General features: G+C 39.9%; 4 protein-coding genes and 1 pseudogene across 4 annotated transcripts in view; 2 read left to right on the top strand and 3 right to left on the bottom strand.

Moving 5' to 3' along the window:
- The first annotated feature begins 587 nt into the window (after positions 1-587).
- Positions 588-19,038, top strand: LOC127637036 (SH2 domain-containing protein 4A-like). The gene is made up of 10 exons (XM_052117885.1): positions 588-781; positions 3,918-4,053; positions 4,530-4,800; positions 5,706-5,865; positions 8,555-8,687; positions 8,826-8,970; positions 9,731-9,929; positions 15,932-16,062; positions 16,893-17,110; positions 18,148-19,038. The coding sequence occupies exons 3-10, from the start codon at positions 4,629-4,631 to the stop codon at positions 18,238-18,240; spliced, it is 1,251 nt and encodes a 416-aa protein (XP_051973845.1). The 5' UTR covers positions 588-781; positions 3,918-4,053; positions 4,530-4,628; the 3' UTR covers positions 18,241-19,038.
- A 45-nt stretch (positions 19,039-19,083) lies between these two features.
- Positions 19,084-51,066, bottom strand: LOC127637034 (sodium-coupled neutral amino acid transporter 9-like). The gene is made up of 15 exons (XM_052117883.1): positions 51,006-51,066; positions 48,238-48,350; positions 47,176-47,305; positions 44,245-44,363; positions 43,488-43,551; positions 43,317-43,410; positions 39,857-40,027; positions 39,710-39,769; positions 39,206-39,403; positions 37,976-38,083; positions 28,306-28,412; positions 24,237-24,350; positions 24,012-24,160; positions 20,206-20,295; positions 19,084-20,103 (listed from the first exon to the last, which is right to left on the bottom strand). Exons 2-15 carry the CDS (start codon positions 48,318-48,320, stop codon positions 19,938-19,940), a joined length of 1,653 nt encoding a protein of 550 aa, XP_051973843.1. The 5' UTR covers positions 48,321-48,350; positions 51,006-51,066; the 3' UTR covers positions 19,084-19,937.
- A 4,246-nt stretch (positions 51,067-55,312) lies between these two features.
- On the bottom strand, positions 55,313-66,963 carry LOC127637040 (uncharacterized). The gene is made up of 3 exons (XM_052117887.1): positions 66,319-66,963; positions 63,343-63,548; positions 55,313-55,954 (listed from the first exon to the last, which is right to left on the bottom strand). The coding sequence occupies exons 1-3, from the start codon at positions 66,377-66,379 to the stop codon at positions 55,556-55,558; spliced, it is 666 nt and encodes a 221-aa protein (XP_051973847.1). The 5' UTR covers positions 66,380-66,963; the 3' UTR covers positions 55,313-55,555.
- A 33,052-nt stretch (positions 66,964-100,015) lies between these two features.
- Positions 100,016-104,858, bottom strand: LOC127637039 (isochorismatase domain-containing protein 1-like; annotated as a pseudogene).
- A 14,145-nt stretch (positions 104,859-119,003) lies between these two features.
- LOC127636651 (fibrillin-2-like) overlaps positions 119,004-121,896 on the top strand; it is a 169,052-nt gene continuing 166,159 nt past the window's right edge. The window contains 2 exon segments of the mRNA XM_052117306.1: positions 119,004-119,158; positions 119,989-120,071. Of these exon segments, the coding sequence (XP_051973266.1) occupies positions 119,004-119,158; positions 119,989-120,071 (238 nt within the window).

Here is a 121,896-nt window from a genome sequence, read left to right as displayed (position 1 = left end):
GTGACTTATCTAGGACCAAATACATACACCTAAATGCCATTCATTCTATCACAAATAGCGCAAAGAACGCTTTAAAATGTGCTTTTTACTATGAGATTTAACTTTACCTGTCTGGAATCGATTCCGAGAACCAGCAATCGACTCCAAAATCTCTTGAATCAGCCACATTTAATAATTGAATTCGTATTCTACAGTACTGCAATACATCTGAAGACATCTCTCCTCATGAAACTAGGTGACATATGTGTACTTGAACGTGTTCAATAGTTTGTATTCTTCCTGTTTATTAAAACATGTTGATGCGATAAATAGATTATACGACACCTCGTCATAATTTCACTACTATAGACAAATTTATTAGCATTTTCTGTGACGAATGGTTGGCGTCGATACATTTGCGGAATGGAATTTAAAGACAGGTGAGTGTATGCTATAGTCTACAATAAACAAATTAGTCACGATATTTCATAAACGAACAAGCAAGAGGAATAAGTTAAATAACGCCGCCTGAATAGTTTTTGACGCGTGAGAGGAGGAACTGACTTTGAGCTGTTGGGTGTGTGTCACATTACCACACACACACACACACACACACACAGAGTTTACTCGACATTCACCTTCCTACAGCTCTCTAGGTTCATCCACACGTCTGATTTTCGAGAAGAACTTTGAATCAGTGAAAGTTTAACCGGATCTTATTTTGTACTGCTCTGATTCTTGACAACAAACACTCCACTAAAGCACTGTATGTGTGTATGAAGAGATATTTCTTCCAGCGCTGGTAAGTCTTTGTGTGTGTGTGTGTGTGTGTGTGCTTTTGATGTGGTGTTCATTGATTGATTGATAGCTCCTTGTTCTGCTTCCGGTTCCTTGGGACATCGACACAATTCTAATCTTTTTGGCTCTATACACCACCACAATGGATTTGAAATGAAACGAACAAGATGTGCTTTAACTGCAGAATTTCAGCTTTAATTTGAGGGTATTTACATCCAAATCAGGTGAACGGTGTAGGAATTACAACAGTTTGTATATGTGCCTCCCACTTTTTAAGGGACCAAAAGTAATGGGACAGATTAACAATCATAAATCAAACTTTCACTTTAATACTTGGTTGCAAATCCTTTGCAGTCAATTACAGCCTGAAGTCTGGAACACATAGACATCACCAGACGCTGGGTTTCATCCCTGGAGATGCTCTGCCAGGCCTCTACTGCAACTGTCTTCAGTTCCTGCTTGTTCTTGGGGCATTTTCCCTTCAGTTTTGTCTTCAGCAAGTGAAATGCATGCTCATTCGGATTCAGGTCAGGTGATTGACTTGGCCATTGCATAACATTCCACTTCTTTCCCTTAAAAAAACTCTTTGGTTGCTTTCGCAGTATGCTTCGGGTCATTGTCCATCTGTACTGTGAAGCGCCGTCCAATGAGTTCTGAAGCATTTGGCTGAATATGAGCAGATAATATTGCCAGAAACACTTCAGAATTCATCCTGCTGCTTTTGTCAGCAGTCACATCATCAATAAATACAAGAGAACCAGTTCCATTGGCAGCCATACATGCCCACGCCATGACACTACCACCACCATGCTTCACTCATGAGGTGGTATGCTTTGGATCATGAGCAGTTCCTTTCCTTCTCCATACTCTTCTCTTCCCATCACTCTGGTACAAGTTGATCTTTGTCTCATCTGTCCATAGGATGTTGTTCCAGAACTGTGAAGGCTTTTTTAGATGTTGTTTGGCAAACTCTAATCTGGCCTTCCTGTTTTTGAGGCTCACCAATGGTTTACATCTTGTGGTGAACCCTCTGTATTCACTCTGGTGAAGTCTTCTCTTGATTGTTGACTTTGACACACATACACCTACCTTCTGGAGAGTGTTCTTGATCTGGCCAACTGTTGTGAAGGGTGTTTTCTTCACCAGGGAAAGAATTCTTCGGTCATCCACCACAGTTGTTTTCCGTGGTCTTCCGGGTCTTTTGGTGTTGCTGAGCTCACCGGTGCGTTCTTTCTTTTTAAGAATGTTCTAAACAGTTGATTTGGCCACACCTAATGTTTTTGCTATCTCTCTGATGGGTTTGTTTGGATTTTTCAGCCTAATGATGGCTTGCTTCACTGATAGTGACAGCTCTTTGGATCTCATATTGAGAGTTGACAGCAACAGATTCCAAATGCAAATAGCACACTTGAAATTAACTCTGAACCTTTTATCTGCTCCTTGTAAATGGGATCATGAGGGAATAACACACACCTGGCCATGGAACAGCTGAGCAGCCAATTGTCCCATTACTTTTGGTCCCTTAAAAAGTGGGAGGCACATATACAAACTGTTGTAATTCCTACACCGTTCACCTGATTTGGATGTAAATACCCTCAAATTAAAGCTGAAAGTCTGCAGTTAAAGCACATCTTGTTCGTTTCCTTTCAAATCCATTGTGGTGGTGTATAGAGCCAAAAAGATTAGAATTGTGTCACTGTCCCAATATTTATGGACCTGACTGTATGTAGCAGCCAAATGGGCCAGCTCACTGAACATATGTTTGACTGTCTGAGGAAACTGAGTGTGGATTGTCTCTCTCCACGTGGAATGGGTTGAGGCACCCCATAAAAAGAAGGAATGTTATTTTTCTTCTTAAGCATAATAAATATGATATAGTGTTCCTTCAAGAAACACATTTTCTCTGCAGGAAGCTGAACATTTTGTGAAGATTTGGGGTGGACATGTTTTCTTTACTGCTGGCTAAAGTAAGAGCAGGGGACTCCTTACACTTATAATATGATATTTGAACAGCCTCTACAATTCAAATATCTCAAACAGAGTAAAGATAAATTAGGAGATTCATTATTGTTTTAGCTTTTTAAGATTTTGGAAATTTATGGGTTCGGGAATAAGTTATTTCGATGGATTAAGTTTAGACACCCGGTAGCAGCAGTACAATTTTTTTTTTTTATTTCAGATTATTTTACTCTGGATAGGGGCAATTGGCAGGGTTGCCCTCTTTCCCCATTATTGTTCTGTCTTGCTCTGGAACCATTAAAATCCACGCTAAAATAGGGGGATGATTTTCCAGGGGTGATGGTGGGAGGTGTGGCGCATAAGCTTTTGCTTTACGCAGATCTTATTTTATTATTCGTCTCTGACCCTACTAGATCTATGCCTGTCAGGTTTGGAGGCCTCCTTGCTTGCACACACTTTTTCAGTTCTGCCCACAAATGTTCTATCAGATTGAGGTCAGGGCTTTGTGATGGCCACTCCAATACCTCAAATTTGTTGACCATGAACCATTTTGCCACAACTTTGGAGGTATGCTTGGGGTTATTTTCCATTTGGAAAACTCATTTGCAATGAGCTTTAACTTCCTGGCTGATGTCTTGAGATTTTCCTTCCACATGATGCCATCTATTTTGTGAAGTGCACCAGTCCTTCCTGCAGCAAAGCACCCCACAACATGATGCTGCCACCACCCCCATGCTTCATGTTTGGGATGGTGTCCTTCAGCATGCAGGCCTCACCCTTTTTCCCCCAAACATAACAATGGTCATTATGGCCAAACAGTTCAATTTTTGTTTTATAAGACTAGAGGGCATTTCTCCAAAAAGTAATATCTTTGACAACATGTGCACTTTCAAATTGTAGTCTGGCTTTTTTTTAGCAGTACTGGATCATTGGCTTCTTTCTTGCTGAGCAGCCTTTCAGGTTATGTCGATATAGGACTTGTTTTACTGTGGATATAGATACTTGTCTACCTGTTTCCTCCAGCATCTTCACAAGGTCCTTTGCTGTTGTTCTGGGATTGATTTGCACTTATCGCCCCAAACTAAGTTCATCTGTAGGAGACAGAATGCATCTCCTTCCAGAGCGGTATGATGGCTGCGTGATCCCATGGTGTTTATACTTGCATACTTTTGTTTGTACAGATGAACGTGGTCCCTTCAGACATTTGGAAATTGCTTCCAGGGATGAACCAGACTTGTGGAGGTCCAAAAAAAATCTTTTCTGAGTTCTTGGCTGATTCTTTTGATTTTCCCATGATGCCAAGCAAAGAGGTTGAAGGTAGGCCTTAAAATACATCCACAGGTACACCTCCAAGTCAGTAGACCTCATATTAGAAACTGTTTGGCTAATTGTCTAAAGGCTTGACATCATTCTCTGGAAATGTCCAAGCTGCTTAAAGGTACATTTAACAGTGTATGTAATATTCTGACCCACTGGAATTGTGATATAGTCAATTAAAAGTGAAATAATCTGTCTATAAAAAAATCAATTGTTGGAAAAATTACTTGTGTCGTGCACAAAGTAGATGTCCTAAATTACTTGCCAAAACTATAGTTTGCTAATATGCAATCTGTAGAGTGATTAAAAAATGAGTTTTAATGATTCAACCTAAGTGTATGAAAACTTCTGACTTGGACTGTAAGTACATTAATATGGAGATCATTCAGTACTATGGTATCATAGTCTGTTATAATTTTACCATAGTACAACAACAGTAGTGTCTATTTGCGTTAAATGTGTTTATTTTCCCCCAGTCTGCATGGACACAGTAATGGACTAAAGCTCTCACAGACGTACATTCCCCCCAGTTTCTTTGAGCTCTGTAAAGTGAGTTGTGTTATTGAAGTGTGAAGATGCTGCAGCAGATCTTGACTGACATGTACATTGAACCGGAGCTGCTGGCCGAGCTGAATGAAGAGCAGAAACAGGTTTTGTTTTTCAAGATGAGAGAAGAACAGATCAGGAGATGGAGAGAGAGAGAGAGAGAGATGCAGCTGGAGAAAGGGGAGACTGCACACATAAAAGGTATTTCCACCTTCAGTGTTATTAAGATATATTATGAATAAAATGTGATCAACTTTTTTTATTTAAACTTTTAACCTTAAAGGATTAGTTCACCCAAAAATTTCAATTCAGTCATTGTTTACTCACCCCTGTGTTATTATAACCCCATATGACTTAAGGAGAATTGGGTGAACTAATCCTTTATGATTTTTTGTGAATACAGGTCCAGGTCGTTTGTTTCTCGTGTGATTTCTTGCAACACTACAACTGGTATATCACCCACCCGTAGCACAGAGCACTGTCATTTTAAAAAGAACATTATTAACTGTTCTTTTATTTCGTTCTATCTGGTTACCAGTTGGAAAGGAGGTAGTGGAACGCCGGAACCAGAATAAAAAAATATAGTGTCTGCTCCGAACAAAACTGAAATGAAAAACATTTAGTTTTTAGTCCATGGATAGCATAGCTCAGATCATTTGCTCTTGGGATAATTACATTTTGATCTCTTACTTATGATTGCAGACTTTGGTGCCTTGGCAAATCTGAGCACAAACTGAGACATTGTTGAGATCTATTTTGAAACTTTTGAGGAGATACGTGATATTAATGTTTTTTTCCCTCAGGAAAATCAAGGGATTTTGAGAAACTAGGGAATTTGGCAAAAGTCTCAGTTTGCTTTCCATTTGATCTGTATAGGAGAAACAATTGAGACATTAAAGAGATCTCATTTGTGATTTCTTTCTATATGGCAAATGTCTCCTTTAAGTCTCATGAGAGTCAATGTAACAAAGCTTCCACATAAAGCATTACATAAATTTCAGGCATTGTTATGTCCTCAAAGTAACTTGAGACATTTTTTTTAGACCTAGACTTTATATTCAGCACTGTGAAGTCATTGTTGTGAATATTGTGTGTGTTGAATGCAGTTTCACGGAAGTGTGTATCATGGATGAAGGGTCTGGATGATGACGTGTGGGTTTGGGTGATGGGAGAACATCCGAATGATAAACCGTATGATCAGATCTGTGATGAGATCATGACTGAGAGAGCAGCGCTGCAGGCCCAGAGAGAAGCCGAGCAGCTTAGGTACTACACACACAACCAAACACATCAGAACCTGTCGAGAACGTCATATTTCACCTCAAAATCTGAAGATAGAAATTAAGAAAATGAAGCCTGTTTTTGCACTGTGACATTTTTTATGACACTTTAACACATTTACCAACCCTTCCTCCCCACCTCTTACTCTACTGGTCTACATCATTTGCATTTATTTTTTCTGCTCCAGCTTCTGTATTATTCTAGTTTACGCTTCGGAACTTGGCAGAGAGGAACTGCAGAAATTGTTGCTTCTATGACAAATAGTTGTTCCTCATTTGTAAGCCGCTTTGTATTACAAGCATCCGCTAGATGACTAAATGTAAATCAAATGTGTATATATATATACACACCGATCAGCCACAACATTAAAAGCACCTGTTGAACATTGTGTAGGTCCCCCTCGTGCCACCAAAACAGAGCCAACCCACAATTCAGAACAGCATTCAGAGATGATATTCTTCAGCACATTTGTACAGAGTGGTTATCTGAGTTACTGTAGACTTTATCAGTTCAAACATGTCTGACCATTCTCTGTTGACCTCTCTCATCAACAAGAACTGCCGCTCACTGGATGATTGTTGTTTTAAGCATCATTCTGAGTAAATTCTAGAGACTGTTGTGTGAGAAAATCCCAGAAATACTCAAACCAGCCCGTCTGTAATATTTGTAAAAAATTAAGCAAGTAAAAGGCCTGGAGCTGATTCCAAATTTGGAATTTGCATTTGGTAGGTGTTCAATGCAAATCTGTTGTAGTGGTGTACAGAGTCAAAATTATGAAAATGTCTCACTGTCCCAATACTTATGGAGGGCACTGTATATATGATCTAAATAATGTTGTATTTGTTGTATTGCATGTCATTTATGCTGATGTGTTAATGACAATCACAATTGAGAGTACAAGCAAACTCATGAGTAAAATGTCCAAGCACATTAAAATAATGATCATTTTGGGGGGTTAATTGTCATTAAAATAATGTCACAATGCAAAAAACCTTAATGGTCAACAGACTTCATATTATATGAACGAAATATAATTTCTTAATTATTTTCATTCGATTTTGGGGTAAAATGTGATCTTGACATGTTTGTCATAAGATTCAACCAGTTATACTGTGAGACATTGTGTTATCGTTGTTCTTTGACTCTGAAAACCTATTGCTTGAATAAAGTACAAAGGAATCCACACAGTCCAGAACGGTTAAATATTTCACCAGCTCAATGGCATGCTGAACACACAGTGTGCTCGTACTGATTCTGCAATGTCACTTCCTCCTTGTGTAAGGCTGGACGGCTCAACCCTCAGACAGAAGTTGCAATGATCATTGTCTATCTGTACCTGCTTTTAAAGACATTTTGGATGTTAAGAGATAATAAAAACAAAGCACATGGTGTAGCGGTGCATATCCAAATATCACCTATATGGACGCAATTACCATGATGCAATATGTGTTGTAGATAACTGCACTGAGCAAAAGGGCAAACAACACCATGTGTGAAGTAAAACTCAAGAAGCTTTCTAATAAATGAGGTTAATATGATCTGTTACAGTCACATCCCTTTACATTACCCAATACAGTATGAAATATGGGCTTAAAGCAATACAAATCTATATACATATGGGTGTTCCTTAACTTTGACCCATGGGTTGATTTTTATTAAAGCAAACAGATTCCTCTTTTTCCTTTTTGTTATATAATGGTCAGATTCAAATAGACCTTTTACCAGGCCTTCATCATTTCTTTTTGCTACTTTTTAAAAACCTTTTATGTATAAATTTTATTTATTTGGCTGTGTCCCAGATCCAGAATATCAATATTAAACTATGAAAATATGAAAAAAAAAAAAAAAAAAAAACATGGTTTAAACTGTGATGATCTAAAGATGATCATAATCAGCTAAATTAACATAAACCATTGCAATATTTTCTTTATATATTTTTATAGCACGTCATTTCTAATCAAGCTGTAATTTTGCCAAATTACATAAAAAGTGTTATATATATATATATTTGTGTGTATTTAGAATAAAAAAGTTAATTATGAAATTAGCCTTAGTCATTTTATTTCAAAAACGCTGTCAAAAATATGTCATTTCCAGCACAGAATTCTGTAGAATTTGAGATGACTTGAATGACATTTATCTCCTGTTGATGTTGCTTGAGAGAATAAACAGAGCTGGAACTCAAACAGAAGAGCGGTTTTCAGTTGTTTAACACTTCTACACTACATTCACTACATTATTCCCATACTTTTGTTAGTGTTATTACATAGTTTTATTGACTTTACTATTATTCTAATAAGTGGAAAATAATAATCATAAAGAATGAAAAGTGTGTTCAAACCTTTGACTGGTAGTGTAAAAGAAGGTAACATTACCATATAATGGAAAATACATGATGACCGCATGTGAAAAAAAATCCCATTCTCAACATATTTGAAGTATATGTAAAGGACAGGAAGTTCATTGAATGTGTCAAGAGTATTTGTGTTATGTTATTCAGCTGTAATGGTGAAGGAATTAACATGGCATATTATAATGAACATTCTCACTGCATTCATTGTCTACTACCGTAGCAATGATTTCCTGTTCAAGCCTGCAAATGATTTTTGACTTCAGATAACTAATAACTTGTGCAAACGTCCTGCATATTGTAATGGCTGGTGCATTTGTGCAGGGCAAAGAAAGAGGCCGAGCTGGAGAAGCGGTTTTCTGGTGTCCATCTTGAACAGAGGGAACAGGAAATGAAGCTGGAGAAGATCAGACAGGCTGCTGCTGAGGAACAGAGAAGAGCTGAGGAGGAACTCATGGTACGAGAAACAGAAATACAAACTCTGAGAACTTGGTCAAAGAGTTTTTAGTGCAGCCCCTCACGTCTCAATGTTTTGTTTTAACCAAATGAAGAAGCAAATCTTTTGCCACTGACCCACAGGCTTGTTCTTTCTCAGAAACGGGAGACGCAGGAGAGGAGTAAAGCAGAGGAGGAGCTGAGAGGGCTGGAGCAGGAGAGAAAGCAGCAGATATACATGCGTCTGAAGGAAGTGCAGACCAGTAAACAGACTCAAGAGGAGGAGAAGCAGTGGCAGGAGACATGTAAAAAATACTCAGTCACTCCATACAATCTGATTTGCTTTTTGACTGTAGCAACATTACGTGGTGAAAGCTTTCAGCTTTAAATCTTTAAAACCTTCTCCCTAGCCAAAACCATAAACCTAAACCTCACCATAAAAAGCAAATGTGACATTTCCTGTGTGATCATGTTAGAAATATAATTGATAAAATCTTTAAAGTCATGGAAATTTCTATAGTGAATATATTTTTCTAGTTATGTTCTGCTCTAATATATTTCATCAGCTAGACACTGCTCTTGTGTACATTAAAACTGTAATAATGTCTGATTTGTGAACAAAGCACTCTTTTGAGTTGGATCTTTTCAAAGAATTGATTCAATCGGTTCAAAATTTGTCTGAATAATTCATAAATGAATCAACTTTGAATTCTTTTTAAAAAATACCTATCCACTTGACTTGAAAGGTCATTGGTCATGAAGTGTGTGAACCCTGCAATGTTGCCACACAGTCACCGTTTTTAAACTCTGGAAATCAACCTAACAATAGATTACTCATTACATGTAGGTTGGGATAAAAGAATGAAAAATAAATAACCACCTTAAACAACACCTATTAATGATGGTAATTTAATTATGGGTGCTGGATGAGCAGTGAGAGACACGATGATTGTCTGAAAAGGGCGGGTTTGTTCTCTTGTTCTTTGTGTTATTCTTATAGTGATTTGTTTAATGTTCAGTGATGCATTAATAACAGGAATAACATGTGTGTTTCTGTGGTTTCAGTGCAGAAGTCAAAAGCCGCAGACATGCGCAGACGCTCCCTGGTCAAACAGACCATCGATGACCATCGCAGACGCTCAGTCAAAGCTCTAGAGAGAGGTCGTGTGGCGGCCATGACAAAGACCTTCTGTGGAGAAAATCCAACCCCTCCCCCCAAACCCAAACCCAGAAACATGGCAATCAGCAACACTGCCATCACTCAGTGAGTCACGCCACAAGCTTTGCAGCAATGTCTGTAGTTGTTCATTAGTATGACACATTTAGTGGTGTTTCCTAAGGCAAGTATCACTATCATACAGCAGTGGTTCACAACCTGTGTTCCGGAACCTCATGCACTTCATGGTGCTCAAAGATCCATAAAATGTGCCATACCAGTAAGACAGCATGTCCGTTTTATTGACAACATGATTTAGGCAAAAGCTCAACTTAAAAATAATAAAAACTGTCCAAAGACCTTAACACCCTCTAGCAAAACTTCATGATACGTCACTCTATCAACCAGAGCCACTTTGCATAACGACGTGAGGATAAAGCACGCCACACATGTTTTGCTTCTAACGGTGGTGCGCAGGCTATCGCATGGCAAAGAGCTTGTGAGTTTCTTTTTCTTGAATCATAAATATTCAGGAAATTTCTGCAACTTCATAACAATACTCTGCAAAACTTTTAAAAGTCTGCCGCACAGACTTTCTTATTAGTAAGTAGGAGGGGCTTCAAGGATAAAAGGTTGGGAACCACTGCCTTAGAGCACAGGGAGTACATTTACTTTCTGAAATTAATTTTGTTTCTCCTTACAAAAAAAGTGCATTCTCTCGCAACAGTTTGTGTTCCCTTACATTAAGTTTTGCATTCCTTCCCATTGTGTTGCGTTCCCTCGCATTACGTTTTGCGTTCCCTCTCAATAAGTTATGCATACCCTCGAGATTGCATTAAGATTGCGTTCTCTCGCATTGTGTTGCGTTCCTTCGCATTGTGTTGCGTTCCCTCTCAATAAGTTATGCATACTCTCGAGATTGCATTAAGATTTGCGTTCCCTCACATTGTGTTGCAATCCTTTGCATTGTGTTGCGTTCCTTTGCATTGTGTTGCGTTCCTTTGCATTGTGTTGCGTTCCTTCGCATTGTGTTGTGTTCCCTCTCAATAAGTTATGCATACCCTCGAGATTGCATTAAGATTGCGTTCCATCGCATTAAGTTTTGCGTTCCCTCGCATTGTGTTGTATTCCCTTGCATTGTGTTGCGTTCCTTCGCATTAAGTTTTGCTATCCCTAGCAATATGATTTTGCGTTCCCTTATATTAAGTTTTGTGTTCACTCCCAATAAGTTATGCATACCCTCGAGATTGCATTAAGATTGCATTCCATCGCAATAAGTTATGCGTTCTCTCGTAATAGTTTGCATTCTCTCGCAAAACGTTTTGCGTTCCCTCGCATTGTGTTGCCCTCCCACATATTGTGTTGCATTCCTTTGCATTGTGTTGCGTTCCTTTGCATTGTGTTGCGTTCCCTCGCATTAAGTGTTGCATTCCCTCGCATTATGTTTTGCGTTCCCTCTCAATAAGTTATGCATACCCTCAAGATTGCATTAAGATTTGCATTCCCTCGCATTAAGTTTTACGTTCCCTCACATTGTGTTGCAGTCCTTTGCATTGTGTTGCATTCCTTTGCATTGTGTTGCGTTCCTTTTTCATTGTGTTGCGTTCCTTCGCATTGTGTTGTTCCCTCTCAATAAGTTATGCATACCCTCGAGATTGCATTAAGATTGCGTTCCATCGCATTAAGTTTTGCGTTCCCTAGCAATATGATTTTGTGTTCCCTTATATTAAGTTTTGCGTTCCCTCCCAATAAGTTATGCATACCCTCGAGATGGCATTAAGATTGCATTCCATCACAATAAGTTATGCATTCTCTCGTAATAGTTTGCATTCTCTCGCAAAACGTTTTGCGTTCCCTCGCATTGTGTTGCGTTCCTTTGCGTAGTTTTGCATTCCCTCGTAATATGATTTTACGCTCCCTTATATTACGTTTTGGATTACCTCGCAATATGTTTTGTGTTTCTTCACAATAGTTTGCCTTCCCTTGTATTAAGTTTTGCTTTCCCTAGCCATACGATTTTGCGTTCCGTTATATTAAGTTTTGAGTTCCCTCGCAATAAGTTTTCGTACCCTCGCAATAGATTGCATTCCGTCGTATTAAGTTTTGCATTCCCTAGCTATATGATTTTGTGTTTCCTTATGTTAAGTTTTGCGTTCCCTCTCAATAAGTTATGCATACCCTCGAGATTGCATTAAGATTGCGTTCCATCGCATTAAGTTTTTTGTTCCCTCGCATTACATTTTGCGTTCCCTCTCAATAAGTTATGCATACCCTCGAGATTGCATTCCCTCGCATTGTGTTGCATTCCCTCGCATTATGTTTTGCGTTCCCTCTCAATAAGTTATGCATACCCTCGAGATTGCATTAAGATTTGCATTCCATTGCATTACGTTTTTTGTTCCCTCGCATTACGTTTTGCGTTCCCTCTCAATAAGTTATGCATACCCTCGAGATTGCATTCACTCGCATTGTGTTGCGTTCCTTCGCATTGTGTTGCATTCCCTCGCATTATGTTTTGCGTTCCCTCTCAATAAGTTATGCATACCCTCGAGATTGCATTAAGATTTGCATTCCATTGCATTACGTTTTTTGTTCCCTCGCATTAAGTTTTGCGTTCCCTCACATTGTGTTGCGTTCCTTTGCATTGTGTTGCGTTCCTTTGCATTGTGTTGCGTTCCCTCGCATTAAGTGTTGCGTTCCCTCTCAATAAGTTATGCGTTCCATCGAGATTGCGTTAAGATTACATTCTCTCGCAAAACGTTTTGTGTTTCCTCGCAATAGTTTGCATTCCATCGCAATAAGTTTTGCATTCCCTCGCAATATGATTTTGCGCTCCCTTATATTAAGTTTTGCGTTCCCTTGCAATAAGTTTTGCGTACCCTCGCAATAGATTGCCTTCCCTTGTATTAAGTTTTGCATTCCCTAGCAATATGATTTTGTGTTTCCTTATACTATGTTTTGCGTTCCCTCTCAATAAGTTATGCATACCCTCGAGATTGCATTAAGATTGCATTCCATCGCATTAAGTTTTTTGTTCCCTCGCATTACATTTTGCGTTCCCTCTCAATAAGTTATGCATACCCTCGAGATTGCATTCCCTCGCATTGTGTTGCATTCCCTCGCATTATGTTTTGCGTTCCCTCTCAATAAGTTATGCATACCCTCGAGATTGCATTAAGATTTGCATTCCATTGCATTACGTTTTTTGTTCCCTCGCATTACGTTTTGCGTTCCCTCTCAATAAGTTATGCATACCCTCGAGATTGCATTCACTCGCATTGTGTTGCGTTCCTTCGCATTGTGTTGCATTCCCTCGCATTATGTTTTGCGTTCCCTCTCAATAAGTTATGCATACCCTCGAGATTGCATTAAGATTTGCATTCCATTGCATTACGTTTTTTGTTCCCTCGCATTAAGTTTTGCGTTCCCTCGCATTGTGTTGCATTCCTTTGCATTGTGTTGCGTTCCTTTGCATTGTGTTGCGTTCCTTTGCATTGTGTTGCGTTCCCTCGCATTAAGTGTTGCGTTCCCTCTCAATAAGTTATGCGTTCCCTCGAGATTGCGTTAAGATTACATTCTCTCGCAAAACGTTTTGCGTTTCCTCGCAATAGTTTGCATTCCATCGCAATAAGTTTTGCATTCCCTCGCAATATGATTTTGCGCTCCCTTATATTAAGTTTTGCGTTCCCTTGCAATAAGTTTTGCGTACCCTCGCAATAGATTGCCTTCCCTTGTATTAAGTTTTGCATTCCCTAGCAATATGATTTTGTGTTTCCTTATACTATGTTTTGCGTTCCCTCTCAATAAGTTATGCATACCCTCGAGATTGCATTAAGATTGTGTTCCATTGCATTACGTTTTTTGTTCCCTCGCATTCTGTTGCATTCCTTTGCATTGTGTTGCGTTCCTTTGCATTGTGTTGCGTTCCTTTGCATTGTGTTGCATTCCATCGCATTAAGTTTTGCGTTCCATCGCATTCTGTTGCGTTCCATCGCATTAAGTTTTGCGTTCCCTCGCATTCTGTTGCGTTCCTTTGCATTGTGTTGCGTTCCATCACATTAAGTTTTGCGTTCCCTCGCATTCTGTTGCGTTCCTTTGCATTGTGTTGCATTCCATCGCATTAAGTTTTGCGTTCCCTCGCATTCTGTTGCATTCCATCGCATTAAGTTTTGCGTTCCCTCGCATTCTGTTGCATTCCTTTGCATTGTGTTGCGTTCCATCACATTACATTTTGTGTTCCCTTGCATTAAGTTTTGTGTTCCCTCCCAATAAGTTATGCATACCCTCGAGATTGCATTAAGATTGCGTTCCATCGCATTAAGTTTTGAGTTCCCTCGCATTAAGTTTTGCATTCCCTCGCATTAAGTTTTGCGTTCCCTCGCATTAAGTTTTGCGTTCCCTCTCAATAAGTTATGCACACCCTCGAGATTGCATTAAGATTGCGTTTCCTCGCATTGTGTTGTGTTCCTTTGCATTGTGTTGTGTTCCTTTGCATTGTGTTGCGTTCCTTTGCATTGTGTTGTATTCCATCGCATTAAGTTTTGTGTTCCCTCGCATTAAGTTTTGCGTTCCATCGCATTCTGTTGCGTTCCTTTGCATTGTGTTTCATTCCATCGCATTACATTTTGTGTTCCCTCGCATTAAGTTTTGCGTTCCCTCTCAATAAGTTATGCATACCCTCGAGATTGCATTAAGATTGCGTTCCATCGCAATAAGTTATGCGTTCCCTAGCAATAGTTTGCATTCTCTCGCAAAATGTTTTGCGTTTCCTTGCAATAGTTTGCATTCCATCGCATTAAGTTTTGCGTTCCCTCTCAATAAGTTATGCATACCCTCGAGATTGCATTAAGACTGCATTAAGTTTTGTGTTCCCTCGCATTAAGTTTTGTATTCCCTCGCATTAAGTTTTGCGTTCCCTCGCATTGTGTTGCGTTCCTTTGCATTGTGTTGCATTCCTTTGCATTGTGTTGCATTCCTTTGCATTGTGTTGCGTTCCATCGCATTAAGTTTTGTGTTCCCTCGCATTTAGTTTTGTGTTCCCTCTGAATAAGTTATGCATACCCTCGAGATTGCATTAAGATTGCGTTCCATCGCAATAAGTTATGTGTTCCCTAGCAATAGTTTGCATTCTCTCGCAAAATGTTTTGCATTTCCTCGCAATTGTTTGCATTCCATCGCATTAAGTTTTGCGTTCCCTAGCAATACGTTTTGCGTTCCCTAGCAATACATTTGTGTTCCCTCGCAATAACTTTTGTGTTCCCTCGCAATACGTTTTGCGTTCCCTAGCAATACATTTGTGTTCCCTCGCAATAACTTTTGCGTTCCCTTGCAATAACTTTTGGGTACCCTCACATTAATTTTGCATTCCCTAGCAATATGATTTTGCATTCCCTTATATTAAGTTTTGCGTTCCCTTGCAATATGTTTTGCATTTCCTTGCAATAGTTTGCGTTCCGTCACATTAAGTTTTGCATATCCTCTCAAAAAGTTTTGCGTTCCCTTGCAATAAGTTTTGTTTTCCCTAAAAATAGGTTCTGAGATCTCTTGCAATAATTTGTGTTACCTCACAATAAGTTTTGCGTTGCCTCGCAATAGATTGGAGATGAACTCTTTGAACTTGGAACAGTAAACAAACACACAGCATTACATTAGCAAATACCCACAGTTGCTGGTAGTTTAAAAGATCATAATGCTTGTTCAGATCAGGGAACACTTGTACCTTTTAATTATATTAAACCAGAATGGATGCAACTGATAAAATTAAAATCAAGACCAAATTCAATAATCTGAGCACTCGTGCCAATAATTTCACTCTGACAAAACTGGATTAAAGAAATGTTACCTGACCTGTTTTAAGAGTGCTATTAATAGTCACTGATTCATTCAGCTGTAAGTCAAGTCTTTTCATGTCAGTTATCTCAGGAATGTCGTGCAGCAGACTGCTAATGTAGTCACATGTATTCACAAGGATTTCCCATTAACATGTCACCTGTTCCATTCAAAAGCAGTGACGGCTTTAGAACGGAACAGTCTAGAGTCGTGGTGGCTGATGATTTGTTATTTTAAAGACACATGCAAGTAATCAAATATCTTTTTTTTCTGACTGACAGGAAGCAAGAATTGCGCCGCTCATTGTCAACGTCTAGTCGAGAACATATCATTCGCTGGTTCAAGGCGGAACAGCTGCCTATCAGAGCGGGTTTCCAGCGTGACCAGAGCCGAATTGCCCCCTGGTTCCACGGTGAGGAAAAACATGACTAATTTAGTCCAACTTAAACTTCTAAGGGTGTTATACAGACCAAAAACTGATCCAAGTGATAAAGGACCCAGTTCTCTGTGCATTTATGATATTCCTGGCCTTGACTTATTTGGAAATTTGTAAATGTGATAAGATAATCTGGAGCGCTTTATGGTTCCAGTTCATGTAATACATAAAACAATACTCGCAGCACCTTCCGAGATTAGCTTATCAATAGTTCACTTTAAAAGGTTTGAGTTTGTTTAAAAGCGTTCACATCTGCAGTTCTCAAATCTCAGGATCCTTTTAAATGATTTTGGCAAATGATTGTGAATACAATCATTTGCCAAAGGTTATGATGCAAGTCAACTTTCCACAGTAGAAGGAAATGTAGTAATAATGACTCGGCAGTGTTTGTGTTGCTCTGTGTCCTCTGCTGTTAAACAGCTCAACACAGCCTGGTTTCCTGCAGGTACACTATAAAAAGGATGTGGATGCCACATTTTAATTAACAGATTTGGCTGTTTCCAACAAACCTTTATCCTTCAACATACAAAGACATTCTAGAGAGAACTGTGTGCTTCTGACTTCAAAAAATGCAGCAGAACTGAAGGGGTTAAATGATTCGGTATTTACTGCAAAAAAAAAAAAAAAAGAGAGAAAAAAGGGAGGCACACTCACTGTTTATATATTGTTAGAAAAATAATATGTTCTCATAAAGATGGACAGTGCCACTAAATATCAGTTCCACGGGACAAATATTCCCTTTAATATAAAAGTTCATTTCTGACATGGCTGCATCTATAAAATCGGATGTTTCCTGCTAATATCAGGTATAATATCTCGTGAGGAGGCAGAGGAACTGCTGAACGAGGGGAAGGCTGGTCACTTCCTGGTGCGTGTGAGCGAGAGAATCTTTGGATATGTGCTTTCTTACCGATCTAAAGAGGGAATCAAGCACTTGCTCATAGATGCTTCAGAGAACTGCTACATGCTGTTAGGAGACCACATCAAATTCAGTACACTCACAGAACTGGTGGAATATCATCAGGTAATGCACTATTCCTCTGTGCGCGCGTGTGTGTGCGTGTGTGTGCGTGTGTGTGTGTGTGTGTGTGAGACCAGGGGTTCAATTAGACCAAAATTATCTATAATAAATGCACCTGACATACAGTCACTCACAAACAGGTCTGCTTGGTTTTAACCCTTTAAGCTCAGATGGGCCCACGAGAAAGGAAAAAAAAAAAGTCAAAATATTAATAACTACAGTCTTAAAATATATAGGTGTTGTTTGAATGTTTAGAAGCTCTAATTTTCAATGCATGTAGATATTATGACCAAAACTGAACAAGTTCTTTGAAATGTACAGATAAATCAGAAGTGTTCTGTTCGGATCATTTATAAGAATTATTATGCACATGTTTTTGTAATCAGTAAAAACATGAAACTGATCAGATATTCATGCGTCATATGTTGTTGGAAAACTCTCAAAGAGTAAAATACCACCAGCATATTTGTTTTACTCACAGATAAAAATATAGCAAGTAACAGCTAATTATATGTCTTTGACAATTATGTTGCTGTTGATTATATGCCACAAGTTCGCTTATAACTTCATGATAAAATATCCCATATCATTGTTGTTGTATTAGTTCTTATTGTACAATTATTATTTTATATAATAAGACAATGATAAATCATTTTATTAATGCTTTTGATTGGTCATATCAACGAAATGTTTTTCTCAGTTAATGCCAAATCAGAAAAAGAAATAAGTTTTTTTTTCATGAGTTTCTTAGGCTGAGAGTCTCAGAATGTATCACAATCTATATCATTAAAAACAATTCTTTACAATGATACCGAACACTTTTCTTTTTTTGGTCGAGTTATAAGCCTTTAATTTTGGGTATGCCACTGAAACAGGAAATGTTTAAAAACACCTTCAGAGCTTAAAATGTTCAATTATATACACAGTCGTGTTTTGAAGGCAGGACCATTCACTCTCAAAGATTATTCATTTTATTCTGTTGATTTTTTTTTTGTTGTTGCTTTGTTGCAAATATACAACTGTAAGATTGTGTTTGACAGGTGGAGCCACTGAGCCCGTCTGGAGGAGAGTATCTACTGCACGCGTGTGGACAGAGAACAGGTGCTGCTGACTACACGGATCTCTTCAGCTGAACAAACAAGTTCACACAGTGAACAAGTGTACTGCTCTTTAATAATAAGCAGGAGACACTGGACAAAATTATAAACTCTGAATGCATATAATGAATAATCATTATTGTATTGTCACATTTCCAGAGGCACCCCAATTAATTGTATTTCATTTCATTTGAATCCAATAATAGATTTTTCCATGTTAAAATAGCATGGTTTTTTTTGTAATATGATTTTGCCTTGCTCAATAGATTATCATTTTTCTTTTAATAGAATTGACATTATCTGGATTACTATGTATACACACTGGACATAATTCACTCTGTTGTTTAATGGAGTGCATTTACATGCACAATCTTACAGCAATTTGATTAATAAGCCAAAAACACACAAGGTCATATAAATGCCTTAATCGGTTTATGACCTTACCCTGACAAGGTAAATAGTGTTTAAGCATAAACTGATTTAGCCCATTACCTCTAGGAGTCTCATGTAAACAGTTTTCTTGCATGTTGCATTCTTTGAATACTATTTTTGGTAGTTATTAGCAGACGCTAATAATGATGATATGCATGCAAATGCACTTCTTTTTTACTATTTAACCTATATCATACATTTGAAAACACATATTTGGACTATGCTGTTTTGTTCGTCTGACACTATAATAAAAAGTTAGACTGCAATATGAAGAAAAAACAGTCAAGAAACACAATCATGTGAGTAAAAACTATTTTGAAGGAAATTGGTAAAAATCTTCATTAACACTGGTAATAATATATTTTTCAAATAAACCCATGAAACATGTTTAACCATTTTAAATTGAGTTTGAAGTATCATTTATTTTATAATTCACAATACTTTCATTTACTATTTATTATCCATAACAGCATACGCAAGAACTTGAGACGTTGTTTGGACAGAAATGAATATTTACAAATACATTAAAAGTGACTCAAGCTTTGGAATCTCAGACGTGTGCAAATGGAATCTTCTCTCATCCATGACATATGATTTATAAAGTGACATGAACTCATATAGAATGCATCATAAGAGTGTTTCTCTTCTGTTGAATCAGAACACAATATCAAACAATCAAAGGCAACAAGAAACAGTTATCATGAACAGACACTTTTGCTTCCCTTTATGGATCCATTAATTATGCATGTTTAATTCCACAACAGTCAAAACTGGGTCTTTCCACAGAACACTTCATGTAGTGTTATTACCAGTGAAACGGCTTGATCGGTGTCATTTGTTTAAATATGATGCAAATATGAGGGTGTCATTTTCTACAGTGTAGTCTTGCATCTTGCGGGAGCACAATAATAGCTCTGGTAAAGTCTGTCTTCACTGCACTTTTACCAAATGAATGAAATCGGGGAGAAATATGATGCATTATGATTTGATTATGATCACATTTACAGGTAAAAAGAAAAAATGATTAGATCCCTGATGACAGCGTCCAGTAGCTTGTCTGAAGCTAATGGGAACAGATAAAAACAATATGCTAAATCTATCATTTGAATTAAATCTATTAAAATGTGTAAACTGAGACATTTTGGTGCCTTGAAATAAAACCCATTGCTACTTTGATTAGTCAGTTAGTGTCATGACTTCAGTCCTGTAAGAAGCACCAGAGGAATGATTCCCAACAGAAGAAGTGGGAACTCTACACTGTGAAGTCATGTGTGATGAATTCAATTGAAGGCACAGAGGTCTTACATAAAGAACTGTCCCAACAGATTGGCCACTCCGAGCAGGATGAGGAGGCTGTGAAAGACAGTGGATGGCCAGCGTAACTCGCCTCGTCGCTTCAGTGCGATCATGTGTATCAGAGAGGGAAGGACAAACACCAGAGCCAAACCACACATCGCCCCAGAGTACCTGAGATGAAAGCAAAGATTAGCAACTACCAGAGATGTCCTCCACAGTATTAGATGCACACACCCAGAAGATGCAATCCATGATCATTTTAACAACTCATACCTGATAATAGAGCCAATATTGGGGTAAAATCTGGCCATGAGAACTCCAGCTCCAACGACGACAATGTTCAGAACAAACACATGGAGGAAACTATGAATGGAAAAACATGAGCTTCATGAAGATGTGTTCCACAAGGCCAAACCTTTAAACGGCTCATATTATACATTCTGTGCTTTTAAGAAACAATTTCTTGACATCCTCAGCCGCTCGTTTGTAACGGTGTGATATTTCATCATGTAATATTTGTTCATTTGACTATATTTTACTCTGAATAAAATGGAATTTAAGTTATCAATAATGTGCACAAGGATAAAAGCATGTATTAACCCTGCTTTGGGTGATTATTACATACTCGGTTCTTTAGAGACCCGGCACATATTTCTATCATGAATGGATAGAATATATTCTGATGTTTTATTTTTCATATATCAGAGATGAAATAAATATAGAACAGGATGCATTACTTCCACATGAAATTTCATGAGAGACATATTGAGCTAAACATAACATATATGTTACACATACAGGTGCTGGTCATATAATTAGAATATCATCAAAAAGTTGATTTATTTCAGTAATTCCATTCAAAAAGTGAAACTTGGATATTATATTCATTCATTACGCACAGACTGATATATTTCAAATGTTTATTTCATTTAATTGTGATGATTAAAACTGACAACTAAAGAAAATCCCAAATTCAGTATCTCCGAAAATTAGAATATTACTGAAGACCAATACAAAAAAAGGATTTTTAGAAATGTTGGCCAACTGAAAAGTATGAACATGAAAAGTATGAGTATGTACAGCACTCAATACTTAGTTGGGGCTTCTTTTGCCTGAATTACTGCAGCAAGTAATTACTGGAGTCGATCAGTCTGTGGCACTGCTCGGGTGTTATGAGAGCCCAGGTTGCTCTGATAGTGGCCTTCAGTTCTTCTGCATTGTTGGGTCTGGCATATCGCTTCTTCCTCTTCACAATAGAGTTTTTGTGTTCTGACGCTGTCTTGTTCAAGAGTGGCTTGACACAAGGAATGCGACAGCTTAAACCCATGTCTTGCATACGTCTGTGCGTGGTTGTTCTTGAAGCACTAACTCCAGCTGCAGTCCACTCTTTGTGAATCTCCCCCACATTTTTGAATGGGTTTTGTTTCACAATCCTCTCCAGGGTGCGGTTATCCCTATTGCTTGTACACTTTTTTCTACCACATCTTTTCCTTCCCTTCAGCCTCTCTATTAATGTGCTTGGACACAGAGCTCTGTGAACAGCCAGCCTCTTTAGCAATGACCTTTTGTGTCTTGCCCTCCTTGTGCAAGGTGTCAATGGTCATCTTTTGGACAGCTGTCAAGTCAGCAGTCTTCCCCATGATTGTGTAGCCTACAGAACTAGACTGAGAGACCATTTAAAGGCCTTTGCAGGTGTTTTGAGTTAATTAGCTGATTAGAGTGTGGCACCCGGTGTCTTCAATATTGAACCTTTTCACAATATTCTAATTTTCTGAGATACTTATTTTGGGGTTTTTCATTAGTTGTCAGTTATAATCATCAAAATTAAAAGGAATGAACACTTGAAATATATCAGTCTGTGTGGAATGAATGTATACATTATCCAAGTTTCACTTTTTGAATGGAATTACTGAAATAAATCAACTTTTTGATGATATTCTAATGATATGACCAGCACCTGTATGTATTTTCTCAGACACTTTGAGTCTATATAGACACAGCTTACATCATTTCAGTAGTACACCTGAATGACAACAGTCATATCATACTGTTCATGTGTTGTACTTGCTCTAGTTTAATTCAGTGTTGTTTCTTCATCCAATGTCAAATGTAAATCACATCACTGAAACATCATACAACATATGTAAGTCCCTATAGCAATACTCGTATCAGACTCAGGTCCAATACCACGCTGATGTAAAACATTTTCTGATTCCACAAAAACTGATACCATCTGATGTATGTAAACATTTAGCACACAAAATGTGCTTTTGGGATTATTAAAGGTCAAAGGCTGTGATTTAAGAAGTTAAAGATTGCTTGTGCTGCATGCTTCAAATGTGAGCGCTTGTGAATGTATGGATCCGGTGTTGTGCTGACGCTGGCTGATCATACCTTACAGTTCCTCGCCTCATACATGGAAAACACCATAATGAGCATCGTGTGGCTTTTTATGATCGGAGGAGTAATTGACATACTGACAACATTTCATTAAATAGCAGCCTTTTGCTGTTTAATAATCACAATTAGTCACATAAGAACTTTTCTGGAGGTGAGAAACTAGCATCAAAAACACTTTCAATGTTAAATGTATGACAGAAATCATAACTACTGTATAGCTGTGTAATATTCACTGTAATACTACTACTAATAATAAATCAATAGTAATTGTATAATATTTAAGCAATATCTCACATTGCATTTTGGATTGTGCAGCAAGGTTCTGTATAAAATGCGCGCATTGAAAATACTGAGAATTCAGCGTTGTCACAGATGTGCAGTAGACATTTTATGAATATAGAACTCATTTGTCTTGTAATAAACTAAGAAATATCTACACTAACTGAGCACTTTATTAGATACACCTGTACACCTACTTATCCATGCGATTATCTAATCAGCCAATCATGTGGCAGCAGTGCATTCCATAAAATCATGCAGATACGGGTCAGGATCTTCAGCTAAAGTTCATATCAACCATCAGAATGGGGAAAAATGTGATATCAGTGATTTGGACAGTGGCATGATTGTTGGTGTCAGACGGGCTATAACAGCACAAGATCACATCGGACACTTTTAGGACCATAGAGCTCCTAATATTGTGCTCAGTGAGTGTATATTGATATGTAATAATCATAAAAATATGACAAAAACAAACCCTGACACAATTACATATCTCGGGTTCTTAATGACCCAACACACTTGTGGTAATTAAGCAGTTATACAGCTTTTTTGTGTGCATGTTTTATGTTTTGTGACACAATTCAGAAGAGCAAGGTTGAAGAATTCTAAAGAGGTGTGAGCATAACTCAGAATGAGGTCACTAAAGATCAGACTTGTGCATTTAAGGGTTAAACTGTAACAGACCAAACTGAAAAATGTATTAATGACTTTAATACTGTTTCAATAATTCTATCACAGATCAATACGCAAGATTAAACATCATGAGAAATGTTATACACATAAAATGCAGGATTAACTGCATGTAAGAAGCAACTCTGAAGTGAATTCCTCATGTTTAGGATTTTGCATTAGGTGTAGCATGTTTTTAAGGAAACGGCGTAGTAGCATTACGACTAGCGTCAGCGTCACTTTGTTCAAGTTCCACGGTTCATTTGCTTCATTGCCTGTGCAGACAATAATATTATAAATAACATGATGTTTATGTTGTGGATATAGTGATTAATGTCACATACATAGGATGTTGGTAAAGTTCATTGAACAGGTGTCCAGCAGTGAAATCACAAACATACTATGAATGTATAATTTACATCAATTCATCAATACTTTCTAGATTTCTAAATTCTGGACTGGGGAGGCAGTTTTGAGATCTGAAAGTTGCAGTATGTTTTTATAGTACATTAAAAGCTCTTTTATCTCAAAACTTTGAGCTTAATTTGATTCCTCATGATACAGCCTCGTGCAAATATCTAGTGTCAATCTAATGAAACAGCAGCAAAGATCCAGATCAATGTCCTCAAAGTCATTATCTTCAATGAGAAGTCACTATTGGCATTACAGCTGGGTTTAGGGCTACTCTGTGTTTGTAAAGCACTGGATGTGTGATGCAGTCCACTCACCCCGGGTAATGATCACCAAAGATCTGCCCCATCAGCTGCACCCGCACCAGATACCCCAGCAGAGGGTAAACGGTGGTCATCTGGAACAGAAGACACGTTCTTGCAACAAACACCAGGATGTCACTGCTGGGGAAGTTATCCAGAAAGTTCTGCAACAGAGCACAGGTCAACATAAAACACCACACACTGAATGTCATGTGTGATATTGTAAAGCAAGTGTCTTACTGGTTCGATGCATTCTTTAGACAGCGGAGGTGATGGAAAGGCAGCAAAGATCAGCACGCCCACGTATAGGTATGTTAACCCCACGAGAAGGTAAGCCAACGACAGGTCCCGCACCTGGAACCACAACATCAAATTACACACAACACTGTTCTTCACTTCTAACTACAACTTTTCTGCTTTGGTGTTGTGGATGCTTGCCAGGACATTGACGTGTGGTTTAAGTATTTTTTGAGTTTTGTATATTCCTATGTGGTTCCTAGGGAGTTCTGGCATAAAAACAGCGTAAAAACAGCGTTTAGTTCTGGCTAAAAACAGCGTTCACCCCCAAGTCTCTAGATATGACTCGGTACCTCCCTTGAGTTCTCCCTCAGCATAATGAATTACACACTGAAGTTAAATACTTGGGGTTTAGGGCTTTATTCCATAACCCGAAGTACTAAATAGCATTGGCAAGCACCACAACATAAAGTCAACTACTGAATAAAATGAATGTATAAAACACAAGTGATTCTCACAACACCAAAAGAAAAAGAAATAGCTGCAAGCAGCAGCTATGAGACCGAACAATAAAACAGCAACCATTGCACCCCATTAAGGATGTTTGTGTCTCTTTGTGTCCTGTTGTCTTGAGTATAATAAATGAGTCTCTGTGCATGGGTGTTGTGCCAGAAGCATTTAAAACTGCTGCTGTAACCCCTGTACCTAAAAAAACTAACTTGGACTTGGACAACTTTCTTCCCATTTCTAATCTTCCCTTCCTTGCAAACATTTTAGAATGAATTGTGGCTTGTCAATTATACTCATCTCACTGTAAACCATCTTTTTGAGGATCTTCAATCTGGCTTTCACAAACTCCACAGCACTGAAACGGCATTAGTGAAGGTCACAAAGGACTTGTTGATAGCTTCAGACTCTGGCTGTCTTTCAATTCTGATCCTTCTTGATCTCCGTGCCGCTTTTGACACTGTAGATCATTCTCTTTTACTCACTCATCTTGAGACAGTCTTTGGTGTTACTGATACTGGATTAAACTGGTTCAAGTCTTATCTCTCAGATCGTCGGCAGTTTGCTTCCTTGGGTGGATGGAAGTCCAAAGTTGGTTTGGTTAAATGTAGTGTTCCACAGGGATCGCTTTTGGGCCCCTTTTTTAGCATTTACATGTTTCCCCTTGGTCAGCTCTTAAGATCTCTTGGTGTTAATGATAATTTTTACACAGATGACACCCAGATTTACAATGTATTACAGAGATAAATAAAAAGGATGTCTCTAAATTTTCTTTGTTTCAACAGTGACAAGACTGAGGATATGCTCATTGGTTCTTTGTAAAGCTGGTTCTTTAACCTTAAATATGGATGCTCTGCTCTGGAGTTTCAAACAATACAACATTTGGGGGTGATATTTCATGCAAATGTAACATTTGATCCTCATGTCAAGAATACTGTTAAAACATCATTCTTCCATCTCAGAAACATTGCACTGCGCCCCATGTTATCTTTCTCGGTTGCTGAAAAACGGATCAAAACTTTTGTATTTTCTCGTATTGATTATTGCAATGCTTTACTGGGGTCTCTAAATCTACCTTAAATAAGTTGCAGTATGAGCAAAACTCTGCTGCTAGATTCTTGACAGGGTCCAGGACAAGTGATCACATCACTCCTATCTTGGAGTCCTTGCACTGCGTGATCTCCGCTCCTCTGAATCTGGTTTTTAACTGTTCCTCCAACTTGTCTACATTCTATGGGTGACAGGGCCTTCTCTTCTTTTGCTCCAAAACTGTGGAACTCTTCCCTCTGAGGTTAGACATGCTGAATCTTTTAGTATTTTTAAATCTTCTCTTAAAACTCACTTTTTTAGGGTTTCTTTTCTGTGATTATTATGTAATTATTACTGTATTCTTTTAAATAGTTCAGATTGCACATGATCTTTTTTTGTATTTCAATGTATTTTTATTTTTCTCTTGTAAAGCGCTTTGAGATGCAACTTTTAAAGGTGCTATAGAAAATAAAGATTTATTATCATTATTATTGAGGACACAAAGAACAGATAGACTGAATATGACATGCAAAGCAAACCAGCACCACTACACAAATCACCCCAGGGCAGGACTGACCCCATACCTTTCTGCTCCACATTTCTGCACACTATCCACTGCACCACACTGACAGGCACCAAAGGGACAAACCAATCTGAGAGTCAGCACAGCAGTCGCTACGGTCAACTATGTATTGTCATTACTTTTCAACAAAGATGAAAATCGAAACTCCGTTCAGTCAATTCTGTGCAGCTCGGTCTGAAAATCATCTTAGTCATTGTTTTGTAGGAACAACAGCAGAAAAACTATAAAGTCACAATCAAACATGGCCACTGTAATAGGTGGAGTTGCATAAAAATCACCATGAAGAGGAAGCAGGAATTGCTTTTAGACCAAAATGTTTAAAAGATAGAAGTAAAAAAAAAAAAAAAAAAAAAAAGAGTTTGTCCTAGAGACCCCAAACCTGGTGTGGGAGCTATTCATACCTACCCACAATTTTCCTATGTACAGATTATAGTGCTACCTTAAACTCCCATTGGCAAAAAAAGAAGAAAACAAAAAGAAAAAAAGAGGAATAATAATAATAATACATGCAAGCAGACATTATCAAGGACAAGCCCTGCTACTATTTAGTAAGCACATAGACCTCCAGTACAAATTAAATTCAAATGCAAGACCTGCCGAGGTGGGTAACGAACCCACAACCTTTTAAATAATGGTCTAGGACTTTACACAGTATGCCACTCAGTTGGCATGTCTCAACACTGGCAAAGAGACATGCCAAGTTTAGAGTCAGCACATAAAAGTGTAGGTTAGTTCCCTTTTTTTACCCATAGGTGGCGCTGTCACCAGACTTTGCATGTTCCCTCAGATCATGTTCTTGACAAGCGTACCAAGTTTCATTTCAATAGGACAAAGCATTGCCGAAATACAGTCATCAATTTTTGGGCAAAACAGACAATGTTGGAGGATGTGAAAAGACGATAAATGTCACCATCCAAGATGGCGACCACTGTACTGTGTGGAAATTTAATGTTAGGGGTTCATTACCATCATTACAAGTAGAGAAATGATTTTGTTTGTAGGCCAAACGGTTGTAATCTATGTGCACAAGAAAAGTGGTGGTGGTGCTATGGAGTTTGTGCTAGAGATGCCAAATATGGTCTGGCGGCTATTCATACCCATCCCTATCAGTGTGCCAAATCTTAGAACGTTCCTACTTGCGGTTCACATAGCTGTCATATAAGTATATTAGATAAGAAGTCCATTGGGGGAAGAAGAAAAAGAAAACTAACAAATAATATAAGTGCCACAGCACATTTGGTGCTTTGCCCCTAATAATTATATGTTGCTTAAAGAAAAAGAAGCTTATTTTTAGGGCCATTATGATTTTTTACATTGAGACAATTTTGCACGCTTTATCCCCCCAATTCTCAACACAATGTGAAAAAACATGTTCAATATGATACTCATTACTGCAATAGAAAAACATATATACAGTATATTATATACATTGTAAGTATTTATACTTCATAGTTGTACTGCTTGGAACTGCCTTTCATTTTTGCTGATTTTAATTTTAAAAGAAAATATACAACAGTATCTTTTTAAATGTAATTTGCTTAAATATGATCAGATCATTTACTTGAGAGGTTTCATGAGAATCACCCACATGCATTCAGGCACAATATTCATGTTTGTACAATGACTGATGGTTGAGTAATAAAGGCTGAGGTGAGAAGCATGTGTGATGACCAAACTATAGACATCTACATCTCATTACATAGACAAGAAAAGTCATGTTTTGGCTGACTGTCAGGTTTTTCTGGTCTCTCATGAAGCGCTTATGTTCCTGGTGAGTTAATGTTGACCAGAATGACTCATCACCAGCTTAGTGGTTTCTGTGCAATGACAGCTGATCCAGTTACACAGTGGAACAAAAACAAAACCACACTTTTTTGCATTTGTGCTGAAGTGAACCCTGCAATGGAACAGCTGATGTGGTAAAACTGTGGTGAAGAGGCTGAGAATACTCACATTGTTTTCTTGATGTCTGTTGCTCTTCATAAGGGTGATGATACAGTTGTGAATGAAGAATGCGAGTGTCAGAACTCCACTCAGTTGCGGAAAGAGCGATCTGAACTCTACATCAAGTCAGAGAGAAACAAGACAAACACATTTTAAACATTAAAGCTTATTCACACAACCACAAAGTCCCTCACATGACATCAATGCACATCTCAACACAAATGTCATGCAGAATTGTGACCTTCACATAAAAAGAGAGTTGCAGATAGCAACAATGAAAATAGGAAGTGGAATTTGCTCCCAAGGTTGAAACAGACTTGTGGAGGACCACAAAAGTTTTTTCTGAGGTCTTGGCAATTTTTTGGGATTTTCACATGATGTCAAGCAAAGAGGCACCGACTTTGAAGGTAAACTTTGAAATACATCCACAGTACAGCCCCTATCAGATGCTAATTGGCTAATTGTCTAAAGGCTTGACATCATTTTCTGGAATTTTCCAAGCTGCTTAAAGGCACCGTTAACTTAGTGTATGTAAACTTCTGACCCACTGCAATTGTGATCTAGTCAAATAAAAGTGAAACAATCGGTCTGTAAACTATTTTTGGAGTGCACAAAGTGATGTCTTAAACAACTTGCCAAAACTATAGTTTGCTAATATTAAATCTGTGGAGTGGTTAAAAATGATTTTTAATTTCTTTAACATAAGTGTATGTAACCTTCTGACTTCAGCTGAATGTGTGTGAGCATGTGTAAGTGCGGGGAGATGAGGAAGCTTTTCAACCCAAATTCAAGAGGGGTTCAATCTCTCACTAGCTGGCAGGAACCGCCACTGGCGGATGACATGACCTGCCACCAGCCACTGGCAGATGAGGAGACGACAGTGGCAGCTCATAGAAAACTATTGCTCTTAGCCTACTGGTTGGTTAAGTTCAGTCAGCCGCTTTTGTTTTTTCAGAATTTTGCATTTCTCTTTCTTCTCTCACTAAGAGGAATTGCATTAATGTATTCATAAGGATATATTCTTATAGATTAAATCATCTTTAAGGAATTTATTTGCTATATGAGCAGTCTAATGTCCATGATCTCAACTGGTAGGAAACATGCGCAATATAGTTACTCATTTTCTGTTACAGTTTGTTCAAATACCATTAGACCTATGGATTATATCCTACACATTGCTAAAGTGATTAATATCTCAAGATTGAATTTGTCATATTTAGAGTAAATGTAGAAAACACACACATTGTCTTATCTGATGTTTATAAGAACTGTGCAATTTTGGTTATGAATGAATGCATGATTTAATGAATGTGTTTGTTGTTTTTTTGAAGGTTTCTTAAGTATGAGTAAAATAAGTTTTTCACTGAGGATCTAAACTCTAAACTAAAAGAAGCCATTGATATTCTGAAGCAATTCATTTTTCATCTTCACCAGTATATAATATCCCAAGAGTAAAAAATGTTTTTATGGGAATAATATTTTGAACATGTGAAGCATGCACATCTTTCACTCACTGCTGCATGTTAAAAACGATATTCTTTTAAAGAAAGGCCAATCAACAGCAGTGGATGCAAGGTGATGGTGTGAATCCTGTGTTATTTGTTTGCACTGTGCGTTTTATTTCTCATCTCAGTATATTTCTTTCTGTACATGTGATCTTTTCAGCTGGAAATGTCCCATTTTATTTCCGGAAGACAAAAACATGGAAATGTTGTCTGAATGGCTTCGTACAAGTCAGCTAATACATATACATGTTTACCATGCTTACATTACATTATACAGTAATTAAAATTTGCATTTACTACTTTACAGGACTTTTTAAATGAAACAAGAAAAAAAAAGGAAAAATAGACATTAGGGTTAGGCAAAATAGTACATGTTCATACACTGTATGTGATCATATTTGTATCAAGGCTATGTTTCACACCTTTGATAAAAATATTCTTCTGTTTGATCACATACAAAGTGGAAGTGTGTCACTTGATAATTGTTGAAGTGTCTATTCCAGCACAATCTGAGTAAGCATCTGTTTACATTGCAGCGCTGCAGTCATTGGTATGTGAATGTGTGAATGGGTGAATGAGATGCGGTGTAAAACTCTTTAAATAACACCAAAGTTAAAAAGGCGCTATATAAGTGCAGACCATTTACCATTTCTAAAATACTTTTTAATACTTGGTTGCAAATCCTTTGCAGTCAATTACAGCCTGAAGTCTGGAACACATAGACATCACCAGACGCTGGGTTTCATCCCTGGTGATGCTCTGCCAGGCCTCTACTGCAACTGTCTTCAGTTCCTGCTTGTTCTTGGGGCATTTTCCCTTCAGTTTTGTCTTCAGCAAGTGAAATGCATGCTCATTCGGATTCAGGTCAGGTGATTGACTTGGCCATTGCATAACATTCCACTTCTTTCCCTTAAAAAAACTCTTTGGTTGCTTTCGCAGTATGCTTCGGTCATTGTCCATCTGTACTGTGAAGCGCCGTCCAATGAGTTCTGAAGCATTTGGCTGAATATGAGCAGATAATATTGCCAGAAACACTTCAGAATTCATCCTGCTGCTTTTGTCAGCAGTCACATCATCAATAAATACAAGAGAACCAGTTCCATTGGCAGCCATACATGCCCACGCCATGACACTACCACCACCATGCTTCACTCATGAGGTGGTATGCTTTGGATCATGAGCAGTTCCTTTCCTTCTCCATACTCTTCTCTTCCCATTACTCTGGTACAAGTTGATCTTTGTCTCATCTGTCCATAGGATGTTGTTCCAGAACTGTGAAGGCTTTTTAGATGTTGTTTGGCAAACTCTAATCTGGCCTTCCTGTTTTTGAGGCTCACCAATGGTTTACATCTTGTGGTGAACCCTCTGTATTCACTCTGGTGAAGTCTTCTCTTGATTGTTGACTTTGACACACATACACCTACCTTCTGGAGAGTGTTCTTGATCTGGCCAACTGTTGTGAAGGATGTTTTCTTCACCAGGGAAAGAATTCTTCGGTCATCCACCACAGTTGTTTTCCGTGGTCTTCCGGGTCTTTTGGTGTTGCTGAGCTCACCGGTGCGTTCTTTCTTTTTAAGAATGTTCCAAACAGTTGATTTGGCCACACCTAATGTTTTTGCTATCTCTCTGATGGGTTTGTTTGGATTTTTCAGCCTAATGATGGCTTGCTTCACTGATAGTGACAGCTCTTTGGATCTCATATTGAGAGTTGACAGCAACAGATTCCAAATGCAAATAGGATCATGAGGGAATAACACACACCTGGCCATGGAACAGCTGAGCAGCCAATTGTCCCATTACTTTTGGTCCCTTAAAAAGTGGGAGGCACATATACAAACTGTTGTAATTCCTACACCGTTCACCTGATTTGGATGTAAATACCCTCAAATTAAAGCTGAAAGTCTGCAGTTAAAGCACATCTTGTTCGTTTCCTTTCAAATCCATTGTGGTGGTGTATAGAGCCAAAAAGATTAGAATTGTGTCGATGTCTCAATATTTATGGACCTGACTGTAGATCCATGAGAATACAATATTATAATTCTTTGGAGTGACTGTAGAATGAAGGGAGCAAAATTCAGAGCTTTGTAAATAGATTTAAGAGATAAACAAATACTCTCTGACAGCTGTCAATGGTTACAGCATTTGACAATGTGGATGGTCACACTAGATGACTGCCTCCTGCCAGTACAGACTGCCAGGTCTTGTGAGCTGCCACTGTCATCTCCCCATCATGATCTGCCAGACAGCTTAAGACTAAACCCCTTTTCCCGAAAATTAAATAAATATAGGATATTATAGAAAATGTTTGATGTTCTTAACCGATTTACAAACCAATTACTTTGTTAATATGATTATTTTGCTGTGGTAGCATGTACGGTGTGTGTGTGTGTGTGTGTGTGGGTGAGATAAGAGTGAAAGAGAGAGAGGGAGCCCAAGGACTGTTTTCAATAGAAATTTTAATTAATGGAACTGTTCTGCAGTCAAGACCTGGAACTATTCACAGCTGTGCATTTACTTGAAAAATAATTGCACACCTTAGACTGTCTATCAACCAATCAGAATCAAGCATTCAACAGACCCGTGGAATATTATAATACAAGTTGGTGCTTGATACTACCAGAAGCTGCACAAACGCTGGTATCGTGACATTTTTATTTTAGTACCGACTTGGTACCAAAGTAGCCGTGCTTTTGGCCAAGGGCACCAGCAGGATTTAATCTTGAACAATAAAGCTTCTGGTGTAGCAGCATTCATGTAACTATTGGCTGAAGCATTTCTTCCAGTAACCGTTCAGAACAGATGCGCTCTCACGCTAAATAAAGCTAAATGCACCACAATGAAAGGAGCAGAACGCAAGTGTCTTGAGACGTGTTATATCAGTTAAAGAAGTTCTTTTAAACTTGACACGGTGTCCAAATATGCAGCGACACAAGTGTTCACATGACACAGCACTAGCTGAAGTTTCTTAAAGTAACTGCTCAAAAAAAGACAGCTTTTTGTTTCAGTTGATTGTAGGTAAATTACCACTGTATTCAGCACTGTTTGTTCTTTGTGCTCGTAAATATCCTGATAATGTTTTACTGTGTGAGAAACTGCTCCAAATGATTCATTGAGAGAGCACTCTGAACGAATTGTACTGAAAATCGAGAGGCAACTCCAGACGCACAATGCGATGAGTACTTACAGGATTGGAACTAACAGTTGTGTTGCCACAAGAAAGCCACTTATTAGTGAGGCTAATCAGAAAAAAACAACTTAAATTTGCTATGGAGCATAAAGATTGGTCTGTGGAGCAATGAAAAAAGGTAATGTGGTCTGATGAGTCCAGATTTACTCTATTCCAAAGCGATGGGCAGTAAGAAGGGAAGCACATGAAGCGATGCACCCGTCATGCATAGTGTCCACACTACAAGCCTCTGGAGGCTGTGTTATGATGGGTTTGCTTCAATTGGTCAGGTCTAGCCTCAGCAAAGTTATGCAGCAATGAAATGAAGTCAGGTGTTTACCAGGTTATCCAATCAATGGATTTTTTCTTCCCTGAAGGCATGGGCATATTTCAGGATGACAATACCAAGATTCATCTGGCAGGAATTGTGAGAGAGTGGTTCAGGGAGCATGAGAAATCTTTTTCACACATGAATTGGCCACCACAGAGTCCTGACCTTAACCTTATTGAAAGTCTTTGGGACATGCTTGGAGAAGACTTTACGGAGTGGTTCGACTCTTCCATCAACAATACAAGATCTCGTGCAAAAATGTATGCAAGTCTGGAAATAAATTGTGACATTGCATAAGGTTGTCGAAACAATCCCACAATGAATGCACGCCGTAATCAAAGCTAAAAGGCGGTCCAACAAAATATTGGAGTATGCGATTGTTTTGGCCAGGCAGTGTGGTTATGTGTAGTACATGTCATGGGTTAAACTAGTACACTGAGTAGATGTTGGTGGCCAATGTTAAAACAAAATGATTTTGTAAAGTCTTTGAAGTCCATCCTGAATTAACTGCAGAAGTGCACATAGATGCATTGTCCGTTGTTATTTGGCTGATGAAGGCTTTAGTTGGCATTCATTTATTGTCTAAGTATTCCATTTTAAGAGAGTGAAGACCATCCAATAACCAAGATGATGCAGGCAGAGGTCAGTGAGGTGTTCAGCTATATCTGTTTACACAGCAGGGGGTATTTGTAGATGTTTCAGTTAACATGTTATTTCTCCTCTACTCTGTTCACCTCGGCACAAGGTGCTTATACACTATTGGATACTGCACGTCGTGCCGCGGGTAGTTCAGTGAGATGAACGGTGATGGTGGTTAAGTGAAACCTACCTGTGAACTAAATAAAGAGAATAAACGAAATAAACGTAGTGTTTATTTTGAATAACATTGGCCATACGAGTGTTGGAAAAATTAAGTTAATATCTGGACGCGGGTTACAGACCTCGCCAAAAAGAAGCACGCCCTTGCTGTCACCTTGGGGCTTGAGGGAAGAGCCCGGAAAAAAATGGCAATGGAAATACCTGCGGAGGATTTGGACAGTGATAACGGTATGGAAACGTTGATGACAAAGTTGGACGGCGTGTTCCTCAAAGAGGAAAAGGATCGCGCAATGAAGCTTATTCTTATTTTGATGGCATAACGAAGAATAGTTCAGTTTCCATGGAGGACTATAGTATTGATTTCGAACACCGATACAACTGCATGATGCTCTGCTGGCTTTTAAGCTATTAGACATGGCCTGTCTCGATGAAAAAAGCAGGCAGCTAGCATTGACGGCCTGCACAGAGTTGAAGTTTCCCTCCACGAAGTCTGCTCTAAAAAGAACACAAGTAAGAGGAAAACGGAGCGCAACTTTCCAAACTGGACAACTAAAGCAGCCATTACCAGGGACTAATCCACTTGATAAGTTCGGTAAGAGATCCAGATGTGCTATTTGCCAGTGTACATTTCATTGGGCGAAAGACTGTCCCCACAAGAAAACTGAACAAGTAAGAATAACTGAAGATGCCAATGTAGAGGAATGTAATATTTCATCGTTTACAAAGGCCGCCATGTCAGACGCAGAGATATTTATGACTGAATCGCTGGGATCAGCCATTATTGACACTGCTTGTACCCGTACTGTGTGTGGGGAGAAATGGCTGGAAAGCTATATTGATGGTCTCACCCAAGATCAAGTGAACCAGCTGATGCAAACAGAAACTCCCAGTTGCAGACCATTTCGATTCGGAGATGGGAATATGGTATATTACACAGGAATTATGAAACTACCAGCTAAAATAGGACTGACAAAATGCCAAATTGAAACTGAAGTTGTTAAGGTTGACATTTCACTTCTGCTGAGTAAAATGTCCCTGAAGGCGGCAGGGACTATTTTGGACATGGAGAAGGACAGTGAAGTGATGTTCAAACAATCCATTCCTCTTGAATTTACTAGTTCTGGACATTACTGTGTCGAGATCAGAGACAAAGAAACAAAAAAAGGCCAAACTGAAGAGGAAGTTCTAAAAGTGACAGATAATATGTCTCCAGATGAAAAACGTAAAGTCCTTCTGAAGCTCCATAAACAGTTTGGTCACTCGTCGGCAGACAGGCTACAGAGGCTCATTCACAATTCAGGAAATAATGACAAAGAATTCTATACTATCTTACAACAAATAGTATATGACTGTGAAATATCCCAGAAGTATAAAAAGACAAAACCAAAGCCAGTTGTGGGATTGCCCTTAGCTTCGGAATATAACGAGACAGTGGCGGTGGATCTGCACGAGTTGGAGCCAGGTGTATGGTATCTCCACATCATCGATCACTTCACACGTTTCAGTGCTGGAAACATTGTGAAAACAAAGAAGTCATCTGAAATTGTCAATTCCTTCATTCACACTAGGATAAGTGTCCATGGCGTCCCCCAGAGGCTGTACAGTGACAATGGTGGAGAATTCAACAACGAAGAGATCAGAGACAAGGCTGAAAACTTTAACATTGAGACAAAAACAACAGCAGGACACAGTCCCTGGAGTAACTGACTACTCGAGAGACATAATCAAACACTCACCGAGATCAGTCAGAAGGTCAAACGAGAAAATGGATGTGACTGGCACACTGCCCTTGACTGGGCCCTCATGGCTAAGAACAGTATGTTGAATGTTCATGGCTACAGTCCATATCAATTAGTGTTAGGACAGAATCCTAACCTTCCTTCTGTAATAGATGATAAACTACCTGCTCTAGAAGGTACTACTATGAGTGCTAGAGTAGGAGAACACATTTCAGCTTTACAGAATTCTAGGAAAGCATTTACTGAAGCAGCGATAAGAAGGGCACTACGTAAGCAGCTCAGACCCACAGATGACATGTATGTGACAGGAGACAAGGTATATTACAAAACAGCAGACTGTCTTGAGTGGAAGGGACCAGAGGTAGTTATTGGTCAAGATGGAGCTGTTGTATTTGTAAGACATGGGGGGACTCTTGTTAGAGTACATCAATCCAGGCTCTGTCATACAAACACACAGGGTCAGGAATTTCAGGATAAGCAACAGCAAGACGGCTAGTGAAAAAGGCAGCTTAAACAATGTAGCAGAAAGCTCAGATAATGAAGAAAACACAGACAGTGAACAGGAAAACATCAGCGACAGGGAAGTGAATACAGGAAAAGAGGTGTCATCCAAGTATAACACAAACTAAAACAGATCACAATGTTTGTGGTAACCCTGTATCTTCTACTGATGTGAAGTTAAAACCAGGACAGACCATAACATTCATGAAACAGGATGGTGGTGGTCTACAGAGAGCCAAGGTTTTAGGCAGAGCAGGCAAAGCCTCTGGGAAACACAAAAACTGGTGGCAGTGATGGTCAAAAGGAGTCTGTGGATATGTCATGTGTTGATAATCTTAACATTGAATCAACTGATAGGGAGAGTGATGCATTCATAACAAAAGACATTTCATTTGATGCAGCCAAACAGGATGAAATTATTGCTTATACACTATTGAATACTGCACGTCGTGCCGCGGGTAGTTCAGTGAGATGAACGGTGATGGTGGTTAAGTGAAACCTACCTGTGAACTAAATAAAGAGAATAAACTAAATAAACGTAGTGTTTATTTTGAATAACAGTTTCTTCATGTGTATTCCTATAGGCAAAATAAAAAAAACCTAGCCTAGACTAATCTAAACACTCTGATTCATAATTGGATTCAAGCACACAACAGATATGTCTCTGATCAGTTACAATGCTCAATGCTGCAAAACAACATTTAAGTGACTTTGTAAATAGAAAATATCTATGCGACTGAAGAATATCTAAAGGGAATTCTGTAACGGACACTTCACATTTAGTTAATTGTGGCAGCCGTAATTGTAATCTTGATTATTTGATCGATTAATTGTGCAGCGTCTTAAAATATGAGGTACAAGCACTTGTTTTAACTTCAGGTCAAGAAATACAGGATCAGCCTCTCCATTTCGTTTAGATTTTTGTGCCGTCCCACCCATGTAACAGTCCACTAATCATTGGCTGAGCTTCAAAAGATCGGCAGCAAATTTGGTTAAAGTTGCCTGAACTTTGAGCGTTGACCTGTGCACAACAGTACTGCTGTCGCCTCAAGGCTCGCTCCATAGAGTTCAATGCATTAAGGAAGACATATGAAAGGGCCTTTAGAATGCTGGAATTACACAGAAACTATTTGAAGTTCAGTCATGAAACATGGCACGAACTGATAGGTCATGTAATCGGTTAGCCAATCAACTAGCGTACTCTCTCTCTTTGTCTAACATTAACATTGCCTCAGTTGTTTGCCGATAGCCAATCTCACTGAAGTGTGCTACAAGAGCTTTTCTTCTGAAACTCTCCTCCTCATCACCACAAGTTCAAGGGGACTGTGTGTATGCGTAATTGTGCAGCAGTAGCATGTCCAACATGCTTCATGCAGCGTGTCTGCGTGTGTTCTAGCAGTAGAAAGTATTTGTAATTAATAGATCTAGCCAAGACCAAACCTACCAACTTGTCATGTACATATTAACATTGTAAATCATTTGAGAGTTGTCATAAGTGAAATAACTTTACAATGTGTTTACAGGTGATTTCATGATTAAACACATAAGACAATTTTGCTTCAGTCAGTTCTAGGATTTATAAAAAAAAAAATAACAAAATACAAAATATATTCTTTACCTGGAACAAACAATTTAGATGGTTCAAACCAGTGGAACTCCAGGTGAAATCCCAGTCGAGCAGCTTTAAGGGTGACCAAAATGATGAGATACATCACTGATATAGTGCCTGTGCAAAATCACAGTATTAACTTTTCATTAGTGATAGTACAAATACAAAGCTTAGAGATATAATTAGCATTTGTTTTAGCTTTTATCAAAATGTATTACTATAACTCAAATAATTGTTCACACAATACACAAGGAGCCACATATACAAACACCGCAACTGGTGTCCCACAAGGCTCAGATCTCTGACCTCTTTTATTCTCCCTTAACCCCAGATCACTCAATACATTAATTACCATATCATTCATTTTCTTACTATTCTAATGCAGATGATACAGCTGGATTTATCAAAACCCAAGCTGACGTTCATCCCAGCCAAATAACACCTTTGCAAGTTTGCACATTTCAATAGACAACACAACCATCTCATCAACACAGAAAGCCAAGACCCTTTCTATTTCACTGGATATTAATCTGTCAAACTCAAACACGTAATTCATGAACGAGTACCGCCTGCATTCGGCCCATGCTGACACCTTTTTTTGACGGTGTTTGAGTACCAAAGCATATATTATCCCAGTTTATATTGGCATTAAAATTGTACATGATCCGGTCACAAGTGGTCAGTTATCTCAAAAGTATTCTTCTTAAAACATCACATTTGATTACAATAAAAATAATTGGGAGAAATATTGTGTAGATTCTTTTATGCTCTCTTTTTCCATTTTTTTGCTCTTTATCATGAAGTAAATCTCTGATGTTGTGAGTAATGTATGCGGTCATGGAGATGCTACCCTCAAAATCCCAAGTGGCTACAGGAGATCCTTTTGATCCCAATCAAATATCGAAAAGGGAATTTCTAAATGACTACACAAGGTTATTCACTAGTGTCATAAATTACTACATGCATGAACTGCCAAATCCCTCCCAGTCTTTTATAATTAGTATTAAGTGGAGCGTATTGACATTTTTAATGCACTATTCCTGGTAGATAACTGCATGCTTGACTGTTGTTGTCTGTTATACTTTTTGTAAGGTACTCTTGATTTGAGCATCTGCTAAAAGCCTGCCTTAAAAAGACCTTGTATGACACATTTATGGTGCCGTTTTGTTTACAGTTAATATTTCGATTAAAATTCAAACAGAGCAATGACCACAGTATCTAGGCTATTAATGGCCTTACCTAAAAAGGTGAACCTGGCAAAGAACGAGGCAGAGCGGAAATTGAGCAGTGGCAGCAACAGTATGATGAGGTAAAAAGGGATGGTGTTGGTTTTACTCCACCAGCGGTCAAACACATCATGTCCTGTGCTGTTGTCACCCATGTAGAAAACAAAACTGTGGTTCTTGTTGGGATCCAAATCAGGATGCAGACACACCACTAGTGCAGGAGACCAGAAAACATGTGTTGTGTTAAAACTCATGTTAACATGAGAACCTGATAGTTCTGCCACTAGTTTTTTGAGGAGTGGCGACTAAAGAACTGTAGGGTTACTGATTACACATTGTTTTAATCATTACAAGGCCCATGACAAAGGTACTTCAGCGAACTTTAATTGTCTTCTTAATGTCACTTTGAAAGCATGAAAAAGCATTTATACATCAGACAATGCTCTAGAAGGTCACTAATGGTAGAAGATGAGCATTGGGTAAATCTTGACTACATTTTGGTCCAGAGAATGCTTACCTCTGTCTGTTCCATTCGTGCCAAACTCTGTATCTGATGTGCTGACATTGTGAGCATAGTCTGTGAGAGCAAAATGAATAAACATTTAAAAAAACATTTTGAGTTAATTGACAAAGGAATGAGGAATGTAAAAGAATAGACACTTACTGTAAATGAATTTCCCTGTGTTGAAAAGGAAGTTGGACATAAGAACCCAGTAAACCACCATAGCACCAATCAGTGACACCAAGGAGAATATGAGACTCGACCATTTTCCAAATGCCCCAAAGTAATATTTACACACATCAGGAAACTCCCAGTCTGAAGTATCTACATAGGCTGCAAAGAAAGAGCTTCATATTACATATAATCTATGCTAAACACTTGATAAATTGCTGCTTCAGTACTGGATCTATTGTATATCGAGTGCAGGGTTTGGGAAATAAATATTGTATACATTTTCTCCATAGTGAAACAGATTTATAGCGACAATGCATCAACCTTTCAAGACAGAACTATCATGAGCTCAGAGGCTGTTAAGCGATGACATATGCTTCTATAAAAGCGAATAAGTCAGTGCAGCACTACATTTCTCATTATCCACAATCTGGTCATTTTGTCTTTTATTGGTCAGTCTTGGAATAACGGTTTATTCATAGCCTTTCAAAGTCAAAGGTGAATCAAAAATGGCTCTTAAATGCTGTGTGGACATTGTAAAATGCTTGTTGAACAGCAAGTCTATCTGCACTGTATCGGTTTGAGATATTATTATATTGGTGAAATATATTGATTCATTTAAATTTTCCAAATAAATCTTAATAAAGTTGTGGAAGTATTTGACATTTATGCTTCATTTAAACCGCAAATGTAAAATGTGAATTAAAACTAGTGTCAGATTTGAAGGAGGAGAATTTTTGCATGTGTAAGGTGTTGACCAAAAAGTCATCTAGGCTCCTTAGAAAGCTTCCTCGCCTACTTTGGCTGCATTTAGAGCACTGATACATCCTTAATGATAGCATACTTGATTTCTGGTTCACAGGATCGAGGAAGGGGAAGCGATAAAACAAGGAAGTATTGATTGGAGTACTGAGAAGCACCCATAGAATATTGGACCATGTAACTGGTTTTTTTATTACTTAGTACTTATTTGATGCAAGTTTAAATATTTGTATGATTTGAGATTTTTGCATCCATAATAACTTTTGATGTTCAATATAACACCTGAATACTTTCTTGGAGAGGTTTTGGGTGACCACTTCAGCAACCAGCGATCCAAATGCTGTAACTTTTTTTATTGTAGAGTCAGAGGTGACATCCACCTTAGCCAAATACATTAAACTCAGTTTTTCACAATTCCTGACATTTAATCGTATAAAACATTCCCTGTCTTAAGTCAGTTAGGATCACTACTTTATTTTAAGAATGTGAAATGTCAGAATAATAGTAGAGAGAATGATTTATTTCAGCTTTTATTTCTTTCATCACATTCTCAGTGGGTCAGAAGTTTACATACACTTTGTCAGTATTTTGTGGCATTGTCTTTAAATTGTTTAACTTGAGTCAAACATTTTGGGTTTCCTTCCACAAGCTTCTCACAATAAGTTGCTGGAATTTTGTCCCATTCCTGCAGACAGAACTGCTGTAACTGAGTCAGGTTTGTAGGCCTACTGACTTGCACACTCTTTCTATCGGACTGAGGACAGGTCTTTGCGATCGCCACTCCAACACCTTGACTTTGTTATTCTTGAGCCATTTTGCCACAACTTGAGGTATGCTTGTGTTCACTGTCCATTTGGAAGACCTATTTGCGACAGTGTAACGCAGTTCAATGGAAAGGAGGCGGCAAGAACCGGCTTGACAATATAAATGATAATTTAATACAAAACTGAACCAAAAAGACAAACAAACAGGTGTCGGACAGCTACCCGTAACTCTCTCTCGGTCGCACTGCCGTCTCCGGTTGCCTTTATCCCTCTCGGGCTTCATGAGCCTAATTAGGGTCCGGGTGTGTGGAATCACAACCCGGCCCCGCCCTCCGCCCTGCCACACCAAGCTTTAACTACCTGGTTGATGTCTTGAGATGTTGCTTCAATATATCCACATAATTTTCCTTCCTCATGATGCTATCTATTTTGTGAAGTGCACCTGTCCCTCCTGCAGGACAGCACCCCCACAACATGATGCTGCACCCCCATGCTTCATGGTTGGGATGTGTTCTTTGGCTTGCAAGCCTCACCCTTTTTCCTCCAAACATGTTGATGGTTATTGATGAAACAAAAATTGAACTGTTCGGCCATAGACCAGAAGACATTTCTTCAAAAAGAAAGATCTTTGTCCCCATGTGCACTTGGTAATCTGTAATCTGTAACTGCAAACTGTAATCTGTCTTTTTTATGGCGGTATTGGAGCAGTCGCTTCTTCCTTGCTGAGCAGCCTTTCAGGTTATGTCGATATAGGACTTGTTTTACTGTGGATATAGATACTTGTCTACCTGTTTCCTCCAGCATCTTCACAAGGTCCTTTGCTGTTGTTCTGGGATTGATTTGCACTTTTCGCACCAAACTACGTTCATCTGTAGGAGACAGAATGCATCTCCTTTCAGAGCGGTATGATGGCTGTGTGGTTACTTAGTGATTATATTTGTGTACTATTGTTTGTACAGATGAACGTGGTACCTTCATGCATTTGGAAACTACTCCCAAGGATGAACCAGACTTGTGGAGGTCCACAATTGTTTTTCTGAGATCTTGGCTGATTCTTTTGATTGTCCCATGATGTCAAGCAAAAAGACACTGAGTTTGGAGGTAGGTCTTAAAATACATCCACAGGTACACCTCCTATCAGAAGCTAATTGTCTAAATACTTGGCATCATTTTATGGAAATGTCCAAGCTGCTTACAGGCACATTTAACAGTGTATGTAAACTTCTGACCCACTGGAACTGTGATATAGTCAATTAAATGTGAAATAGTCTGTCTGTAAACAATTGTTGGATAAATTACTCATGTCGTGCACACAGTAGATGTCCTAAACAACTTACCAAAACTATAGTTTACTAATATGAGATCTGTGGAGTGATTAAAAAATTTGTTTTAAAAATTTCTAAAACTAAGTGTATGAAAACTTGTGACTTCAACTGTACCATCAACAAAACTTTTGCCAGGTACAGTTGACATGTTGAAGAACAACAAAAAAAGAAAGGAAAAAGATTTTTACTTTGCCATTAGACTTCAATTAGTTTCATTCTGAGATACATTATTTCAATAAAGAAAAACATCAAAATAGTTTGAAACCTACTTTATGGTGCATTTTCTCATGTATTAAACGGAACGTTTTCTTTTTTTTTTTTCATATTTCAAATGATTTATATTAAATTAATTCATGAAACATAATGTTTTCTTACAGTTATAAGCCATTACTTTCTGTTTGCCACCAAGGTGAGAAATTGCCTTTAGTGTGAAAGGAGTTAAAACTGGGCAATGAAAAAAGAAACTCCCCATATTAACCTATTAATGGATGTGTGTTTTTTTTTTTAGAAGTGCTTCACCGAGTCCATATCATTCATAACATGAGCCTTGTGTTTTAATGCTGCAGTAACTATGAAAAAGGTAGTTGTGTATTGACTTACGTATTGACTTTGGGGACTTTAGTACTCTGTAACAGCAGTAAAGCGTCAACAGACCCATGAGCACAATAATGATGATGCCCAGAGTGAAGCCAGCCTTCAAAGAAAACAAGAGTGATAATCTTTAACTAAGCCTATAGTAAAGAAAATACACAAAAAAACACTTAAACTCACCTGTTTTATTCCCCAGGGTATGCTTAATATAGATGTTCCCATCATGGTGTTCCATATGGCAAAACTGCACATACACAAACACACAACTTCAGTAAAAACAAAAAGACAGGTAATGCCATTGTGTTTGTTGAGGTCTCTTTTTGTCTTTTCACTCTTCTATCACTCTAAACTCTAGTTAATGTAATCCTCTAAATCTTGCTCTTTGTATCATTACTTTAGTAATTATTTCTGGGTGTTCAGGTTTCGAGATTTTTCGATGTTAACATTCTTATTTGCATATTTATAAGGTTAATTCTAACATTGATTCGACAAGGACTGTTCTAATCACTGCTTGACCAACTGTGTAAATTTCGCCATGTAAAATCCCTCTGGTTGTCTGAAATGTCATTAATCATACAACATAAATAAGTCAATTCATCACTCCATTTAACACGTTTGCTGACACAGTTCAACTTGATATTAACAGTTTCCCTCAGACACTGAAACTAAAAAGCAAATGTATAAAGCACAACGATATTTAATGAGGCAAGAAATGTTTAGTATGTTTTTGGTTGTCTGTTGCTAACCAACTCTCGGTTACATTCTAACACCACAGCATAACTATGACAACGCAATTTGTGGATAGCAACGCAAAAGAGCTTCATGGCCCAGGTTGATAATTCTTTTACAAAATTACAGAAAGAATAAACCTTTGTCTAAACCCACACGACTCCAGTGTTAAACACATTGTGAAGAGTCTTTCTGAAGGTGGTCCTACATTGTGACAATGCTGGGGTTTTTGACAGCACTTTCTCCTCCCTGCACTTTGAACGCTGTTCCCAGAGGACTGTAGATATAGATGTCTTCAGGAGCCGGGATCACATGATCTGGAGGTACCTGAGGAAGATAAGACTCGTAAACAAAAACATTACATCACAGAGCCTCTACTAATAGTTCAATCAATGTTCTAGACCGGTGACCCTGCACTCAGTGTGGGCAGACACAAAACACTGGCCATTCTGTTCCTTAGTACCGCCAGCTTTCATAAACTGCCTCTATTCTTATTTGTACCTGCTTGATTGACAGTCTGCCTATCACTCTCACTAGACACATATGTTAGTCTTACAAGCTAAATATTCAAATACAAGGGAGTGCCAGCATCTATTGGTTTCATTTCGAGTATATAACACTACGGCACACCTTCAGAGTCATAAAACTAATTACAAAGTATTTTCTCATCACTGATAAGGATTGCTATACAACTATAAGGATTGCCCAGCCAAAATATTAAAATAGCAATTTAAAGCAACATATGTTTACCTTTCAAAAAATACTAATCATTTAATAATTCATAATTATTAATCATTATTAATAATATTTTTATTTAAAAAAAAAAACTATAATGTAACTCCATGAATATGCTCTGTCAACCTAACTTCATTCTTGCTATTTTAATAAATCTCTACAATCTCTACATCAGCAAGGTAATGTTACCTTGGTGACATTTAAATCAGCACAATTTGACAAAACTTATGCCAAGGACCGTAAATAGGATTATCCCCTTGCAAGGGACTCCCTTCTTAAAACATAAAAAGGCAGCTATATATTATCATCTCCTTTTATATTGTGCAAACCCCTGATCTACATGAAGATGTAGAGGCAATTAGGGCTGCAACTAACGATTAGTTTGATAAACGACTAAGCTAATGATTATTAGAATGATTATTTGACTATTCTGCGATTAATCATTAGCTCTTAGATGACTATTAACAGGTTCTATCAATAAACGTGATTACTAACAATAAAGACAAAATCATCTTTTAAAAATACCTCAAAATGACATTCACTGAATTAAAGGAAAAAATACTTTTATTAAGATTAATTCAGTAAAGAAACTCCTATTATCATCAAGTGTTTGTCTCGTTTTCCATTTAAACATATTTTAAAGTCCTTAAGAAAGACACATTTACTTGAGAAACAACTTCACCTTGCTTTCAGAGAAACTTGAACATAATTGAATTCGATTTTTTACTTGTTTATTCATCTGCCAGAGCAGTAAAGACAAAAACACACTTATATTCCAGATCTATTCTCTAAAAGCAAGTCTAAATATAATAATAGATTTATTATATTCATCATTCTCAGACAACAGATTCTTCTTCTGCAGCTCCTAAAGTAAACATATTTTAAAGGTGTTTTAGATATTTATATTGGAAAACAAGCCAAAACAAACACAAATCAAAAAAGTATTTAGTTGCGTGTATAATGGGCAAAGACTCTCACCTTTCTGTTCACATCGACCCATCTTTAACTCTCAATAGAGCTGCATATCGCAGATTTTCTTCATAAGATAAGATACACATGTATTATGATTCAGCAATCATGTTATAATCCAACTGAAGCAAGCGTGCAACAGAGTGTGCATCAGTCGGTGCAGTTTCAATCTCTCTCCCTTAGATCGGGACACTTCACACGACTCATAGAAGCAGCGCTGACCGCACAGAGAAATGACCGTTTCAGCGTTTATACTTATTTAAATGTCCTGCTTCCTTATTATTTGAACTTTAGTAAAGGCTGCATTAAAGATATAACGGTGAGTGTTTCCGTTAAAGACGCTCTGTCATGCAAGTTTTGCTTCAGTGGAACAGCAGCTCCAGCTCCGCTGTATTTCACAATGAGAGTGCTTCTGTATTTATTTACTTTGTATTTTTGTATAATTCCCTCTTACTTTGTGATGTACATCACCTGAAGCTGTTTTGAAGGTTTAGAGTTCATCTGGACTGTGATTGCAGTTCTGATTGATGGGAGAAAGAATTACACAGTGCTGCTCTCACGCGCCATCAGAGTTTAATGTGACCTCAAGTTACGTTAAATGAGAACAAACAACTATTCGACAATGGAAATTATTGTCAAAATGTTTTATTGTCAAAGTTGTTGATAACGTCGACTAAACATTTCATTCCTAGTGGCAATGCAGTACTGGCCTTAAATGTTGAATACTTCAATTCCATTAACTGGCCATAAAGAGCAATCCTTAAGGCTCTGATATACTTCCAGAGAATTCTTTCTTCGTTCAGGGGCAAAAAGAAGTTCTAAACAGCCGAGCAACGGTACACTGTTCCCTAACATTCAGACACCAGCCACACTTCTCTGTTTAGAAGTACATTTAAAAATGAGAATGAGTAGAATTCACATGAGGTCAGTAAAAGAAGCACTTGAGAGTATTTGATTCCTTTTGTGGACTAATTATAAAACAAAAAATTATGACATGGTCTTAAAAAATGTCTATGCGAACAATAGTACAGATGTAGGAAAATGTTCACTAGCTCGCTTATAACTCGCTAATGCACGCATGTATGTTCATGTAGAATGATCCTGACAGACTGAACAACGTAAACCGAATTAACCGTTATACTCAAGTAGGTGGAGTTTCAGGACACATCTACTGATTACGTGGACCAATGGCAGTAAGGTGTTCAGCAGCCAGTCAGAAGCTTTCCTAAAAGTTTACCATGGTGAGCTTTAACGAACCACCAAAGAAATCTCAAAAACACCTTCATTTTGCTCAGATTTTGTTTTATATGTCACACCTCAATGACCGCAGTAAGAGCGTAAAAACACTTATTCTGATATTTTATCTCCCCACACAGTACAGCTCATTATAAACATGTATTGTATGTGTACTATAATGTGGAATGTGACGTTGCACCAGCAGTTTGTCAGAAGAGCCAGTCAGACGGCCATAGTAATGAACTCGACTGCTCAACACTGACGCCGCAGCAGACACCCGCTCCTGAACATCATCATCCACAATATTCCTGGGCTCCACATGGAACGGCCTGTAACACAGAGCAGACAACATATTGAGCTCAGATTCATGAACTTCTCAGATAATAATACTGATCTAGAAGCTGTTTTTCACCCCACGCACTACAAATAAAATGGTTTCAGGCCAGCACAACCACCCAAAAAACCGTTGAGCTATTAATAGTCAAGCTCTTAAACGGCACAAGGTGAGTCTTGATGAACGCTGCATATAGCGTGACATCTTAGAAAGTATTTGTGAAATACCCGACTGGGTTCATTCATTGTCATCAGTGAAGGTAATTAATCCTGGCAAGCATCCTGGAAACCTCATTCAGCTTTGAGGGGCTTTGACTAGCAGTATTTTTTTTGTCTTAATGAGATTCATATTAGAGATTATCAAACAGAGACACGAGGATAAAGTGGGTGAAGCCCTGTTTACATTCAACACAACTTAAAATTAAAGGAACAGTTTGTTAGTTAATCATATATACACATCCTCATGTTGTTTCAAGCATTTATGACCAGAATAGAAGTCGTTACTGACTGAAAAACCTTTTCTCTGCCATAGCTCTCAAATCTCATTCCCTTATGTATATATTCAAACTTGTCATGAAAAGAATCATTTTGTCAAGTTTGATGTTGATGATGCCAAACACCATTGGTGCCCATTAGCATCATGACCCATCATGTGGCACAAAGTTTGAATACGTAACTACAAAAGAGATTTGAGAGTTGTGGCAGAGAATAACAACTTACATTCATCTGTTCCTCACACAAAGATATTGCATGACTTCAGAAGACATGTGCACAAGTCATATTGACAACTTTTATTATGTTTTTATGATGCTTTGTCCTTTTTAGAGCCTGACAGCTCCTGGTCATGTGTGCTTTCCTTGTATAGAAAAGAGCAGCGTGAATATCAATCATATGGGATTGACACATCAATAACGATATATTAATGTACCTCCTCAGTTTGGAGTCCAGTGAATCTGTGTAATACTCTCCAGTGTGTGCTAAACCCAATAATGGTTTACTGTTCTCATCCATGATGCTCCTCTTCTCTTATGGAGTCGTTACCTGAACAGACACACACACCAAAGAGACACATCAATATGAGAGATGGCAAACACCACAAAAACAACATCCTCCTCAAAAACACCAAACAATCAAACTCCTATCAGGGGAGACTAAACTTAAAGCTGAAGTGTGTTCAATACTTTCTTCTATCTCGTCTTAACAGGTCTATATTTTTTCTGGAAAAACTGTTTGAAAACTATGTTTATTTTTGCAACTCTGTTCAGTGGTGCAGAAATGACATACTTCAGCTTTAAAGATCTCTTTTATCTGGTCTTCTGTGGAAAACATAGAAACTGTTATTTGGAATGGCACTTTAAACCCTGAACAGACAAATGAACCACAGGATAAGAGGTTGAGAGATAGGTCACACACTCTCTCTAATGTATCACTTCACATTAGAGGATGCAAAAACAACAGCATTGAAATTCCTGACCTGTGAGTAATGTGAACACATCCGTTAGGACACTTGCATTTTAGGTGACAACAACTCACAGTTTGCCATCAAACAGATAAATGTGTTTGAAAAATAACACTGAATATTCTATTCAACACAAAGAAGTCAAAGCTATTTAATATAACAATGCATAAATCTATTAATCTGATTAACAACAAATCCTGATTTGTAATAAATACCCAATGTAATGCAAATAGATTATGTTTCCTGTTGTTTTGAATTGTGAGAAAAGGGAACAGAGGAGAAAGACGTTTGATTTGTCAGCAGATCATTAATAGTAATTATTGGGCTTGGGTATCTCAGCAAGTAAATGCGCTGGCCATCACACCTGGAGTCACGAGTTCCAATCCAGAGTGTGCTGAGTGACTCCAGCCAGGTCTTCTAAGCAACCAAATTGGCCCGGTTGCTAGGGAGGGTAGAGTCTCATGGGGTAACCTCCTCGTGGTGGTGATTAGTGGTTCTCTCAATGGGGTGTGTGGCGAGTTGTGTGTGGATCGTGGAGAGTAGCATGAGTCTCCACATGCTGTGAGTCTCCGCGGTGTCATGCACAACGAGTCATGTGATAAGATGCATGGATTGACAGACTCAGAAGCGGACGCAACTGACACTTGTCCTCCACCACCCGGATTGACGTGGTAACCATGCCATCACGAGTACTTACTACGTAGTGGGAATTGGGCATTCCAAATTGAGAGAAAAGGGGGATTAAAATGAGTTTTTAAATACTCATTACTGATGGGAAGTCCGATTCTTTTCCGCAAACCGGTTCTTTCAGACGGTTCGGTTTTAAATGAATTGTTTCAAAAAAGGATTCACCAGTTCATTTACGTCATTGTATAATGACGTCACTCACTATACATAATGCTAATTTGCTGGCGTCATAAAATACAGGCTCAAACACATTTAATAAAGCCATATGTAAGCGCATATTGCTGATTACTACATTTTAATTAAGTTAAAATAATAAGGGTGTTTATTGTCATCACGGTTTCATTCAGTGATCTTACAACACCCTACATTAAACTTTTGCAACTAAAGCACCCAATACGGACACTGATATGCAAATGTGGATGTTTTACACATGTTTAAATCATAAAGTGATTAAACTAGTCATAATCATCTCACCCTTTTTACTTACATAGTAAAATGTATTTCGACCCTCGAATGAAGTGTTTCTCCCCCATTCAAGTCCTTGGTTCACGCATGCTCACTGATCAGCCGTTATCAATTATGTTCGAAAGAGGCGATTCTTAGTTCAATGTATTGTTGACTTGAAAACTGTAGACTGGATCATCTACATACGTTGATAAAACGGTAATACAATCAAGTCATAAACATATTTCCGATCTGTTTTATTCGTTACACTCTCTGTTGTTCAGCAAAATACACCAAACACAGACATTTCGCCACAGACAAACTCAATATCAGCAGCTCATCGGCTCTCAGTATGTCGGACACCTCTGAAAGAGGCGATTCTCAGTTCAGTGTTTTGTTGACTCGAGAGCGTTCAGTCTTTAAACTAGTTCACTCGTTCACTATAAAGAAGCGTGTCAAAAGAACAATTCGTTCATGAACTGGACATCAATAATAATCATCATTAGCCACCAGACTATTCCTTCTGTATATGATCCACTCACAGTGTAAAAATGACTAGATAAGCATATGTGCAGTTTACACATTTGTAAAAGTCATATGACTCAGGTGTGTGTCTGGATGTGAACTCTTCAACTGTTAGAAAACATTAATCATGTTAGTCGCATTCATATTTCATATATATATATGTTTCATATATATATATATATATATATATGAAACACACACATAATAAAACATGCCTATTTTAAATACAAGACTTCCAAAAGCAATCAAAACCCGCAGTGTTATCTACAATATTATTGTGACAGGTTAAGTGACACTTAGAAGCCTCGTTAGAGTATTTACTCGTTTTAAATGACATAAACGAGAGAAGTAAAGCACATACTTCATGTGACAATCAGGACACACACATACTTCAATACAACTATCCTTTAAATTAGATGAATCTGGGTGGTAAACAAAACGGTTGAAGAATACGAGTTAAATGAGTTAATATGATTATCTGCTTTGATGTCTACAAGGTTTCCGTAAACACCGCGTGTTGCTTTTATACTTTAATATCAGCGAATGTAAACAAGATATGAAGTTGGATTTTAGAAACTTACCATACACACACACGGATTATCTGATGAGCCAAACAAACGTTTTGAAAAAGGAAACAGTATTTAAACGGCACATGCATTTCACGTGCCGTGTGGGATATGTAGTGTACATTTCAGCTCAAATATACACATGAACTGTGAGAGAACATAAACAGAAAACTACTTTACCCACAAGTGCTCGTGTCTAGAAGGGATTCCGCGCGTGCGCACTCAGCTGCAACGCTTTCACCTTTGCGTTTTACGCTAGCATTTCATAGTTTCGTTAACTTTAAATGATGGAAAGCATTAGAAACGTCAATAATATCAGAAATATAACGTTATTATCATTATCACAGAGTGATTATTTACACTAGGTGTAAATACCTGTCATCTTGCACCTGTTAACAAGAAACATGAATGTCACCATTTTAACCTGCTTTGTGTTATCCAAAGAGATTATTCAAAAGAGACGTATTTTCAACAAACACCGGTGTTCTGTCAATGTAGCATCGGCAGTGTTTAGTTAGCTGCCATTGACAGAATTGCAGTGTTTTGTGTATACGCGTCTAAATTGCTGTTGTTAAATTCGAGAAGTTAATTTGGTTGTAATATGCAGTTGTTACTCACGTAAATTACCAAACTGTGTGTGTGTACATAACAGAATAAAGCACAAAAAGGTGATCTGACAACCGTATTAAGCTGCAGTGTGTATGAAGCATACAAAATGATTGAGAGTCAGAAAGCACATCAAAGTCTTCTGATTGGCTGATCAAAGAACGTGTCAACAGCACTGATCTATAATAGATGAGTGGTCCACAGCCCGCGGTCACATTTTTGTTTGTTGTTTACAGTCTAGTGCTGTCACAGACAGAGATATTTAAGGATATTTATTTTAGTGATATCTTTCAAGGAGGAACATTTTCCACATACCATTCCGTAAATCGCTTACAGTACCTTTATCTTTAAATGTAGTTCTTTTGATAAAAGTATTCAATTGATGAACGTAGATAGACATTCTAGTTCTGTTACACATTACTTAACTTCTTACCAAAAAACAAAACACGGCTGTTCAAGACCCCCTCCAGTGAAAATCAACCAAATCAAAACTGAACCTTAACATGTCCATATGGTGTTTTTTATATGCTAGAAGACACACACAGTGAAATCAGCAGTCAACACCATGGCTGAGCATTTTTGCCTTGGAACTGCAGTCTATGTCACTACTCGATCGTGACAGTCTAGCAAAGACAATCTCAAAAACACGGATTCAGACAGCCAGGGTTTCATACGTCACAGGCGAGCGGTACAGTACAGGGGTGAGTGGAGATGGAGGCGGGGACTCATTTGAATATTCAAACCAAAGGTGCAGAGTTATATCCAAGACATTTTAATTCATGAATGGATTATTTTCATTGAGGAAAAAAAAACGTTTAAAAATGTAATTTTTATCAACAAAGATTCGTTTTGAGGGGTTAAACCAGTGACTGGAGAGGAACTTTAACAAAAATAAATATCAGAGAGTATTTAGCAGAGACGGCCCACTTCTATTAAAATGAATGGGAGAAATTGGAACGTCAACGGATGTAGAAAGGAAGTCCCACTTTATAGGCAAAATTGCCAATCTCATTTTAGATACAGACATCGCCTGTCAATCAACTTGAAAACGTGTATTTGTTGTTGTTGTTGTTGATAATTGGAGGTAATGAAGCACAAGTTATGATTCCAGTATTGTCAGATTTCTGAAATATGTTCAATTGTTTTCTTGACAAACTGTTTTGAAGATTTCAGTGTTCCCCCTTTCAAGTAGATAGGAGCTGCTCTTTCATGACTGGAAATAGTTTCCAAGGATGGCTGATGACTTTAAATATTCTCATGTCAAGCAGGCCCGTTTCCAGATTCAAATCTCTGAGGGTGCTTTATTTAGTGAGGTTGCTCTAGTAGTTAAAGTGAAGATGCAATAAAGCACAACTGTTATACAATTGAGTGTCCATTTGAGCAGGGGTGTAAAAAGTATTCAGAAATTATACTTACGCAAATGGATAAATACTGAGTGAAAAGCATACTTGAGTTAAAGTAAAAAAAAGAGTACACGAGTCGACGCGTGAGCCCAAAGTGTCATAGAAGCACCACAAAATGGAGAGGTTGTGTTTTCATCTCACATTTGCTTTTTATGACACTATCGGTTAGGTTTAAGGTTTAGGATAGTGAGGTCGGTTTTGTTGATTTAAATCTCTTTAGAACATTAAACTTAAAAATCTCATTTGTTCGGGAGAACATTTCACTCGCTATTCGCACCACACAGTGGACATTTCACTTCGGAACGGCGCTGAGACTTGTAATGAACCACAGAATTTTATTTAGCAAAAACGTTGCCACAGTCACGCAATGTTGGTTACACGGGAGAAGGCACACATGAACTGTTATGTCAAAGCACACAGCCCCTTGAGTCATAGAGAAAGATAATCAAAAAAAATCGAATGAAGCTTTGAAGAAGAATGTTCTCTATGTTTTGACCTTCCGTCCACACTGAGACAGCATTTTTGTCAGTGAAACTGAGCTTTTTGAAAACACTGTCTATAGTGTGGATATGTAAGACAGAGATATCTGATTTGTTGTCTTGCGACGCAGTCTTGTGATCCTTTCAACCCAAAACAATCAAGATGGCCCATGTTGTAGCGGCGTTGTTGTTGTAGTCTGCCACTTTGATCCTTGTTTATTCATAATAGTCTCCTCTGCCTGTGTGTTTTGTGCATTTCATTGTTTCTGTGTCCCTCTCTCTCTCTTGTGTTTTGCAAGTGCCACGTGGTGAATGCTAGTTCCATTACCCGGACAACAACTAGTTTCTCCATCCAGCTCAGCAGCAACGGCCCCTTCCCTACTTAAGCTCGTGTTCTGTCCTGTGCCAGATTGTCAGTTTGTTCCAGTCTGCTCATGTTACCTCGGTCAGGTTTCTTGTTTGTTTATTTGTTTTTTTGGAGTTTATTATTTCAGTTTTTCCCCTTGTGGGAGTTTTGATTTTATTTTTGTAATAAAGCTCTTTTACTTGTTTCTGCGTTTGGGTCCTACCTACTTCTCGTGACTGTTGTGTCTGATATCCACTTTGATAGCATTGTTAAAGATAAATGTTACTTTGTACGACCTTCACATTGCATTCCTTTAAAGGCGACGGGAAGTTTACTCTGAATTGCTGTCTGGCGATGGAACATGAGGACAACTGCGTTTCAGACCATACAAGGAATGGCGATTTTTTTTTTTTTTTTGCATGCACAGTAAGAGTATTTAATTTTCATACATTTCAGTGTGGACAAGCAACTTTTGGAAAAATTTTGAAAACGTCAGTGTGGACATAGAGCGTTTCGAAAATGAAAACATGTTTTAAAATGTATCTGGATTCATGTAAAAGTAGCCTCAAATGTGAAGGCAAGTGTAGAAATAAATGATGTACACATTTAATAACAAAAGCCTTCATATATATATATATATATATATATATATATATATATATATATATATATATATATTTGCAGCATGAATTATTATTTTTGACTTCGTAACTGTCCAATCTGTAGATGTAGCAGGCGATTAGAATAAAGTTTAGGACAAAAAGCGGCAGTTTTTCACTTCATGCTCATAGTTTTAAATGAATACATAACATTCAGTCGCTCAAATATTTCAACATATCCGGGGCTCAAATCAGATCTGCAATTCTGCCTCTGCAGATGGTCGGAACTCCACCCAGCCGCCGTGCGACTCTGCATTTGAATTGACTGGACATCTGTTGTTTGTCAGATGCCGTAAGAAGACGGCTTCAGTCCAGTAAGACGAACGAATGTAATGTGCAAAAATGTAATGAGTACTTTTCAAGTTTATGTAAATTTGTAAGGAGTAAAAAGTAAAAACATTTTTGGGGAAATGTTATTAAGTAAAAGTACAAGTATTCGGTTAAATTTGCACTTGAGTAAAGTAAAAATAAAAAAAATTATACTTTTACTCAAATACTTTACATGGTGCTTACCCCATAGAACTGGGCCTGATGTCAAGCACTGGAAATTGCAGAGCTGGCCTACAATAATTAATCATAAATGCATGTAATCAATCAAGTAATAATCAGTCACTAAAATTTTATGTATTTTTATTAATAACAATAACAACAGTAATTTGTAAATCTTTACAAACAACAAAACCTACAAAAATGTGAAGATGTTCTAGTTCTAAAAGAGATAACCGTCTTTAAACAAAAGCCAGTTTTTTAACAAACACTTTCGGTTTAATAATTTTTTATTAATTTAATTAATTCATTAAACACAGAATCTAATATTTAAAATAATAACTGCAAGACTCTTGATAATATTATACACGATAATAATAATAATGAACATTAATAATAACTTATTATTATTGTTATCTGAAACAGGTAAAAAAAGATAGTAACAAAGACCATAACAGTAACTAAGACACACAACTTTCACATTCTAACATTACTGCAACTGAACAGGATTATCATTACCAGGTATACAAACAAAAAAAGGACAGAACATGCAACAATGCTACACACAAATGTTTCGTTGCGGTCATCAAGTAAGCACGACGGCCAACTCTCCCAGAGAAGGGGTGTCGTTTGGTAATGTTCTAAAGGGCTTTAGGCATGTGGTGTTTTTTTTGTTTTTTTTTGGATGGTGGTGTATATGAAAGGGCGAGTGTGTCATCATAAAGGATCTGTAAGGTGATGAATATCTGTATCTAAAAACATTCCATCCTTTAGGTGGTATAAATATCAGAAATTTCCCATCAAATGCTACTAAACTTTTGCATTTTTTTGCTTTGCTTCTAGGGGTGGTTAGGACGGTGTCTGTGGGAGGAGCAGGAGGTTGAAATCTCTCTGGAGACAAATGTCCATCTTTGATAGCAGACTGAGAGTCGCTCTGTAGAGATGAGTTGATAGGAGTGCTGCTGTTTCCCTCTGGACTCATTATCTAGACATGAAACACGACAGGGCAAGTCATAGGAAGTGTTCCAGAGTGTCCCAGGCACTCATCAAGAGTGAAGAGACTGTTCTTCATATACATAAATCTTAGATTCTAAGGGGGTATTGGTGCTCGAGTCTTGAGCCTGTATCGTCCAGGACAGTGAGCCACACATTTTTACAATATCCTCAATGATAGGATTACATTTACTTGTGAATTAAACTCCAGTCGCCTACAGCTTGCTCACTGGGGTTATTAATACAATTATCATTTAATTATTTTTAAACACTATTAAAAATCGTATTTTATCTAAGTTACACAACGATGATTCATCAACATTATAGACATTACAGTTTTATCGTCTGTTAATGCTGATCTTCTGTAAAGCTGCTTTGAAACGATGTGTGTTGTGAAAGACGCTATACAAATAAAATTGACTTGAATTGAATTACTGAAGTCACTCGTATCGAAAAGCAGCAATACTTGGTGCCTTTAAATTATGTACTGATCAACAATTCTTGGCCTATCTCTTTTTTCACTGTATTTGTGATAGCATCCTGAGCATTTGACAATCAATTCAATGTTCCTGTAAGAAATAGATTTTTTGTTACTCCACTTCATTTCTGAATATTTCTGAATAAGGATTGTTGTCCAACCATAACAACGCTGTTAAAGTGACTTCTTTTCTGGGTAATCTATAGTTGCTTATCCACAACTGGGCAGAACAGTTATAAATAGGAGTGGTGGTGGTAAAGTGGCTAAAGCACAGGGCTGTTAATCAGAAGGTCACCACCATTGTGTCCTTGAGCAAGACACTTAACTCCAGGTTGTTCCGGGGGGATTGTCCCTGTAATAAATGCACTGTTAGTCGCTTTGGATAAAAGCATCTGCCAAATGCGTAAATGTAACAGTTCTTGTTGCAAAACCGTACCGTTCCATGCTGATCCGGGCCAGTTAGAGTTTCTTTTCAACTGTGGTACTTGAATGTCCGAAACAAATACATAAGTTGGTGATGGTGTGAAATGTAAACATTGGAGTGAGTGTGCTATGGAGCATGATTGCATTTCCTTTTTTACTCTCCTAAAACACAGGAAATACATATCCCATGTCACAAAAAGGAAAGCAAAGAGAAAAAGCAGAGAGGTTTACCATCATTTGCTGAAGGGCTGTGAACACCACCAGACATGAACACACAGAAAAGTAAAAGTTCCCAGACTAGCTAAAAAGGATGTTAAGTGACAAAATATTATATGAGTAATATAATTATATATAATAGTTTTAATAAGCTAGCTAGCGTAATCTACCTCCCTGATGAAAAAGATGCGTGGAAAAATAATGTACTATACTAGTTAAACCATTATCATATAATCATGAAGATACACCAAATATACCCTTTTTTACTACATTTTAATAACCTCATCATAGTGAACTTAGCTAGCTACCTAGGCTCCATTCCACTTTAACATTTTATCCCTTTCCTTTGCTAATTTCCCTCCATCTCATGAACTCGGATGTATGTGGACTCGATTTGGATGGCTCAGCAGGAGGAATCCAGTGTCAACTGTCCAACATGTCGGTGATGCTGAGGAAGGTAGTTGCTGACTTGGAGGATCTAGCTGTAATACGTCGATCGATTATGGCGATGGAAAAAAATTATCTGAGTTGGTTACAAGAGTGGCAGATGTTAGGAGACAGGTTGATTATCTGGAGCCATCAGAAAGGGAATTATCCGCTAATCCGCCCACAACCAAGATAGATGTGGAAAGGTTTTTGGAGAAATTGGAGCCGAGGGAACAACTTAAGGCAGAGATATGGTGAGATTTCTGGACGAGCTCTTCCTGAGTCTGCTAGACATAACGGGCCATAAGATGGAAATCGAGCAAGCTCACAGAGTCCTGGCTTACGGATCTGCTGAGGGATACAGAACGCGATCAATCCTGGACAAATTTCTGAGATCATCCGATAAAGATCTTGTGTTGCGCCAGGCGAGGAGCAAAGGAAATCTTTCTTGGAAGAATCACAATATTTCCTTTTCCTGCACTTTGCGAACTCGACGAGAGAGAAATGCAATAGCTTCTTCCAAGGAATGCAAGAAACTCTTGCATCAACGTAAGATTGCTTTTGCACTGATGATTCCGGCCAGACTGAGAATAGATGCGAAGGACGGTCGCAAAGTATTTACATGTCCCAATCAGGCAATGTCTTTCATAGAAACAATCACAGAAACAGATTGTTTGTGTGGCTTTCGGAGGAAGCTGGGCACCATTTTTGTTTCTTTTTGCATTGGCTCTGCCGAGCGGCTGGAGCGGCTGTTTTGTTTTGTGGAATAACACTTTTCCTTGAAGAAACAATGAAGTTCCCAGCCAGATTGAGAATAGACACTATGGATGACTGCAAAATATCTACATGTACACACAAAGGTCTTTTATAAAGTAGATTTTTTTTGTGCTGGTTCTGCCTAGCGGGTGGAGCTTGTTTTGTTAAAACATACTGCTTTGGGACAGTTGTGGATGAATCTTTTCGTTGCTTGTGCTTATGCCACCTGTTGGCTGGAGTATGATTTGTGGAGTATTTTTGCTGGACATTGGAATGATTACTGCTGCTGCACTCATAAGCTGGCTTACTGAACATTCGATTGTCTGTCCGAGGAAACTGAACGGCTTTATATTGGCTGGAATTTGAAATTGGCTGGACAGTTCTGTGAATAAGGCTACAAGCTGGGGTTTGTTTTACTAAATATTTTATGTTTGTAATTTGCCTTACAAATTTGTGAGGGAAAATTGAGCAATCCGATAGCAATGCTGTCGCGGGAGCTCTCGTAGGCCTGCATGGACTCTGAGTTTAGAGGATTCGACGCTGGTTGGCGATGCCGTGTGAGGGGTTAATGGACACATTTTTCTTTTTTCTGTTTGTTTGGTTCTGGGGGAAGTTCGGGGTTAGATTGTTGCACCGAAGCTGAAATGTGGTCTTTATAATTTTAGTTTTTGTCACAATAATTTTATCTATTATAAATCTCATATGTTAATATGAGTGGATTGTCTCTCTTCACGTGGAATGTAAATGGGTTGGGGCACCCCATAAAAAAGGAAGGTTATTTCTTTTCTTAAATGTAAGAAATATGATATAGTATTTCTTCAAGAAATGCGGGAAGCTGGAAAATATGGGAAGATCTGGGGTGGACATATTTTCTTTAGTGCTGGCTCAAGTAAAAGCAATGGAGTCATTACATTGATAAATAAGCCTCTACAATTCAAATTTCTCAAACAGATTAATGATAAATTTGAAAGAGTCATTATTGTTTTAGTTGAAATTCATGGGCAAAGGCTGATTTTGGCTAATATTTACACACCTAATGCTGATGATCAGGGCTTTATCATAGATCTTGAAGGGATGTTGCCAGCTGATGGCACCCCTCATGATATAATATCGGGAGGACACATTAATCTTCTGATGGACCCAGTCCTTGATCACAGTAAAGCAAAAGTGTGCAAGCCCCCTAGGGCAACATTGACACTTCACAGGATGTGTAAAAATCTTGGTCTTACCGATATTTGGAGACATTTGAACCCATCTGGAATGGACTATACATTTTTTTCATCAGTCCACAAGATTTATTCTAGAATAGATTTTTTTTTTTTATCCAAGTCCCTCATTTCATCTGTTGTTGATTGCTCAATTGGAAACATCTTAGTCTCAGATCATGCCCAGGTGAGTTTAGAAGTGTTGCCACATATGGAGAAAAAGAAATCAAACAGCTTCTGCTCGCAACTTTCTCAGATAACGTTAAAGCTGCAAAAACCTCCTATTACCAGACAAAGATCAACAGCACCACAGACACTCGTAGCTTGTTTAGAAAATTCAACACACTTCTCTGCCCTCCCCCTCCACCACCTGACACATCACTGACACCAGATATCTTCGCCAAGGTTCGCGCAAGGTTACAACCATCAGCAATACATTCACAGCACCGCACCCTATCAAACATCTGTCTCCTGTATGCAACCCTTCTGTCTCTATTTTCTCTCCTCTGACTGACACTGAGGTCTCTAAACTCCTCCACTGAAACCACCCCACCACTTGTTCCCTTGACCCCATTCCATCACACCTTCTCCAGGCCATCTCTCCATCTATCTTACCTGAACTCACACACATAATTAACACGTCTCTACTTACAGGCACTTTTCTCACTACATTTAAGCCGGCTCGAGTAACCCTGCTGCTGAAAAAACCTGCACTTAACCCTACACAGATAGAACACTACAGACCAGTCTCTCTCATCCCAAAAAACACTTGAAAGGGCAGTTTTCAATCAAATCTCTGCCTATCTCTCACAGAACAAGCTGCTGGATGACAATTAGTCAGGCTTCAAAAGTGGACACTCCACCGAGACTGCCTTGCTGTCTTTCACTGAGTTGCTGAGGCCAGATCATCCGTTCTGGTTCTGCTGGACCTTTCTGCAGCCTTTGACACAAGTCAACCATCAGATCCTACTCTCCACCCTCTCTACTCTCTATCACAGGAACTGTGCTTGACTGGGTTAACTCCTATCTCTCAGGTAGGTCCTTCAAGGTAGCCTGGAGAGGTGAGGTATCCAAGCCACATCAATGCCATACTGGGGTACCTCAGGGATCAGTGCTTGGACCACTTCTCTTCTCTATATACTCAACATCACTGGGACCTATCATTCAGTCACATGGTTTCTCTTACCACTGCTAAGCTGACTCTACTTGTCTTTCCAGCCCAACAGCACCACAGTGACTGCTCAAATACTGCATGCCTGGCAGATATCTCGGCCTGGATGAAGGACCAAAGCAGTAAAACGTTTGGCTAGATATATAAAGCAGAGAGTCTTTTTCTACCATTCCCTCAATTAAATCTGCTGGTGGTGACATTTTTACCTCGGCCATTGGTAATAATGTTTTTAAAGATTTCTATATTGATCTTTATAGTTCCATGTCTTCGTCTACTGATGAAGATATTAGAAACTTTGTGGAACCAGTAGAACTCCATAAATTGACGACTGAGCAAAATAATTATCTTCTGAACTTGGAGGAGCTTGACGAGGTAATAAAGGCCTTACCTACGGGCAAGGCTCCAGGGCCAGATGGTTATGCTGCTGAAAATGTTAGATCTTATGCTACAGAACTGGCTTCACATTTGCTAGAAGTTTATAAGGAATCATTAAAGAATGGAAAGCTCCCGCCAACCATGACACAAGTCTGGATCAGTCTGATTCTTAAAAAGGACAAAGATCCAAGCGAGTGTAAAAGTTGCCATCCAATTTCACTGATCCAGTTGCAATTTTGTAAAAAATTCAGGCTAACCGATTAAGTTATGACATCTCTTCTACAGTACATATAGACGTTTGATATGGTAGAATGGGATTATCTTTAGGATACATTTTTTAGATTTAGGAAATATTTGGATTCGGAAATACTTTTAATGGATGGATTAAGTTACTTTATAGACGCCCTGTAGTGGTGGTACAAACAAATGTATTTATTTGACTAATTTTATTAAAATGATTTTACTCTGGATAGGGGCACCGGCAGAGTTGCCCTCTTTCCCCATTATTGTTCTGTCTTGCCCTGGAGCCATTAGCAGCCACGATAAGGAGGATGATTTTCCAACGGTGATGTTGGGAGGTGTGGCGCATAAGCTTTTGCTTTACGCAGATGATATTTTATTATTCGTCTCTGACCCCAATAGATCTATGCCTTGCCTCCACAGAGTTATCAATTCCTTTTCTAAATTTTCAGGATAGAGTTAATTGGTATAAATCAGTAACAGCTTTTCAGCCAGGCACCTTTCAATGGCCCAAACAGGGCATTAAGTATTTGGGAATTTTACAGCAAATTTATGTGATTTAGTCAGTTAATTTCAACCCTTTAATAAAAAGATTTTTGAGTGATGTGGGCAGGTGGGCTACATTAAATGTATCTATGATTGAGAAGGTTAATGTTATTAAAATGAATTGTACTCCAAAATTCAACTACCTGCTACAGTCTCTCCCTGTAGATGTCCACCTCTCTTATTTCAAGCAATTAAATAGCATAGTCTTTTATTTGGAATGGTAAGCGTCCCAGGTTACATTTCAATAAATGACATAGGCCGATTGACAAGGGTGGGCTAGGCCTACCCAAGATTTTTTTTATTATTATGTGTTCGGTCTTAGACATTTGGCTCATTGCTTCCACCTGAAACAGCCCCTCCCTGGGATCGTACTGAACAAGAAGTCCTTGCCCCTATTTCGCCATTGCAAAGCCTCTTGATCAAACTAACAGGAGAAGTTAAGTCACACCCCGTTATCTCACAGTTGCACAGTTTTATTCAGACATTTATTTAAATGTTTATGTTAAATGTAACTAATTGATTCCTTTTTTATATTGTGTTGTATGTTTTTTCTTTGGAATCAATAAAATTAAGATAAGATTTTTTTTTTTGTTATATGAAGCACATTAAAACTGACTTGGTTTTAAAACTGTTTAAGCTCAAAGTTGTATCATCTGCTAACTATGAAATTTGAATCTCCCTATTAAAGATGTTAAGATCAGTGAAGTTCTTGTTGTGCAAAATATTGATGGCTAAAATTTCTTCTACAAATAAAAATAAAAAGGGGCTTAAAGGACAACCCTGATGTATATCACGAAGGACAGATAACATTGAAGATGTATGCGAATTCAACATTATGCAACTATTAAAATCTCTATACAGCATTTGTACAACATGAATAATTTTTTTCCCAAATCCAAAAGGCATCTAAAGACTTGAAAAGAAATTGGTGATCGAATGCTTTATAAAAGTCGAGAAATAAAATGATTGCATCTGAATAAACTTCCTCCATCTAAGGTCCAAAACAAGTCAGGTATTGCAACTAATATGACATCCTTTCATAAAGCCAGTTTGTGTTTCATTTATAACTTGATGTAGACATTGTTTTAATCTCATGGCGCATTGTAACGTATACTCAGATTCGAGGATGATGTTTGAACCCAAGCAAGTATTTATTAACACACAGAGACAGCAGGTAAGTGATGACATGACAGTACTGGGTTGAAGTGGTGATAGTTTACGTGATGAAGACTGATGCTGATAGATATGGTGACTTTCCTTGAGGTGGAGGGTTTGCAACAATGAAGCTTGCTTTGAGCAGATGGGCACTGGAGTGAGAGGAGAGGAGAGGAGAGGAGAGGAGAGGAGAGGAGAGGAGAGGAGAGGAGAGGAGAGGAGAGGAGAGGAGAGGAGAGGAGAGGAGAGGTGATGCGTTTAACGCTGGAGATACAGGTGAGTCTGCACACGACGTTGAGACCAGACACAGAATGGAAGGAGAGTGAGGTTTATATAGAGGAGTTGATTGATGCAATGATTGGAGGCAGGTGTGGGTGATCAGTACTCACGAGAGTGAGAGGGTTGAGTGAAATTGTTAGGTGGGTCAGAAGGATCCGTGACATCACACCCCACTCCCCCCTGATAATGTAACCAAGGAATTGGAGGGATGTCTGGTGGAAAGAACACTTCTCAGCCTTGAGGTACAGGTGGTATTCCCTCAGCTTTTCCAACACGAGAGCTGCACGTCGCTGCTCAACCACAGTGAGTGGAAACTCTTAAGTAGAAGGGAAAGAAAAACTAGAGCCAGATCACGTAAAATGTTTAATGGTCCATTATTATAGCAACAATAATTACTATAATTACAATAATTAATTTTAATAAATCCCATTTTAATGTAGAAATGCTCACTAAATATATGTATACATAGGGCTTGCAAGACTACTCCATTGTACGAGTCGAGTATTCCCAGAAAAGTTTAATGTCTATCTTATTTAAAAGGTTTTAGAGTATCCCCACTAACTTTATTTGGCTGCATTGATAAACAGTCTTGTCCCTACAGTTTCTTGATTTGTTTGATTGCTCTTTGCAAGCATTTTGGCTTGTTCCATATGTGAAAATGTACACTATAAATGTCTGCAGCACTTTGCAGTGCAGTTCCCACATGCTTTAAAATGTTATTTTCACTTTAGCGAACATATTTAAATGCAAATACAGAGGATACAGTTATGGGTTGATGAATTTTCCAAATAACAAGTGCAACTGCAATCACGAGATTGACAAAAAGTCTCGCTCGTCCCCCGTGATTAAAACGAGTTTTATCACAGCGGAGCCATGAAAATGTACTTTTATAGACGTCACCCTGAGAAACAATTGCAATCCGAATAGGGCTCAACATGAGCTAACAATGAACACATTTATTTTTTATAAATGAACATTAACCAGAACCAGATGAACCATCAAAGTAATGTTTAATGTAAAATTTAAACATAAAAGACAAAACAATCTCTCTCTCCCGAACTGCCGCATCTATCCCTCTCCTCGGCTGATTAACCCAACTGGGGGCCGGACGTTCATAGTCACGACCCGCCCCCGCCCTCCTCCTCGTCACAATATTGTTCATTGTTAGTTCATAATACCTAATGCAGTGGTTCCCAACCTTTTTCCTTGGGGGCCCCCCCTATGTACATATTTAACAATCTGTGACCCCTCCCCCATATATATATATATATATTAATGCTATGCACACACACACACACACACACACACACACTGTATATAGTAACTAAATTTAGTTTTAAGTTTTTAATGACATTTTATTACATGAACACACAGGGAATGTTCCTTTCAACTTCAAATGTTTCCTTTTAGCCTAATATTTTCATTTTTACACAACTAGTAAAAAGCAGTTGTTTCTCTTTTTTTCAGGATTTTGTGTATAAACATAGAATACTGAATGTTATGACGTAATGTTAAATATGCACGGTAGAATGCTGTATGTAGCCTACTTACATGCACAGATCCTTATTAGTCTCATTATAAAGAGTGAATATGTCAGCAAGGTATGCGGTTTTGATCCAGAACACATCAGTCAGCTGCTCCAACAGTGTGTTTTGATTTCGCTGAAATTCCAGGATTTTATCCTGCAGTTCTAGAAAGCGCACAAGCATTTGCCACGCGAAAGCCAGCGCACCTCCGTGTGTAGCAGTAGAGTTTGGTGCGCTTCATACTCACTCAGTTGTGCAAATAATCTCTGGTTGGTAGGGCGAGCTTTAATGAAGTTTACGACTTTTACAACTGTTGCCAGTATGTCACCAAGGTCTCTGGACAGTTTTTTACTGGCGAGTGCCTGGCGATGTATCATACAGTGGAAAATTACACAGTCTGGAGCCTTTTCCATCAAACGGCTGTTAAATTCCTTATTTCTACCCATCATCGCGGCAGCTCCATCCGTGCAGCAAGCGACGATATTTGTGTAGGGCAGATTGTACGATGTGAGGTATGAATCAACAGCCGTAAAAATATCCTGACCTGTAGTTGTTGTGGGTAAATTGGTAGACATAAGTATGTCCCGTTTCAACTCATCTCCGTCCACATACTGTACATATACGATAAGCACAGACTCTCCCGCTACTGTGGTCGTTTCATCCAGCTGTATAGCAAATTGGACTTCTCTAAGCTTTTTGTGCAACTGTTTCTGCAGTTTTCTGCCATTTTATCAATTCTGTCTTTAACAGTGTTGTTAGAAAGTGGGACAGATTTAACCTTTTCAGCTGCTTGCGGGCCATATAGTCCCTCCACTATTTTAATGCAGGCGGGTTTGATTGAACTCCTCTCCAATATTATGCGGCTTTTTTGCCTTGGCAATCAACAGCGAACACTCAAATGAAACTTTAGTGTCACTACCTGCTCTTTCGATCTTTTTGACAGAGCCATCTCTTTTTTTTCTCTCTAAGAATTCCTTATCTTTGCCGATTGTCTCTGGGTGTCGTTTCCTGGTGTCTTTTCATCTTGCTTGGTTTCATGCTGTCGTTTGCCAGTTTTTCACCACAAAAGACACATTCTGGCCGAGACTTGTCTTGGCCTTCAATAAAACCAAAATTTATGTAGGTTTTGTCATAGTGTCTTAACTTTTTCTTCGCCTCTGATGAAGAATCACCGCATTTACCTTTCTCTGCCATTTTCCTTTTGATTTTGCCGTTACTATGACAACAAGCACATTGGGCAAGTGACGGTGTGCACGCAAAATTTAAATAATTATTTTATATAAGAGATAATTTTTGACTACCTTATCTTGGCATTGTAAGCATATTATTTTTTTTTTAAACTTTAAAAAAATATTTGTATATAAAATTATTAGTGGAAAATGTTATGCATCTTTATTCACCTCAAAGCATATCCACTCCGCGCCCCCCTGTGAACTCTGGCGCCCCCCTGAGGGGGCGCGGACCCCAGGTTGGGAACCAATGACCTAATGCATTAAAGGTGGGGTATGTGATTTGCAAAACGGCCGGCAGATTTTGAAAATACACAACTCTAGGTCCTACCTTCTCTCCTCCAACGCTGGCCCTGACTCCACCCATTCGAAAAACATGGACGCGCAATCATGCACGAGCGAAAACTCAGATGCGCAGTGTTCTAGACTCACTAGTCAAACAGTGCATTCACCTGTCAGACAATTTTTCAGAGCAAATTGTTGACACAGCAGGAGGAGGGGGTCGCATACCACTCTTGAAAGGTGTAGAGCTGATTTTCTCATAACTGTAAAAAAATAAAAGAACATCGCCAGCCCTGGCGTCTGTACAGCGGTCTTCTATTCAAAACAGGATTCATAGAAATGTGGAACAACCCCACTAGCACTATAAAAGCTCTATTCTCCATACATAAATAAAATCGCTTCCTGTTACTGGGTCACGAGCTTTGAGTATGCGCACGAACGGGACACGCGCGCCAGGGTGGTGGGGGGAGGGGGGCATGGTACGACCGTTTGATTGACACATTTTCTGTCCAATGATTCTAGATGGTCTTGAAAATGATTGGCTGGAGTTTTTCGAGTCCTGCCCGTTCCACAGATGATTAAATTGCTTAATTTTCATTTCAGTGCTTCTAATTTACAGCCAGTAAGTGGGTTAGGAATAGGATTTCAAGTTATTTTGAAAAAATGGTCAAAAAAGAAAATCACATACCCCACCTTTAAGGTTTTATTTTTACCAGAGGCTAAAATGTATTTCTAAACCGTGACTGAAGAACTCAAAGACAGACGTTCACTTTAAAATGAAAAATGGTTCATCAAAATTATTCTTTGGCAAACAGTTATTTATACTTAAACACAATATTTCATTTTAGTTGTACCGCTAAAACGAAATAGTATGCGATATAAAATATACCTTTAACACTTCTGTTCTGTTCAGTCCTTTCACGAACGCGTCCAAAACGACAATGGCATAAGATCAGTTGACAAGCCCCCCTCCGCGGGGGTGGACCGAAGTGTGTGTGTGTTTAAATAATAATTTAAAACAGTAACATGGGTTAAATTCATAAAGCGTTTTGGGTTTGTGTCACGACGCGTAATGTGATGACCCTGTGGGGATCGTGTTTTTTAAAGTAATTATTTAAACAAGACGGCGTCTGATCACTGTTAGATACGGGAGACAGGTTATTTAGCGCTCCATCTGGTGGTGAGCTCGTGAGATCTTTTCACGCCATGAATTAAACCGAAGCTGTCACCTGTTCATAGCTTAAAACCATTACAGGCATTTTATATAGGCATATATATATATATATATATATATATATATATATATATATATATATATATATATATATATATATATATATATATATATATATATATATATATATATATTTTCACCTTCTCTTAGGAAATGTTTTTAAACTGTTAAGACCATTATTCAAGTGTAGAGCTACCAATGTTGTTTTATTCAGTTCAAAAATAGTTTAACTAAACACACATTCAAGAAATCGTTAACTCAATGTTTTGTACTGCATACCGGGTTTAATAAATATCCGTTCGTCTACTAAAATAAATAAAAACAATCAATAATAGTCTAATTAAAAACAACTATTGAGTTAAATCACAAGACAAAATATAATTCGTTAAATATATGGAAGCAAAATGAGATCAATTGTTGTGTACCGTAGTCTAAGGGAAGTGTATTCATTGTTTTTACCAGAGGCTAAAATGTGTTTCTAAACGGTGACTGAAGCAAACTCATTCACATGTTCACTTTAAAACAATGAAAAACGAGATCATACGGTTTGACAGATAATGGGTCTGTTCATTTCACAATTCAGCATTTTTGCTTAGGTCGTATGTGTGTGGTTTTAAGTTATTATTTAAAACAGTAACATGTGTTTTGAGGCTGTTAGTTAGATAAGGATGTGACGTTGTGAGTGAACGTAGGCCTAGTGTTTTAACTAAACAGACATCCAAGAAATCGTTAACTCAATTAACGTTTTGTAGGCTACTGTATATCGAGTTTAATAAATATCCGTTCGTCTACTAAAATAAATAAAAACAATCAAAAATAGACTAATTAAAAACAACTGCTGAGTTAAATTACAAGACAGAAAGCCTTGCATTCGTTAAATATATGGAAAGCAAAAGGAGATCAATTGTTGTCTAGTCTAAGGGAAGTGTATTTTTCTGTTGAGAATTATATAAAATTGATATGAATAAAATGTGTTTTAAACTTAAGTCATTTTGAGTTTGTCGCGATGCATCATGAACCCCAGATTTAAACAGAAGATGGCGCCAGATAGCTGTGGTGTGATTGTGAACTCATGTCATGTGACTGGTATCTGCGCACCCAGCTGTTCGCATGATGCGGTTATGACAGATCATTTATGGGGGTAAAACTCAGCCCATTTAAACAGACCTCAAGTGTTTGTGGTCATCATTTACAGCTGAACCAGACGGACGCATCTGTAGAACACGGGGGATCGCGTTTTACAATGGCTTTTATTTTCAGAAGTATGTGATTTTTTTTTTAAATATTGGTATTTTACAGGTAAACTTACATTTTGGTAACTTGATTTTTAACAGGCGTTTAAATCATTTTATTTGTACGTAATTCAGGACCCATCAACGAATATGAAAACTTGGAACGCATCGATCAACTGTGTAAGTAAATATCATTTTTCACGTATTTATATATTAGAAGTGTTTAGAACTCATGTGTCTATATTATTTTTATTTTCAGTGACCCGTTGTTTCATTAACCGTTAATTAATGAAACAACGGGTCAGAGCAAATCTGTCAACAGATGTATACTGCAAGGTATGCAAACATTATTTGTGTTCTATTTTGATTATGCAATATTGATAAAACAAAAATGTATTTTCTGTGTTTGTAGATATTTCAAACGTTGACTTGTCATCGCTTGTCTCACATCCGGGGTTTGCTACACCCAAACCGAAGACATCACTGTCACTCAGTTCACAGGGACGCAACAAACCCGTTAGTCCAATTCCGAGGATTTCACGAAGCCCTCGATTACATGTTGTACCCCCAGCTGGAAACGGTACAAGACACTATTTTGGAGAAAAAAAACATGGGTCTTCATCAGGAGAAAGGAGAAGCGATCAAACAACGTTACGTCAAATACCTTCTGTGTTAAACGAATCAGTTGGTGAGTACGATTTACACTAACATCATTAAAAATGGTAACCCCTTGCTAATACACATTCTCATTCTTTATATAGATTTGTACGCTACCAGTTTGCAAATTAACGAAGATCCCACAGCAATCTTCGATAATGATGCGTTCGTGAGGGAGTGGGATTCCCTCAGCTACCCCATACTTCCAGACAATACCGATAATGCTGTCTCATCACACGGCGGGCCTGTGGTGTCAGAGGAGGATGTGCTGCTAAACGATGCGGGGGATGTGATTTAGGTTATTGATGCAGTATTGGATTGTACGGAGGACGATACGAATAATCAGGAGTGTGTGGAAGAGACAGTTATCGAAGCAGATGAAAATCTACCATCAAATCAACAGAACTTTCCCCATGATTTGTTGATGGAATTGCGTGAACAGAATCGATTGGCGGACGAGAGGCTGCACATCATTTCAGATAATGTCAAACGTCTTTGTGACTGTGTCCAAATGGTTATGTCAAATTCAGAGGCACAAGGAAGCCTCATAAGTATTAGTCTCCTTATGTTGTTGTTTTGTATTATTTAGGTGACTTGTGCTTTTTTTTGTAGTTGGTGTATGTGTATAATCAGTGGAAAATAAAACTGAATTGAAAAAAGATTTCAATATGACGAGTAAAAGAACACATTCAGACGATGAATTGCATGATTGTCAACCAGACTTTGAACAAAATCCTTCAGCAAGAACTAGATATGATCATTTGTCAAATATTGAACAGCTACAAGCATAATCGATCAACAGATAGATGTTTTAGGTCCTGCCTATTTGGATTTAAATGTTAGATTAGAGGCTATTCTTCAAACACAGAGAAGATGTCTAAATTATTCTAATGGCGATAAAGACTGTGAAATGTTAAATCATTCACTAGAACCATCATCACACAGTTCACCCTCATTAATATCAGGCCCCTCGCGCTCTAAAGTACGCAACCGATTAGAAGACATGATCCAAAAATATAATGAAAAACTGGGGGTCTCACGACCTAACCTCTGTGAAAGGTTAGAAGCAATGATAAAAAAGCACGAGGATGCTAATAATGAGGATGACCTGATTGTTGATGCAGTACAGACTGGTGGTGTAAGCAATATTTCATCAGACACGAATGACCCCCATGTAGGTTTAAGTCAGAATAATATTGAAACATTGGTTAGAAACGGAGGTGTTGTAAATGAGTTCACAATTGTACCAAGACCGCGTTTCCATGGCATAAAGATACAAAGGGCTCTAAATTTAAGGGGATTAATATCTACAGACCTTGCTGAATACAGTATATCTGTGCACAATGCATTGTCAGAGATGGTGTCATTTTCCAGACAGATGGGCGGTGAATCCAGTTTTATTAATATTTCACTGAGGCCCCAGTCTGAAATCTGATGTAAACTGTGTATTATCACCTAGCAATGGGTATAACGAAAACATTTTTGTTGAACAATTTGAAAAAATTATGCAGAGCAATGCTAAAGTGATGGCCGACGACAGTTTGCAGTTACACGCATCCATAGCCAGAAGTAGGAACGGTGGTGCTCGTAGGAAGCTAGTTGATATAGCACATGATGACGTGATTGGAAGAAAAAGAATGCATTTATTCTGTCCTGTCAATACGTCAAACAACCTGTGTTTTTCATTATGTCTAGCATATTTTCTCGACCCTCAGATTTCCCATGACAACTTAGAAAGACGGGGTGAATCCATTCAGAGTGCTGGCGGTTTCACACCTCGGGATAAAATAGGTCTAGGAGACATTGCAAAATTTGAACGTGCATTAGACATAAAAATTGTTGTCTTTTACAGGTCAACCGATGGAAAGTTGGAAAAATATAAAACTTCAGATGAGCCACACACCAAAACAGCATATCTTTACATTCATGATTCTCATTATTACATGATAAAGAATCTGAAAGCCTTTATAGGGTCTGCATATGTGTGTGATTTCTGTTACACAGGTTATACGAGCAGACAGAATCATGATTGTAAATATGTGTGCTCTGTTTGCAACGATAGTGAGTGCTACAAACAGCCTAAAGCATAATACACTGTCAAGACTGTTTGCGTTATTGCAGATCTAGATACTGTTTTAATGCTCATAAAATAGTACCCCCTACGGACGATGATTGTGGTAGATCTCCTTGCGATACTACAAAATATTGTCGTAAATGCAATAAACGTTACCATACAGCCAAAAACCCCAAACCTCATAACTGTCCAAATGATAAATGTCTACATTGCGGGGATGATGTAAGCCACGAAGGCCTACACCAGTGCTTCATACAGCCTACCATACCCAAGGAATATACAGTTCGTTACATTTTCTATGATTTTGAAACACGATGTGATAATGGTAAACATATAGCAAATTATGTGTGTGCCATGACTTTTGATGGTGAGACATTTGAATTTGGAGGTGAGGGGTGTGTGAGACAACTCGTTTGGAGGTTTAGACAGCCGAGATACAAAAATTACACTTGGATTGCACACAATGCAAGCGGGTTTGACAACTTTTAATTCTGGAGTATTTTTGCAATGCAGGACTCCAACTTAACATAGTAATGCAGGGATGTAGAACCATTTTCATGTATGATGAGACTTTTAGGCAACGTTTTATCGATTCTTACTCATTCCTCCACATGGCTCTGTCTAAGATGCCATCTGCGTTAAATTTGGAAAATGAAGAAAAAGGCTTCTTTCCTCACTATTTCAACAGACAGGAAAATCAGACTTATATAAGTCCATACCCTGCTAAAAACTACTACGGGTACAACACCATGACAGATAGTGCCAGGACAAAATTTGATCAGTGGTACGAAACAGTCGATGGTGAAGTCTTTGATTTCAAGAAAGAGATTGGCATCTACTGCATGAATGACGTCGTTTTATTATGTGAAGCATGCATTAAATTTAGAGATGAATTCCTACGATGCACGCAGGTAGATCCTTTCAGCTACGTGACTCTTGCTAGTTGCTGTATGGGTACTTTCAAGACGCAATTTCTCTCTAGAAATACACTGGCTCTGACACATAATAATGCATACGTCAATCAGTATAAGACATTCTCTAACATCTCTATTGAATGGCTTGAGTATGTGAAAAAATCACATGGCGTAGACATTCACCATGCACTAAATCACGGTGAAGTGAAATTTGGAGGGTACTTTGTTGATGCATATTACGAAAAAGATGGTGTACGAAAAGCTCTAGAATTTGCCGGATGTTTTCACCACGGTCACGAGTGTCGTTACAGACCTGATTATGTAAACCCCCTGTCAAAAGTGCCTTTTGGAGTGCTCAGGATGCAGTTTAATGACAAGATTGATGTTTAGACGTTGAGGTGATGCATGAGTGTGTATGGAAGAATCTTAAGCAAACTGACCCTCATGTAATTGCGTTTATGACCACTTATTCGGCACCTGAGAGACTGAAACCGTGTGATGCACTCTTTGGGGGGCGTACAAATGCTTACAAGTTGTACCACAAAACTTCAGAAAATGAAAAGATCAGATATGTTGATTTCACGAGTCTTTATCCTTACTGTCAGGCTCGAAAAAGCTACCCTGTTGGACATCCTGAAATAATCTTCAAGGATTTTGAACCCCTTGAAAATTATTACGGACTTATTAAGGCCACAATGTGAATATATTTCTGGGGGCCTTTACAACAGCACATGCACGGTTAGAATTGTATAGCCTTATGGATAAACTGGGTGACAGATTGTTGTATAGCGACACAGACAGCGTTATCTTTATCTCTAGAGACGGTGATTGGGACCCTCCTCTGGGTTCGTATTGGGGGGATCTGACTGACGAAATCGGCAATGATGATCACGTCACAGAATTTTGTTCAGGAGGGCCTAAAACATACGGATATCGCACTGCAAAAGGTAAAGTGTGTGTATGAAAGCAAAGGGTATAACTTTGAATACCGAAAATTCTATGGCCATTAGATTAGACAGTTTGATCGGTCTTGTTGACAGTTATGTAAAATTGCATGACACCAGACACATACTATCCTACACAGACAACATTGTGAGGAATAAAAAGAACTTCACTTTGCAAAACAAGTCAGTTGTTAAAAAGTTTCAAGTGGTATATAATAAGAGGCAGCTATTCCCTGATTATAAAACACTACCATATGGCTACTAATAATTTTTTTATTCACCGCAGTGTGCGGGAGGTTGATGGTTTTGATTTTAGACTTCAACATCCTTTTTCATGTGTAATAAGTGGACCTTCAAATTCTGGAAAGTCTTATTTTGTAAAAATGTTGTTGGAAAATGCTGTAAATATGATTTCTAAAAAGATTGAAAATATTGTGTACATTTATGATTGCTGCAGGGCTCTAGAGTGCGACCAATTTGGTCGCACATGTGACCAAAATTTGTAAGGGTGCGACTAATTTTTTTTCCTTGGTCTCACCAGTGCACCTAACGTCCTCGCACGCATCTGCTGCTTCTCGCCGAAATTTTTTTTTTTTTCGCGAACTAAGCGTTTGTTCTCCTAGACAGAACTCACTCATGGTTGGATCATATTGTGGTCTAAACCAATCAGAGACAGAGATGGGGCGGGTCTTTGCCTCTGATTGGCTGTGGTCCAGATATTCATGTAGGCTACGTGCTGTGTGATTGAAATTGCGACCGGAGCAAAAGAGAATCAGTTACGGCAATCAGCATCAGCAAAAAAAAAACAAAAATGCAGAAGTCGAATAATGAAATGAAATAGACCCATAGAGAGTTTTTTCTGTAAGAAAAGTAGGCCTGTTCCTCCCTACACTCTACCCGGTCAATGCTCCGACAACAGCCCAGACACGGAGCTACTTCAGCCAGTCTCCCCAGTCCCTGGTAAGATGCCAAGTCCTGGTCCTTCGTCGGAGATGGCATCCGACTCAGAAACGGAGGTAGAGCCTAACGTTACCGGGCCCGAGATAGAGACTCAAAATAAAAAGGGAAAAACATATATATTTCGTAAAGACTGGTTAGACCAGTTCCCTATCGAGAGGTCTCTCCTATTGCGTAAGTAGCTTACGCTATGGGAAAACTCCGTTTCTCGAGAAATATTGAAGTCTTTATGTAAAACGCATTGCAGCTGCACAGCAGACAGCAATGAGCGAGGCAGCTCGGTCGTTGGCTGTGCTGCAGCAACTTGCTCGAACCAATGATGGGGCGACTCTGAACGCGCGACCAATGGGCGCGCGCTCAGAGCCCGCCAAGATGGGCGTGGCTTAGGGCTATATATTAGGCGCCCCGTCATGAGAGTTCTTTAGATTTAATCTCCTTCAGCAAAGACCTGTTCTTCGCTGGATCCTCCGGATTGTTGGAGTCTTTCGCCCGCCGTCGAAAAGCCTAAAGCAGGACCGCTAAAGAGGAAGCCGGCGCCTTCAGCCGCCTTCGAAGCCTTCTGCTACGCCATCCGGCACGCAACGCTATATCATTTTACTACAAGCGCTTGCCTCTGCGACGCTTTTTTTAGTAAAAGTAATTTTCCAAGGCGTTGTTGCAAATGCCTTCAGCCTGCGCCTCCTGCAGAGGCCCTCTTCCTGATGGGGTTCGTCACATCATTTGCACTCGCTGCCTGGGACCGGACCACGCAGAAGCTGCTCTCATTCAGGGCGGATGCCCCGAATGTGACTCCCTGGGCCGCTTTCGCCGCAAACGAGCCTGCTTCCACCGTGCTGCCGCCCCCTCCGTTCGAGCCACGCAAGAAAAAGCGGCGCTCACAGAGGCTGCCAGAGCACGTAGACTTCGGTGACGTCACGCCGGCCCAGTCCCCGCGTGCTTCACCGCTACCTGAGATCTCCCCATCACCAGTCCATTTTATGAAGGCGGACCAGCACCCCTCCAGCATAGCGGTGGGTCTCGTCTCGTTCGGCACGTCAGGGGACGATGATGAAAAGGATGACAGCCTCTCTATTGACGCTGCATCCGACGACTGGCCGGGCTCGAGTTTCGACCCCGCGCCGTCGACATCAACGGACACGAGCACGGGCACCAGCATGGACTCTGAGATCGTCCGCATCCTGTCCAAAGCCGTGGAAGACCTCGGGCTCGACTGGTCTTCTCCGGAAGAACCCGCCCGCAGCCGGCTGGACGAGTGGTTCCTGCAGGGGCGCCGGCAGGCCCCTCGACAGAGACCCTCTCCTTTCTTCCCCGAAGTGCACGACAAACTCACGAAGTCGTGGAAAGCCCCGCACTCTGCTCGCCTGAAGCCTTCTTTTTCTTCCTCGCTCTCCTCAGTGGACGGCGCAAGAGAAAGAGGCTACGAGGGAACTCCGCCCCTCGAGGAGGCTGTGGCCAACCATCTGTGCCCACCCTCAACCGCTGGATGGAAAGCCAAAGCTTCTCATCCCTCGAAGCCCTGCAGATCCACCTCAGCTCTCGCCGGTCGCGCATACGCCGCCGCCGGCCAAGCTGCGTCAGCGCTTCATTCAATGGCGGTTTTACAAGTTTACCAGGCCAAACTTCTCCGCACCATGGACTAGTCTGGACCTGAACCTGAGGCTTTCAAGGACCTGCGCAGCGCCACTGACGTAGCCCTGCGAGCCACGAAGGCCACCGCCCAATCCATCGGCCGGGCCATGGCTAACTTGACTGTCCTTGAGCGCCATCTGTGGCTGACGCTAATGGAGATAAAGGACGCGGATAACGCGCCATTCCTTGACGCGCCTATCGCTCCAAGCGGCCTGTTCGGATCAGCGGTAAAAGAATTCGCTGAACGCTTCACTGAGGCCCGGAAGGATTCGCAAGCTATGCGTCACTTCCTGCCCAAGTGCTCCAGCTCGTCTCACCAGAGACCGCCTCAGCAGCAGCAGCGAGCCAGGGCGGCCCCTCTCGTCTCCCAAAAGCCAAAGAGCAGACCTGAAACGGATGCTCGACGCCGCTCGCGTTCCGCTGGCCGAAGAAAGCCGCCTGAGCAACGAGGTCCTCGGCCCAAGATCGTGCTGAACCCGGAGCCTCGTAAGTCTTCCTAGCAATAGGAAGAAAAAGAGAGAGTATGTGTCTTGCAAAGGCCGGACCACTCTCTCTAAAACATGTAAAACATTACCCAGTCCCCTTACAGGCGGTTGGAAATGTCTGTACAGCAGTCAATGGGCCAGTCACAGAACTCGCTTACCTGCAATCAAACGCCGTTTTAACGGCGACACACAGAAATCACGAAAAGAGTCATTTTCTGCCTGTGTCACTAAGGGTTCACATGTCCACACTAAAGTGCACATTCCCACATACCAATACTGTCCAAACAGTGCCAAATACTTCCCCAGCTCAGGCTGGAAGTCCAATAAATGTAGATTGTGTGCCTATTGTCATGTATGCACCACTACACACAAGCACTGTTCCCACAGTTATAAACACTTCCCCAGTAAAAGCGGGAAATACTATAAATGTAGCGCGCGTGCCTGCTGTCCTGCATGCACCCCTACACACAAACACTGTATGCATAGCCAAAAAACCCCCGCCGCGAGCGGAAGACTTTATGAAAGTGGTGCGCGTGCTTACTACAGTATATGCACCCCCACCCATAAGTGCTGCCCATACAGTTTCAAACAGTTCTCTGTCTCATGCCGCAAACATCACAGATGCGATGCGCGAGCCAAGAGACTCCCCGCTAAAAGCGGGAAGCTTCATGAATGTGGCGCGCGTGCCTATTACGATGTATGCACCCCCACCCGAAAACTCTGTCCATACAGTTTCAAGCATTTCTCCGACTCATGCTGCAAGCATTTCGGAGATAGCACGCATGCCTGTACTCTCACACGCACCCCTGCACTCGGCACTCAACACGGCTGCTCAGCGCACACCTGCGCCTCTGAGAGCTGTAAACTCAGTGTTAGCACAAGGCAATTTGCCGGTGGGGCCCATACGTCACTGCGACATGCCCCCAGCCAGCATTCAGCCCATATCTGTGCGAGCAAAAGCCTGAGAAAAAATCCCAGACATGCCGAAATGGGTTTTGAACATAATAAAACACGGTTACTCACTTCAATTCGCTCGCAGACCACCCCGCTTTCAGCGGTGGTCGAGACGAAAGTGAGGAAAGATGTTTCACATGTTCTACGCACCGAGGTGCTCAAACTGATAGAGAAGGGCGCTATAGAAACTGTTCCTCTATGAGCGAGGCGGGTTTTTACAGCCGCTGTTTTCTCGTCCCGAAAAAGGACGGTGGCCTCCGCCCCATCCTAGATCTCAGACATCTGAACAAAGCTTTAATGATTTGCTCGTTCAGAATGTTAACAACCAAACATATCCTCGCGCAAGTTCGCCCCGGGGATTGGTTTCTATCAGTGGATTTGAAAGACGCTTTCACATTCCGATAGCGCCTCACAGGCCTTTTCTGAGATTCGCTTTCGAGGGACAGTCATACCAGTACACAGTACTACCATTCGGCCTATCATTTGTAACACTAGAGAGGTTGATCCTCAAACCCCCCACTCCTGACCAAACTTCGTATAACCTAATTGAAAGACAGAACATCATGGCAGAGGAGGTAAAGCTTCGAGTAGGAGTGCAACAATCTAGACAAGCTAGATACTACAATGCCCGACGGAAAGATGCACAGTTCCAGCCGGGAGATCTAGTCTCGGTTAGAACTCACCCTCTCTCGTCTGCCTCCAATAAATACTCTGCTAAGCTAGCGCCCAAATGGGAGGGACCAGCTGAAATAATAAAAAAAATGGGGCCAATAAATTACACCGTTCGCTGGGGAGACCCATGTAAAACAGACATTATAAATGTGGCTAACCTGAAACGCTGGTATGGACGATCTCCTCCTATGCTGAAGGCTGGGGGGGGGGGATCTATGTAGCGTGGCCACATAAGGGAAGGTTTTATATATGGTTCAATGACTGAAAACTAATTATGTTTGTCATTTATGCCTATTAGTTGTATTACTTTCCCCTGTAATCTGTCATTCCCCTCAGCTGTTGTGTGTTGTTCCCCGATCTCTGTTCACGCGAGATCTTCGCGTGAATTCGTCTTACGTGTTTTCCTGCCACGTATTCAGGAAGTTACTTTTGGTTTCCATTTAAAGAACCGCTATGCCGATTAACGGGGCTCATTTGCGAGTACGCACACCCACAAACCTGTTCACACATTCAATTGAATAACGCTGGTGACTGACCTCGGAGCGCTGAGACACCGTTCCTCTTTGGAGGTATTTCGTTTGGCTCGCTGCCAGGATTACTTTTTTATCAGAGGACATTTGGTCATTCATCACTCATCACTTCATCACTTGGTCGTGCTCACGGACTGTCAAAACTCCCGGTGAGGCTTATCCGATCACTGTAAATAACTCTGCGCACTCTGGACTTCACTATTACATGTACATACACCTTGTGTTGTTATTGTTGTAAATATTATTCTTGATTTTGTAATACACTTGGGTTTATTGACTTTTTCATCAGTGTGGATATATTTATTTTCTCCACTCCATTACCTATCAATAGAAACAGTACGGAAGATCCCAAAATAGTGTAAACTCCTCTTTAAGATTTTGGGGAGTGTTACACATTGGCCCCCCGTACATTCACGAAATGTATGGACGTGGCACTTTCCCCCCTGAGACAGCGGGGAGTGCGAATACTGAATTACCTCGACGATTGGCTAATCATAGCACAATCAGAGGGTCAGTTAACGACGCACAGATCTTGGATTATCAGCCATCTAGAATGCCTGGGCCTGAGAATCAATTTTGCAAAGAGCGTGCTATCCCCAGCCAGAATATCTCTTTTCTGGGAATAGTGCTAGACTCAGTGCAGATGACAGCGCGCCTCTCATCAGAGCGCGCGCGCTCTATTCGACGCCTTGCAACATCATTCAGAACGGGTGCACACGCCCCCGTCAAACGATTTCAAAGAATGCTCGGTCTCATGGCCTCGGCATCGGCGGTACTCCAGCTAGGATTGTTGCACATGCGTCCTCTCCAGCGCTGGCTCAAGAGCCGTGTCCCCACTCACGCGTGGCGCTCGGGCCACTTTTTGATCAGAGCGAATCACGGCTGTATAAAAGCCCTGACGCCCTGGAAAGCCGTCAACTGGCATCAAACCGGCGTGAGTCTGGGCGTAAATACGCGGAGAAAAATGATCACGACAGATGCCTCCAAAATCGGATGGGGGGCCCTTTACGAGGGCAGGCCTGTCTCCGGCTTTTGGTCAAACCCGGAAAAGCGCCTAGATATAAACTGTCTGGAAATGAAAGCGGTCGCCTTGGCTCTCAGAGCCCTGCTTCCGTACCTGAAAACGAACACGCCCTGGTCCGAACGGACAACATGACGGTAGTTTCGTATATAAATCGCCAGGGTGGACTCAGGTCGAGCTCCCTGCACTCTATGGCCAGGGAGCTCATCTTATGGTCACAACACCACCTGCGCTCGCTGAGAGCAGCGCATGTGCCAGGCGCCCTGAACCAGGGAGCGGACATGCTGTCCAGAGACAAGGTTCTCCCAGGAGAATGGTCTCTCCACCCCCTGACGGTTCAGTGGTTATGGCAAACCTTTGGCGAGGCAGAGGTCGACCTCTTCGCCTCCAGAGAAAATGCACACTGCCCCCTTTTCTTCTCAAAGAGCACGGACGCGCTCGCCCATGTCTGGCTGAGCTGCCCCTTGTATGCTTTTCCCCTGATCGCGATGCTACCTCAGGTCATCAGTCGGATCAGGGAAGTGAAATGTGCAGTGCTCCTGGTAGCTCCACTCTGGAACAACCAGACGTGGTTTCCAGAACTGATGCAGATGATGCAATCTGGCCCATGGCCGATTCCATTGAGGCTAGACCTCCTCAGGCAGGCCAACGGGATGATTCATGGCATGCATGGCCCCTCAACGGGTTCCCGAGAACCTCCCCAGTGGAGTTTTGAGAACCATCACTGAGGCGCGAGCGCCCTCTACGAGGCGCTTATATGCCCAAAGTGGAAAGTGTTCAGTGACTGGTGTGATACTAAGAGCTTGAACCCCAAATCGTGCAAGATACCAAGTGTACTCGCCTTTTTGCAAGAGCTGCTGGAGGCGGGCCGTACACCCTCCACGCTCAAAGTCTATGTGGCTGCCATAGCGGCGTCACACAATCCTGATAAAGGACGTTCATTAGGGAAAAACGACCTAATCATTCGTTTCCTAAGAGGCGCTAGGAGGATGAACCCTCCTCGCCCCCCCTCGGTGCCGATCTGGGACCTGGCCACGGTCCTGGATGCACTCAAGAGTGCCCCGTTCGAACCTCTCCGAACCGTGCACCTTAAACAGCTCTCGCTCAAAACTGCGCTCTTGCTGGCGCTCGCCTCAGTCAAGAGAGTGGGCGACCTGCACGCGCTGTCATCAAGCGCTGCTTGCCTGGAATTTGGACCTAACGACTGCAGAGTTGTCCTTAGGCCAAAGCACGGGTATATTCCTAAAGTGCTCTCCACACCCTTCAGAGTACAGGTGATATCTCTGGCAGCGCTATCGTCCCCAGCAGACGAAAGCGACGCTAATTTACTCTGCCCAGTCAGGGCGCTCAGAATATATTTGGAACGTTCTACCCTGTTCAGACAAAAGGAACAATTATTTGTATGCTTTGGCGGCCGCACTAAAGGTCTCGCAGTCTCAAAGCAAAGAATATCGCACTGGATAGTGGATGCTATAGCGCTAGCTTATGAAGCCAAGGGCCCCTTAGGCATCAGAGCTCACTCTACGGGGAGCATGGCCTCCTCGTGGGCGTGGTCGAGTGGGATACCCATTGAAGATATTTGTGCGGCGGCGGGCTGGGCCTCGCCTTCGACATTTATCAGGTTTTATAACCTACAGGTCCCCTCATTGCATTCCAACATTCTATCAGCCTGACTGTAGAATGGACTGGAGTATGTATATGCTGAGCATTATCTCCTCCCTTACAAGGTCCGTCTCTGACTGACTTAGAGGATTTTTTTAGCATATCAGTACATAGAAAACTCAGTACATAAGATATGTGCTTGTGTTTTTACAATGAGCGCCCCACCATGGGCCACCTTGGGGCAAAGGCGCTCTGTATTATCCCATTATATAGCTCGCCGTTGGCCGGCTCGTTGAATAATCACTTTGCTTTAAGGCTCAGGCATCTGCCTCTGGCTTTATAGAGCGAAGTCAGCACGCACGGCGTTTTACATGGTGTTCCCATAGCGTAATCTACTTACGCAATAGGAGAGACCTCTCGATAGGGAACGACTCGGTTACTAACGTAACCTCGGTTCCCTGAGAGGAGGGAACGAGTATTGCGTAAGCTGCCGTGCTAGCGCTTGGTCAGTTATGCTTCAGTCGATTGAACCTAAAGAACTCTCATGATGGGGCGCCTAATATATAGCCCTAAGCCACGGCCATCTTGGCGGGCTCTGAGCGTGCAAGCTCGTAGCGCGCGCCCAGTGGTCGTGCGTTCAGAGTCGCCCCGTCATTGGTTCGAGCAAGTTGCTGCAGCACAGCCAATGACCGAGCTGCCTCGCTCATTGCTGTCTGCTGTGCAGCTGCAATGCGTTTTACATAAAGACTTCAATATTTCTCGAGAAACGGAGTTTTCCCATAGCGTAAGCTACTTACGAAATACTCGTTCCCTCCTCTCAGGGAACCGAGGTTACGTTAGTAACCGAGTCGTTTCCCTGGTTAAGGTTTAATAAGAAAGAGAACATAATGCACTGCATTTATTGTAAAGAATGTGGCCAGAGCATGGCAGGGAACAGTGCATTTGTAAGTGGATCAACAACGTTTCGAATCGAAACGCTGAAAAAGCACAATATTTAAAAAAAAACACACTTCATGCCGCGATAAGTGTGTGACTAAAGTGGCTCCTCTTCCGGCTGCATTTCAGCGACAGGCAGCAGTTATCAGGTCCTCAGAACAATCAGAGATGCTAACAAAATTCAACGTCGCCTATAACATCGCAAAGGGAAGTGTTGAAATGTTTTATTTTGCTTAAATTTTTTTAGTTTGGAAGCTCAGTGAAGCACTTTAAAAAATATATATATTTTTTAAAAAAGATTTGTATTTTTATATGCAGCATAATTGTGCTTCAAATAAAAAAAGTATTTACCTACACTTTATTCTTGTTTAAAATCATTTACATAATATATGAATGTATATGGAGCGTGATAAAAAGATGACCTTGAAATTGTGCCGTTAAAGGCGATGCAAACAGAGGAAAAATTTGGGTGCACCTAAATTTTCTGCTGGTTCACCTAAATAAAAAAGTTAGGCGAACCAGTGCAACCAAGGCAAAAAGTTCATCTGGGGCCCTGTTGCTGGCAACTAGAGGTCGACCGATATTGTTTTTTTCAGGCCGATGCCGATCTTTTGAAATCTGGGTCGGCCGATGGCTGATTAATGCAGCTGATTTATTTTGGCCGATGGGTGCTTGTTTTTAACCTCTTATTTGAAACTTTTATTTGAAAGATAAAATGTAACACAAATAATTACTTAAGATAGACAAAATATCTCAACAAATAAATTTATTGAACACTTGACCAATCTGCACTTGTACACTTAAATTCAAAATGTATAATGTAAAAACATATTGTATAAATAATGTATAACGAATATATTAAATAAACAAAGCAGGTGTTACGAACTGCTCCGAGACACGAAGGTTGAGATCCAAATGCAGCTTTAATTAAGGGGCAATCCAGACACGTAATCCAATATTCAGAGCATCCAAGAGAAGCACAGGCATAACTAGGGATGGGTATCGTTAAGGTTTTAATGGTATTACTATCTTACCGATACTACTTATCGATCCGGTACTTCAACGGTATTCTTAACGGTTCTTTTTGTTATATATATATATATATATATATATATATATATATATATATATATATATATATATATATATATATATATATATTAAACAAAGATAAACGTTATATAGGCACAGTGATTTAATTTCAGGAATGTCTACTAACATTACTGTTCAGGTGTGGTCTAAAAAGAAATCTAATTGTAAAATAACACTGCATAGTTTATCATAGATAGATTAATGCAGAAGTTATTCATTCAAGAGCTGTAAGTGATTTTCTCTTTGCCTTTTGTTGTTTGATTCGCAGTAATGGCTCAATCGTCAACATGTTGAGTAGACCGCTTCCCCTTTAAGACCGAGTTCAGATCTAATAGGCTCCTGATGCGCCATATTTTCTCCCAACTATTTCCATAACTACGTCCATTTAAGACATAAACTGTGTTCAAGTGAATCTCCAAGCTGGTCGTTTTGACATATTTTTGTGTACAGTTGATCGTTTAGATGCGCACATGAAACCCAAAGTAGCCTATAGTTTGCTTGTCTCGTTGCGGTGTGTTTCGGAGTGTGCGCCGCCTTGGGAACAGTATCTCTTGCGCTCTTTTTATTATTAAACGCGTCCCGCAATTTAGCAACAGTAGATAGACTGCATTTTACAACAATCACCGATCGTGCTGATTCTGACGTTAAGTTTGAGTTTTAGGGAGAAATGTCAGTGCACCGCTGTGAAGGGAAGGAAGTTGTGCTAGACAGAATGCGGCTTATGTATAAATATTCTTTTTATAATCTTTGGAAGGCGAAATCTAAAATAAAATCAGACTAATATCACAGATCTAAACCAGGCTACGTTTGAATGTTTAGTTCTGTCACTCATTAAGCGGGGCTATTGTTGTGGTCGCTGTGCGCGAGATCTCTCTCTCTCTCTCTCTCTCTCTCTCTCTCTCTCTCTCTCTCTCTCTCTCTCTGACTGCGAATAGCTAAATTGCATCACAGACAAATGGTTTCATATTATTATACATAGAAATGGCTGGCGAGATAAAATAACTTTCTCTTTATAGCAATAATACATGTATTTTCTTAATTTCTCCAGTACCGACAGCAGAACCGATAACGTCCGAGCTTACCAAAGCCAGTCCTTCAATAGCCTATAGTGCGTTGGTATCTTTTTTATTACTTATTTCTCTGCATTGAGTGACAACCCTCTCAAATATAAGACTCACAAACAGAACAAATAAAAGTCTTAGATTCACTGTCTGTAATTGCAAAATTCTTGCTTGCTTATTGTGACATGATAGCAACCCTTCTGCTGTGATAATGCAACTTCAACTACGCTAACAATATCTAAAGTAGCTGAACATCATGTCGCGTTTTTTCTCGAAGTTGGCAGTAAAATATCTATAATTTTTAATGAAATATAAATAAGTTAAACAAATTTAATCCTTACTGTTTTCTCCAAGGAACTTAGCTCCTTCCTTAGGCACTGGATGAGGTCTGCTCACTCTGCTGGAAAATGACTCTAGGGGCAGCGTGCGTCGAACACGTGTTCCACAACAACACTAGGCTGCCCACAGATGCGCCTGCCTAATAATCGGCTTGATATACTTGGATATTGGCCGATGCCGATTATGTAAAAAAATGCGAAAAATCGGCTGATTTATCGGCCTGCCGATTAATCGGTCGACCTCTACTGGCAACCACTGTATGATGAACTGTATAAATTGTATAACATTAAATTTGTGGAAGGAATACCACAATCTCTGAATGATGATGTTTTATTACCTGTCAATAAAACGAATCTGTTGATAATTGACGACATGATGATGGAGGCGAGTGGAAACTCTGAAGTGTAACTCTGAAGTTATTCACGCAATACGTTCACCATAGAAACCTCAGCGCTATTTATATTGTGCAGAATTTATTTTTCCAAGGTAAATCCAGCAGAACCATCAGTTTGAATACAAATTATTTAATATTATTTAAGAATCCTCGTGATAACAATCAGATAAATGTGTTGGGTAAACAAATGTGCCCCGGAAATACAAAAATATTTTATGGAACGCTATCAAGATGCTACCAACCAGCCTTTTGGATACCTCAAATTTTCTTTATGATAGACTATAAAGAAAAAAACCCTGAACATTTTCGCCTCAGAACGGGGTTGCTTTCAAACCAACTAGTAGTTTACATTCAAAAAATAAGACAGTGAGTTTGGTAAAATGTCTGCTAGACTATCTAGAATCCTACCCCTGTTAAAAATGCTATTTAAAGCTGAACCCGATGCAAAGGCATCTTATTATGCAATCAGCTCATTTTAACATTGTGTGAGGTTAGGGGTTCTCTATGGCACAATCCCGCTAACGAACCAGCAACACCGCCGGTTGAAGAGGAGAAGGACTGAAATTAAATACATAGCCAATAAAAAGATGGGTGTGTCCAGAAAAAATGCTTGATCAACCAGAATGGAGGATTTCTTCTTCCACTCTTGAGCATAGCAGTCCCCTTTATATCCAGTCTAAAAACTTCTAAACAAGGCTGAAGATGGAGTATGCTGAGAAGCTGTTTTTAATTCCTCAAAATCAAATAGATAGCCTAAACTTAAGATGTCCAATACCCGAGAATCTATTCAACAAACCGTGGAAGACGATCTGGATGTTGCCATAAGAAATATTTTGAATAAAGACAATTTGGATTCTCATCAGAAGGCTAAGCTTTACACCTCGGCATTACAAAGATTTTTAACGGTAGTTAAACAGGGTGATCGAGATAGTAACACATTAACGCTTGCATTAACATCCCCTGATGAGCCTCACAAAGAGCAATCTGTCAACCCTGTTGAAGATATTATGGCAGATGTATTGAAAAATGTCCCATTGAGAAGTGTGAAAACTGCAAGATACATCATGGATAAAATGTCTAAAGCCAAAGAAGTTTCATCTTGGAATGATTTGGGGGAGTTTGTATTTAAAGGTATTACTATACAGGGGTCGCACGTGATGGATCTTGTGAAAAGTGTTACAGCCCCACATAATATTAGGGTTGACCGTAGACCTCGTGGATGGACTGAGTTTTTGCAGGCAATTGCTGCTTTAAACATCCCCTATTCAACAATGCCATACCATACGGTTAGATGTGTAATAAGTTCATTTAAAAACAAACAGTCTACATTGCCCTCTATGGTGTATTTAAGTACACCTTCTTCTAAGGAAGGCGTCAGCGTTTAAATCACCGACTCTTGATCAAAACTTATGGTTGTCATTTTGATCTTGTATCATTTTGATGTTAATATTTTTGTTCAAATGAATCATGTGATATTCAATAAAGCTATGACATTGGTACATTTAGCATTGTGCTCTTTTTATTTATTAGAAACGTCCATTTAACAATCTTGTAATTAACATAAACGTTTCACCCATTTGCACACATTGAATACACTTAAATGCAGAACTATTACAATTGAGATATCCTTAGTTTTTTCACAAAATGCGATACATATTCATCATTTTTAATTAAATCATCGCTATAAAGCATCTTTCAAGTTGAAGGCGATTGATCTGGCTGTTGGAAAAGGAAATAGAGCTGCTGCACGGGAGCTTGGTCTTAATGAGTCGATGATAAGACGTTGGAAACAGCAGCGTGAGGAATTGACTCAGTGCAAAAAGACAACTAAATCTGAGGCTATTCAACTCCGACACCGAAGGAGATGACTTCAGTGGTTTCAGTGCACAGGACGAGGAAGATAGTGACCAATGGTCTTCTATGCGCCAACACTAGACTGACGTGTGTCACTCTCACAGCTCTGTGGCTGCTGCCTTTTTATGCCGCTCTCCCCATGCTTACTGAAATTAGACACCGGTGTTAGACATAATTTAGCTCAGGTGTAAGCGCCCTTACCGCTTTTCTCTCCTGGACGGGCGCTTGACCACGCCCCCGCTGCTACACCGTGTTTCGTTAAAGCCTATTTATTTTTGTTACAAGCCGTGTTTCATTAAAGCCTGTGTAAAGTTAATTTGTTTCAATGTACCGGTAGGCACCTGCGGCTTATAGACAGGTGCGGCTTATTTATGTTCAAAATAATATTTTATTTAAAATCAGTGGGTGCGGCTTATATTCAGGTGCGCTCAATAGTCCGGAAATTACGGTACCTAAAAACAGGTTTTCCTGGTTTGATACACGGCCTCCAGCTGGTATGGAGAAATTTTTCAGGCAGACCCTATCAATGGGGTATTTGGCAGTGGTTGAGAGTAGTGCTTGAGCATGTCCCAGCCTCACGCCTGGTGATACAGATACTTTTTTGACAAACAGGGATGCTGACAAATTATTTAGTTTGTATGCTATAGCATCACTCCTCATTAGACAAAATTCATCTTTGCCTCTTGTCAGACGGATTTTAATGTCCACCCCATTAAGCATTAGTTTTTCTTGAAAGAAAATATCACTGTGTATTGGTGATAAAAGCTCAACTACTGCACTTTCGTTGCTAAAGGCAGCCCTCTTTGTCAGACCATTGTTAGCCCCTGCCGGATCGCCTGCATCCATATGTCCAGCAGAATCTTTGTAAAATAAACCTGCTGAGAAGACACTTTCCAATGTATCTTTACCATAGTTTAAAAGGCATTCTATAATACATCGATAGGGGTAAGTGTTTGTACTCTGTGGAATTAACTTATCACCAAGCGATACATCAACCTGTGAAAAATGTGTGTTTCCTGGATAATTGACCAGTCCAATAGGAGTCTCATCTCTGATATTTGAACCATCCGGATTTGTGATTTTAACACGCATGTAAAGCAGTGTATTATTCAGATCTATATAATCTCCACCATTCCCCGCTATGAAAAATTCCAATGGAGCGCTGTCCGATATCGCAGATAGAGGAGGTATTTCAATGTATGTGTTTTTTTTCAATAACCGTCTGAGTCATCGGTACTGTAAACAGATCCAGTTCGGATTTAATACACTCTTCGGACATGGCGTGTAGTAGTGCCATGGTTTAGAATATAGTTTTAACAGATGAAAAACGCTTCACAGCTCTCTTTCGTTTTCGTTGCCTAACTGCGGTTTTCTTAGGGTGTTTCCTGGTTTTCTTTACCGCCTGACCACTCCTCCCCCTCCTCATTCCAGGTGGTTTAGACCTCCGTTTACGTAACATAACCATTAAACCCGACCCATCTTGAGATTTATTGTTATTAAAGGAATGTGTCATGGCATTGGTGACAACGTCGCTGGCTATGTTTTTAGCAGCGTTTTTAAGGTGTGATTTGGCTATGCTGAAACCTCTTTTTAACAACGGAAGAGCCATTCGAAACAAACCCCTGAAAAGGCCTCCGAGCCCCGCCCCATACATGACCCCTCCCCCAGAAAACCCAGGCATTCCACCGCCTGCTTGAGTTTTATAATAGTTTACATAATGAGTAGGATCCATTTGGTACGGATTATGATACGCCATTTTTAAAGGATCGGTTGTTTCACAGGCCTGAAGTGTAGTTTAATGACAACTTTACCGTAAGAAAATGGCACTTCCCTGTTTCTGTCGTCTTTGAGTTCAATACAAATCTCTCCAATAGAATGTTTATTCACTGACACGTAGTGTACTCTGTCATATGCAACACTGACTATTTCACGATCCGATCCGGTTATATGTACACATCTCAAAAGTGGGGCATGTGCATCACCCACAGATTGAGATTCGATAATATCTGTGTACACGTACATGGTGTAAAACCCTCCATTTATGTCTGCTTGGTGTGACGCGTACACTGGCGTAAAACCGGTTTCAACGCGTTCATTTCCAGTATACTCATTTACAGATACCAATGGTTTCCTCGGTATTAACCCCAAAATAATGGCTAGTTTACCGTGGAATGTTAAGGAACTTCCTGGTGACGCTATCATGAACACTTTGTTTTTCACATGATCGAAGCAAGACGTACATGCCGAGGTAGCAAAGTATTTAGGTCCTTAATTACAAGCAAAACTTTGTCATAATAACAGCTTTTCAGTTTTATCTTCTCAAGATGGATGACTCCGTCGATAACCTCTCTGAATTGGACTTTCGCATCATCATCAGTAATAGTGTACCATGATCTAGGGTATTCAATTTCAGCCACACCCACCTCCCAACGGCCTTTTAAGTTTATAGGTCTGGCTAATCTTGTTCTGTAATTTGAAATTCGGTTTTCGGGGTAAAGATCTAATGAAGCATTGCATGGCAATGTAACATAAAACCCTGCTTCATGACCGTTTACTGCAGAAATGAAGTCAGGTAACAAATGTTTTATTTTTATATGCTTTAAGAGGTTTGTAGATCTACAACATCTTTTTCATTAACCCAGCTGTCAAACTTCAGAGGCCACCCCACCCATCGTACGAGCACCATGGATCTTTTACCATGCTTCTTCTTGTCTAATATCTTTTCTACTTTAAAAGCTTTGTCCTTATCCACAATAATTTTTTGTAACTCGTCTTCATAAAATGTTCCATCGATAACGTCGCCATCATAATCAGATAGTTTGTAGACTGGTGGTTGACGTGGTATACATTCGGTTATAGTGAAGAACTCATCTGTGTAGTTTTGTTCATACCCCTTGGTAAAAGGCCCCCTCATCTTTGATATTCTAACCACGTCGCCGATTTTGTATTTAAATACAGGTGTCTTCTTACACACATTACCATACAAATTGTCATAGACGACCGGTTCATTTTCTTTGTTTACATCTACAGGCCTCATTTGAATACTTCTTTGATAACTACTGTTGTATCCTTGAATAATGTCTTGTAAAACATTGATGTAGTGTTTAAAGTTTATAGCTGTTAAATACCGCCACATCCATCCTTTTAATGTCCTATTAAAGCGTTCAATAACGCTTGCCTTCAATTCACTCCCGTGCGGAAATGGTAAATGTGGAGCTTTTTAGTTAGTTGTTGGAAATGCTTGTTAAAAAAATTCCTTCCCCTTGTCAGTCTGAATTTTCTGAGGGATTCTACCCTCTTGTAGTATTGAATTAAATGCATTGGTCACCGCCAATCCAGTCTTGTTCTTTATACAACGTACCCATGCATATTTGCTAAACACATCTATACATGTGAGAAGAAATTTAGTATTGTCATTTTCCATAGAATATATTGACATATCTACCAGGTCCATTTGAAACTGTGTATCAATACCATAAACAACGACCCTATTCCTTTTAAAATGATGTCGCAGTGGTCTGTGGAGTGTATAGGCATCTTGACTCAATAGTATCCAGCTGCAGACCCGCAGCACCACCAGTTTCAGAACCCCAGTTTCAGAACCCCAGCGCCAGAACCTGAAGTGAGGGGCGGAGCTTACGTTCTAAACAGAGTAGCGCTACCTAACGTTTTGGAGAGTAGGCTACACCACCAGTTTCAGAACCCCAGCGCCAGAACCTGAAGTGAGGGGCGGAGCTTACGTTCTAAACAGAGTAGCGCTACCTAACGTTTTGGAGAGTAGGCTACACCACCAGTTTCAGAACCCCAGCGCCAGAACCTGAAGTGAGGGGCGGAGCTTACGTTCTAAACCGAGTAGCGCCACCTAACGTTTTGGAGAGTACTTTGCTTTTATTACAAATGAAACATCATACTTTATACGCATGTTATAATGATACATTAAGGTACAGTACAATAAGCATTTTAAAACATCGATCTTGTGTAATATAATTGTATATATTTATCTGTTTCATTGTATTATGAGAGTTACTTCCTGATCATGATGGTGAAAAATAATGCTTGAAACTTATGGGCATTTTATATTAAATATACTTTATTTCACAAGAACATGTGCAGCATGCATTTTTCTTTATGTAAAATAAAACATGTCAAAAAACAAAAAAAAAGAGAGAAAATTCAGCATCATTTTAAAAGAAACAATAAAAATGTATACAACAAATGACCAATTCACCCCTAGGCCCATTTTATCATGACAATCCTGTATAAATTAAACTTAAAATGTATCAAATGAGGAATTCACTCTCAGGCCCATTTTGTCCTTACATTCTTGCAAAAATAACTCCATGTCATCCCTGAACACAAAATGAAATAGAAAGGGCTCTCTGGAAGCTTCTGACTGTTCCAGGAGATTGTTGCGGGCCTTTTCCTTGTGGTCTTCATTCATTCGAAATGTCTCTACAAGAGATGAAAGCTCCACACAATAATCTCAACGTAAAAAAACCCCCTCAACTATAAGGTAACATTAACTCACAAACAATGCATATAACAGAGGAACGTGGAACAAACACTTTAACACCTTCACAAGATGTCTTCAAAACGTCACCGCAAGGCTCATTTACAACACGCAAAAATGTATCGAACATCCGTACAATTTTTTTTTTAATACTGTAAAGTATGACAACATATTCAAGCTTCATTAAGATGATAAAGTTATGCACAAATTAAATATTTAGCAGATAAACGCTGAACTTAATATATGCGATAATTTCTCACAACATGATGTCAAAAACGTTACACAACTCACCATGCTCTCCGCCATGCTTGTCTCATTGTCAATAACTCCGCCCCTCACTTCAGGTTCTGGCGCTGGGGTTCTGAAACTGGTGGTGCTGCGGGTCTGCAGCTGGATATCTCTCTTGACTGGCTAACCAGTCTGAAACTTCTTTATCACTTAGCAAATCACCACTTTCCTCTAATACACCACATTTTAATCTATTCACACCCCCTAAAGAGCCGGGGTTTGATGGCGTGTAGTACACCTTATGCAATTGTTCTGTCATGTTATCAGATCAGACACCACCTAAATAATGAAACAGTGATTCTATAAAAGTATCCTTTTATTTTAAATCAGGGGTAATCATACAATACATGCTTAAATAGTCAAAATAGAAACACCAACATCAGCCAATGTCAAGATATTGTAGGAAATTAACGCATGTATCAGTATTTTTGTCAATCAGGTAATTAACCAGAGTATCAACATTTTCAAAGACATGACTATCACTCCTTTCGTTTCTTGACAATAACATCACACACGTATCTGTTACATATGTACATAAGCATATTATATCGGCAATTTTACAGATATTGAACAATGAATTTAGAATGTTTTTAAGCAACACACAGGTGAATCATTCTGGTAGGCATAGACTTGTATCATTTCAGTCCAGTTGTTTGATAGACCTCTGACTATGTCCATGTGTTTTTTTAGTCAAATCAGCCGTTTGTTAATATAGGGTTCATTTACAAGCTTGTTTTGTCCAGAACGCTCGTCATGAATGATCTTATACAGCATATTGGTTATTTCACATTGAAGTCAATGTCTCAGAATAAATGTAATCAGGCCAGTAGCTCCGCAGCAGTTCCCCATTGTTAGCATCAAACTTTGGACCCAGCCGAACAGCCTTTCCAACCGTCCACAGCGTCGTAGACAGCCTGTTCACAGGTATCATTTCACACACTCTCTGTAGAATGTTCGGCTCTTCTCTTAGTTCACACAACATGCCTTCAACTCCATGGATTCTCCGAGGATGCGGTGTCAACCCAAATGGTTTTAAAGCCTGGCCAATGACATGGTTTAACACAGGTTTAAACAGTTTACTGGAAATTTCTTCAAAATGTGTGTAAAACAAATACTTGTCAGGATCAAACAAGCACGTGTGCTGGATCTGACTGGGGTGATCCACTTCACAACCGTAGCACAACTCTTTTAACTTTAAATCGAGGAGATAATCCAGAATGACCACTATGACTGCTTTTATGAAATTTAACCCCTTCACACCAATAATGCCATCCGTGTCGTCCTCTCCCCTAAGAGTCGCTGCATCCGGAAGCGGGCATCCTGATCCGTGGGATGAAATGAACGTTAGATTGCTGTAGCCAAGCTCCATGCAAAACTTGTCAAGCCAATGGCCGATGTCAGGAGTCCCTACAACAGGGTCATCTCTTGCTGAAGTATCTGTGTCATTGGGTGATGCGACAGGCCCAGGAAGATCTGTAGTAAAGTCTTGAGACATGTTGGTTTGAAATGTGGTCAGTCACCACCAACCTTTAAGGTCTGTAGAAGGTGGGCGGTGTTACACGGTCACTCCTACAAACTCTCCCACGCTTTTTCGGGGTCAAACAGGCTGACCTTAATTATATTGTATTGGTCATTTGCATCACACCATTTAAACAGTTTGTCTATCTTTGAAAAAACATCATTCAGTATAGGAACATCTTTCCACTGAAACAAAAAACTTCATTTGGAAACATTCATTGTGCTCTGTCTCTGGGAAAGGACACCCTCTGTCACTGAGACCCTGTTTGTCCTCGCTGGTAAGTATGTAGACATGGTCAGCCACCCTCTTGATAGTGTGGTTACCAAACACACGGTCTCTTGGAAATTATTCTGGATATGCGCCATTATTCAGATCCCTCCAAACACGATTGTAAAATACATCCCAGTCCTTTTCCGTGAAATACAAACAATGGTCTTCATCCATTGCATCACCCCTGTTGAATAACTTAACAGTACAAGATGTTCTGTCAAAGTCGTACACACACAATTGTGCGTTGTTTAGATGAAATTCATATTTCAGATCTTCTAACAGCTCATGGAGAGACTTGGTCATGCATGGACTCATGACAGAGTACTGGGAGCAGCCATTACACAAGTGGAAATCACAAAATACTTGCAATGAACAGACCTAACCCTTTTTAAATACACAGATGGGGTATCAGAACAGACACTTCATACTACTTCCTGTACACAACCACTGACCAAACATTTCATATCACATCATGAACATCTGCCGGAGGTTGGGTGGGGAGGGGGCGGGAACGGAAGCAAAGGTCAAAGGTGACGTCAATCAATAATTTTTTGACACAACGTACATAATACATACTACTTGTGTATCGTTCGCTGTACTACCCGCATCCGAAACAGTATCTACAGACTTCACTTGCATTCGGAGGCATGTCACTAACTCATTAACCTTCTCTGTCAGCCTGACCAATTCCTTATATTTATCAAATGTAAATCCCTCACTGCTGATTGAAGAAGCTATAGTAAACATGTGGCATGCAATGCAGGAAGAAATAACATACGTGTCTTCCATGACTTACTGCAATTTTTTGTTGTTTTGGTTATTCATGAGCGGCGAGTGTTTGAGATCAATGTGGTTCCTGATCAGCAGATGTTTGAGACTGATGCAATAATCAGTTTAAAACACAGAGAAAACAAATGCATGCTGTCACGATGCGAGATGTAGACAAGTAGAAAAAAGAAAAGGGTGTGCACTGTAAAATACAGTAGAAAAGTTGAAAAAAAAAAAACAAAGCACATGGTAAAATGGCAACGGATAAAATAATGAACGTATAAGAATAGGCAATGCAAAGCATGCTAGCCAAGTAGGCTAGCAAACTACAAACATAACTAGAACAAAAGGGAAGGCCTGAGTCTGGTGATATTTCAAAGATGATAAAAATCAGACTTTGAGACACACATATGTGCATCAAGCCAACATCAAAAATAACACCAAGATTGTGCACTTGTAGATGGAAATACCAAGCTGATATCCACAGTCAGTTTGAAATTTTTACATACATGAGAGGCTGCTAGTCTGCCAATGAGGGAACCTCAGTCTTGGAGCAGTTAAGTTCTTGAAAATTATAATGCATCCATATTTTCATTAAAAAGAACTGTTGAGGTGGATGTAATGTCAGACTTTGTACTGATATACATTTGAGTAAAATCAGCATAGCAATGATACCCTAAACTGACTTAATAATCTGCCCAAGAAGCAGCATGCAAATACTGAAAATTAAAGGGTACAGGACACCCTGACAAACCAGTGCAGTTTCAGATTTGTTGCACCCGGAACAACAAACTGGGAAAGATCAGCAAGATAAGATCTGAATCACTTACGCACAGTACCAGAAAGTCCAAGCCAGCTCACCTGTCTATCAAGAAAAATAGTATGACACACTGTATCATATAAAGCACTCAGGTCTAACAGAACAAGAATATCTCAGGCCCCCGAATCACCTGAGATGACTAGGTCATTGTGGCATGGGGAGCGTGGCCATGTTTTGGTCTGCAGTAGAGGGAGAGATGTAAGGCTTGTCACCTGGCTGACAATTATCTCTAACACTGTCTCTCATTATAGTGATGGCAGAGGGAGACTTAAAAGGCATGCCAGAGCATCAGATGGGAGAGAGTGTCCAGAAAGCACAACAGCCAGAGTGTCTGAGAGTGTGCTACATTTTGACTACCTTTACAATTATAACGATGGTTACCGTCATGTGTATGCATCAAAGTGCAAATTAAAGTACTGACCTTGAACCTGCTTCATTGTCTCCAGACTCCTCCATTGCCCACAAACTCAAATCCTTTTACAGTCCTCACCAGCCATCACTATGAGAGACAGGTGACAAGCCTTACCCCATGCCACAGTCATTCATAATCTTGCTATTGTGCCCTGATCTGAACCCAGATTGAAAAGGTTCTAATAGCTTGTTAAGGGACAGATGACTGCAGTTGTGCCAAGATGACAGTTCAAGGACCTTAGCCAAAATTTGCCTGTTTCTGAGACTCGAGAATCTGTAAGCAATTGTCATTTGAGGGATGCTAGAGAAAGGTTAAAGGTCCCTTCAAGTGTCTATCCAAGTGGAGTGTGCACAGCTATGGGACACAGCTCCAATCAAGAAATAGAGAAAACCAAAAAAAAAACTTGCTTTGGAAAATCCACAAGGAAGGAACACAGGAACAGTTGCACTCTTAAAGACTTAAAACAACTAAACACCAACACTCAAGCAAGGGAATAAACCATCTTAAATACACATAGGTGAATGAGACACAGGTGACAGCAATAATGATAATGACACAGGGAAAAACAAAATAATAGAGACCACTGAGGCCCTCAAGAGGCTAAAACAAAGAATAACAATTCCAAAATCCTGACAGGCTCCACCTCACAATTTACAGGACTTGAAGGATCTTCTGCTAATGTCTTTGTGCCAGATACCACAGGACACCTTCAGGGGTTTTGCAGAGTCATTGTCTTGGCAGGTTGGCGCTGTTTTGGTGGCACGTGAAGGACCAACAGATTATTAGGCAGATGATCATTATGTTGTGGCTCATATATATATATAATATCTCTGATTTTTAATCACAAATTTCATGCTTCTTTGCATGCTGTCTACCAGTCTTTCACATTGCTGTTGTGCAACTTTATGACACTCCTGGCACAATAATCACATTCCAGATGTTTTCAATGGGGTTCAGGTCTGAAGATTGGGCTAGCCATGACAGGGTCTTGATAGGGTAGTCCTCCATCCACACCTTGATTGACCCTGGCTGTGTGGCATGGAGCATTGTCCTGCTGGAAAAAACAATCCTGAGTTGGGTGAAATTTTTAAAGCTGAAGGAAGCAAGTTGTCTAAAAGGATAACCTTTGGTTTGATTCATGCATCCCTTCACAAAGATGAATCTGCACGATTCTAGCCTTGTTGAAGCACCCCCAGATAATTTCCTTACGGTGCATGTGAAAAAAACGTAAATTGCGCAGCCCGGTGTTATTTCCATTTACGATCTGAAAAACAAGTGTCATCATGTTCTGCTGTCGATCATCAATCCCAAGTAAACTTCCTGTCACCTTTGAAGGAACACAATGTGAAGGCTGTACAAAGAAACATTTATCTTTAACAATGCTATCAAAGTGAATAGCAGGCACTACAACATTTTGAGTTGAATGGATCACATGACTGCATCACATGAGAACAAATACGTCCTCAGTTTCGAATATCAGCATTTTCTCCATCCACACTACAGCGTGAAGATGGCATTTTCAAATGTATTCACTTGACAGTTTTCAATGGGCAAAAATGAAGTATCAGCGTGAACAGAAGGCCAAAGCGTAGAGAATGAAAACATATTAGTGTGAATGTGGTCTCAGAGTGGCAAGATTTGTAAAAAATAATGAGTTGGAACCAGTGGTACAGAAATTATACAATTCATATTACATTTCTCATTTTATCTAGTGTATCTGAAGACCCCCACACAGCAACAATAAAATCAGCACAGAAACTCTTCACTCCTGTACACGATACAGTGCTGCTCACAAACCCTCTTTGCCTTCTCCCTTTTAAAAATGCGTTGGTATGAAATTCATCAATTTCTTTACATCAACATAAATTAAACATCATTTACAAGATTTAGTGCATATAAACATTTATTCACATCAGATATTAGAGCAGATTCAAAAAAGGTTTAGAACAATAATGTTTACAAAGTACACAGAATTATTTTGTCACATCAAGAAAATGTATCTGCACTTCGTTCAGTCAGTAGAGACTAGGGATGGGCATTTTGTCTACTGGAGTACTCGGACTAATTGATCTGATAATCAATGTACCTCTCACAATCACAACGCAATCAATCTCAACATGAAAAATAAACACGTTTGTGTTACGTTGTCACGTAACCGTCACTGGATTTCGAATTAAGTGAAAAGTCACATCATATGTGATCACTTGTTTTCATGATTGATCATTGCTGCCACGCCTGATTACTCAAGCACTCGTGCCCATCCCCAGTAGAGACTGGTCAGCAGTAGGCACCAAATACATCGTTTTCTTCCCATATACATGTACACACTGTCAAAATTATTTAAACACAAAAAATATCAATAAATAAAACTGTAGATGACAATCCTCTGCCTCAGGATGTCAGTAAGTGCAGTCTACAGGGTTTGAATCTAACTATGAAAAACAAATTACAAATGTAATTTCTATCTGGACAAATGCAGAACTGTACCCCTGATGCTCTCATTCTAGAAAATGACTCTGTGACAGTAAGCCTTATCATAAAAATAATATTGGACTAAGCTTCAATTGTTTTGGTATAAGTGCTGTTCTTGTCACACACTTTAGACATGTGTGAATGTCTAAAGAAAAACAACGTAACAATTGATTTCCCCTGTGACTAGGGATGTAACGATATCAAAATCTCACGGAACGATACAATTTCGATATTGACCTCACGGTACGATATTTATTGTGATATTGTGGAAAAGCTCACGGTATTGTTAAATAGCTCACGATAGTGTTTGTGATGATAATAGTGAAAAAATACTGACATTTATTCTGCTTTTGCCAGTCAACAGGCAATTTATTGTTGTATTTATGGATCATGACAACATAAAACGCTGATCACATAGTGCTTTTAAAGTGCAAGTTGTAGTCAGGAACATCAATATTCTGTATAGTAATATTTGGTTGCATAACTGATTCTTCTGTGCAATGTTCAAGTTAAGAAGCAACTAGAACAATTGTAAACAATAGGGAATTCCCTTTAAGTGCAAACAAAGATCAAGTTAAGTCAGGTTTATGCGCAAGGCAAATAAAAGCAGCCTTTTAAAACTGGTATTTAGGAACATAACTTAAACTTAAATAAAATAGTCAGTCAAAAAGCCTTTTAAAAAAAACACTGACCTATCATTTAGCTTATGTTCACGTTTTTCATCAGAAAGATCAAAATATCTACATTGCATGGGAGAAGAAAAAAAAAACATTAAAAAAAAATCCTTAAACAGTCTGGCAAAAAGCCTTCTGAAAAACACTGAACTATCCTTTAGCTAATGTTCAAGGGTTTTTTGACCGGACAGGACTTGATTTGTGAGAGAATCTGCAAACTTTTCGGGATGATGGGTCGTCAGATGACTTCGCATGTTGCTTGTGTTTCCCGTGTTGTATCGCAGTTTACTGTGGCAGCGCTTGCACATAGTCCATTGTCTGTCCACCACCTTCTCTCCTTTTGCGTTTTTTGACACGGCGAAACCAAAATGTTTCCAGACATCTGATTTAAAAGCTGCAGGGGCTGGCACAATCTCAACTTCGGGGTTGTTGTTTTCATCCTTACAAGTATTGCTGTCGGCCATGCTGGCTTGCTGTGAGCTTGTGTGGACAGCGTGCAGCGTGCAATCCTATTGGCTTAACAACGGTTGTTGTGACGACGCAGCGCAAAGGATCATGGTCTATGTAGTTAACAATGATTTGTTCCGCGGGACTGTGTTTAATCCTCTTGCTTTTTGACGGACACCTGTCCTTTTAATATTGTAACCCAACCACGACGATATCGAGACACGTTTCCCACCGCGATAGCGCGATATCGTCAATATCGTTACATCCCTACCTGTGACGTGGCCACAATGTCACCAGCGTGTTTAGATGAGAGGCAGTCTGATGTTTAAACCATACAGGCTTAAAATACAATAATAGAGTATAAAAATCACAACAGAAATAATAAACATCTCGTAATAAATCAAATTACAGAATGAGAATAAACAAAACGTCTAAACTAACGATGTCCACTGATTCTATACTTTAGCCCTACAAAGTGAAGCATGACACATGTAGCATAGTTAACTAAAGGTGTGCAAGGAGAGTCATACATGGGCTCAGCTATCTAAAACTAAAGCAAGAGAAGAAACCCCAAAAAGCATTGAAAACATGTGTCCCCAACATCATTTAACTGGACATATATTTACATATATAACGTTTGCAGTAATTTAGTTATATTGAAAATTTCCAATTGTGCAGTTCTTTTAGTAGCAATTCTTTATTTTGGTGCTTTTTCGCTAATCGGAGCACAGACACGTTAATTCAAAATCAACAGAAGGAAGAATGCGATCAGGTCAAATATTTTGCTCTCATATCACACTCATTTCACACATCTCAAATATCGCTTTTGAACTACATGTGAAGTACATTTAAAGCTTGGGTACAAATGTCTGCTGTGAGCATTTCAACCCATTCCTGCACATTTGTGTGTGAAGTTGAGAACCTAAGAGAAACTGATGTGTGATATGTAGAGCACGTTTAGGTTGATCTTTAATCTGGGGTGTGATCAGACCTTTGACAACAGGCCTGACTCTGGAGCGCTGGCTTTAATGATGTTCTGAATCTCTTTGAACTTCAGATGTTCTTTATCAGACACTGCAGAAGAACCGATTCACTGGTGGTGATGATGATTCCGGTGCGAGCCAGATGCTGAAGACCACAAGAAAAGCACAATAAACGTATGCAATATTATCTGCCCATCGAAGCTCTATTTTTAAAACTGCCCTTTTCACTTTTTGTTGCTTTGCACAGAATAATACTGATATTAGGGGCTCCAAATATTCATAGTTGGCATTCGCAACTCATTTAACTTCCAGAATATTATGCATGATGCAAAATATAGGGCGGAACTTGATTTGATCCATCAGGAATGGATTGGCTGGTTTAAAGTGGCCGTATCTATTAATGGAGAATGGAGTGAGATCTGAATGTGAGCTTGCAGTAGATTGTGAAAGAACACCAGCACACACTTTTCTAGAATCATTTGCTGTTTTAAAACTATAAACAGAATGAAATGACTCTATTGGTGAGACTTTAGAAAGCCTGCATTACCTTCAACAGTAGCCTAAAACTATTTCTAAATAGCAAAATCGGTTGATTTAACCAATAGCCCGCATTACCTAGGTGACTGTTTCACTACACTTTTTGAATGTCTCCTTTATCTAACACATCTGATTTGACTGATTAGCTAATTAGTAGAGGCTCCATGATCTGAGTCAAATAAGGGAAACATCCAACATGTGTTGTGTTAGTGGTACTACAGGAAATGATTGAGAAACACACACCAAGGTGTCATCATCTGAAAAGTCTTTTCAGAGGTGGAGTTATTACATTTTCATCACATAAAGAAGAATGTGCATTTTGATACAGTGCATTAATTATAGAAACCGTGTGCAAAGATCATTGTGAATAATAAAGAATTCACTCATGCTGTATTTTTAGAAATATATGTAATTGTTACTTTAATTCACCAAAGTGGCATTCAACTGATCACAAAGTATAGTCAGAACATTACTGATGTAAAAAACACCATCACTATTTGAAAAGTCATTTTTGATCAAATCTAGACAGCCGCATCACTGCAACACCTTATCCTTGAGTGATCATGCTAAACTGATCATTTGATACTAGAAAATCACTTGCCATTATATCAAACACAGTTGAAAGCTATTTGGTTTGTTAAATGAAGTTTAACATTGTCTTTGTGTTTGTTTTTGAGTTGCCACAGTATGCAATAGACTGGCATATCTTAAGGTCAATATTAGAAAAGAAACAGCTTTCTCTAGAAACTCGTCAGTCAATCATTGTTTTGAGGAATGAAGTCTATACAATGCTTGAAACTGCCAAAAAACTGCAGATTTCACACAAAGCTGAACACTACAGTCTTCAAAGACAAAGGACAACTGTCTCTAACAAGGACAGAAAGAGATGTGGAAGACCAGATGTACAACTAAACAAGAGGATGAGTACATCAAGAGTCTCTAGTTTGAGAAATAGACACCTCACATGTCCTCAGCTGACAGCTTCATTGAATTCTACCCGCTAAACACCAGTTTCATGTACAACAGTAAAGAGAAGATCAGGGGTGCAGGCCTTATGAGAAGAAACAGAAAAACAAAAAGAAAAGGTTTGGGTGGGCAAAGAAACACAGACATTGGACAACAGATAATTGGAAAAGAGTGTTATGGATCTGAACCCCATTGAGCTTTTGTGGGATCAGCTAGACTGTAAGGTGTGTGAGAAGAGCCCGACAAGAGAGACACATATATGATAAGTCCTACAGGAAGTGTGGGGTGAAATGTCAAGTGCTACAGGAAGTGTGGGGTGAAAGGTCATCTGAGTATCTGGACAAACTGACCGCTAGAACAAGGATCTGCAAAGCTGTTATTGCTGCAAATGGAGGATTTTTTGATGAGAACTCTTTGAAGTAGTTTAAGAAGTTCTGAACACTTTATTCAAATTATAATAGTAATTATTCACATTATTAATGTCCTGACTATATATTGTGATCTGTTGAATACCACTTTGGTGAATAAAAGTACCAATTTCTTTCCATAAAGAGCAAAATCTGTACATTATTCCAAACTTTTGGTGTCACAAATACGTTCAGTATTTTAGAATAGAATAGAATAGAATACTTTATTGTCATTGTCACATGTACAACGAAAAATGTTTTTAAAGTGCTGACCAGCCAGTGCATCATTCCTAATATAATTTTTAAAAAACAGTAAATAAATAGTATCTATAAGAAGAATAAAGCAGCCTGAACAGGCATTCATATACACATACACAGTCATACTTATTGTACCAGTCCTGCAATCAGTTCAGTTCACTTTAGCAGCGTTAATTACAGTTATTGCAGATGGGTAAAAACTGTTTTTGAGTCTATTAGTTTTTGCCCTGATGGATCTGCACCGTCTGCCTGACGGTAACAGTTTGAACAGGTGGTGGCCTAGGTGAGAGGTGTCATTTAAAATGTTCTGGATTTTTTTAAAGCAGCGGGAACTGTATAGTTCTACCAGTGTGAGGAGAGGGCAGCCAGTGATTTTCTGTGCGGTGTTGATGACCCTCTGGAGCGCTTTCCTGTGAGCCACTGTGCAGCTGGTGTACCATACACACATGCAGTATGTCAGCAAGCTCTCTATGGAGGCTTGATAGAAGGACACCAGCAACCTCTGTGTGATGTTGTTCCTCCTGAGTACTCTCAGGAAATAAAGTCTCTGCTGGGCCTTTTTTATTAGCTCAGAGGTATTCTTGCTCCAGGTTAAACCCTCCTCAATGTGGACTCCCAGGAAGCTGAAATCTGCCACCCGCTCCACACAGTCCCCGTTGATGATAAGTGGTTGAATGATTGTTTTCTTTTTCCTGTAGTCTATAATGAGCTCCTTGGTCTTTGCGGTGTTCAGAAGCAGATTGTTATCGCTGCACCACACTGTCAGCCGCAGCCGCTTCAGTATGTCAGTTAGTTTGCACTTTCCATATTTCTTTTCTACAATTTCTGTTGTGATCATTCAAATACTAGTCAGATATTAATAAATGAAAGAGGTCCCACTGTCTTTTATTTTCATTCCTAAAGTTAACAGAATTTGAATATGGAGTTTGAAAGTGCAGATTCATCTCACCTCTAGTGCAAACATCCTGTCCATCATGCTTCTGGAGGACGTGGCGTCAGCAACAATGTGCACTTCAAACCCTCGTCCTATCGGATCCAGAGCGGTCTGCTGAATGCACACGTGCGTCTACAACATACAAAAACTCAGTCAGCATTCTCTGTGGACAAATATGACATGTCATGACAGAGTTGGTAGATAAAATAATTGAAATAATGTGATCACAGGCATGAGTGGATGGTTATTATGTTCACTGTCATCATCAGATGTCTTGCTTTAAATAGATAAAGTTAAACTGGATTGGTCACCTCATACGTTCAGTTTTCCCGTCATCTGTTGATTGAACGGACCTCGACTCCAAACAGCACAACACTGCGCACTCCTATAATCCCAGCCAGCACCTTCTCCACCTCAGAAAGCACCATTGAGAACTTGGTTTTGGGGAAAACTATTTTAGTGCCGGTCAGGTCAATCTCCTGCACTGTGCTGCCCAGTCATTTAGGGTACTGCTCCGATGCCACCACAGGAATACCCAGAATAAGAGCTCCGTGCAGCTGGACAAACACAACATCTTTATTCCCACAAATCTGAAAATACTTTCTTATCCTAAGTGACTTGGACAGCGCACTGACTATAATCATCAAGGGCACAATGGTGATTGTTTATGGATCAGCACTTCTGGGATTTGTATCAATAACCTTACCAGCCCAGAGATTTAATAGCATTGCAGTCAAAAGAGCTCAACGGATTGTGATGAGGAGGTATTGAAAGAGTGAAAGATGAAGACAAAGACACAAAGAGTGGTCATCAGTATTACCAGCCTCTGTCCCACACTGATAATGTCACCAAAGTATTTGATGGCAGGTCTGAATCTCTCCTGCATGTCACAGCAGAAGAACAATGTGGTGGGTGGTGACAGGTTTCCTAATGTCATGATCTACAACACACACACACACACACACTTTAATCACAGCCATGAAATCAGAAGTATAATGAAAAAATTAATAAAAACAGTAATTGTAATACATCTATGATGCTGACTTGTCAAACCAGGAAAAATCTTCATTTTCATCATGCAAAGTGTAATTTCTATTTGTTTGGTGAAACGTGACATGATTCTGATATTAATATGTGTTGGTAGCCTACTGTTTCCATGTCTCGTTATTGTAAGTGAAAGTAACCGTGAACATTTTCATTTTGATTTGTGTTCACTTTCTCAGTGGACAGAAGTTTTGTAATATGAATATATATATATATGATGATAATAATATTTTGCAGTGAGTTTCACATCACGCATGTTCGTGATTCACTAAAGCACATCTTTCATTTTAAAGTACAACTTTGTTAAGATTGTTCATGGTCAAGCATAATGTTTCTGGAGAACTGAAAGATTCGTTTTAATTTAATTTATAAACACAAACTTTAACACACACTTCCACTAATAGAGATCAAGAATGAAAATAATATCTTACATCCATCTGTACGGGCACTAATCGGAGCCGACATTTCTCCGAGATCGCGAATCCCTTCGGCAAATCAATGTACTGACCCCGTTCCTCGGAAAAATACTGAATCACGAATTTACGGTGGACGTCGATCTGATATCCGTAACTTCTATATAAGAAACTTCTGGATGAGCACTTCATATCCAGAGCTCACGGGCACGGACGAGGGCCGAGAAAACCCGTTGAACGAGAATAACTCAGGGACGTGATTAATGTTACTGTGGGAGTCCGCCATGATGCTTCTGAAATCCATATAATTCATAGTGAAGGACGACTCCATAATGAATCGTTCGAAAGAATCGGTTCACTATATGAATCTCTCTGAACGGAACTCACACAGTCCTTTTTATTATGTATTATTTTTTTTTTATACATGTGTTCGTTAATGATCCGCTGAATTATTCCTGTAAATTAAAGCAGACATTTAAATTCACCAAGATGACATTTGGTTTTTGTGATTGGGTTCGCTTCACAGACACTTGAAATGTAAAACTGTTTACTTGATAACATGTTAGAAGCCCAAAAAAAATCACTATGGCACTGAACGACAACATTTGACCTCCTTTAAACACTTTGAGTGATGACTGGAAAGATTCACTCAAGTGATTCAGTGAAACGAATAGTTCAAAAGAACCAATTCGCTCAAATGAATGATTTGAAATGAAAATACATTTATCGAAGTCGCCCTACATAATATTTAATAACCTTTCTTTTATCACCATAAAAGTATTTTCGATAATAATGACTTAGCCCATTTATTTCTGTAAAATATTTGGCTAAGGCAGTCATTTCTGTAACACTAAATAAATGTGAGCAAAAGCACGTCTGAAATGTGTAATTGAGTTTCCATCTTTCTTACATTAGCTTATAACAGGCTTATTCCAAACACAGAAATGGATTATGCAAAGTTGAATACACATGAACTAAACCTGCATTTAATATGACACAATTACAGTAGGTTAATAAAACTGATATATTTTTCACTTCAATGAGTGAAGAAAAAGGTTTTAGATTGTATTTTTTCCAAATACAATTCACAGTGAATCTTAAATGTTTCGTGTGCCCGTACTAGCAAAAAACTAAAGCACAAATACAATAAATCAATCAAAAATTAAATAGTGGTTTATGACGTTGTTGTTACAAAGGCAGACGAGGGGTGACGATCTAAATGCGGTTTATTGGAAATAATAGGACAAACAAGACTGGAACAAATAAATCATCCACGATGGGGAAAACAAAACAAAAACATGAAAGACATCCAAGGAGTTCACAGGCAGGATTAACATCTACGGAGAGCAAGGATAATGATAACATTCACATTCATATTCACATTCACATTCACATTCACATTCACATTCACATTCACATTCACATTCACATTCACATTCACATTCACATTCGACGACCGACAAAGACTGAACAAACAACAGGGCTTAAATACACAGGGATAATCACACACAGGTGAGAACAATGAAGTGCATAGGCAGTGATGAGGGCAGGGAATTATGGGAGGTGTAGTTCAGAACAGATGACAAGGGATAAACACAGGGCAGACAACAGAGGATCGTGACAGTTGTGAACAAGCAGATATACTGTAATATGAAACATAGTGATAGTCAGATGCAGCTGTGTATGTATTACAAATAATGACAGTATTACACATCAACACATTGAAATAATTCACTGGTCTGATCAGTACAGTTTATGGAATGACTGGTGTAAAAAAGAGCAGTAGGAAGACGTCATGATGTTACATGTCCAGAATTTAGTTTTGTAATCCATTTTACACATTCAGCCTGTAAAGGTGAAAATCACTCTTAATTCTTATGTAGTTCAAGGGATAGTTGAAAATTCTGTGTTCCATTTGTTGTTCCAAACCCGAATAACCCGAATAACCCATATTACCTCCTTCTGAGGAATACAAAAGGAGATGCGAGACCGATGCAGTCACCGTTCACTTTCATTAGGCCTTTAGTGTTTGGAATATCATGAGGGTGAGTAAATAATGACAGAATTTTCATTTTTGACTTAGATCGAGTTGCGTTGTGTGACGTTACGTTACGGCATTAGTACACTTGCATGACAAACACCAGTGTGTATCATTAGCAATATGTGAAAGTACACTTCATAACAAATAACAGTTACCGCCATTTTCACTAACACCGAATCTAAAAGCACAATTTCCTTCACAGCCCACACACATTCATTTCCACATTAACATTACAGCACTACTAAAAGCACATGGCTGCAGGGTTGAGAGCAGTTTGTTCCACTAGACAAAAGAAGGTCCTTCCTCAGGGGAATTTTCCAGGGAGGGGCTATCGTGAGGAGCACAAGATCCAAGAACCAAGTCCGTGTGGGCCAGTAGGTTGCCACCAGAGTGAAATTGTTCCTCGTCCTCCATGACCTTGCACATGACCTTGTAATCCTAGCCCACTCTTGAAAGTCACTATGCGGAAAGGGAGCGCTGTCTCCAAACAGAGGCTTTCCCTCTGGGTCGTTGATGCCATCGCATTGGACTATCACACCCAGGTCATGACCGCCCCCTTGCGGGTTCAAGCACACTCAACGAGAAATGTGGGATCCTTGTGGGCACTGGCCTATGGCACCTCCCTAGCAGACATTTGTAGAGCAGCGGGCTGGGTAACAAACAATACCTTTACGAGTTTTTACAATCTCAGGGTGGAGTCGGTTTCGTCCCGTGTTCTCTCAGGTCCGAGCTTGTAGAACTCGGGAATGCGTAACATCTGACCGGGTGTTCCGCTTACACATAGTTCCTTTCCCCTCCACTGAGGTGATCATGTGTGCTCTTTTTCCCCAGGAGAGTCCACTAGATTTGTACTCTCTGGATGGTCTTCCTCCCTAGCCCTCTTGTCTGCGAATTCAGTGGAGGAATTCCCAGACCGAGTACTAAAATTACTCTGTACTGGAATAGGTGCTCCACAGCATGGGCCCTTGTGGATTAATCCCCCTGTGTGTATTTTCCTACGGGCGGACCCGCGTCTCCCTTGGACAGACCCTGCTGCCCCCAGTCGCCATGTTTGTAACAATTCCTCCCTCGCAGGAGGTAGAATCGACCACCGCACCATTCCCACATGTGGCCTGAAAACCCATGTGACGCATTTCGCCACTCTTTACCTCCCCACAGCCTTGGCAGGTGGTGGTCTCCATGGGGTCTTTTCCCCCTGAAAGAATAGGAGTTGGAAAAGAACCCCTTCCCCAATGTGTGTGGTAGTGTTAAGATGGCCCCTGCCACTTTAACTCTATGTGAAAAACATAGAGAGAGAAAAGGCACGGCTTTCGCAGCTTGGCACGTCGCTTTGTTCCCCCCTTCGGGGTGCCGGGAACCTAAGAAGTTTATGACAATTTTATGGCGCATTGGGGAAGGGTACGTGCAATCTGAGGCAGCCTGAAGCTTTGGCAAGCAATTGCCTGCCCACACCTGCATCAGCAGCACACATACATGGTTCAGCGCATGGCGTGACTGAATAGGGACCTCTAGTGTCGCTTCACTTGACACAACGTCGAAGTGAGCGACACATGGGGAACGTCTAGGTTACTGTTGGAACCTCTGTGTATCCCCCTGGCCATGACGCTGAACCGAGCCACTGCTATGGCCAAACCTTATTCTCGGCTCCTCAGTGCAAAACCTGAATCGACAGACGCATGATTCCCTCCTATTATACCCGTATGTCCGGGGGAGGGACATGCCAATTCTGTCTGCCAATTTCTCATTGGCCTTTTCTCAAGTTCAGAGGTAACTGAGGACTTCAGGAAAGTCCCCTAGTGTCACTTCACTCGACACAATGTCTTGTTCCCTCCATCAAGGAACGGAGGTTACAACAGTAACCTAGACGTTCAGCCATATGCTCGAGACTACATTTAAATAAATGTCCGAATTAAACACTCTAGACACTTTTGTCAATACCGAGTGCAAATGTGTGATAACAGGGTGTAACTTAACTTTGATTAGTATGATAGAAAATTTCTTAATGGCAAATTAGGATTCATGTTCAATACTCAACCTGGGATGGGCTCTCTCTCAGGTGGAAGTGACCAATGAGCCAAATATCTGAGACTGAATGCATAGTAATAAAACAAAATCTTGGGTAGGCCTTGCCCACCTTTGTCGATCAGCCTATGCAACTTATTAAAAGTAATCTAGAACACTTACCATTCCAAATGAAGGACTTCATTATGCTATCAGATTGCTTGAAATAAGAGAGGGGAACATCTACAGGGAGAGCCTGTAGCAGGTAGTTGAATTCTGGAATACAATTAAACATTAATTAATTAAGAGCATTAACATTCCCAATCATAGATAAATGCAATGAAGCCCACCTGCTCACTTTGCTCGAAAACCTTTTTATTAAGGGGTCAAAATCAAACAAATAATTAACTAAATTAAACATAATTGTTGGGAATAAAATGCCCAAATACATAATGCCCTGTTTGGGCCACTGGGGGTTGCCTGGCTGGAAGGCCATTACTAGGCAGTATGCTGTCAGAGCCAAAGCTTCAGATTTAGACCAATTGACTCTGTATCCTGAGAACTGAGAAAAAGGTATTAATAATTCTGTGAAGGCAAGGCATAGATCTAAAGGGGTCGGAGACAAATAATAAAATATAATCTATAAAGCAAAAGCTAATGCGCCACACCTCCCCCCCCCCTGGTAAATCATCCTCCTTTCTTATCGCAACTGCTCCAGGGCAAGGCAGAGCAATAATGGGGAAAGAGGGCAACCCTGCCGGGTGCCCCTATCCAGAGTAAAATAATCTGAAATTAATCAATTTGTTTGTACTGCCGCTACCAGATGTCTATAGAGTAACTTAATCCATCCGATAAAAACGTAATCCATCCAAATCTTAAAAAGATTATCCCATTCTACCATATCAAACACCTTTTCGCCATCAAGCGAGATGGCAGTGTCTGCAGTCTTATCATTCACCACTGACCACATGATATTAATTAAATGCCTATTGTTATCAGAAGAGCAGTGGCCCCAAATAAACCCCACCTGATCTATATGTATAGAGATGTCATAACTTATCGGTTAGCCAGAATTTTTGACAATATATTTACGTCTAGCTGGATCAGGGAAATTGGACGGTAACTCTTACACTCGCTTGGATCTTTGTCTGACTGATCTGGGCTTGTGTCATGGTTGGCGGAAGCTTCCCATTCTTTAATGATTCTGTATAAACTTCTATCTAAAGTGGAGCCAGTTCTGTTGCATAAGATCTAAAAAATTCAGCAGCAAAGCCGTCTAGCCTGTAGGCAAGGCCTTAATTACCTTGCCTAGCTCCTCCAAGTTTATCTCAGAACCAAGAGAATATTTTTGCTCAGTCATCAGTTAAAGAGTTCTAATGGTTCCACAAAGTTTCTAATATTTTCATCAGTACACGAAGATGTGGAACTATATATACATATTTCACCACCAGCAGATTTCACTGAGGGAATTATAGAAAAAGACTCTCTCTGATTTATGTTTCTAGCCAATAGCTTCCATACTTTGTCCCCCGACTATCACAGTCTTGCCCTGAATAGCCAAAACTCCATCTTCTATGACAAAATAGCATTATATCTGTATTTCAATCTGGTCAGTTCTCTGAAGCCATCAGACGACATTCGTCACTTCAGCTCTGCCTCGGCACTTTTAATATTCCCTTCCAAATCCATGAGTTCTTGTGGAATCCAAATCCGGGCTTTCTTGGTAATAGAGCTGGTGTTGAGGGACCAGGTGAGGTTCTCCGCCAGGTGAACACCAAGGAATTTGGTGCTGTTGACGATCTCCACAGAGGAGCCGTCGATGTTTAGCGGAGTGTGTTCACCTTGTGCTCTCCTAAAGTCAACAACCATCTCTTTTGTTTTGTCGACATTCAGGGACAGGTTGTTGGCTCTACACCAGTTCGTCAGCCGCTGCACCTCCTCTCTGTATGCTGACTCGTCGTTCTTGCTGATGAGACCCACCACGGTCATGTCATCGGCGAACTTGACGATGTGGTTCCAGCTGTGCATTGCTGCACAGTCGTGAGTCAGCAGAGTGAACAGCATTGGACTGAGCACACAGCCCTGGGGGGCCCCAGTGCTCAGTATGGTGGTGGTGGAGATGCTGTTCCCGATCCGGACTGACTGAGGTCTCTCAGTCAGGAAGTCCAGGATCCAGTTGCAGAGGGAGGTGTCCAGGCCCAGCAGGTTCAGCTTTCCAATCAGGTGCTGGGGAATGATTGTGTTGAATGCTGAGCTGAAATCTATGAACGGCATTCGAACGTATGAGTCCTTATTGTCTAGGTGGGTGAGGGCCAGATGGAGGGTTGTGGCGATGGCATCGTCCGTTGAACGGTTTGGACGATACGCAAACTGTAGTGGGTCTAGTGAGGGGGGCAGCTGGGTCTTAATGTGCCTCATGACGAGCCTCTCGAAGCACTTCATGATGATGGGTGTAAGTGCGACGGGACGGTAGTCATTGAGGCAGGACACTGAAGACGTCTTTGGCATGGTGATGATGGTGGTGGCCTTGAAGCACGTTGGAACGACGGCGCTGCTGAGAGAGATGTTGAAGATGTCGGTAAGAACATCTGCTAGCTGGTATGCACATCCTCTGAGCACTCTGCCAGGAATGTTGTCTGGTCCAGCAGCCTTCCGTGGGTTGACTCTATGTAGAGTTTTCCTCACATCTGCCGTGGTAAGACAGAGCACCTGGTCGTTGGGAGGAGGGGTGGTCTTCCTTGCCACCACGTCGTTCTGCACTTCAAACTGAGCATAGAAGTCGTTCAGCGCATCTGGAAGGGAGGCATCTTTGTCACAGGCAACTGATGTTGTCCTGTATTTGGTGATGGCCTGGATGCCCTGCCACATGCACCGCGTGTCACCGCTGTCCTGGAAGTGACTGTGGATTTTCTGGGCGTGTGCGCGCTTTGCCTCTCTGATTGCCCTTGACAGTTTGGCCCTAGCTGTTCTTAGGGCTGCCTTATCGCCTGCTCTGAAGGCGGAGTCTCGGGACCTCAGCAGCGTGCGCACCTCCGCAGTCATCCACGGCTTCTGGTTAGAGCGTGTGGTGATGGTCTTGGAGAAAGTGACATCATCAATGCACTTGCTGATGTAGCTGGTCACTCATGCTGTGTATTCCTCCAAGTTGGTAGAATCGCCATATGTTGCAGTGTCCCTGAACATGTGCCAGTCAGTACACTCAAAACAGTCCTGAAGAGCTCCCTGACCTAGCACAGGGTCTGTCGCTAGGCACGCTATCGATAGGCACGCTATCATTGAGACTGAGTCTTACTCCATGCAGAGAAAAGAGATGCTCTGAACCAGGGAGAGCTTGCTCTTTTCCCAGTTGACCCAAAGCCCTAGACTGCTGAGGTGCCTGGACAAAATGTACCCGTGGACCACCCCGCTAGTTGAGTCTTCAGCGTCCGACATTGCCAGTGCGCTCTCCGATGTAGCGATCGAAGACTCACCCTGCTCGCAGCCTCTGAAAGAAACGTCATGCTGGCCGTGAGGCGGGCTGGACTCATTTCGGAACCGGACGGGAACAAACAAGCGTGCTGGGTAAGGACTTTTATGGTTTAGCCATATGTTTTTTAACTCTTTTTGTTATTAAATGTTGCAGTATGAACTGTTGAAGGCTTTTGTATTTAATAGACCAGTGGTTCTCAACCGGACACTCTCCCGGGGGGGCGCAAGTAGGCTACGATGGAAGGGAAAAGAAACTGGAAAAAAAAATTTTTGGGCACATTTTTTTTAATCACTAAACTACTGTCATAAAAAGTTAGAGTTTTGTATGTACATAACTCCTGAATAAATATTAAAATGTGTTTGGACTGATTTAAAAAAAAAAGTTTTGAACAAATTTGATTGGTTTGTCGATAGTGAGCGCAAATGCAGGTGATAAGCATAAGCGGTTTCATTAAGCGAGTCATTGAGTCGTTCATTCAAATGATTTGTTCAAATGGCCGATTCATCAAGAATGAGACAGATGTTTGTAAATGGGTCATTGAATCTTTGACTCAACCGATTCGTTCACAACACTGAATCATTCAAAACACGATTGAGTATTGCTGTGAGATGCGCTATGCTAAATAAATAACAATACATTGTTGTAACAGCAATATCTCCAAGTTTTGTTTTTCACTGTAAAAATGTCATGATTTGCCAATGCAAAGAGAGTGCCGAGAGTTCAAGCACTGATTATAACACAAACAAATCATCCTCCTGGCGGCTTTTTTTTTTTTGTCAAAAGCGACAAATCCAGCGACTTTTACTGGTGTAAAAGCACGAATCACTCTGCAGTTAGGCCTACTGTGCTCGACGAACAGCGGGTGCTGCCGTGAGCCCCTCTCCCATCCAAAAGCACTCACAGGCGGTCAGTCTCTCAGTAGCCTCGCGCAGCAGTCAGAGCAGAGAGGAGACACACACCCCTCCGCGACCAGGCTGCAAGTGAATCGCGCATGCGCATGGCCGCCGCCGTTCCCGCCCTGGCTTACAGAGCGGGGTATAAATGTAAATGTTCACTCACTTTCACACAAAATAGATCACTGCATTTAAATTGACTCACGACATAGCTTTCCATTCACTCTAGTCTAGTCTCTTGCCAAGTTCGCTTGTGCCAGCTCTCGCTAGTCTTATCAATCTCGATTTACATAGGCCTTTACTACAAAACCCCAACATTCTTTTTAAAGACTAAACCCACAAACATTCTTTTTTAAGATTAGATCATTTTTTTTAACTGCTAGGCAGTAGCTACACTTAGCTAAAACTACCCACACGACTAAGACACACACACACACACACACACACACACACACACACACACACACTGACGAGGACTACAATCGTTAAGTATTAAAATAAAATCTGAATTGTCTGCAAAATAATTATTTTGTTTGTTTAATTAAAGATTGTGCCTAAGTCCCGACTGATTAGCCCCTGATACGTCTCTCAACATACCCCACACACACAGTTACATATTGCCTAAACTTTTTTGAAAACACATAAAAATGGAGAAATTTCTTGTGAGGACCAACAAGCCAACCGACGCACCACCAGCTGCAAAAAAGCTTCGAAGGTACGATGAAGCATACCTGCAATTTGGGTTTACAGTCACGGCTGATCTGAGACCTCAGTGTGTCGTGTGTGCCGAGGTGCTGGCAAACGACAGTATGAAGCCCTGCAAATTAAAAAGGCACCTCGAAACAAAGCATGCTGGCATTAAAAATAAACCAGCTGAATATTTTAAAAGAAAGCTTGATGGCCTCCATCAGCAACAGGCAACCATTTCAGTGCACAGCACTGTGTCTAAACAGTGTTTGGAGGCATCGTATGTAGTGGCCAAAAGGATCGGTAAACTGGGTAAACCACATACAATCGCCGAGACTCTCATTTTGCCGGCAGCGCAAGACATGTGTAGAATAATGATAGTCGATAGTGCGGCAGCCAAACTCGGTGCAGTACCACTGTCCAATGACACAGTCGCTAGGAGAATTGTAGACATGTCCAATGATATCAGAGAGCAACTGATAGAGTTCGTAAAAAAGAGTCCTTACTACACGCTGCAGCTGGACGAATCCACTGATATTGCTGGGCAGGCACAGCTCCTCACCTATGTCAGGTATCTGCGGGACAAGTGATTGAGGAGGATGTCCTGTTTTGCCGGCCTCTTCAGTCGCACACTACAGGAGAAGCCATTTTCAATGTCCTTGATATTTTTATCCGTGAAAATGGTTTGGCTTAGGACCGATGCGTTGGCCTATGCACGGATGGTGCGCAGGCAATGACGGGCCGTGAGCGTGGCCTAGCTGCTCACGTTCAGCAAGTAGCTCCACTTGTGAAATGGACACATTGCATGGTCCATCGTGAAGCACTAGCTGCTAAAAAAATGCCGGTTCTATTTGACTCTCCGTGAAAATAATAAATCTCATCAAATCACGGCCGCTAAACTCTCGCTTGTTTGGGGTCCTCTGCCAGGAGATGGGGTCAGGGCACGAACAGCTGCTTCTGCACACTGAAGTTCGCTGGCTCTCCAGGGGGCGGGTGTTACAGCGGTTGTATGAGCTGCGAGAGGAGGTGAAGTGGTTTTTGACAGAAATCAAATCAGATCTGGCGAAGCATCTGCATGACACTATGTGGCTTGCTTCTCTGTCCTATTTGGTCGATATATTTGACCGCTTGAATGGCCTCAACCTGTCTTTGCAAGGCCACGAAACTCATATTTTGCTCCTTGCAGACAAAGTGCACGCCTTCACACAAAAACTAGACCTCTGGCATGGCCGCATCAGTCGAGGGAACTGCGACATGTTCCCCAGCCTTGCAGACTTTATCACTGATGCAGGCACGTCACACGATTTCTCCTCCCTATTTCAATCAGCGTCTGAGCACCTGTCAGCAATGAGAAAACAATTTGCGACGTACTTTAAAGAGGATTATCGCTCTTTTGCTTGGGTTCGAGATCCATTTGTGTGCACAGCAAACGAGCTATCAATTGATATGCAGGAACAGCTTATTGAGCTGAAGAGTGACAGTAGACTGAAGGAACTCTTTAGCTCCTGCCCTCTTTCGTCATTCTGGGCAGCATTGATGCAGGAACACCCTGAACTCTGTGACGTCGCCTTGAAGATTCTCCTTCCTTTCGCGTCGACATGTTTGTGTGAGGCAGGATTCTCAAAAATGACTGCACTCAAAACGAAATACCGCAATCGTGCACAAATCGAGGATGATTTGAGGCTATGTTTATCAAACATTGAGCCAAGAATTGAGGATCTTTGCAAGGCAAAGCAGGCTCAGGTCTCACATTAACATCACCTACCAGCAAGCTTCTGTAAAAAATGCAGATGATGCCTACTATTAGGCCTAGTAATAATAACAATAATAAAGCATAAATTAATATCAGAGGTCTGGTGCCAATTCCCAATTATAGCAATAGCCTAGTAATGATAATAGGCCTACTGATGATGATGATGATAATAATAATAATAATAATAATAACAACAATAAAGTATGTAACCACATATAATTATATAGCAATAGCCTAGTAATGATGATAGGCCTACTACTATTCATAATAATAATAATAATGCCTGCAAGCTCACATTAGAAGTCTGGTGCTACTGCCAATTATAATAATAATAATAATAATAATAACAACAATAAAGCATGGGGCAGGGCGGAGCGGGGGGCACTGGGGCCCCAACTGCAATGAACCAGCTTTGGGGGGGCCCAGCTTACAAAAGGTTGAGAACCCCTGTAATAGACTATAACAGCAACATTTAATTCTTATGTTATCTGCTCTTGATAATCTTTGTGTAATTAAACTAATGAAAAAGACTTCTAACTGCATCATGTTAACTTAAACATTTGTAACATCCTCGAGAATGAATGCAGTATCTGTCAGTATTTACAGTTCAGGCACATAGTTGGAGGATTCTGTTATAAATCTACTACAGGAGGATTTTGACTCACCTGGTGACTCACAGGAGGTGCGAATGGAAGAATTCTGTATTCAACCTTTTATTTCAAAAGGTTTCAGATATGCTTTTAGTATTAGAGTAACAAACAGAAATCTTGGGAAAGGCACAATGTGACATACAGATCAATTATGCATTAGTATATACAGTAAATACCTGTTGTAATGTATGCTCTTGTATTCATAGAATATATTAGACATTTTCTGTGCTGTGGAACAGTATAGGATGTATTTTAAAAATATATTTATAGATCTAATCATTTTCAACAATCTTTATACATGTTTCATGTACTGTAGTGCTCAACACTAGATATCTTCATGCTTTGACAATGTCAATGACAATGTGTGATTGTTATTCTTTTAATGTTGACATCTCACAATTACAAGAATACAAGTTCATCAAACTAAATTTTTGTATTTTAATAAAAATTAAACTATTCATGCATTCCATGTTTCCACTAATTTTTTGAAACTTTAGATTTGATTAGTAGTTGGATTACATTTGCATTTGATTATCTGTCCTAACAACTAAGTCAAGTGATATCACATTTACCAATAACAAACTTGTAAAAGCCCTTATAACCACCAGAGGACAGTAATAACCAATGTATAAACATACATATACATATGTTATATAGAAGTAAATTTAAATGTACTGTGTAAATGTACTGCACTTTGTTGAAATGAAGCCTGCAAATACACCTATAGGGAAAGTTTCATGTTTCTTAATACAATCAAGTGGATATAACATTACAAACAGATACAAGATAAAACCTATAGGGAAACACAGATTAAATATTCAGCAGGGTCTCCACTAAATCTTTTTTTTTTTTTCATCTATAACGGGAGACTGAGGTTTTATTTTCAATGATATGAGGTTATTTTATGATTAATTAGACGATTAGATTGAAGACTAAATAATAACATAATATTAATTATACAGAATAATACAAATATTTTTTCCACATGTCATTCTGTCTGCACTCATAGGCAATGCACAGCACAGTAGATGTATGTAAAAGTGACCTGGAGATCCTCCTTCAAACACACACACGCACCTCCTCTCCACTCCCCTCCTCTCCACTTCTCTATCCTATGGCTTTACAGTCTGTCATGGACAAGGGGCTTGTTATAGCGGTTCATGACTTGTCAGTTATTTCAAAGTTCACAGGGTTACATTTACAGGTATCATGTCACCTAAAGGGGATTTGAGATGTTTAGTTGGATCTGTTTGTTTGCTGGGACTTTTAATATGGGATATCTCCTGGATTGATGGAAAAGCTTTACACATGGATGGAGCTCTGAGGAGAGATAAAGCAGATTCTTTGAGAGGGTGAGACTAATATACAATATACACGAACAATGATGCTGCTTTTATTAATACATGCTATGTAGGTTGATCTGACAGGGATATTTTGTATGATATATTGAAAATATTGAATATGATATTTCTTCATCTATGTGCACCCGTGCTCCTGTGTGTAACATTCGGGCAAGGCAGGACAGAATGAAGACAGGAACGGACAAGACGATGATGAAGTTAGAACCCAAGTGCAGTTTATTATACAAAAGATACAAAACAAGAGACTAGACTTGACACGATGTGACTATATGAAAACAAAGAACAAGAATCAAGAACAACGTTACCGGATCACAATACTCTACAAAGACAAAGGCAAACATGAGGGCTATAAATACTCTGTCATGGGTAACAAGTTAACAAGACCACCAATGAGAATACAAGACTGACAAGATAATGAAAGACAATGAAACATGAACCAATAACAAGACAAGGCTAAACAAAGGAACCAATAAGAACAAAACACGTGAAACATGGCGGGAACAGGAAATATGGCAACTACAATTTCAAAATAAAAGTCATGAAATCAAAACATGGGGGTCCCTGAGGCATGGCCTGGTGAGACAGGGCATGGAGCAGGAGGCCAGGGCTGAGGTGGTGGGTTTGGTGGTGGCTCCAGTAAGGGAGCGGGGTCTGGTGGTTTGGGGGGTGACCACAGGGACAGGGTCAGGAGGCCTGGGAGGAGGCCACAGGACAGGAACAGGGTCAGGAGGTGGCCAAAGGGCAGAGGGAACAGAGTTCTGGGCAGGGTTCAGGAGGGAGCAGCTCACAGGGCAGAGCTGTCGAAGTTTTGGAGAGCGAAGCCGTGGAAGGCTCGTGCACTGGCCATGACAGGTAAACAGTCTTAGTGGCTGTGAGCACAGGCAATGGCATGGTAACAGTCTCCATGTTCATGAGCACAGACAGTGACAAGGGAACGACATCCGTGATCATGGGCATTGGCATTGAAGGGGGAAACAGCCTTTGTGTCTGTGAGTATAGGAGGGAACATGGGAATGACCTCTATGGTCGTGGACACAGGCAGTGACAGGGAAACGGCCTCCATGGCTGTGAACACTGGCAGTGACAGGGGAACGAACTCAGTGGTCTTGAGCACAGGCAGTGATAGGGGAACAGCTTCCTTGGCTGGAAACACTGGCAGTGACAGTGGAACGACCTCCGTGGTCGTGACCACAGGCAGGTATAGGGTAACGACCTCAGTGGCCGTGAGCACAGGCAGTGACAGGGGAACGGTCTCCGTGGCCATACGCACAGGCTGTGTCTGGGGAGAAAGAGTACTTCTCTTCCGCTTCTGGATGACTGTAGTCTGGCACAGCTGTGGGAGAATCAGCAGGTGGAGTCGTGGGAGGTTCAAGGGGCAGAGCAATGGGAGGCACGATGAAGGAAGTCTCCAGGACCACTGAGGCTGCGGAGAAAGTGCTCTCCGTTAAAGGGAGCACAGAGACCAATGGAACCATAGCGGCCCCCCCAAAAAAATTCCTCTAGAGCTGGAGCTGGCTCTGGGATGGACGAGGCTGGCTTGTGGACCATGGTAGGCGTGGGCGCTGGCTCTTGGACCATGGCGGCCATGACAGGGAACTCTGGCTTGGTGGATTCGTACGATACTGAAATCAGGGTGGCTGAGGACTTGGATGTGATGGTTAATGTAGGAGTGCCGTGTTCCTCATCAGCCACTCCCACAGTGAAGGCTGAGCCACTCAATCGAAGAGCAAAGTCAATATATTCAGCCAAAGTCCAACTAAATCTGACTTTTTTTGTTTAAGTCAAAGTCTGGTTCTGGGACATACTAAAATCTACACTCACTGAGCAATTTATTAGGAACACCTGTACACCTACATATTCATGTGATTATCTAATCAGCCAATCATGTGGCAGCAGTGTAATATATAAAATCATGCAGATACGGGTCAGGAGCTTCAGTTAATTTTCACATCAACCATCAGAATGGGGAAATATGTGATCTCAGTGATTTGGAGCGTGGCATGATTGTTGGTGCCAGATGGGCTGGTTTGAGTATTTCTGGGATTTTCACACACAACAGTCTCTAGAATTTACTCCGAATGGTGCTTAAAACAACAATCATCCAGTGAGCGGCAGTTCTTGTTGATGAGAGAGGTCAACAGAGAATGGTCTGACTGGTTTGAACTGATAAAGTCTACAGTAACTCAGATAACCACTCTGTACAATTGTGCTGAGAAGAATTTCATCTCAGAATGCACAACATGTCAAACCTTGAGGCAGATGGGCTACAACAGCAGAAGACCATGTCAGGCACTTTATTAGGACCATAATGTGCCTAATAAAGTGGTCAGTCAGTATGTATAAAAAGCATTAGAAAAAAATACCCAAAATAAATGAAGGCATGGCAAAAGGTTTCTTACTCAGTTTTAATGTGTGCTTCGTATAACAAAAAGAAAAGTTGGAATATGTTTATTTTAATAAAAATCAACCCGGGATATAAAAGTGCCTCATACTATCCCATATGTTACTAAAATTAATACAGGTCATTTTTAATTTTATTTTTATATATTTTATTTTATTAGGCCTAATGTATGTGGATCTCGACTGCAATCGTACTGTTGTCCCGGTTGGAAGACTCTGCCTGGGGGGAACCAGTGTATCGTGCGTAAGTGACAATTACTATCTCTTGGTCAACTGACTCTGCATTTGCATTTCACTTGTTTAAGTTGATTTATTTTGAAACTGAAAGGCTTGTTTAATACCTCAGCCAATGAAGTCATGTATGCTTTTAGAAAACCTCTCAAACACACAATTGGACTGTTTATCATTTCCTCAGACAATAGGAACAGGATAAAAGCATCTGCCAAATGCACAACTGTAAAATATACATGTAAGCTAACATTTGAGATATAACTTGGCCAGTTATATTGTATAGTTTTGCTAATGAAAATAGTTCCAAATGAAGTCAAAGCCGAATCAATCACTTCTTGCCGCCGAACAACACACAGACTGACGGCCTGTTGAAATGGCGTGAGCACACACAAGAACATTCTTTTGAGATTGTTTTAACCATAAATTAATCTTCTCAACATTGCAGGGTCGTTATTGTGTGACAACTTAATACAAACCTACATAGAATGTTCTGTAATCATTTTTTTTTATTTATTTGTTTTTAATAACCTTAAACTAACCTTCCCAGAACATTGTACAGTAGTGAGGTTATTGTGTGACAACCTAATAAGAACAATACAGGGCAGTCCATGAAACTTCAACCTCAAGAGATCCTAAGTCCACAGGTCTAAATTTATTCTACCTTATCTAAATAAAATATATTCAAAATTTGAAGTAGATTTGGGCATATTTAGAGGTCACTCAAGGACCCACATTGTCCCCACATTGTAATCATTCCGTAAACAAATAGTACAGCACTACTTACCTACTAATAGATTTAGAATGGTGTTTTGAAACATCAACTGTAAGTGTGTTGTTCTTGTCATCATTTTATAAAGCGAAAAAATGTCATGCAAAAAATATCTACCATTAATGCTGTTTGAATATTGCTAAAGTATTGCTGAAAGGGAACATTTCTGATGAACTGTCGGGTTCACATGTTCCAACTTGGGATCTTTTTCTTCTGATAATGTTCTTCCACACAGAGAAAAAGGAAACTTTTTGTATTAGAGTGTTGTGAGCAGCACGAGCTAAAAGAGCGTAAAGTTTATAGGTTGAGTGATCTCTGTGAGACTAATATTGCAAAGGGTTATGAATCCAGTGTGAGACTGATGGTGGTGGGAATGGATGGCAGTTATGAGTTTAGAAATCTGATGGAGCCCCCCACTGATCAGTGAGTCAGTTTGGGACTACATGAAGAGACAGGAGCAATTGAGATAGTAGAACTGTGACGAATTCTTCAAAAAGCTTGGAACATCCTGTACCTAGGAGAATTGGGGTTCTTTTGAAGGTAAAGGTTCCGGCAAACCTAATGCAGCATTACAATAAATTGAGGGACAAATGTATCCCTGGCTGAAGAGATGAGTCTTTAGACAGCGAGTGTGTCTAAATCCTGAACAATGCTTGGAAGACTATTCCATAGTTTAGGAGCCAAATAAGAAAGATATCTACCTCCTTTTGTGGATTTTGATATTCTAGGAACTATTAATAGGCCAGTATTTTGCGATTGTAGTGAACGTGATTGATTATAGCGTGACAGAAGGTTGCTTATATACTATGGAGATAGACCTATTAATGCTTTAATAAATGATAAATAGACACATTTAAATGCATTTTTAATGCACTTGTATTTTAAAAAGGTGTTTGACAATCGCTTTTCTTTATTCATTTGCCAATGGCTTTACTTTTTCCTTTTCCTTTTCCTTTTCTTTCTACAATTTAGAATCAATTTGAAAAAATGCTATTGGGCTGTTGAATCGTGGGAGCAACCAATGAACTTTTGACTCATTATAAGACACGTCCTCTCTCGTGCCACCCGA

Source organism: Xyrauchen texanus, chromosome 44 (genome assembly GCF_025860055.1).
Source record: "Xyrauchen texanus isolate HMW12.3.18 chromosome 44, RBS_HiC_50CHRs, whole genome shotgun sequence".
NCBI classification, from domain to species: Eukaryota; Metazoa; Chordata; class Actinopteri; order Cypriniformes; family Catostomidae; genus Xyrauchen; species Xyrauchen texanus.
The sequence above is the reverse complement of the archived record's forward strand: the minus strand, read 5'-3'. Positions and strand labels throughout refer to the sequence as shown.

What these genes read in the sequence shown, in the direction of transcription:
- LOC127637036 (XM_052117885.1), top strand. Translation starts at nt 4,629, where the DNA reads ATGCTGCAGCAGATCTTGACTGACATGTACATTGAACCGGAGCTGCTG. An exon ending in GAGCTGAGGAGGAACTCATG is followed by an intron (nt 8,688 to 8,825) that starts GTACGAGAAACA and finishes GTTCTTTCTCAG; the next exon opens with AAACGGGAGACGCAGGAGAG. An exon ending in AATTGCCCCCTGGTTCCACG is followed by an intron (nt 16,063 to 16,892) that starts GTGAGGAAAAAC and finishes TGCTAATATCAG; the next exon opens with GTATAATATCTCGTGAGGAG.
- LOC127637034 (XM_052117883.1), bottom strand. Translation starts at nt 48,320, where the DNA reads ATGGATGAGAACAGTAAACCATTATTGGGTTTAGCACACACTGGAGAG. An exon ending in CTGGACTCCAAACTGAGGAG is followed by an intron (nt 47,306 to 48,237) that starts GTACATTAATAT and finishes TCTGTGTTACAG; the next exon opens with GCCGTTCCATGTGGAGCCCA. An exon ending in TACCCTGGGGAATAAAACAG is followed by an intron (nt 43,411 to 43,487) that starts GTGAGTTTAAGT and finishes TTTTCTTTGAAG; the next exon opens with GCTGGCTTCACTCTGGGCAT.
- LOC127637040 (XM_052117887.1), bottom strand. Translation starts at nt 66,379, where the DNA reads ATGATTGCGCGTCCATGTTTTTCGAATGGGTGGAGTCAGGGCCAGCGT. An exon ending in CCAGCGTTGGAGGAGAGAAG is followed by an intron (nt 63,549 to 66,318) that starts GTAGGACCTAGA and finishes CTTCTACTTAAG; the next exon opens with AGTTTCCACTCACTGTGGTT. An exon ending in CACTCAACCCTCTCACTCTC is followed by an intron (nt 55,955 to 63,342) that starts GTGAGTACTGAT and finishes TTTCATGTCTAG; the next exon opens with ATAATGAGTCCAGAGGGAAA.